Source organism: Euleptes europaea, chromosome 10 (genome assembly GCF_029931775.1).
Source record: "Euleptes europaea isolate rEulEur1 chromosome 10, rEulEur1.hap1, whole genome shotgun sequence".
In the NCBI taxonomy this organism is placed as follows: Eukaryota; Metazoa; Chordata; class Lepidosauria; order Squamata; family Sphaerodactylidae; genus Euleptes; species Euleptes europaea.
In genome coordinates, this window is record NC_079321.1 from 11,593,797 (window position 1) to 11,737,975 (window position 144,179).

The 144,179-nt window shown below is 47.3% G+C and overlaps 1 protein-coding gene, 1 non-coding gene and 1 pseudogene across 3 annotated transcripts; 1 reads left to right on the top strand and 2 right to left on the bottom strand.

Moving 5' to 3' along the window:
• Positions 1 to 26,571: 26,571 nt before the first annotated feature.
• Positions 26,572 to 97,924, bottom strand: PTCHD4 (patched domain containing 4). Of its 2 annotated transcripts, none has more exons than XM_056856545.1 (3): positions 97,535 to 97,924; positions 52,994 to 53,474; positions 26,572 to 28,328 (listed from the first exon to the last, which is right to left on the bottom strand). In XM_056856545.1, the coding sequence occupies exons 1-3, from the start codon at positions 97,910 to 97,912 to the stop codon at positions 26,695 to 26,697; spliced, it is 2,493 nt and encodes an 830-aa protein (XP_056712523.1). In that variant the 5' UTR covers positions 97,913 to 97,924; the 3' UTR covers positions 26,572 to 26,694. The 2 variants fall into 2 exon arrangements, with proteins under 2 accessions (XP_056712523.1, XP_056712522.1); XM_056856544.1 differs by having other exon boundaries at positions 97,361 to 97,912.
• TRNAT-GGU (transfer RNA threonine (anticodon GGU)) lies at positions 56,342 to 56,413 on the bottom strand. The gene has a single exon. It is a non-coding gene; the product is annotated as a tRNA-Thr (tRNA).
• A 35,425-nt stretch (positions 97,925 to 133,349) lies between the features above and the next one.
• Positions 133,350 to 137,377, top strand: LOC130483936 (60S ribosomal protein L9-like; annotated as a pseudogene).
• Positions 137,378 to 144,179: the final 6,802 nt, after the last annotated feature.

A 144,179-nucleotide genomic window follows, 5' to 3' on the forward strand; every position in this document is an offset into this window, starting at 1 on the left:
CATAACAATGTTTGGGGTGGACCCTGAGGAGGGCGTGGTTTGGAGAGGGGAGGGTCTTCAGCGGGGTAGAATGCCATAGGGTCCACCTTCCAAAGCGGCCATTTTCTTTAGGGGAACTGATATTGGCTGTCAGTTGCAATAGTGGGAGATCTCCAGGTGCCACCTGGAGGTTGGCAACCCTACCCAGGGCCTAAAGAGGTAATAAGTGGTTCTGCCAGGGTCCCCAGAAGCTGAAGGGAAATAGTAAGCTTTCTTTTCTTTGCCTTTATTGTGGAAGTGACAATGAATAGCTCTAGGAATAGCCAGAAACTCTATGGTAAAACCTGAGCTTCGTGTAGTAGGGGTATCCAACACAAAGGCCTCATCTAGATATTCTTGTCCTGGTGCCAGGCAGCAACTTCTCCCAAGAAGAAACCCTCCCTTCTAGGGCTGCCAACCTCCAATTAGTAGCAGGAGATCTCCTGCTATTACAACTGATCTCCAGCCGATAGAGGTCAGTTCACCCGGAGAAAATGGTCACTTCGGCAATTGGACTCTATGGCATTGAAGTCCCTCCCCTCCCCAAACCCCACCCTCCTCAGGCTCAGCTCCCAAAATCTCCTAACAGTGGCGAAGAGGGACCTGGCAAACCTACTCCCCTCCCCCTTTTCTATGTCCAATCCCTTTTCCTATCAAGTCAGTCCATTTTACACTGTAAGCCTCCGGAAAGGGAACCAGCTTTTTAAACAAACTTATTATAACCTTGTGAATTTTAGTCACTTTATAAATAAAATATGTGAATAATAAAGTAAACGGTTGGGGCTTTTACCTCGTGGCCTATAATGGATGTCTTGTCCACTTCCGTGCTTTGGGGAAAGGCCATAGAGCATTTAGATTCCTTGCTCATGGCTTCAATAATCTAATCCACCGTACTTTTCCACCCTTTGGAGTCTTCTGCTCTCCGGACATTATTCATCTCTCTCTCCGCTTTTAGCTTGACTGCAGGATTTAGCTTTGCGTTCCTTCCTCATTCGAACACATCCATTACTGTCATGTCCCAGTTTAATGCATTTCTGCCGCATCCCATACCTCTGCTGCTGAAAGGCACGACTTGATTTCAGTTTATGAATACGAGCATCCTTTTTTTCAGGCTAGGTTGACTTTTATGCAAAGAAAATACAATAAAGAAATACAACAACTCTGAATAATGGAGCCTAAAACAATCATGTTTAGGAAGAGATGATGATAGTTAGCTCAATGTTGTGTGTGAAGGTGTCATTTATAACCAAACTACAATATGTTATAGAAAAGAGGAGTCTGGCATGATGTATTCATAGGAATTACACATTTCTAATGTCACAGTAGTGTTCTGCCGCAATTTATGCAAAAAGGGGCACATGGAATGTGACCTATGGGATATGATTCAGGCCAAAGAACAAATGAAGTAAGTAGGGCTACTTCAGCTATTGAGAAATGTCTTACAATTTATAGAATCATAGAATGGGCATTAAAATGGAAGAATGGGCATTAAAATGGGAAATGAGATTCAATGTGAGCAAGTGTAAAGTGATGCATATTGGGGCAAAAAATCCCAGCTTCACATATACACTGATGGGATCTGTGCTGGCAGCGACAGACCAAGAAAGGGATCTTGGGGTGGTAGTGGATCGCTCGATGAAGGTGTTAACCCAGTGTGCGGCTGCAGTGAAAAAGGCAGATTCCATGCTGGCCATAATTAGATGAGGAATAGAGAATAAAACTGCTGATATCATACTGTGAGTGATTTAGTGGGGTCAGGGAGTCTAGTTTGGGGTGAGGCAGGGAATATCTCTGGGAAGAGGTGGAACAAAACTGGCAAGATGGGCTAAGCTTCTTTTAAGCGGAAAGTTTCATTATTGTTTGTTCATCTCCTGAGTCAGTGTGTTGACAGTTTCAGAGGGTAGCGGTATTGGCTTGCAGTAGAAGAGATAAATGGAAGTCCAGCAGCATCTTAGATAGCAATGAGATTTTCAGGGTATACGCTTTTGAGAGTCAAAGCTGATGACGGGAGCTTTGACCCTTGCAACCTTCTATCTCCAAAATTTTGTTGGTCTTTAAGATGCTACTTGACTGGAATCCATCTCTATCTGGACTATGATCTGTGCTGGTGTGGACTCCTCTTCTTTCGCAGCTCTCCTGGAATCAGGCGCTGAAATCACTCCCCATGCAAGAGGAAAGTTGTTTTCTGTAGCCCCAGAAGGTCAGAGCAGAACCAACGAGTTGAAACTAAAGAGTTTCCGTCTAGACATCAGGAAGAATTTTCTAACAGAGCGGTTCCTCAGCGGAAAGGGCTTCCTCAGGAGGTGGTAAGCTCTCCTTCCCTGGAGGTTTTTAAGCAGAGGCTAGATGACCATCTGTCAGCAATGCTAATTCTATGACCTTAGGCAGATGATGAAAGGGAGGACATCTTGGACATCTTCTGGGCATGGAGCAGGGGGTCACTGGGGGTGTTGGGGGAAGTAGTTGTTAATTTCCTGCATTGTGCAGGGGGTTGGACTAGATGACCCTGGTGGTCCCTTCCAACTCTATGATTCTCTAGTTTTCCCAGCATGACAATGGATCTCCAGGTTACAGATATCAGTTCCCTTGGCAGAAATGGCAGCTTTGGAGGGTGGACTCTATGGCATTATACTCTGCTGAGGTCCGTCCTCTCCCCAAACCCTGCTCTCACCAGGCTCCACCCCCAAATCTCCAGCAATTTCCCAGCCTGGCTCTGGCAACCCTAGGTGTAGTTCAGATATTCTGTGAGCTTTCTCTCGTCCACCTTCTTTTCTTCTGTTGCCAGGCAACCCCTTCCCTTTAAAGGTTCTCCAGAAATCCTCTCACCCCCAGTTGGCTGTGTTCCCAAACCTAGGCCCACTTTGTGAGGAAAAGCAGCCTTTAAAAATATTTTAATAATAAAAAATATTTCATAAAAGTTTTCATTGAAGTTTTGGTGCTCAAGACACACACAACAGGAGAACACGGTACCTGTTTCCCCAAAACACGTTCATTTGCCATCACGTGTGGGCAGGGCAGCATGTATTTTCCAGCTTCAGGACATATGATCGGATACCCGGATTTTGCAAGGCTATATGTGCAGATCAGAGCTGGAAAAATATATGCACTGCCCTAAACAGACAAAATGGCCCACACATGTATCAGGTGGATTATGGGTAGCATGATCTCTCCTTATGCACTGCTTGAGTGCTAAAATTGTTCCCCCCCCTCAAAATTCAGGTTTATTTTAAAAGGCAGTTAATGCACTTGTTGGAAAGCAAATTCAAACAGCAAAACTTGGCTCCTAATAACATTTTGCTTCGTTAATGGTCATACATGACAGAAAAGGAATCCTCGAGCAAAAAGTAGATTACGGGCGAAAATGCACGGTCGCTTTAGCCTCCTTTATTCTCTGTTTCAGCCAGGATTCAGCCAGGATCGAATGCACGTTTGGTGAAACGCATGTGTTCAATCCTGGCTGAATCCTGGTAGAAACAGGGAGTAAAGGAGGCTAAAGCAACTGTGCGTTTTCGCCTTATAACAACTTTGAAAGGCTGTCCGGTTGTTGTTATCCCGGGGGTCTTCACATTTCTAGTGGCAGTTCATGTTGACAGATATTTACTACCAACCCGCCTGTAATATCAGACATCAACTTGATCTTTATTGCAGAAATTCGCTTCGGCCACCCATTATTAGGGCTGCTTAATACAGTTTTAAAACACTGTTTGGTTTATTTCAATCCTAGAGCCATTGCTTATTTTGTCAATCAGCCTTATAAAGTTCGCTTTGAAATCTCTGAGGCCGGGGTTGTCATCCTTGGCCCTGATCTTGTGGATTTTCACTGGTGGTCCGCTCAGCGTGGAAAGCACCAGCCTTTTGCCGCAAAAAGTTGCACCCAACATAAATGAGGGAGTGAGACTGGCTCGCCATGTTGCTGTAGTTGTCGCTGCTGCTGCTGCGGAAGTAGCGACGAGCACCGCCAACCACAAGCTGGACAGCTAGCCAAGCGCTCACAGGCAGGCGAATCACCTGGTTGTTATGATCGCAGCACCACCATTGTCGGGTGCTAAAATTGTTAAAGACTGAAAAGGGCTACAAAGAGGCCAGGGAGTATTTTCCCTTTAAACACTTTTCTGGCCAGCAGATAGTTTCTGGGAAATGAGTTGAAAAAGAACCCTAATGTGCAGAAATTGCTGCTGCGTATTAGCACAGTGATGTCTGTGTTTGCCTTGATTGCCGAAACTCAGGGTGTCCTCGGTACCACCCTTTTGAAGCATGAATGATTCTGAATACCATTGAAACAGTCGCTTGATGAAGCTTTCTGTGTTCCACAAGCGCATACGCGCAGCTAACAGACGCTTTCTCTTCCCTCAATGGCAGAGGCTGCTGTAGCGAACACGCTGTTATTCACAATCAAAGGTTAATGCCTGGATTCCAGTGTAACGTTGTCGTCTATGATGCTGTTGTGTTTTAATGAGGGGCTTCAGAGTCTGGAAAGTATGGTCATTTATGCATGGGAGTTTTACCTGAGGTTTGTTGCTTGCTGGACCCACACTTTCCTGTTGGGAATCTCTGCCCCAGCAGTCTCCAAGCTCTAATCAAGTCCCCGCCCCTTTAGATGCTGCTTTGTAACTGGCTTACTTGTAGTGCTTACTGTGAGAGAAAATTCCCTCCCCGCAAACCCAATTGTTGCATAAAAAAGCATTTTAAGAACAACAACAAAACAGCAACAACAACGGAGCACTCTGAAAGGGGGGGAATCCAAGCTTCATTTTAAAAAGCTTTTCTTCTGCTCAGAACAAGCCCCAAGGAAGCAGGAAGTATTTGAATCCCCACCTCTGGACATGCTGCTTTGTAATTGGCTGTGCGTGAAACCAAGCTTGCATGTCCCGCCGTTTGCCTTCTGCGTGGGGATTTCACCTGGACTTTGCTCAGGGAAGATGGATGAGTCGGGTTAACAGAGGAATGGGAAGACCCAGACATTGCAAGGGCTGGACATGAGGTCATCTCTAATGGAGGGAAAACTCATGCGTAACTCCAAGTAACAACCGAGACAAACCAGGGCCAAATGTAAGTGAAAGTACCCATGCATAAACTACCTATTTTTGGGGGGCTTGGTACTGTCAACCATCTCAAGTGTCTACAGTTAACCCGAACTCTCATTAAATGTATCAGCACAAGCGTCCATGGTTGGCTACCAGCTTCTGACATCAGGGCTTGTGTCGTGCATAGTAGCAACCCAAATAATCCAGTTTAGCTCAGGCTCATCAGAACTTGGGAGCTGAGCAGGGTCAGCCACAGTTAGTACCTGGATGGGAGACCACCATGGAAGGCCGGGGTTTCTATGCAGTTAGGCAATGGTGAACAACCTCTGATCATCTCTTGCCTAGTGCCCCACCACCATGAGTCAGTTGCAACTTGGCGGCATGTTCTTCTTCCAGGCGGATATTCATTTATTTAAGATTAATGCTGAACTCAGGGTCAATTTGTATATAATATCGGTGAATTTGTTTTACACCTTCTCCTTAAATGCCTTATGTTAGAAGAACACAGGAACGCATGAACACATGAAGCTGCCTTATACTGAATCAGACCCTTGGCTAATCAAAGTCAGTATTGTCTACTCAGACCGGCAGTGGCTCTCCAGGGTCTCAGGCGGAGACCTCACCTACTTGCCTGGTCCCTTTGACTAGAGATGCCGGGGATTGAACCTGGGACCTTCTGCATGCCCAACAGATGCTCTACCACTGAGCCACAGCCTCTCCCTGCTCAGCGGCCTCCTGCTCCATTCCAAATACGGCACTGAAATGGTTGGATCCAAACATCTGTTTCTGTTCACGGAAGGCGCTTCCGTCAATGGAATGGAACTTGTCAGCCTTCCTCTGCAACCTGCCTGCTTCCCGAAATTGTCCTGACATCTAGAAGGCAGGAACGTTCCATTCTGCTGCCCAGAGTGCCTCCTAAGCACAGAAAACTAGGTCTATATCCATCCCATAGACTAGGGTGGTCTCCAACTTTTGGAATTCTGACCCAAAGTGCTGGGCACAAACCACAAAAAGGCCGCCACAGGAGGTGGAGCCAACTACAAAATGGCTGTCACAAGAGGCAGAGCCAGACACAAAATATCAGGGAGTGAGGTTATGTAAAACTGATAGTAACTCTTCAACATTTCAGGCAGAATCTGTGCTTAATAGGGTGCCTTTTAAAATAATCACACACAGTAATACAGAGCGCTGTGACGGCTACTGTTGCTGGAGCATCTTTAAAAAAATCTTCACAGCCAATCACATTTCCAACGGCCAATCAGAAGCCCGGTTGGGCAAAAGCCCTACTTGACCCCACCCACTTTCTAAAAACACTTGGTGGGTACCAGGAAAGGTGTTGGTGGGTGCTGTGGCACTAGGCTTGCCAACCTCCTGGTACTAGCTGGAGATCTCCTGCTATTACAACTGATCTCCAGCTGATAGGGATCAGTTCCCCTGGAGAAAACGGCCACTTTGGCAATTGAACTCTATGGCATTGAAATCCCTCCCCAAACCCCGCCCTCCTCAGGCCCCGCCCCAAAAACCTCCCACTGGTGGTGAAGAGGGACCTGGCAACTCTATGTGGCACCCACGAGCACCATGTTGGGGACCCCTCCATAGACTCAAATGTGTTATGATATGATGATACATACTTTATACCTCGGGGCTCCCAGAGGAGAAATAATATACACATGTTTTTTGTTATTTTGATAAAACTTTAATTAGGAAAAAAACAGTTTTTCATTTGATACAAAATTAATCAAGCTGATAAATCCAGGCAAGATAGAGAGAATAGTTCTTTTTTTCTTCTTCTTTATTATGAACATCATTAAACATAATTAAAAAATTTAAAATAATGAACAGCATTCATCAAGTTATCATCCCCCAATATATCATTTCTAATATAAAAAAGCCTATTAGTCACCCCCCTACCAATAATAGCATATATAGGTGCGTGTGTTTATGAAAACATTTCAAGGGACAATTCTCATAATTTGGATTCGTCGACGATTTCCCGCAAGCCACACAGCAAGTGATTGCAGTGAAGTCACAAAGGGGTAAAAGGGATTCTGGTGTAAGAAGCCCAGTAAAACAAAACAAAACAGAAGTTGTGTCGATCTGATTGCAATAGCGTCAGTCTATAGCACTCATGATTGTCCAGGTAGCAGCTTGAATCTCACCGTTCCGCTCAGGCAAATTTGAGGGGTTCCTTCATCTCAAGGAGTCGTCATCTAGGAGAACAGCCTCTTTCGTCGGAGGAAGTCTCCTTGGGATGAACACCTCCAACTTGGCTGAGCAGAATGGTGGGGTGCGCGCCACTGCCTTTGGGCTGGAGTGGTTGCAGTGCAGCATGCTGGCGCATTGTGCTGGTTTATGCTACGAATGGCCTGCCAATCAATGAAAGGCAAACGTCTCTGACCAACGCCAGAGGGGACTTCTTTTTTCATTCATGAAATAATCAGGGTGAGGGAGAAGGTAGTGGCTACAATCCACCTTGAACCGCCGTTGAACATTTCCCATGCTTTTATGGAATGTGCAAAGTTCTCCCACCGATCCCATTGGGATGGAGGGAAGCCACACCCTAGAATGGCTTGATGAACACACATGAACACATGAAACTGCCTTATACTGCATCAGACCCTTGGTCCATCAAAGTCAGTATTGTCTACTCAGACCGGCAGCGGCTCTCCAGGGTCTCAGGCAGGGGTCTTTCACATCACCTACCTGCCTAGTCCCTTTAACTGGAGATGTCGGGGATTGAACCTGGGATCTTGTGCATGCCAAGCAGATGCTCTACCACTGAGCCACAGCCCCTCGCCAGTCTCCCGAAGGTGCAAATGCCAGTTCGGAATACACTCAAACACTACATCAAACCCATACGGTAATATTGCCTTAATTTGCAGCCTCAAGCTGGGGCTCTTAAACAACCCCAGCGTTTAAGACGCTCGAGTGACAGCCACACACTGTGGGATGTTGCGTGAGACCGGTAGTTCACAACTGGGTTGTTAAGTCCGCCCAGGAAAATCCCATTGTGAATGAATGGTAGAGCACAAGGATAATTGAAAATCCAAATGATAGCTGGATGCAGCTTTGGATTGTGACCCATAGGCCCCTAAGAAGAATGATATGAGGGTGCTCAGAATTCTGCCCCTTTCCAGGATTCCAACTACACCCCCCCACACAAGCCACCACCTTTCAAGTTTAAATAGAAGTTGACAGTTATGACGGTTATGGCAGGTTACTGATGGGTAGAGAATGCAGACTGTATATAGATGAACACATGACGCTACCTTATACCAATCCCACTGGGATGGAGGGAAGCCACACCCCAGAATGGCTTGATGAACCCACATGAACACATGAAGCTGCATCAGACCCTTGGTCCATCAAAGTCAGTATTATCTACTCAGACCGGCAGCGGCTCTCCAGGGCCTCAGGTGTAGAGGTCTTTCACATCACCTACTTGCCTAGTTTCTTTAACTGGAGATGCCGGGGATTGAACCTGGGACCTTCTGCATGCCAAGCAGAGGCTCTACCACTGAGCCACAGCCCCTGTGTGTATGTGTGTATATCTATTTAAAAGATATATATTTCAAATTTCCTGGAATAAATTCAGGATTTCAAGATGAAAAGCTGATTTCTAAACTCTACTTTGTTTCATTCAGAAACAGCAATCATTGAGGTTGCCATGTTTCTTTTTCCAGTAGCCGATCACCTGCTTTCACCCGCTTCCAGCCCCAGTATCCATCATCGCGTCTAATTCATGCCAAATTCATGACAGAATGCCAAGTTGGCATTTCTGTTTTGTATAGCACATTGGGTGCCTTTTGTTAAGAACGACAGAGTTTAAACCCGCTGGCTTGTATCCTACCACTCCCGTCAGCCACGGCTGACGTTTTCCTGACAAAAGGAGTTCCCCTCTGACAGAAAAGCAAGAAAGGCTCTTCCATTGGAGGAAGTGCCTTGGGCCAGAGGAAGGGTTTGAACGTGGCTGATCGGCAGGATACAAGAAATATCTCTAAGCCAACAAGCCTGTGTGATTTGTATTATGTCACAGTTAATTTCAGGCGTTTGGAAACTGGAAGGTGGAATGCCGCTTTTACGAGGAACTTTGATTGCACTATATTCCCCCCCTTTTAACATACAAATCCAATGCCTCTGTGACTGACATAATGCCTTTTTTACTAAGCGATCAGGATCCCAAGGCTACATTGTCAGTGGCAAGATTTGTTTCAGTCCTTATGTCCCTCCAACACTAGATATATGCTGCTCAAGACCAATTGATCAAGGAGCTTCTAAGGGATAAAAGGAAAGGAAAGGATAATATATTTTGTTCTGACTATAGAAAGATTTCGCCAAACATGAGCCACTCATAAAATTATGATTCGGCGGAAACCATTATAGAAAGCCATGAGAGCTTTATAATTAACAGCAATAAATGAACTATATGATCCTGCAAGTGTATCTGAACGAGCCCTGGAGTTGCCAAGTTTGGGTTGGGAAATTCCTGGAGATTTGGGGATGGCATCTGGGGAGGGCAGGGTTTGGGGAGGGGAAGGACCTCAGTGGGATATAATGTGATAGAGGCCATTTTCCAAACTAGCCATTTTCTCCAGCAGAACTGTAGCCTGGAGATCAGCTGTTAATTCCAGGAACTCTCCAAGCCCTTCCTGGAGGTTGGCAACCTAACAGTCTTCGAGGCTTTTAAGTATCACTCTCATAAACACTTTATCAAGGTCCCCTTTACCTCCTGTCTCAATGTATAGAAGGTTATCACTTTAAAACAGGGGTGGGGAACCTTTTTTCCTCCAAGGGCTATTTGCATATTTATAACATCATTTGCGGGCCATACAAAATTATCAACTTAAAAATTAGCTCACCAACCCCCAAGCAGGCAGCTGCCCCAGATGACCCCCCCCCCCAGGCATGGGCAAGCAGGCAGGCATCCAACCAGTGGCGGACTTGCCCACCTGGTGGCCCAGGATGGTCTGTTGCAATAGCTGGGCATAGCCATCCAGCCACACACAGGAGTTACTTCTGCTCAGCATGGTCGGGGCCGGATTCTACAGCTGGCTCCTGCTACCTCCGCCTGCAGGGATGAAATGAGGACACACTGGCTAAGAACTCCCCCCACATGCGCGCATTCTGGCCCTGCCCCCTTTAACCCTCCATTGTCATCACTTCTGCCCCCAGTCCTCTTGTAGTACAGAGGGAATACGTTTCTCCATGGGCCAGGTGGGAAAGGGTTAACAGTTTCTTGGGCGGTCCTAGCAACTCCATAGCTAATGACTCTTCTGCAAGGGTGGGGGGAGAAAGGTTCCTTTTCTTGGCAAAACAATCTCACATCTGCCTCGAATAGAGGCTATTCCTGTCAACGGGAGGGGGCGGATCACCAGTCTTAGATCCTTCTGAGCTAGAGATCTGCCAGGACCCACAAAGGGCCAGACCAAATGATTTTGCAAGCCTTAAATGGCCCCCGGGCCTGACATTCCCCACCCCTGCATTAAAACGGGGTTTTTACTGTCACGAAGGTAGTTTCAGAGGGTAACTATCTTGGTCTTCAGTAGAACAGCTTGATTCAATCCTGTAGAACTTTGGAGACCAACAAGATTTGCAGGGTAGAAGAAGAGTTGGTTTTATATGCTGACTTTCTCTACCACTTAAGGAAGAATCAAGACAGCTTACAATCACCTTCTCTTCCCCTCCCCACAACAGACATCCTGTGAGGTAGGTGGGGCTGAGAGAGCTCGAAGAGAGCTGTGACTAGCCCAAGGTCACTCAGCTGGCTTCATGTGGAGGAGTGGGGAAATCCGCTTCACCAGATTAGAGTCCACCGCTCATGTGGAGGAGTGGGGAATCAAATCCAGTTCTCCAGATTAGAGTCCACTAAGTTATATTTTAATTGATTGCAGTGGGGAAAGGTTCAAGTGCCTGCTTTCATTGACGTCAACGGGACTTGTGCTCGATAATCTTTTAAAATATAATAAGCTTTTGTTGGTGGTTTGTTAAGAAGATAAGAGCACAGATTTGCATTTCAACAAGTTCAAGGGGAAAGGATGTTATTAGCAAGCTTGGACCTGTCAACTTTCTCAAGAACAGTTTGACTCAGCGGTTTCCTAATAAATTGCTGATTCATCGTGTCCCTTTCCAGTCCCTAGGTCATGTGCCAATGCAACTTATTCGGTGATTACAGACAACTGTTTGTGAGCACAACTAATGAATCATTCATTTGTACTCAGCAATAAAACATGAGCTCTCCCATCAATTATTCATACTTTTGGGGGAAGAAGCGAGTCCTACCAGGATACAAAATGTCAACGGGGGTTCTTCTTACGGCACCCAAAGACAGCATGTGCCGGGGGAGTAATCACTCTAAAAATGGCCTATTTTTTGCTTTTCATCCTGAAATATATACAGCCAGTGGTACTCTGACAATAGCTCTAGTCTTGCTGCTTTGCAGATATAGAGCCTCCACATGAGAGTACATACTTATCAAGAAATGAAATCACACACACTCACACATAAAAGACTCATTTGGTATCATGGGAGAAATGCCCCCTCACTAGGGTTGCCAACCTCCAGGTATTAGCGAGAGATCTCCCGCTATTACAACTGATCTCCAGCCGATAAAGATCAGTTCCCCTGGAGAAAATGGCTGCTTTGGCCATTGGACTCTATAGCATTGAAGTCCCTCCCCTCCCCAAAACCCACCCTCCTCAGGCTCCGCCCCACAAACCTCCCGCCAGTAGCAAAGAGGGACCTGGCAACCCTACACTTCACAGCAGTTTACCGGCTGGGGGTGACCACTGGCAGGTGGTGGGGGGTTAGGGTTGCCAGCTCCAGGTTGGGAAACTCTTGCATATTTGGGGATGGAGCCTGAGGAGGACAGGGACCTCAGTGTGATACAAAACGATAAGAGTCCACTCTCAAAAGTATCCATTTTCTCCAGGGGAACTGATCTCAGTCGTCTGGAGATGGGTTGTAATTTCGGGGGATCCCCAGGTCCCACCTGGAGGCTGGCAATCCTATTTACCACAGGGACCCAAGGTGAGTTAAATCAAGCCACAGTCTCCTGGTGGTCAATTCCTTTAAGTTTCAGCTTTGCAACCACCTTCCCCACCCCGATCCCAAAGACTTTCCTGGAAGCTGCCCCACTGGTCGTGCCAGTCTCTCACCCATGGTGAGTTACCATATAATCCGTCAGTCATGCAACCCTGTGCCAAGTTACTCCAATCTAATTTAGTGTTGCCAACGTCCGGGTGGGCCTGGGGATCTCCCAAAATTACAACTGAACCCCAGACCATCGAGAAAACGGCTGCTCTGGAGGGTGGACTCAATGGCATTATACCCTGCTGAGGTCCCTCCTCTCCCCAAACTTTGCCGTCTCCAGGCTCCATCCCCAAATCTCCAAGAATTTCCAACCCTAGTTGGCAACCCTAGTCTAATCCCCCATAGTCTGGAGTAATTTGGCAGAGGGTTGTGCTGTAAAGACCTTAATGTCCAAAGAAGCCAAGCAAGCAGTTGTTGTGTGGAAGTTAAGAAGCTGAAGAAGAAGAGTTGGTTTTTATATGCTGACTTTCACTACCACTTAAGGCAGAATCAAACTGGCTTACAATCACCTTCCCTTCCCCTCCCCACAACAGACACCCTGTGAGGTAGGTGAGGTTGAGAGAGCTCTAAGAGAACTGTGACTAACCTGAACACATGAAGCTGCCTTATAGTGAATCAGACCCTTGGCCCATCAAAGTCAGTATTGTCTACTCAGACGGGCAGCGGCTCTCCAGGGTCTCAGGCAAAGGTCTTTCACATCACTTACTTGCCTATTCCCTTTAACTGGAGATGCCGTGGATTGAACCTGGGACCTTGTGCATGCCAAGCAGATGCTCTACCACTTAGCCACAGCCCCTCCCCAAGGTCACCCAACTGGCTTCATGTGAAAGAGTGGGGAAACAAATCCAATTCACCAGATTAGCGTCCGCCACTCATGTTGAGGAGTGGGGAATCAAACCCAGTTCTCCAGATTAGAGTCCACCACTCCAAACCACTGCTCTTAACCACTACACCACACTGACCAGTTAGCGGAAACGGTGGGATGCTGAACACATTCCAAAAACAGGCCACTTATTTCTATACTTAAATCATCCAGCCTACATTGTTTAAATGTATGAGCCTAAAAATAGGCCTCAGCTTTTCAAAACCTTTGGCTACAACATAGCACCACATACTTTTCTTCTTTTTGTGTACATCTGTCAAAACTGCATGCAATGGGAAGGGCAGCATGCGGCAGTCGCCGGACTGGGTTTGGGACGTCTCAGTAGCACCACGTCTATAAACCTGATGGAATTGACAAGGAGGCTGGTGGCACACGGCTCCTGTCTGCTCATAATTGCTTTCTCCCCCTGCAATTGAGACGTCAAAGGGACTCCAATCAGCCTTCCTTCCTAACGTCTCCTGTGGCCCAAGAGTCAGATCTGTTTCTTCCTGCCAGAACAAGTCTGAAAATATACCTCCCAATTCTCAGTGTGGGCTTTCCAAGCTCCCCATCCTTGACCTTATAGAATGTCCTAAGCTTTATTGGAATGCAAAGCTACTTTCTGCTTTTTGCAATATCATCCTGCAGGGACCGCCTTCAATAAACTTATTGCGGTTTCCCTTGTGTGTTATTTAGGGTTGCCAGCTCCGGGTTGGGAAACACCTGGAGATTTTGGGGGTGGAGCATCAGGAGGGTGGTGTTTGGAGAGGGGAGGGACTTCAAGGCTACAGAGTCCCATTTTCAAAGAGGCCATTTTCTCCAGGGGAACTGATCTCTGTCACCTGGAGATCAGTTGCAATAGCAGGAGATCTCCAGCCACCACCTCGAGGTTGGCAACCCTAGCGTTATTTGACTTCCTTACTTGCCGCCAATTTGTATTTCAAGAAGGGGTAACCCAAATGGATGCCCATTTGATTTTCAGAGTGAAAATAGGCCACGAAGAATATGAAATCCCTTTCCCAGGAAGATTTGTCCGTCCCCTTTGATCATTGTCTTCGAACAGTGGGTGAAGAATTTCCTGTTTTGTCTGCTGTACCCTTACTGACCCTCCTTCTAGCTTGTTTTTAAATGTTGGTTTTATAAATACGTAAAGGTAGTCCCCTGTGCAAGCACTGGGTCATTGCTGACCCATGGGGTGATGTCACATCCTGACGTTTACTAGGCAGACTATGTTTACAGGGTGGTTTGCCATTGCCTCCTCAGTCATCTTCCCTTTACCCCCAGCAAGCTGGTTACTCCTTGTACTGACCTCAGAAGGATGGAAGGCTGAGTCAACCTTGAGCCGACTACCTGAAACCAACTTCCATTGGGATTGAACTCGGGTCGTGAGCAGAGCTTGGACTGCAGAACCTTACCATTCTGCACCACGGGCTCCTTATAAATATGGGCTGTTTTTAAAAGTTTATTTTTAATTTCTTTTTAATTGTTTGCCACCTTGAAGGCTTGGATTGGGTGGGAAAGTGGCATACAAATGTTTTAAATAAATAAACAGATAAACATATTTCTCCAAAACCCTTAAAGAGGCACATGTTACCTTTTATTTTCAGAGTGTCTTGCTGCCTTTGCTCCTCCTATCTGCTGCTTCCTGGGTGCTCTTTGAGTCCCAAATAGTGTTTTCTTTCCCCCTTTTAGAGCAAACTCATCCTAACAGGGATCACACAGTGAACAAGATGACATAATAATAATACACAGCCTGTTAGATTTTGCTATGGGCTGGCTCCAAGGCAAATGAAGCTGATTTCGAATGAAAGGAAATGATCTGTGCCTTGCGCACATGAGTGATCCCAGCCACTCAGGGGTTCGGTTGCGACTACACCACCATCAGTCACGGCAAACAAAACCTATTAAGGAAGGATGATGATTCCAGAACAGATGAACATTTACCATTTCACTCAGTCAATAAAAAGGGAGGGCATCTTTTGAAACCGTAAACCCTGCCCAGTAATTGGCCACGCTGGTTGAACCCTAACTCAGGGATATTTTCTAGATAATATTTTTCCTTTTAAAACGGGACAGTAACATTTGGAGCTATGTTCAGTTAGAAGAGGCAGAGGCTGGACAAACACTTGTCAGGGATGCTCTAGGCCAGGGCTTCCTAAACCTTTTCCACTCATGACCCCTTTATGCCCGAGAAATTTTTACTCGGCCCCAGGTATATAGGTATATAAAATAGGTATACAAATCATTTACTGATGATAAATCATAAAGAAATTTATTTTAGAACAATTATTTGGCATACATATAATTTTACCTTTTACTGTTGCCAAATTGTTTGCAACCCCCATATTCAGTTACACGACCCCATACGGGGTCCTGACCCACAGTTTAAGAAGCTTTGCTCTAGGCTGATCCTGCATTAAGCAGGGGGGTTGGACTAGATGGGCCTGTATGGCTCCTTCCAACTCCATGATTATATGATTCTAAGCTATGCTCGCTGACAATACAATTGTCATTTTGCAATTTAGCATTGCCTGGAGGCAGAGTGAGTCTTCTGCTTTCTTGAGACCAGGAGATCCTGAATGAGCATCAAGTTATGTTCGCTTGAGCTACCCCTATGAAAGAGCCAGGTCTGACTTGTGTGTTGCCAGTGCTTTATCTGTAGGTGCAGTATTTGTTATTTCCTACATTATGGCCTGCCCTGATCTGGATGGCCCAGGCTAGCCTGATTTCGTTAGATCTCAGAAGTTAAGCAGGGTCAGCCCGGGTTATTAATTGGATGGGAGACCACTAAGGAATACCAGGGTTGAAGTGCAGAGGAAGGCAATGGCAAACCACCTCTATTAGTCTCTTGCCTTGAAAACCCTATGGGGTCTCCATAAGTCAGTTGTCACTTGACGGCACTTTACATACACAAACACATATTATGGCCTGTTCACCACATATAATCATTCCATCCTTTCCCAAAAGTCAGTAAAATTGATTTATGGTGCAATTCAGCCAAAGTTAAGGAGTAACAAATACCATTAATTTCAAAGTTCCTTAAAACATGTGCCTAAATCATTCCCATGGAAATCCAGTGAGACTTCGAAGTGCTTTACTTTCACTGCATCATGCCCACTAGTGCTTGATATATTAGAGCATCTAAGACTACGCTATATTATAATACAGCCAAAATTATTTTAGGAATGTCCTAGAGATGTTAGGCATCTCTATGACTGGGGAAATTCCTAAAAAGTCACTTGATGTGGTGATGTAACTTCCGGGTCTTCACCCAGAAGTGACGTCGCTGCGTTACACACCATTTCCTTCCCCATTTCTGCACCTGCTGCCCCACTGATTGGTGTCAGGGGATGGGAGCATGGGGGCAGGAGGTTCCCCACCATATCAGGCAATTCAATCTTAGGATGAATTACTAAATCCTAGGCCAATTAAAATGAAAAGGGTTTTTAGAATCATAGAACCATAGAGTTGGAAGGGGCCATCCAGGCCATCTAGTCCAACCCCCTGCTCAATGCAGTATCAGCCTAGAGCATCCCTGGCAAGTGCTTGTCCAGCCTCTGCTTAAAGACAGCCAGTGAGGGGGAGCTCACCACCTCCCTAGGTAGCTGTAGCCACTATCGAACAACTCTTATTGTAAAAAACTTTCCCCCTAATATCCAGCCAGTACCTCTCCACCTGCAATTTAAACCCATTATTATGAGTCCTACCCTCTGCTGCTAACAAGAACAGCTCCCTGCTCTCTGATTGGTCTGAAAAAACTCAGCATAGGATTGCTCTGCATGGCCTGGGTAGTTTCAACAGGATTTTTACTGTAATGCATAATACTATTAAAGGTAAAGGTAGCCCCCTGTGCAAGCACCGGGTCATTCTTGACCCATGAGGTGACATCACATCCCAACGTTTACTAGGAAGACTTTGTTTACGGGGTGGTTTGCCAGTGCCTTCCCTAGTCATCTTCCCTTTACCCCCAGCAAGCTGGGTACTCATTTTACCGACCTCGGAAGGATGGAAGGCTGAGTCAACCTTGAGCCGGCTACCTGAAACCGACTTCCATTGGGATCGAACTCAGGTTGTGAGAAGAGCTTGGACTGCAGTACTGCAGTTTACCACTCTGTGCCACGGGACTCTTATAATACTATTAATAAAGATAATGATGAAAACCATGAAGGACAAACTGGAATATAATTTAAGGAGAAACTCATTAGATTCAAACCCGCCCCCCCACGCACAACACTTTTGAAAGATGAAATACAAAAATATGTAGATGTACAGGGGAATTACTGAGTGAATGAGAAAGATTTATTCAGAATACTTAGAAAAACCATAGGTTGCAGCCAGCCATGGAGTTGGGGAAAGGAGTGTCCGCAGCAGGGGCATGCCGCGCTCATGCTGGTGCCCATTGGCCTTCATGCTGTGCCAGCCAAGCTCAGCAGGGGTGCAGCAGGCTTGGTGGCGCCTGGCCGAGCTGGTGTGTGACGTGCGCAGGCAGCTCATTCCCAACGCCAGTCTGGTGGGCATGCTGATGTGGGAGGCGGCCGGGCAGGCCCCGCCGGAGGAAAGTGAGAAGCAGCGCGGCTGGAGGCACCGCTGTGGGGAGCCTGTGCCTGGTGGCAGCCAGTCCTACACGAGGCGCTCCAGGAGGCCTCTTCCCTGCAGCAGTCAGGCAGCTGCCACAGCCTCTGACCAATGACTGCCACCTTGGCCCTCTCTGCCACCCCCTCTTTTCCCACACTGGGGGCAATTGCTCCCCCCAGCCCCCTAGATGGTAGAATATATGATTCTACAATTCATTCCTCCCTAAACAGCTAGAAGACATAAGAATATATGAACATAAGAAGAGCCCTGCTGGATGAGGGCAGTGATATGTGTAGTCCAGCATCTTGTTTCATATAGTGGCCAACCAGTTGCCCTGGAGGGCCTTAAAAATAAGAATAAGCATCTATTCTGTGTTTGATTTTCTATCCCACGATTGTTCCTAATGGGAACCCAAAGGGGTTAATCACTTGGAGAGCCAGCATGGTATAGTGGTTAAGAGCAACGGGCTCTAATCTGGAGAACCGGGTTTGATTTGCAGTTCCTCCACATGAAGCCTGCTGGGTGACCTTGGGCCAGTCATGGTTCTCTCCGAACTCTCTCAGCCCCACATATCTCACCAGGTGTCTGTTGTGGGGAGGGGAAGGAAAGGAGATTGTAAACCACTTTGAGACTCCTTATAGGTAGAGAAAAGCAGGGTAAAAAAACCAACTCATTGTTGTGGTGTAGTGGTTAAGAGTGGTGGTTTGGAGCAGTGGACTCTAATCTGGAGAACCAGGTTCGATTCCCCACTCCTCCATGAGCGGTGGACACTAATCTGGTGAACTGGGTTGGTCTCCCCACTTCTACACATGAAGCCTGCTAGCTGACCTTGCGCTAGTCACAGCTCTCTTAGAGCTCTCTCAGCCCCACCTACTCCACAGGGTGTCTGTTGTGGAGAGGGGAAGATTTGTAAGCCGGTTTGATTCTTCCTTAAGTGGTAGAGAAAGTCAGCATATAAAAACCAGCTCTTCTTCTCTTTTCCCATCTTCCACTTGATCTTCACAAAAGCAACCTTGTGAGATAGGTTAAGCCAAGGGATTGTGTGGGGCCCAAGGTCACCTAGCAAGCTTCTGTGGCACAGCAGGGATATGAACCCTGTTGCCCCAAGTCCAAGACCAACACTCAAACCTCTATGCCACACCCTTCCCCTGATGTTGCCTCCCAGCACTGGCATTCGGATGTTTAACGCTTCTGAATGTGGAGATTTCCTTGTGTCATCTTGGACAGGGTACACTAAGGCTTAAGCCATTCATGAACACATGAAGCTGCCTTATACTGAATCAGACCCTTTATCCAACAAGGCCAGTATTATCTACTCAGACTGGCAGCGGTTTTCCAGGGTCTCAGGCAGAGGTCTTTCACATCACCTACTTGCCTAGACCCTTTAACTGGAGATGCTGGGGATTGAACCTGGGACCTTCTGCATACCAAGGAGATGCTCTACCACTGAGCAACAGCCCTTCCCCGTACTTGAGGATAATTATATCCACACCGCTTTTTCCAAAATGTGATATATAATTGTTGTTTCCGTTGACTGATTGCATTACTGAATTGATTAAAGCCTAATCCTTAGCCACGGTAGGATTTTCCAGTGGTATCAATCATATCCCTCACACTGAAGAGTAGAGGCAATTGTCCGTACAGTAACATCGATGCGACTGAAGGATTTATGATGATGGTATCCGAAGCCACCCTTCATCCAGAAGGGTCTAGATCCGTGTTGGCGAACCTATGGCACGGGTGCCACTTCCGGCACGCGTAGCCCTTTCTGCCGGCACGCACGGTTCCTCCAAGCCGCTGGCCTTTCCGGCTCTGCCCCACCCCGGATGGGGGAGGCTGTAGCCCAGGGGTGGGGAACCTCCGACATGATTGGCGGTGGCCCCCAGACTCTCCCACAGAAGCTGCCGCCATTGCCGCCGCTGGAGCGTGCGCGGCCAGCCAGGCGGGTGGGAGAGCGGGGAACAGAAGCCGAGCGCTCACACTCGGCATGGCCGGCGGCTTCTCCGGCACCCTCTGGGCCTGTGCGGGCGGAGGGGCATGGCTGGTCGGTGGGTGCGAAGGAGGCGCCCTCTGCCCCACCCTGCTCGCCTCTCACAAGCCTGCCGCCGCGCCCCACCGAGTGGCAAATCCAAGGCAAAACCTCCCATTCATAAATGGCCTCTTTCTTTTTCTGTCTCCCTCTGTCCTTTTCTTTCTCTCCCTTGCTCCATTTCTTTCTCCCTTTCTCTCTTTTTTTCTTTCTTTCTCTCCCTCCCTTCCTTCCCTTTCCCCCTCCCTTCCCTTCTTTCCTTCCTTCCTTCCTTCTTTCCCTCCAGCGGCTTCTCCGGCACCTTCTGGGTCTGTGCGGGCGGAGGGGCGTGCAGTCCTATTCCACCTTTGAAGTGCCCACAAGCCATCCTCCAAACACCTTTCCATTTGTCTTGATATGTAGAGAGAAAACACTAAGGAACTAGTTGCCAATCTCCAGGTACTAGCTGAAGATCTGCTATTACAGGTGATCTCCAACCAATAGAGATCAGTTCCCCTGGAAAAAATTGCCACTTTGGCAATTGGACTCTATGGCACTGAAGTCCTTCCCCAAACCCCGCCCTCCTCAGGCGCCACCCCAAAAACCTCCCACTCATGGCGAAGAGGAACTTGGCAACCCTAGCCTCTCCCTCTGGGCCCCCTCTGGGGGTGGTATTCAGGTTAAATTGCCGCATTGGCACTCGGCGATAAATAAGTGGGTTTTTGGTTGCAGTTTGGGCACTCGGTCTCTAAAAGGTTCGCCATCACTGGTCTAGATGATTATCTAATACATATGAGGTTTCTTTTAATCCTCTTACCGTCTTATTGCATTTGGAAGCAAGATCCCAGGTGACGGTATGAAAAAAAATACAACTTTTGTGGTATCTGAGTTCTCTGACTTGACACACTCAATATATGACATACTGGATGTTAACATTTATAAATTCTCCTGAGAGCTTTTTTTGGGTTTTTTTTTGGGGGGGGCCACTTGCTCAGTGCTGTTTTTTATTTGTGTTTTGCTGTTCATTCTGCTACTCCATTGCTGAAGAAGCATGTGGGGAACATCAGCAGATTAAACTACAGTCACAACCACAATTCATATATTGCTGTCTGACTTCTTCCTATCTGAGAATGTGTGAGAAACCTGTGTGCACAAATGGTCTCCGGTGATGACTAAACATTATCCGGTGAATTTTGCACACATGCAACAAAATGGCGGCACATGTAAAGTGAGATGCGTTCCGTGTGTTTTGGCCATAAAAGTATGAGAATCTGTTTTGGAACATCACATCGGGCTGAGCTGGGGGCAGCGAAGGCTCATGCACACAATGGGGGCATCTGCCTAGGAGGAGGAAGGGTAACGGGAGGGAATGATGTGACGCCATGAAGTCTGCCCTCTGTTTGGCCATTCTCTTCCCTGATTAGGGTCTCCCTCCCCCAGGGTTGCCAGGTCTTCGCCATTGGCGGGAGGTTTTTTGGGCCGAGCCTGAGGAGGGCAGGGTTTGGGGAGGGGAGGGACTTCAATGCCCTAGAGCCCACTTGCCAAAGCTGTCATCTTCTTCAGGGGAATTGATCTTTATCGGCTGAAGATCAGTTGTAATAGCAGGAGATTTCCAGCTAGTACCTGGAGGTTGGCAACCCTACTCCCCACCCCCAGTAGCTTCCAATCCAGATATTAAGCTTGATTCCAATCCAGATATTAAGCTAAGGCAGCCCAAGCCATTGACTGGGAGCAAGCAATCCCATCTTTTCCTGCCGTGGGAGGGAAAACACTCAGCCATATCCACAATGGGGCGAGGGGCCTGCTATCTGATGCCTCGCTTCCAAACGTGCAATGCAACAAGGCGTGTCTGATGTTGCGTCTGCATCCAGGCTGCGTACATGTCTGTGGATCGTGGAAGGAAATTAGTGTGCAGAGGCTACTTCCCCGGCACAGCTGGGGCAACAGCTGCTCACCCTGCAACCTCTGTTTCCTCATGGGAGTCAAATCTGCTCTGTGCTCCTTTTCAGCCATTCACCCTGCAAGCCTCGCTAAGACCAAAAGATGCCCCAGAAGCCTATGAATGCAACGCGCCAATCCCATGCATGTTTACAGGAAACTAGGTCCTGCTCGTCCTATGGGACTTGTTCCTCACAAGTATGAATAGGATCACAGTCTTATTAAGAAGGCTGCATAACACGCTAGTGCTTGGGACATTTGTTAATGGCATATCTTTGTCTGTTGATACTATATAAATATGCATGAGTTCAGTAAAATCTAAAAAATAGTTTATTTCAGATTTTGAAGGGGGTTGTACCTTCCTCTGTTCTTTTATAGAGGGGGCCTCTAACTGCTGAGGCCCTGGGTGCAAATGGATATCCTTTTGTCACATGACAGGAGAGCCACTGCCATTAGTTCTTGTAGGTTATCCGGGCTGTGTAACCGTGGTCTTGGAATTTTCTTTCCTGACGTTTCGCCAGCAACTGTGGCAGGCATCTTCAGAGTAGTAACACTGAAAGACACTGTCCTTCAGTGTTACTACTCTGAAGATGCCTGCCACAGTTGCTGGCGAAACATCAGGAAAGAAAATTCCAAGACCACGGTTACACAGCCCGGATAACCTACAAGAACCAATGAACTCTGACCGTGAAAGCCTTCGACAATACACTGCCATTAGCATTGCCGACTGTGGTGGATCTGTAGCCTGGAGATCAGTTGTCATTCCAGAAGATCGACAGGCTCCACCTGGAGGTTGGCAACCCTAGCTGCCATGTTCCCTGCAGTATGGAAGCACAGTGCCATGAAATGGGGGTGGGGGGGATGTCCCATTGCCATTGTTTGGCTATGGATTATGTACAGTACATGGCTATGGATTTCATAGAATACATGGCTTTATGGGTACGCAGAATTGCCATCCCGCCCCTGGGCTCCTTCAGGCCTCTTCACTCCAGCTGTAGCAAGGGGTGGGGAGAAACATCAGGTGATGATGCATGACATTGTGAGGTCATTTCCAGTTTGTACCCGGAAGTGACACGACGGCGGTCTAAGAATTGCAAATCTCTATGATATCAACAACCACATAGAGAGGAACCCATTCCTATAGTGCCATGACATCACTTCTGGGCACATACCGGAAGTGATGCTGCAGTGTCTTGCATCATCACAGAACATTGCTCACCACCCACCCAAGGCTTCCACTGGTTGCCAACATTCAGCTGGCAAACCCACCGTATGGCTAAGTAATATGTGTTGATTACCACAGATCTGAGCCAATCACTGTTGGCCTTTTCCCAGCGCAATGCGCCTTTGACACCATGCGCCCTTCCTTTACCAGAAGACCCTCTTGTGCCTTGGAGGGTGTCTTGTGCTTGACAAAGACACCTCTGTTCTCTTGGCTACAGCACATCTCTATGATAGCAACAACTACATGGAGAGGAACCCATTGAGTCAAGCCTCAAAATATGGGCTCAACATACAGGCCATCTTCTCCCTTCCCTGCTGCCCCCCATTTCACATTTTTTAGCACAGCAACTCTTCATGGCACATTCTCTTCCAAAATCAAATTTCAAAAGATTCAGTGTAGGAAAAGTTCACATTTAAAACGGTCTTTTAAAAAAAACATTGACAGGTAAGGGAAAATACAGAGTCTAGGTCTCAACACAGTGGAAGCACAGACCTGTTGCGGGCGTCCAATCACAAACGCAGGAGTCTCCAAATCAAAAAAGCTGCCAAATGTCATGCCAAATGGTATTGCAAAACCCAGTCAAATATCCTGTGGATTATTTAAATCTCGAATATCATTCCAGGTAATACCTCAATAACACTAAAGAAAGCTGGAGAAAGGGAAGATAGTCTCCTGTGATTGCAGAAGAAATTATTGGCAATGAGTGGGGGGAGGGTTTCCAGGTCCCTCTTTGCCACTGGCGGGAGGGTTTTGGGGTGGAGCCTGAGGAGGGCGGGGTTTGAGGAGGGGAGGGACTTCAATGCCATAAAGTCCATTTGACAAAGCGACCATTTTCTCCAGGGGAACTGATGTCTGCCACATGGAGATCAGTTGTTATAGCAAGAGATCTCCAGCTAATACCTGGAGGTTGGCAACCATAGTTGGTGGAAACCTGTTGGCTTGAATTGATCAGCTTCTAGTTGACAGCATAGGTGCCCTGGGGAAGAGGTTACCGACGACAAGCAAAGAGAGAACACAGTCCACTTCTCCATCCTCCCCTTCCCATGGGTGCAACTGCATGTAGGGTGGGGATCGGCACACGGTTCAAAGGACCCCCCTCTCCGTTCTATCCGTTGCTTTGGCTGGCCTTGAGGCTTATTGAGGTGGACCTCAGGGCTGTCAACCTGGGGCCTGGAAATCTCCCAGAATTACAACCCATCTCCACTACAAAGATCAGTTCCCTGGGAGACAATGGCTGCTTTAGATGGTGGGCTTTATGGGATCATTTCTCTGCCGAGCTCCCTCTTCTCCCCACACTCCACTTTCCCCAGGCTCTGCCCCCTAAACTCTAGGAATTTCCCAACCCAGAGCCGGCAGCCTGAGTGGACCAGCTGTTATTTTCAATGAGATGACCATGGAGGGTTCCCAGGTGCCCACTAATGGCGGAAAATCTCCCGGGGCTTCCTGCTGCCAGCCTGCGGGTGGAAGCAGGCCAGCCGAGGGGGGAGGAGTGATCTGCGTCCCTGCATGATGATGTCACTTCCAGTGCAATTAGGGTTGCCAACCTCCAGATACTAGCTGGAGATCTCCTGCTATTACAACTGATCTCCAGCTGATAGAGATCAGTTCCCCTGGAGAAAATGGCCGCTTTGTCAATTGGACTCTATGGCATTGAAGTCCCTTCCCAAACCTCACCCTCCTCAGCCTCTGCCACAAAAACCTCCCACCGGTGGCCAAGAAGGACCTGGCAACCCTAGGTGTGATGCAGAAATGCCAGCATCACACCAGGGGGATGCTCTATCACTCTCCCTAAAACTCTATGGAAACCATAGAGTTTGGGGGGCAAGTGCTAGAGCGTCCCACCAGTGCAATGCCAGTAGTTCCGCATCACGCTGTAAGTGATGTCATCATGCAGGGATGCAGATTGCCGCCCCCTGTACCCACCTCCCAACCGCTCCCGCCGGTTGCAAAGATGGACTTGGCAACCCTATGACTGTGTGCACCACCCATACTCTCACCCGGCCACCTGTCCCCCTCCCCTCACATACCAGTTACTGATGTCAAATTATTCCAGGTCTAGGCGGTGAGGAGACCAGAGGGCTGTGTTAAGCCTTCTCTCAACCCCCTCTCATACATACAAGCTTTCCGTACCGGTGTGTGTGTGGGGGGTGGGATCTATACCATATGTGTGCAAATACGCTACAGTCCTGCAAACGTACAGACCTATTTCGAACGGAATCTATAAATCAGCATTATCCCTCCCTCCCAGCCCCTTGATAATGCATTTAAACAGTGATCGCATACAGAATATATGTTGCTTTCTCTTTAAAGGAAGACATTGCTAGTTTATGCAAGGTTAGGTTGCATTCAAGAATGCACGAAGCAAGCCCTTTCTAAAAACCCTTTTGGAAGAGAGAGAGAGAGATCCGTGGCTTAACAGGACAAAAAAATTATCCCGTCAGAGTGTTATTGGCTCATTCTCTTTTTGTTCCTTCTCTTGCGCTACTAAGCATGTATGCTTTGTAAAGCAGGGGGCTTGTGATAGTACAACCCGCGCCCCATGCAGTAAGAGAAGAATTTACTGCATTCATTTATAATTCTCAACAGCCATAAAGCTTTGCTTTGTCGCAGACATTCTATCAGGCATTGAGTCGTAAATGCTTTATAAAAAAAGAGAAAAACCCTTTCCAAAAGAGCTTGGTGCTTTTATGTTCAATCCAACTCTCGCGAAAACAGTATCACCCCCCCCCCCCACACACACACACACCCTTCCTCGAGGCAAAAGGCATAGTTTACTGAACGGTTTTCGCCCAAGGAGACACGACAGTTCGGAGCACGTTGCGAGGATAAGGAACGGGATTGTTTCACCTTGAAACTGCGATGCGTTCAAGATTTCAGGCACAGAGCGACCATCCAGCTGTGTCTATGGCTGGTGATCTATTGTTACGGCTGACACATCTGCCTGATTAGTATTCTGTGCCTAATGTCGGTACAGAGAATGCCGGAGTCAAAAGGACAGCGCTGCAGTAATTATAGGTAAGACTGCAGTGGTCAAAACCTGGGGTGTTTCTCGCAATTTCAGTACACCTGCAACAGCTGTTGATGCCGAGGGTCGCTCTAAGCACACTGGGAAACCTTCCCAAAGCCAGCTTTTTTAGAAACGAAAAGACATATCTAATAAACCCCTGCACCGTTTATATTGGCTTACATCTTACCACTCAGTTTGGCCAAGTTTGAAGCCTTCCTCCAGCCTCCGGTGGAAGAGGCTCCAAGAAGTCGCTTTGGGCCGGAAGGAAGCTTCAGATTTGTACGGGCGATACCTCTGTACTTACATTTCAGGGTTCGGCAACGATTTACTCTCTGAACAAAGGTCGCCCTTTTCAGCGGTGGCATATCAACAGAAATGGTGTTTCATAGGAGGGAAGAACTTTGGTTTAGATTGATTGAATAGCTACTTCCCCAACTGCATAGGTTTGACTTTGACCACCTTGTTTTTAAAAACCAAAACTGAAAATACAGCATGATCAGCATTACGGACCATAGCTTTAGTCCCTGCCCCCGCCCCCCATCTTTTGTCTGGCCTTCCTTGGTAGTGACTGGTTTGCCACTTGACTCTGAGACACTTTTTTTTTGTCTCCCTCTCAATCCCGTACATAGTAAAATGGCTGATTAATCGGCTATTCGGAATACTGAACTGCCAATTAACGTTTGCTGGCGAAGTTACAGGATTAAAAGAAAACAATGTGGGAGGTTTTTCCTCCTCATTTTCTTTCTTTCTCTCTTTTTTCTGATGATTATTTTTTAAAAATGCTTTCATCTCCGAGTGTGGAAAAAATACCCCCTTGCTGGAGCGTCCTTTGCCTTGTTCCACACGGCCAGCGCAAGCGGCGGAGATCTTTCCTCTGCTTTCCCTGCAGCTCAGTGCAACATTTTGCGCGTGTGTGTTAAAAAAATATACGTATGTTTGTGTGACCCTTCAGACCGCGGTCACATGATCGGGATTCTCTTGGATTTCTATGCATTCAATCTCTTCCCGCTCCTTCCGTTTGGCCCGTTTCTTTTTCTTGTGGTGCTTTTTGGAGGGTGGGAAAAATGTTAGAAAAACGGGCAAAATAACAAAACAGTGCAGAAGTGTGCAACTGCCAGTGAGCAGCAAGCATTTGAACAGTGTGAAGGTCAAGTTCGAAGGCACAAAAAGGAGGGGGACCAACCCGAAAAGAAAAGAAGTAACATTTTGCAAAATGGCTGTCCCGTGTTCTTGCAGCGCGCTTTTGATGCACTGAGTTCGGGTGTGCTCCGTCGCCAGTACAAATGTGTAAAGCAGGGGTGCACAGTGATCTATGGAGAAATTCAAAGTGTAAATAAGGCACAAGATAGAAATGCAATCCATGTCGACGTTCCATAAAGTCATCAGGCCCAGGACACCCAACTCTATGGAGGTGACCGTGAGAATCAACCAGAAGTTCCCCAGAGGATGGATAACCAGGAAGAAAGTTAGCAGCAGCACCAGCAAGATGCCGAAACCTGAAATCAAGACGGGCATCGTCACCGATAGACTATATTGGTCCATGAAAATGAAGGTCGGGTTGAACACAATGAACTTGATACTCTGCTTCAGAGATAGCGGCCTCAGCTTCTCCAATAACTCGATCACGTCCCTCTGCGTTTTTTCACTAGTCCTAGCCACGAGATACATGCGGGAAGCTATGATGCTATTCTCGTCGCCAGCCTTGGAGAAAATGATGTCGTTCTTGAAGTGCTGGAATTCTGGCTTTCGTAAAAAGGAGTTTTGGAGGATGCCGAGGAAGTCACTCTTATTGGCGGCGCTGATGTTCCCGGCTCTCAGATACTGGTAATATTGTTGGAGCCAGGAGAGCGTGTTGAAGCCTTCACTCAGTTTCTTTAAGTCTTCTTGCACTGTCCCGTTCCAGTACTCCAGGGGCTCATAGATGTAGAAGCCTATCACCGGGCTGTAGTTACTGAAGTACTTCTGCTGGATGACCGCATAGGACACGCTCGGTGAATCGCTGGCGAGGAGGTTGATAATGTTGGCCCCGTCGCTGATCTGCAAGCAGCCCATGAATGAGAACGAGGCATAAATGAGATACAGAATCACCACAAATGGCTTGACGTAGATGTTAGTAATCCACTCGTTGTAGTGCTCCCTTAGGAAGTGTTGGATGAAATGGTTCTGGTAAGGGTCTGCCTCGTGGTGAGAAGTCTGCTGGTGGCCGTCGCTCATCATGGTTTGGAACCAAACAGGCTTCCTCTCCAGATATTCTGCTGAGGGGATCTTACAGCAGAAGATGCTGTGGTACCGGTTCTGCTCTAGCTGCCCAGCGAAGACCAGGCACGAGCCGAAGAAGGAGAAGATATAGAAGTAGTTCAGCAGGATGGACACACACATGTTCTGGCAGAAGATTTTGACGGCCTCGATGTTGGTGAAAGGACTGGCGCCCATGCCGAAGGCGATGAAGTACAGAGAGCTCGTCATTGTGTAGGAGACCATGACATCAGAGTAGGTGTCCGCAACCCTGTCTTTGAAGGGCAGGCTCTCTTTGGTGCGACGCCATCCTGACAGAAGTTCAAATACTCCTTTTGTTCCATGACCTAGAACAACAACAAGGAAATATATTAATTTGCTTTCATTCAGTCTCAGACTTCATTACTTCATTGAACATGCTGTGATTATGAGGCGTTGTTATATACCGGTTGTAAAATGCTTACAATGTATTGGGTTGGATTCAACCAGCTTTTCTGCTGGTAAAAAAGAAAGTCTTGGGTTCTCCTTGGGTTCACCAAAAAAAGGCTATACTTGGTATCCTGGGACCACAGTAGCCATGTGGAATGTGGCTGTTGGAAGGAAGGGCTTTGGGCAAGATGGAGTAAAAAATCGCTGGCTGGATCCAACCCATTCACTTTAGTAAGTCACCTGTGTGCTCCCTGTCAAATGTTTGTGAAGAGACTGGTTATTTTTTCTTCCTCTTTTTCATTTTTTTTAAATAATGGAAACTACAGTTTGGGTCAGGGGATCTCTTTCACTGGCCCCTGAGACTCCACAACCCATTCCTAAGAATAGCTGTGAATTGTAGGTTGGGCTTATAAACCCTCAGAATTGCTTCCTAAAATTTATGCTTGAGGACAGAACAGGATGAGGTGTCAGAGCTGTGTGGGGAAGAGCATTAGAAGAACATCAGAAGAACCTTTCTAGATCAGAGCAAAGGACCATCTAGTCCACCATTCTGTTTCACACAGTGGCCGACCAGCTGACTCTGGGAAACCTACAAGCAGGATGACTGCAACAGCATCATGAGAACATAAGAAAGGTCATGCTGGATCAAACCAAGCTCCATCAAGTCCAGGAGTCTGTTCACACAGTGGCCAACCAGGTGCTTCTAGAAAGCCCACAAACAAGATGACTGCAGCGGCATTATCCTGCCTGTGTTCCAAAGCACCTAATATAACAGGCCTGCTCCTCTGATCCTAGAGAGAACAGGCATGCATCTTGACTAGTATCCATTTTTACTACTAGCCATTGATAGGCCTCTCCTCCATGAACATGTCCACTCTCCTCTTCAAGCCTTCCAAGTTGGCAGCCATCACATCTTGGGGCAGGGAGTTCCACAATTTAACTATGCAGTTTAACAATTTAACGTCCTCTTGCCTGCGCTCCCCAGCAACTGATAAAAAGTGGCATACTGCCTCTGGTACTAGAGGAAGTAGACAGCCATATTATGTTCTTATGTTCATATGCCTGGAAGCCATTTTGACTAGTAGGATTTGAAGTAGCTGATTTCAGAGGGTCACTTCTCCCAAATGTCCTTTGGGGTGGGAAGATTTGGACTGGGATCGTGGTTCCCCTTCCCCCTAGTGCCGTCTTTTGGTAGAAAGTACAGAAAAAAGACAGGAACTAAGTAGAGAGAGACTATCTCACTTATTCCTGGTGCATCTCAGAATAGTCGTAGAATGTAGGCGTGGGCATCCCCCGTGAAGCTACACAGCTTCAATACTACCCGGTGGAACAAAATCTTCCTTCTCCCATTCCCACTATTCCTCAAGAAGAGTTTTTTTTCTTCCAAATTTGGCTTACCAGGCAGGGATAACATATTTTAAGCTGGGAGCAAGTATACAGCTTGTGACATGCAAGGGCTGCCCCTTTGAGTTCCTCTGAAACCTCTTCTTTTAAAATCAATAAGCATTTTACAGGAGTAGGATCCCATCCACGGGCATCAGAGACCTACAAAGTTCAGTTTCCCAGCTCCCTGCCTAACTGGGGCATCGGCTGTGCTGGGGGAGATGGATAAATTGACTTCTGCATTTTGCCGGGCCAGCAAGCACAGCGCAACAGCCGGAGAACGGCAGCAAGTCAAAACGAACTTTGTTTTCCAGGGCTGAGAGCAGGTCTGAGAAGAGGAGGAACAAATCCAATGATCAATTTTTGTGACTGGGGGAAAAGGGTTAATTTTCGGTCCCTGTATCGTCTCTGCACGTCCTCCTTGATTCGCTTGTCTGATTGTGTGAGATCATATAGTAACAAAGTGTAAGAAGAGGATAGGATAACGGGAATAACAGACTCCTACCGACTGCCTCCTTGGTAAGCCGATGCATTATAGTGGTTGGAGTGCTGGGCGGACCCCAGATTCAAATCTCTGCTTGGCCTTGAAGCACCCTGGATGATTTTCTCAGCCTGATCTACCTTATAGGCTTGTTGTAGGGAGTAAACTGGGACAAGGGAGAACCACAGATGTCCTCAAGCTTCTTGAAAGATGGGTGGGCGAAAACTGAATGGATAGGTAGTCCTCCCTCTTCACCACCCAAAGCCGCAAGGCAAATTTGGTGCCATCAGTTGCTCTTCCTTAATCTCACTCATCCATCCCTGTCTAAACCACTGGGCAACCAGCAGTCCCTGCTGCCAGGAGGGGTAGAAAGCAGAAAAAAAGGTTTGGAGCTTGTTCCTATGGTAGACAGGGAGGAGGACCTGCAGGTTGACAGGGAGGAGTTGCAGGTAAACAGGGAGGAGTTGCTGCAGGCAGACAGGGAGGAATTGGGGGGCTCTGGACCTCTGGCATGCTAACTAAGCACATGGAGTCGCTTTGCATGGGTAGCAGCCCACTTGAAAACATGACGCAGTGCCAGTGCAAAGCCTGACGGAGAAGCAGGTTTGCCATCTGTCTGCTGATGCTTATCACTTAGGTGGGAGAAAGCATGTGTCGGGCGATTGCATCCAAACTCAGAAATGATGGGAAACACTCTAGGAATCCCCCCACATCTCTATGTTCTAAACTATAGAGATTTGGAGGAATCCTAGAGCACTGCCCAGAAGTGATGTTCCTCCTACCACGACAATCAACCCTACAGGTTAGTGCTTTGACTTGTCAGGGCCACTTTTAAATCTGTGTGTGTGTGTGTGTGTGTGTGTAAAGTGCCGTCAAGTCATAGCCGATTCATGGCGACCCCAGGAGGGGCTTTCAAGGCAAGTAAGAAGCAGAGGTGGTTTGCCATTGCCTTCCTCTGCAGAGTCTTCCTTGGAGGTCTCCCTTACAAGAACCGACGCTGCTTAGTTTCTGAGATCTGACAAGACCAGGCTATGCCACGCCGCCTTCCCACCCTGGTGTAGGCTACAGAGCTACCAAAATATGCTTATCTTCTTGCAGATGTGAGACAGAATTATTATTATGCTGAATTCAAATTGCTGCTTGAAGGGGGGATATTCTGGGATGGGGCAAAAGAATCTCCTAAAGTCCACAGTCTTTTCCCCACATAAGAACATAAGAAAAGCCATGCTGGATCAGACCAAGGCTGGTTACCCAAGGTTGGGTGTAAGAGATAAAATAATATAGTAGAGAAATATATATATATTATTTTAAGGTGCTAAATCAGAATGAAAACCATTAAAAATAAACATGGCACAATGGCATCTCATAAGGCTGATAGACTTGAACCAAACGCCATATGCATTTTGGCCCACAGGCCTTCCTCAGTGGCCAATTAAAACAAATATAATGCACACACAAGTATTTACAACCATATCAACATATACAGACAACTATATACTAGCCCAGGCATGCATGTAAGGTGTATAATAAATTTCAAATTATAAAGCCCTCTAGTTGGAGTGCCTGCAATTTTTTCTACACTGGGATGTATTGGTCTCCCATTCAGAATGTGTGTGCAAGTATAAACCTGGTGGAACAGGCAAATACCTCTTAGTGTGTGCAAATGGCTGCCAGTAGAAATTTGGGAGCAGGTGAGAGTCATTTCAACCCACATTAGGGTTGCTAACCCCCAGGTGGTGGCTGGAGATCTCCTGGGATTACAACTGATCTCCAGGAGACAGAGATCAGTTCACCTGGAGAAAATGGCCACTTTGGAAGGTGGACTTTATGGCATTATACCCCATTGAAGTCCCTCCTCTCCCCAAACCTTGCCCTCCTCAGGCTCCACCCCCAAAATCTCCAGGTATTTCCCAACCTGGAGCTAGCAACCCTACTTATTAGGGATGCTAGCCTCCAGGTGATGTTATACAGAATTCGCAGCCACTGTGGCCAAAATATCTTGTACAATCCAGTTATTCAATGTAACTACAATAATAAACATAACATCAATAGGTTCCAAGTTGTGCGTCTATTATATTATATATGGTAGTATAGTCACATCCTATACAGAAACCTAAACATCAAATATTTGTTGTAAATATACCAATCCCACAGTCAAATTAGAGAATCCACCTCTCACCAATGATCCTTGTAGTGCTATAAAGTCCTCAATAAAGTCCTCATTGTAAGAAAATTGTAGTTGCAATGTGGCAAAGAAAATTATAGGCGAAGGTGATACAGGTCCCCGGTAATACCTCCTTGTTTCAACCATGTCTTCTTCAGCAGCCTATTCCATCAATGAGGCAAGGGTGGAGATTTCCTGGGATTACAACTGATCTCCAGGTGACAGAGACCAGATCCGCTGGTGAAAATGGCCACTCTATGGCATTATACCCCATTGAAGTCTCTCCCCTCCCCAAACCCTGCCCTCCTCAGGCCCCACCCCCTAAATCTCCAGATTTTTCCCAACCCAGATCTGGCAAGCTAACCCCCACAGACCTTCTGAACAAAGGGAGGGGTCCTCTGCTGTGGTGGGGACTCCTGCCTGACACTCTGCCTTTGCTTTATTTTCTGGCTTCTCCATCGGCACATCCTCTTACCAAGTGTATGCTGAACTGACCAATTGTTGCTAGGCAGACTTAGGCACAATCTTATGCATGCTCGGTAGGAACCAAGGTTAAATTCAGTGATACTTATTTCTGAGTAAACACGGTAGGACCGTGCTGTTAAAATTGGATAAGCAACCTTATTGCTCATAATCCCAGCCACTGTTTTCTGAGACAACCAAGTGGCCCTTGGGACATGGCACGGAGCATTTTGGATGTGCCTCATTAACAGAAGTCCTATCTTTCAAGCAGCGCCTGCTGAGTCTGTTTTTCTTTTCGAAGCGCATGAGGCAAAATGACTCTTTTCCAATCCTGAATAGTCCTCAATAAAGTGGCTAATTTAAAAAGGCAACTTCTACCCACAGAGGTGGTAGTGCAGTAAAACATCCAGGAGAATTGCGCGATTGTCATGAAAGAGACCTCTGGGGAAATCAGCGGCTCTGTTTCAGGGCCTTCGGTTTGTTGTTTCCGTTTAGCAATGCAGGCAGTCAATGACAACAAACACCAAAAAAAGCCACCTATGAGAAACGCCATTGATGAACTAACCTCATGGCAGGGTTGCCAACCTCCAGGTACTAGATGGAGATCTCCTGCTATTACAACTGATCTCCAGCCGATAGAGGTCAGTTCCCCTGGAGGAAATGGCTGCTCTGGCTGAAGAAGAAGAAGAGCTGGTTTTTACATGCTTACTTTCTCTGCCATTTAAGGGAGACTCAAACCAGTTTACAATCACCTTCTCTTCCCCTCCCCGCAAAAGACACCCTGTGAGGTAGGTGGGGCTGAAAGAGCTCTTAACAGAACTGAAACTTTCCCAAGGTCACCCAGCTAGCTTGATGTGGAGACGTGGGGAAACAAACCCGGTTCTCCAGTCCACCACTCCAAACCAACGCTCTTCACTACTACACCATGCTGGCAATTGGGCTCTATGGCACAGAAGTCCCTCCCCTCCCTAAACCCCGCCCTCCTCAGGCTCCCACCCCAAAAACTTCCCCCGGTGGCGAAGAGGGACCTGGCAACCTTACTTCATGGGATCTGAAAGGCCACCGCTTTGCCTTAGCAACGCACAAGCCGGGTTCAGACTGTGATCTGGCCTATTGCTCTGCGCTCCTCCTGCCCAGGAAGGAGAGCTGCTGTCCCTGTGCTGGCAACATATGGGAGCTTGTAGAAGGTGGAGCCTGAGGAAAAGGGAAGATCGCCTTATACTGAATCAGACCCTTGGTCCATCAAAGTCAGTATTATCTACTCAGACCAGCAGCGGCTCTCCAGGGTCTCAGGCAGAGGTCTTTCACATCACCTACTTGCCTAGTCTCTTTAACTGGAGATTCCAGGGATTGAACCTGAGACCTTCTGCATGCCAAGCAGAGGCTCTACCACTGAGCCATGGCCCCTCCCCATGCTAGATGAGGTCACTCCCAGAATAGACCTCATTACATCAGCTAAATGCGTGCTCTAGGAGAGGCATTGCAGCTCGGCTGCCAATGCAGCCCCGGGGCTTGTCGGGGAAGGTGGTGGAGAGATGGGGACTGCTCAGGATTCCCTCTCGCCGAAATCACTCTAAATGAAAATGACTGTCGTAACGAAGACGAATGGTCGTAATAATGAACGAATGAAAGTGAAGATTTTTCAAAATGGAAACAAAAAACATTTCTTTCACACGGCCAATCGCTGCTTGGACGGAGGCAATCAAACACCCAAACGCTTGTCTCCGTTCTTCTTCAGGCTGGGCTCTTTTGAGGTGATATAAGAAGGAACTGGCCATTGGTTGGAAACGGGGGGTGGGGGGTGGAATTTGAGTCCTGGGAGTGGCTGCAAAGCAGCCTAGCATCCAGTGGGCTGGCAGTAGGGTTGCCAATTGTGGGTTGGGAAATACCTGGAGATTTTGGGGTGGACCCTGGGAAGGATGGGGTTTGGGGCAGGGAGGGATCTCAGCAGGTATAAGGTGGGGCTTGGGGAGGAGAGGGACTTCAGAGGGGTTTAATGTCATTGAGTACACCTTCCAAACTTGCCATTTTCTCCAGGTGAATTGATGTCTGTTGCCAGGAGAATGGTTGCAATCCCAAAAGATCTCCAGCCACCACCTGGAGGATAGCAACCTCACTTGATGCATCTTTTTATTTCGCATTGCATCACTGTTTTTTTGTTTTGAGGAGCTTCTCAGACCAGACTTGCAGACCTATGGAGCAGGGGAGTACGGGAAACGATTTTACAATTTTACAGGAAAGTGGTTTCAGGATGGCATTCGGAGTAATATGTAAAAAAACTTTCCTGGAAGTAAGCCTCATTAAGTAAGATGCGGAGTAGACATGCTGTTTTACCGACTGCATCTCTCTGATCCCTAAAATGGATACTTAGCCAATCTTAAGTGTACATCTTTAAAAAGAGAGAGCATATAAAGGCTCTAGAGGCTCCACTTTTCGGTAGAAATCATCAGAAGACTTAATGACTGTTCATGCAACCAAATTAAAAGGCGCTGTGAAGTATTACCGTTACCCTGTTATTAGCGTCATGATCTTTGCCACTTCAGCACCAGTAATCTCCAGAAGATTTATTCTCCTGCAGAACGTGTGGAACAACTGCTGATTAATGGGGAATAAGAAACACTGAGTGGGCTGAGAAAGCCAGCTCAACGATTGCGAAGTGCCAAGAAGCAAGCCATTAACTCCAATAAGATCTACTCGGCGGGCATTTTCTTCTCTTGGCACAGGTGGGGGGGGGGAGAGGATGACAGACTCCATTAGTTGCAGCAGTGGCGGGTCAGACCGAGAGCTGGCAATCCTACCGAGAACAAACTGCGAGAAAATCCATAATAACTTTTCTGAATCAGGTCCCTTGGCAGAAAACCCACGGGCTTTGGCCTGCTAAGCCCTGGAGCAAACATTGCAGTCCTGGCAGGCAGTAAAAATAAAGATTCGCTGAGCTCCCAGGGGACCCCAAGGCAGAGTTGGTGGGCAGTGTGTCGGTCCCAAGGGGGGCGGCTCTGTTCGGCGCATGCCCCATTCAAGTCGATCAACAAATAGGCCTAGGGTTGCCAACCTCCAGGTAGTAGCTGGAGATCTCCTGCTATTACAACTGATCTCCAGCCGATAGAGATCAGTTCACCTGGAGAAAATGGCCCCTCTGGCAATTGGACTCTATGGCATTGAAGTCCCTCCCCTCCCCAAAGCCCTCCCTCCTCAGGCTCCGCCCCAAAAATCTTCAGGTATTTCCCAACCTGGAGCTGGCAACCCTACATAGACCTCAGGTGTACTCAGGTGTATTCTGCAGATGAAGGTCTTTGTGTTTAAAACCCCACTGCTTTCCAGCAGTGGGAGACATGTAAGCAAATGCTGAATTCTCTTTCTGAAACGGAAAGGATTTCAAATGAGAGCGAGTCCATAAAGCTTTGGCCGTCGTCGTTTGATTCTGTCTACATGTCTACTGATCCTTTAGAATTCTTTTTCTCTGCCACTTTTAAAAGGCCGCTTTTTAGCCTTCGTAATTCTTGGTTCCCCACCTCCCCACTCTGGCAGTGAAATGATCTTCCTTGTGCTGCGTTCATTCACAAAAAACTTCCGCCTACTTCATTTTTATCTCTTTGTTCTTCAGATCCTTAGGATCCTGCTGACAATAATGCCATTTAAAAATGTTTGCACTTGAACAGCAGGAATAACCTCTTCCTTTTGCGCAGCAAACGGAACCCCTGCCTTCATGACCAGTTTGCCCTTCGTCTTCGAGCTCATCATTATTTTCGCTCCTCCATATTAATCAATAGCAGCTGCAAAACCATCTCCATGTCTCAGGACTTATACAGAAGGTAATTAATGACACAGTTCAATTATTTTCTTCATGGGGTGCGCTCCACAATATTAACCTCCCCCCAGCCATTCTTTAAGATAGTCTTGTGATATCCCTGGTTTTTAATCCTACTTCTTTATGCAAACAGTCGTGAAAAAACTGCAGGTTGATTAATGAATGTAATAGAGAGATTAAGGGGAAACTAGCAGATAAGCTATGACCTATTAATGAAAGTCATTAAAGCGCCCGCCCTTATCAGCACACAGAATGGCACAGTGTCTATGTAAATTATATATATATATATATAACGTTATAAAACAAATACACTGAAGTTCAAATCCAATCTAGTCCACTCAGGGAAAATTACTCTGTGCCATTGCTAATATCAGATTTCTGCCTTACACTCTACAGTGCTACAAACCTTTTAGCTCTACCAGGTGTGCATGTGGCATGGCTGTGGTTGCCAACCTTCAGGTGGTCAAAATATAAAATGGTACCAACTATTGGAATATATACTCAAATACAGGAATTCTAGGATTTTCATTTAATAGAAATTTATATAAATTATCTATATATCCTAATATAACTCCCTCTTGTATGGTTATCCTTATCAGTCTTTTAATATGTTCAGTGGGGTCCTTTTCTAGTGGTAAATAAAAATATTTGTTTTGTGATTGTCTCTCTACTTCTTTTATATAATCTGTAGTTTCTAACAGTGCGTTCCTGAGCTTTCGGCGTGGAGGAATGGTGGGGAGGAGGCGCCATTGAGGCGCCTTCTAACCCATTTCCCTGGCGCCGAAAACGCAAAAAAAAAGTCTTTTAAAGGCTTTTAAAATTTTAAATGGGGTTTTTCGAACCATAGAGAAAAGCAAGGCTGAGCCCTTAAAGCCCTCCCCAAACCCCGCCCTCCTCAAGTCCCCCCCCCCGAAAATCTCCAGGTATTTCCTAATCCTAGATGGGGGGATAGAATTGACAGATCCATAGGGTTGCCAGCTCCAGGTGGGGAAATGCCTGGAGATTTTTGGGATGGAGCCTGAGACGGCAGGGTTTGGAGAGGGGAGATTTCAATGCCATAGAATCCAATTGCCAAAGCAGCCATTTTCTCCAGGTGAACTGACCTCTGTCGCTTGAAGATCGGTTGTAATAGCAGGAGAGCTCCAGCCACCACCTGGAGGTTGGCAACCCTACAGATCCAGGTTGGGAAACTCCTGGAGATTTGAGGGTGAAGCCTGTGGGAGGACATGGACCTCAGTGGAGTACAATGCCATAGAGTCCACCCTCCAAAGTAGTCATTTTCTCCAAGGCAACTGATCTTTGTCATCTGGAGACCAACCGTAATTCTGGGAGATCTCCAGCCAATGCCTGGAGGTTGGCAACCCTACATCTTGTCCTAATCCCGGCTAAAGCTGGCCTTCAAGAACTACAGTCGACTTGTGCTTCTGGAGAAAAGGCTCCTTTCTTTTTTGTTACAGCAAAATTAAACACACTGTCACTTTTGAGATGACATTACGGAGCTCTCCATGTGCTTCTTTCATGCAGATCAGCGGTACAATATTTACGAGAGCCTTTCTAGAGTGAGAAGGTGGTTTTCAAACATTCAAACTACAACCTTGCTCAAAGGTTATGGGGAGCAGAAACTCAAGCCGGTTCCCTCTTTCTTCTTTCACTTAAATATGCCTTTCCCCTCAAATATTTTGAATTTAGTATACTGGTAATATGTTTATGGTGCTCTATGTTTGTCCCTTTCAGTAGCTGGCGACATCACCTCGGAGAGAGGGATGCGCCACCTGCAGCCCACGGTTTGTAGCCTTGCTCTGACAGGGATTTACACCCTGATCTTTTCCACAGGAGGCACTGAAACAACTCCAAATTTACAGCCTCCCCTAAATGTATCTCAACATTCTCAGAAATTGCTTCCTCTTCACCTTGACTCCTCCTCATTCACTAAAATTTATACCCTAAAACAAACGCTGAGGCGGGCGAGCATGCAAGAACTGCCGCCAGTGAGAAGATCGCCCAGGAAAAGGTAATTTTCTCCCTAAGCATTCTTCTCTTTTTGCATATTAGTTACCTGCTTTTTACTTAAGGGAAAAAACTCGACTTGTTGATTATCAGGTAAAGAATTCTATATCATCGTAGATTGCCTAGTGACAAGTTGCCCAGCGCAGAATTAAATGGGTGTCATTCACTTGCTTTTCCTGAACCACTTTCCCATGCAGAAGATACTCAAAGGGCTTTCAGTTTGTTGTAACTGTGCAATAAACGTTACCTCGCATTCTAGCAGATGACTACTGATACGACTGACTCTCTTTCAAAAGCAAAGTGCTTTGGAGAAGAGGGAAGGGGAGATGTCAGAAACTAGTCTCCCATAGCCTGCAGCTTACGGGTTTACATTTCCTCCCCCAAATCATTTCTATCCCTTTTATTATACAACCGAGTGACAATACTCATTTTCCAGCCTGTAGCCAAACATTCGTTATGGTTTATGGCAGGGGTTCCAGTTGGGAATTAGTCTATGAGATTTGTCTCTGCCAGGATTACAAAAAGAGTTAAATGTTTGTGTTTTGTTTACATTGACCTAAGGGGATGGTGCTAGACACTTGGCAAGTGTTGATCAGATCAAGAGCTGTTGGTCATGTGATGTTCTGGCGCGATCCTAGAAGCTTCAGTTTGAACTGCTATTTTGGTTAAGAAGAGACTTACTTCTTTTCAGTTCTTCTTCCTCTAGCACAGTGGTTCACAAACGTTTTCGGGCCACCGCTCCCTCGGTTCCACAAACTCAACCCCAGCACCCCCTATCCTATCCTATAAAAAGCATTATTCAAAATAGGGGTTTGCATGACTAACTAAAGAAGGTAATAAAATTTCAAAACAGTAACAATTAATTGCACATCTGTTCAAAATCAAATTAAGACTTTTTAGTTGGAATTTATTCAACAAAACTGATGAACTTGATCCAGTGTTACCAGCTCTTTCAAAGTCTGGAAAAAAAACCCTGTTGGTTTCCACCAAATTTGCCAGCATGGTTGCCATAGCTTGATCTATTGTAAATTACTGAACAACACGAAGGGGCCCACCTCTAGTGCCCCCCTGTTGCCCCCTTGCCTTTTAGTGCCCCCCTAGGTAATCCCAGCGCCTCCCAGGGGGTGGTACTGCCCACTTTGGGAACCACTGGTCTAGCAGATAATGTTAACTGTATTCTTTATTACGTTTTAAGCCTTAAAGCCTGTTATCCACGTTCTGGCAAGAGTTTAGGAAACAAATTGTAGATATGAGTTATTAATGTATATTCCAAATCTATCCTCTTTTTGATATAGTAAACCTCTATATTTACTGAATGAAAGCAATGTGTCTTGAACTTTGTGTGTGTGTCTAATTTATGATCCACAAGATCACGATTTATCGCAATCTATCTCAACAGTTCCCAACCTTTTTGGGCCTGCAGACGCTTTTGGACGTCTGACAGGGCGGTAGGCACAGCCACAAAATGCCTGCCCCACTTTACTTTCAGTCACACAGTAAAGATCCTTGCACTGTGGTGGCAGCTGCTGCCAAATAATGTTTTTTTAAAAATCTGAAAATCCAATCAAATATCTAGTGGCCAACCAGAAGCCTTGCTAGGCAGAAAGCCTACCTGGGCATGCCTACTTTCTACAAAACACTTGGCAGGCAACAGAAAGGTTTTTGTTGGGCACCGTGGCACCCACGGGCACCACAAAGGGGACCCGTGGTTTATAGGTGGTAGCTGGAGGTCTCCTGCTATTACAACTGATCTCCAGGTGGTAGAGATCACCTCATTTCAGAGATCAAAGGAGAAAATGGCTGCTTTGGAAGGTAGGATCTATGGCAAAAACCTGAAGTCCCTCCCCTCCCCAAACCCCGCCCTCTTCATGCTCCACCTCCAAATCCTCCAGGTATTTCCCAACCTGGAGCAGGCAACACTATCCATTGTATCTTCACAACAGCCCTGTGAGGGTGGCGACTGGCCCAAGGTCGCTAATTGTGCCAATCCTAAACAGAACAACATCTTTCTGCTCAGGAAGGCACTTTCACTGAGCTTCATGGTAGAAGTGTAACTTGAACCCGCATCTCCTGGATCCTAGCCCAACCCTCTAACCACTACACCGCACAGCCTCTACATAAAGATCCATCCATAATTTTTAATGAAGTACCGCTACGTGTTCTTCTCTTGGGTGGAGGAGGGGAACAGATTTTACGCTGGATAAGAAATTACTGAATATGAACCAGATCAGGAAGGAAAAGGTGTAAAGGGGAATTAAAAATTCCCCACTAGGATCATAAAAAGCTCATGATCTGCTCTCTTTCCACATGCTCATTTCCGTTTCAAGAAACCCCTTCTGAGCTGCGTTTTGCTGCCTCTCTCCATGCTGCCACTCATACCCAACGAGATGAATACGCCACTTGAGTTCACGTTGACATTATTGGCAAAGCAGTTTAAGGCTTGCTTACTGATGCTTGTTCTAGTCCAAGCGTGGTTTTCGGGATATTTAAACAAAACAAAACTTGTGGCTGGCAGTCCTCCAAGATTTAATTCTCCCTCTTCTGCAGCAAAAACACATCTCAAAGAGAGCAGAAATACATTTTAAACTAATCCAGATTGAACTGGTAGGTTTTCAGATTTTACAGTGTACATGCAATATGGACTGAGGTGGTAAAAAAGTCACATTAGACCTTGTTGGGGGCATATGTTCAGTGGCGGACCGGCCAGGGTGTCAGCTTGCCAGATGGCAAGTGGGCCCTGTGTGCCCCTGATGAAGTGGGGGGTCCTTAAACATTGGACAATATGTTAAAAATGTTAATGACCTTTTAATAGCTTGAAAATATAATAGATTTATGTAAAATTATTTATTTTAAATTTTAAACATTCAGTTATAACAATCTGTATTTACATTTAGTATCTACTGTATACTGCCAGTAATATGGACAATATATGTACACTGTAATTACTAAAAAATATACATTTATTTCACAAAAAATTAATTGTAACTTTTTCCTACATATGCATTTTTTTGAAAATTTTATTTATTTCTTATAAAAATTAAATGATAGCCTTATAGTTGTGGGTGGGCCCCCTTTGTCTCCTGGCAACAATATTTTTAGACCCAGTTTGCCACTGCATATGTTCCAGGACAATCTAAAATGTAGACCCTTTTTCCTGTGCCTGGGCAAAACATGGGGAGGCCAATTGCCATTGGAGAGAACTTCATTCAAAGTAAATAAATGTGGAACATTGGTGAATCTTGAAAACTCATAATAGAAAGAGGTTGCTGTAGGGTTGCCAGGTGGTAATCTGACCATAGAATTTCTGGCAAACTCTAGAGCGACACTAGTCACTCCCAGGTAGCTCTAGGAATCTGTCAGGAACTCTATGGTTAGAACTTCCTGTAAGTAGACAAGGCCTTATTTTTCTTTTTAATTTTTCTCCCCAGGGCAACGGAGGCCCTCCCCTTGCCCCAATTTCTGCCTGCCAATCAGCTGAGCATTGGTAGGCAAGGGCTGGAACTGCCTGGATGTTTCCCGCCATAAGTGGGCAAATGGGAACCTTAGGTTATAGGTAGCCACACTGGTTTAAATAGGGTTGCCAGGTCCCTCTTCGCTACTGGTGGAAGGTTTTTGGGGCGGAGCCTGAGGAGGGCAGGGTTTGGGGAGGGACTTTAATGCCATAGAGTCCAATTGCCCAAGTGGCCATTTTCTCCAGGTGAACTGATCTCTATCACCTGGAGATCAGTTGTCACAGCAGGAGATCTCCAGCTAGTACCTGGAGGTTGGCAACCCTAGGTTTAAACTAAAATCCAAAAACAAAGGCCGTGTAACGTTTTTTATGAGAAGGGACCAACATGACACCAAACAGCAATCTATATCATATTGTGGCAAAAAAAAAAAAAAATAAGACCACTGTAGTACAGATTCGGCTCCCAGGATGGGAAAAAAGGAGGGGCCGATATGCCAGCTCTTCTGAGAGCTGCTGTGAAGCTGCAGTTGTCATTTTGAAGATTATTTGTGTCTGACTGTTTGAGGAACAGGATTAGCAGACACAAAGAGGCGCAACGGAGGCGCCGGATTACCCCCCACAGCATCACCTCCACAGGAATTATCGACCCACACAGTACTTCTGCCACAACCGGCTGCACTGAGGGATCTGTGGACCATCTTTTCCAGTCAAAAAGACGATGTTGAGAAATACAAAGAATGCTCGTCTTTGTTAACTCTCAAGGGGCGCTCTCAAAAGAAAGGACAGGGTCTGGCAAACACACCTAAGGGGGAGAACTGGGTGATTAAAATGCTTAGTCCTGCGCTTCAAACAAGCAAACAAGTAATTAAGGGGGGAGAGGAAAATTTCTCCCTCTCCCATAATACTAGCACCCTACAGCAGGGGTGGGGAACCCTTTTTCCACCTAGGGCCATTTGGATATTTATAACATCATTCGAGGGCCATACAAAATTATCAACTTAAAAATTAGCCAACCAAGCCCCAAGCAGGCAGCTGCCCTAGATGACCTCCCCACCCCGGCATGGGCAAGCAGGCAGGCATCCAGCCAGTGCCACGCTCACCCACCTGGTGGCACAGGATGGTCTGTTGCACCAGCCGGGCGTAGCCGTCCAGCCACACACCGGAGTTGCTCCTGCTCCGCATGGTCGTAGCAGGATTCAACAGCCAGCTCCTGCTACCTCCGCTTGCAGGGATGAAATGAGGACACGCTGGCTAAGAACTCCCTCCCCCCGTGCATTCTGGTCCTGCCCCCTTTAACCTCTCCACTGTCACCACTTCCGCCCCCAGCCCTCTTGTAGTACAGAGGGAATACATTTCTCCATGGCCTGGGTGGGAAAGGGTTAACACAGTTTCTTGGGCGGTCCTAGCAGCTCCATAGCTAACAACTCTTCTGCAAGGCGGATAAAAGGTTCCTTTTATTAGCAAAACAAACTCACATCCACCTTGAATAGAGGCTATTCCTGTCTGCGGGAGGGAGCAGATCGCCAGTCTTAGATCCTTCTGAGCTAGAGATCTGCCAGGACCCACGAAGGGCCAGACCAAATGAGTTCGCGGGCCTTAAACGGCCCCCGGGCCTGACGTTCCCCACCCCTGCCCTACAGAACTGCTCTGCAATAGACTGAAGACTGACAAAAGGAAATATTACTTCACACAACTGTAGACTTGTGTGAAGCTCCATTGCCTGCCGCCGTTCCAAAACACCAACTTTGCCGCCGTCGCCACGTCACTTCCTGGTAAAACCCGGCAGATCTCTAGCTCAGAAGGATCTAAGACTGGCGATCGCCCCCCCCCCCCCCGGAGACAGGAATAGCCTCTTTTCAAGGCGAATGTGAGTTTGTTTTGCTGAGAAAAGGAACCTCCCCCCCCTTGCAGAATAGTCATTAGCTACGGAGCTGCTAGGGCCACCCAAGCAACTGTGTTAACCCTTTCCCACCCGGGCTGTGGAGAAAAGTATTTCCTCTGTACTACAAGAGGGCTGGTGGCGGAAGTGGTGACAAAGGAGGGGTTAAAGGGGGCAGGGCCAGAACGCATGGGGGGGGGGGAAGTTCTTAGCCAGTATGTCCTCATTTCATCCCTGCAGGCGGAGGTAGCAGGAGCCGGCTGTAGAATCCGGCCCCGACCATGCAGAGCTGGAGCAACTCCGGCGTGCGGCTGGACAGCTATGCCCGGCTGGTGCAACAGACCATCCTGTGCCACCAGGTGGGCGAGTGCTCCATCAGTTGGATGCCTGCCTGCTTGCCCGCGCGCGGGGGGGTGTCATCTGGGGCAGCTGCCTGATTGGGGGAAGTGCTGGATTGGGGCGTTTGACCAAATATAGCAGGCTAATTTTTAGCTGATAATTTTGTATGGCCCTCGAATGATGTTATAAATATACAAATGGCCCTTGGCAGAAAAAAGGCTCCCCACTCGATTTAAGCTTTGTGCCTCTCTGAAAGAATAACCAACAAACTAAAAACCTTTCTGTAAATAATAAACATCTTTTTATTCATACTTTTAAATTCAGCTTCAGCCTCTAAGCCTTTCTATTTCTACTGGGGGGAAGGAATGGGAAACTCTCCTCACAAAAGCAAAGGTGACCGTCTGTGGGGTATTAAATCCTCCTCTCAGCTACTGGTAACAGGGAGAAATTTGTGAGGGTCCAAAAAGGTGGGGAAACAAGTACAGAAACCTATTCTCTCCAGGATCAGAGGGGCAGGCCTATTATATTGGGTGCTGTGGAACACAGGCAGGATGGTGCTACTGCATTCATCTTGTTTGGGGGCTTCCTAGAGGCACCTGGTTGGCCACTGTGGGAACAGACTGCTGGACTTGATGGGCCTGGGTCTGATCCAGCAGGGCTTTTCTTATGTTCCTTCCCTGCTCCCTCACAGCTCCCCTAGCAAAGGGATATGTCGTCCTCCTCTCTCGCCCCAGCCTGAATTGCACATGGATCGCTACGACGGCAGAAGCCTGGCTCTTTCATTCACTTGAAAGCCTCCGCAGCTCACAATTCGTAATTGTCCTCGTAATACACGGAAAGCAAGACACGACACGGTGATTAATGGTAGCCCGGTGGCTCCCCTGGCAACGGTCCACGGCAGATCAGCAAAATTAAGTTGGAATCGTCCTGAAGCTCACTGCCAGTTACAGCACAGCAGGCCGTTATTAAAGTTGAAAGAGAATCCTTATATTTAGGGGGGAGGAATAAATGAGGGAGTCGTCCCCCCCATAACACAAATCGTTTGATGTTGCTGAGCTCTGGGGCTGTGCATCTAGTCCAGAACCTTGACAGACTAATAAGGACATAAGAACATAAGAAAGGCCATGCTGGATCAGACCAAGGCCCATTAAGTCCAGCCGTTTGTTCACACAGGGGCCAACCAGGTGCCTCTAGGAAGCCCACAAGCAAGATGACTGCAGCAGTATTGTGTTTCACAGCACCTAATATAACAGGCTAATATAATATGAGAACCCGGTTTCTGCACCCACTGAAGTCTGGGTCAATGGGTGCAGGAAGCTTCCCACTTGGCTCCGAATTAGGGTTCCTAGCCTCCAAATGGGACCTGAAGATCTTCTGGAATTACAACGGATCTCCGGGCTACAAAGATCAGTTCCCCTGGAGATAGGGAAGCCAGCCTCCAGGTGGGACCTGGGGATCCCCCGGAATTACAGCTCATCTCCAGACTACAGAGATCAGTTCCCCTGGAGAAAATGGATACTTTGGAGGGTGGACTCTATGGCATTGTACCCCACTGAGGCCCCTGTCCTCCCCAGGCTCCATCCCCAAATCTCCAGGAGTTTCCTAGAGTTTTCTAGTCTCTGCTTAAAGACCTCCAGGGAAGGAGTGCTCACCACCTCCGGAGGAAGCCTGTTCCACTGAGGAACAGCTCTAAATGTTAGAAAATTCTTCCTAATGTCTAGTCGGAAACTCTTTTGATCTAATTTCAACCCATTGGTTCTGGTCCGACCTTCTCAGGCAACATAAAACAACTCGGCACCCTCCTCTATATGACAGGCCTTCAAGTACTTGAAGATGGTTATCATATCCCCTCTCAGTCTTCTCCTCTTCAGGCTAAACATACCCAGGTCCTTCAACCTTTCCTCACAGGACTTGATCTCCAGAGCCCTCACCGTCTTTGTTGCTTAGGACTGAAGTTTTTTATTATTATTGTGAGACAATCTCTGGCCATCACTGGCACAAATTATTCAAAGCGGATCTCAACGCTGTGGATATATGTTACTACACTGGAGAAGATATTAAGCAACACATTTGTAAGCAGAAGGGTGATGGAAGACACTGTCAAGGGATGCTGCAGAACTGCTAGAATTTGGAACGGTTCCTGGCCAAATGTGGCACCCTCCTATTAGGGATGATGTACGCACACCTCAAGCTCATCCCCTGCCACAAAGCATGCTCCTTTCAATCTAAATGTGCTCAGGTTTAATGTGATGTGCGTCAGTGCATTTTAAATGCAAGGGAGGGCAGGCTCCATGAATTAAACCAACCCCAACATAGGACAAATCTGGGACAGCTCCTTAAATAATACAGATCACCCAAGAAACTGCACCAGCCTGGGGGGAAAAGCAAGGACAGAACCCCATAAATAATCCGAGGCATTGGGAGAGAAATGCGTACACACAGCAAAGTTCTCTTGCCTGGCAAACACAAATGCAAGATAGTATTTTGACTACCGTAAAGACTAAACCGTAAATGATATCAGAGGTGTTTCATCTTGATACTTTGTCAGTTACATGGATGCAGCTTGTATCCATGATGATACTGTTTTCAGAGGTTTTAAAATGGCAAATTTGCACATAAAGATTTGAATTTCCAGAGATGAGACAGTGGGGTGGATCCTACCCCTATCCTACCACTCCACTGAACAAAGTGATGCCTTCTGTGATTGACAGGGCCAAATCTACCCCCTTTTTCAATCCTCTGGTAGTCTGGAGGGAAAGCTGGCAACAGCCGATCAGGGGCCTCCGGACCTTGGGAGAGGGAGGAGCAGAAGGGGAAAGAGCTGCCATAAATCAAGAATTAGCAGTTAAACATATTCACATATTCATAGACTTGGTAGGGGCCATACAGGCCATTTAGTTCAACCCCCGGCTTAATGCAGGATCAGCCTAGAGCATCCCTGACAAGTGCTTGTCCAGCCTCTGCTTAAAGACCGCCAGTGAGGGGGAGCTCACCACCTCCCTAGGTAGCTGATTCCATTGTCGAACAACTCTTACTGTGAAAAAAAATTCCCTAATATCCAGCCAGTACCTTTCCTGCTGCAATTTAAACCCATTATTTAAACCCATTATTGGAGGAGAGTGTTATGGGTACCGTGGACTGCCAAAAAAACAAATCAGTGAGTTATACATCAAATCAAGCCTGAACTGACCCTAGAAGCTAAAATGACTAAACAGAGGCTGTCACACTTTGGTCAGATTATAAGACAAGAGTCACTGGAAAAGACAATCATTCTAGGAAAAGTTGAAGGCAGCAGGAAAAGAGGAAGACCTAACAAGAGATGGATTTACTCTATAAAGGAAGCCACAGGCCTCAATTTGCAAGTTCTGAGCAAGGCTATTAAGGATAGGACATTTTGGAGGACATTGATTCATAGCGTCGCCATGAGTCAGAAGCAACTTGATGGCACTTAATATACACACGCATTATGAGTCCTAGCCTCTGGAGAGAGAGGTCAGAGGTCAGTTATGTTGACACCGCAAATGCAGGAAAGAGGCATTCTTTTTTCAAGGGTATTTTTTTGGGGTGAGTATAAATATATTATGGTCCTTTATATTGGATGGATTGATACAATCTGTTTTGTTGTACATGTGAGGTGGACAGCATATATTCATCAGAATCAATCGATGCCACCCAGGTACCAGTTTTCACTGCCAAAGCAGAGCTGCAGCTTCTTTTAATAGCTTCCATGCCTTTATATTGATAATTTATCATTTTGATTGTAAACCTCCTCAAGCAAAACTCTGGAGAGGCGGCATAAAAATTTCCTAAATAAATAGTCAATAAATCATGGAAAAATTGATCTGTATGGATCCCCATCATCTCAAAATTTGGATGTTTTTTACAGAAGAAACCCATTGCAAAGATAACAGGTTCCTGCCAACATCTATTAATGGATCTTTCCTACAAAAGTCATTCTGATACAATGTTTTCCACTAGTTTTTATATGCCGACTTTCTCTATCACTTAAGGAAGAACCTTCCCTTCCCTTCCCTACAACCTTCCCTTCCCCTCCCCACAACAGACACCCTGTGAGGTAGGTGGGGCTGGAAGAGCTCTTAATAGAACTGTGACTAGCCCAAGGTCACCCAGCTAGCTGCATGTGGAGGAGTGGGGAAACCAGATTAGCGTCCGCCACTCATGTGGAGGAGTGGGGAATCAAACACGGTTCTCCAGATCAGAGTCCACTGCTCTAAACCACCGCTCTTAACCACTACATTACGCTGGCTGTTTTGAGATCAAACTGGGGCTGGTGCTTACAAGGCAGCACCCAAACACCAAGGACAACCAGACCACGTAGTTTAATTTAAGTTTGCCTTAACTGGTAGCCATTAGGTAGGTATCCAAAATATAATTACAATATAATCACCTTGCAATTGCAAGGTAATGACAATGTAATTACATCCGTGTATTGTAAAGCTGAGAGCAAGAGGCATAACACAGGATCTAATTAAGATTAATCAAGACCTTGGTTCTGGGCTAACTCCCCACCACCACCACCTAAATGCCTTGCTGTCTCTTAGAGCTTCCTTAGGGTTGCCAACCTCCAGGTACTAGCTGGAGAACTGCTAATACAACTGATCTCTAACCAATAGAGATCAGTTCAACTGGAGAAAATGGCTGCTTTGGCCATTGGACTCTATGGCAGTGAAGTCCCTCCCCTCCCCAAACCCACCCTCCACAAGCTCTGCCCAAAAAAACTCCCACCAGTGGTGAAAAGGGACCTGGGAACCCTAAGCTTCCTACTCCTCAATGTCTTACTTTCCTCTTCTAATGCTGACTGGAGGAATGGAAAGCTGCCCTTTCGCCTCACAGTCCATTTTTCGCCAATCAAAATCCTCACAGACTTTATCCCACCTCCTGACAAGCCTGCTAAAGTCAGCCTTTGGTTTTGGTATCGCACTTGACATTGATAACTCTTCCCAATGCCAAAGAGCACCCAGCCATAGGGTTGCCAACCTCCAGGTATTAGCCGGAGTTCTCCTGCTACTACAACTGATCTCCAGCCAACAGAGATCAGTTCCCCTGGAGAAAATGGCTGCTCTGCCAATTGGACTTTATGGCATTGAGGTCCCTCCCCAAACCCCGCCATCCTCAGGCTACACCCCAAAAACCTCCCGCCGATAGCAAAAGGGACCTGACAAGCCTACATCCCCCCCCACACACAGTTCTACTTGATGGCAAACAGTCTACCCTCAAAAATAGCCACTGTCTCCAGGGGAAACAATCTTTGTCGGCTGGAGGTCAGTTGGCAACCCTGGCTGGCCACCTACTTCCCCTCTCCAAACAAAGCCAGGCAGGGTTCACGTAAGAAAGCCCACTATTGGGATGATTTAGCATATGACTTCTGTTTTAATTGGGATGATTAATTGGTTTAATTTAAAAAAAAAAAAAAAAAAACCTGTACACTAACCGAATCAATTTCACTTTATCACAAAGAGCCCGGTCCCATTTGCAATTTAGCTGAAAAATTTGCAGACGCGTTGCACCCTACAGCAAATATTCCGGCACATTTTGTAACTTCAGAAACTAACAGTGAAAGCCTACAAATGCTTTCCTGGGAGTAAGGCCCATTAAAGGGTGCTGAGTAGCATTCTGTATAGACCTGGTAAGGATGGCAGTGTAACAATAGAAAGGACCATTTCATTTGCAGCAGTGTAAACATTCCGCTTTGACTGGGCAATCCTCAGCCTACCTATTTATCAGGACTTCCTTCCTGTTCAGAAGGTTGCAATCTTGGCCAGATTTCAAATATGGTCCTACTGAGCACCCTGCTTAGAAGTAAGCATACACAAAAGCATACACAAAATCAGGCTTCAAAGAAAGTAAGTCCCTTTTAATACAGTGAGACGGACCACTGAACGCAGCATGGTATAGTGGTTAAGAGCGGTGGACTCTGATCTGGAGAACCAGGTTTGATTCCCCACTCCTCCACGTGAGCGGCGGAGGCTAATCTGGTGAACTGGATTTGTTTCCCCACTCCTACACATGAAGCCAGCTGGGTGATCTTGGGCTAGTCACACTCTCTCAGCCCCACCCACCTCACAGGGTGTCTGTTGTAGGGAGGGGAAGGTGATTGTATGCCAGTTTGAGTCTTTCTTAAGTTGTAGAGCAAGTCGCCACATAAAAACTAACTAGGGTTGCCAATCTCCAGGTACCAGCTGGAGATCTGCTAATACAACTGATCTCCAGCCGATAGAGATCAGTTCACCTGGAGGAAATGACCGCGTTGGCAATTGGACTCAATGGCATTGAAGTCCCACCCCTTCCCAAACCCCACCTTCCTCAGACTCCACCCCAAAAACCTCCCGCCAGTGGCGAAGAGGGACCTGGCAACCCTAAAACTAATTCTTCTTTTTCTTCTAATCTCCTCCCCAAATTATACTTCCTTGACCAGGGTCAAGAATGGGCTTTGCCAGGGGTCCCCAGCCTTTCTGAGCCTGCGGGCACCTAAGAATTTGGATACAGTATGGTGGGCGCAGCTAGAAAATGGCTGCCACAGGAGGTGGAGAGAGCCACAAAATTGCCTCCACCGTTTACCTCTACTCACACAGTGAAGATCCTTGTGCTGTAGGGGACAGCTGCTGCCAAAGCAACCATTTAAAAGAATCTGCCTAGCCAATTAAATCTCCAACGGCCAATCAGTAGCCTTCCTGGGCAAAGGCCCCACCTGGCCCTGCCCGCTTTCTAAAAAGATTTGGTGTGCGGCCGGAAAAGTGTCGGCGGTGAACAGGCACCATGTCGGGGACTCCTGACGTTTAAGCCGTTTCCCCTTCTGGATGAACAGTGCAAGAAAATTCATTAGAGAAGATGCTGAAGATCTTTCCTTTGCACAAAAGAAAACCCAGGCTAGCTTTCTTTGCCCTTTCCTCTAACCCTCCCTCAAAGTCAGCAAGGCAACCATTCATTTTCTCTGCTGAGCCAACTAGTTTTCAATAACAATCTCTCCTTCATTTCGTAACTGGGATCAATACCAACCCTCCTGCTCTCATATTGGCTGAGGCTCTGACACAATCGTTTTACCCTTTGCGTTTGGTTTTGGAACGTGTGTGGGTGTGTCAAAAAGATGGATCAATTTAACAAGGTTTTTAAAGGGAAAAAAAGCACTTGTTGTTGGCTTTTTTATAAGCCAATTTTCTTTACCACCTAAGGGAATCATAGAATCAAACAGTTGGAAGGGACCACCAGGGTCATTTAGTCCAACAATGCAGGACATTCACAACTGCCTTCCCCCCACATCCCCAGTGACCCCTACTCCATGCCCAGAAGATGGCCAAGGTGCCTTCCCCCTCATCATCTGCCTAAGGTCATAGAATCAGCATTGCTGACAGGTGGCCATCTAACCTCTTCTTAAAAACCTCCAGGGAAGGAGAGCCTACCATCTCCTGAGGAAGCCTGTTCCACTGAGGAACCGCTCTGTTAGAAAATGTGCACAGCATTCAATTTTTCTAACTGGAAAAAGTCCTAAAGCAGTTCGTATGAAATTTTTTTTTGTTAGAAATGAGTAAAAGGTTATTCACTCAAAATGTTAGCATGAAAGTCAGAAGACTTTCCCCCTCATTTTTCCATTGGAAAAATGGAAATTTCAGCAAACACCGAAAAAGAAACCTTCCTGGTTTTTTCCCTTTTTTGAAAGGAGTCCAATGTGCTAAGATAGCATAAAATCAGCATTGCTGACAGATGGCCATCTAATCTCTGCTTAAAAACCTCCAGGGAATGAGAGCTTGCCACCTCCCGAGGAAGCCTGTTCCACTGAGGAACCGCTCTGTTAGAAAATTCTTCCTAATGTCTAGACGGAAACTCTTTTGATTTAATTTCAACCCGTTGGTTCTGGTCTGACCTTCTGGGGCTACAGAAAACAACTCGGCACCCTTTAAATGACAGAATCAAACCGGCATACAATCACCTTCCCTTCCCCTCCCCACAACAGACACCCTGTGAGGTAGGTGGGGCTAAGAGAGCTCTAAGAGAGCTGTGACTAGCTCAAGGTCACCCAGCTGGCTTCATGTGGAGGAGTAGGGAAACCAACCTGGTTCAGCAGATTAGCCTCTGCCGCTCATGTGGAGGAGTGGGGAATCAATCCCGGCTCTCCAGATTACAGTCCACTGCTCCAAACCACCACTCTTAACCAGGTAAAAGGAAGGTAAAAGAAAATGTCAAAAGTAAAATCCAGCCAGCACCTTTGGAGTTCAGGACACCATTTGCAATCCCGTCATTAAGCCTCTACTAATCCCATCATTACGGAGCCTCGTGGCGCAGAGTGGTAAACTGCAGTACTGCAGTTCCAGCTCTGCTAACAATCTGAGTTCGATCCCAATGAAAGTCGGTTTCAGATAGCCAGCTCAAGGCTGACTCAGCCTTCTGTCCTTCCAAGGTTGGTAAAATGAGGACCCGGCTTGCTGGGGGTAAAGGAAAGATGGCTGGGGAAGGCACTGGCAAACCACCCCGAAAAACAAAGTCTGCCTAGTAAACGTCGGGATGTGACGTCACCCCATGGGTCAGGAATAACCCGGTGCCTGCACAGGGGACTACCTTTACCTTATCCCATCATTACGAAGATAAATAATTACCCATTGCGAAGAAAGGGATTCCCAAGAGCGTCGAGTTGTACTTTCCATCCGTAATGAAAAAGATCCCTGCTGCGGTGACGCTGGAGATGCAGACCGTGAGCACACCCAGGAGGCCTAGGAAGGGCTTGCTGCGGAGGCAGTCTTTCATGGAGCTGGAGAGGATGGCCGTCAGCAGGATCAGCATGAGGCTGACCAAGATCTTGCCTCTGGCCAGTAAACTGGTCTTGTGGAAGTCCCGCCACAGGCTGAAAGAGGCCAGGGCGTACAGCTGCAGGTCCTCGTGGCTGAGCTGCAGCCGGCGCATCAGCCTGCAGAACTCATTCTCCCATTTCTCGCCGATGAGGTCCTGGGCCGCCGAATGGTAGGTCTGGAGGTAGTACGTGATCTGGACGGCTCGGGCCGACTTCACCCGCTGGTCCTTGCTGTTGGGGACTTCCAGGACGCCGCCGAGCTGGTGACCGATGAAGCTGCTCCTCCCGTCCTTGGGAAAAGAAAACCCGCCCTGGATTATTTGCTTACTGGGATGTGGGGCGATACCCTCCCTCCCAGCCTTGGAATGCATGCAGAAGAAGGACTGGAGGAAGACCGCCAGAAGCTGAACGGTTGAAAATGCAGCCTCCGTGTCCATACATGAGCTCGTGGGGAGGGGGGGGAGACACCATTTTACAGAGTGAACACCTGCATGCAGGGATGGGGAGGGAGTTTGGAACTGCCCCTTCCCCTGTGGGTAGTTCTGCGTGCATCCCGTTCCTCCAACCATCCTTTTAGTGCAGTGGTCCCCAATGTGTTGCCTGTGGGCGCCGTGGTGACCATCAGCTGGTTTCCTGGTGCCCATTTGCTTCTTCCCCAAAGCATCTCTTCCCCCTAACAAAGAGCCATTTTTGGCATACCTCCCCCCACTTCACTGGCATGAGAAGTGCTTCAGAAGAGCCCGGAAAGCTTTATGTTTGTGTCCATGGAGAGCACCCATTTGGGAACACCTCCCTCCCTCACAAAAGGATGTTTGGCTTGGAAGCGCCCGACGTGTTGTGATTGGTCCCATCACCCCTGTGTCAGCCATTTTGTGATTTCTGGCAGCCATTCTGGAATTGGTTCCATTCTGGAATTTTATGATTGCCTCCCATGGCAGTCATTTTGAGATTCCTCCTACCTCCCATGGCAGCCATTTTGAGACTACTCCAACCTCCCATGGCAGCCATTTTGAGACTACTCCAATCTCCCATGGCAGCCATTTTGAGATTTCTCCTACCTCCCATGGCAGCCATTTTGCCGTGGTGCCCATCACTCCCCATCCAGAAAACCCCCAAAGTGCCCAATGGTTCAACAACATTGAGGACCCCGTTTTCAGTGGTTTGTTTCTCTGCATTCAATTCTCGGCTGGCTCAGGACATGTTGTCTCCTCGGGGAGCAATATCTATCACCCCCTGCTACTGACCAGGTGCAAACCAAGCCCTATGGCACCGTTGCCATAGGTGTTTGGGTTTGAATGGCCCAGATGCCTATCACCTCCCAGGCAACTGAGCTTCCCCCCTTCTCCTTGCTTTTAAGGCCAGCCTCTCACTTAGGGTTGACAGGGGGAATAAACATGCAAAGCATCAGAGGTTACAAGGCAGTAGCTTGTAACTTGTAGCTACTCCAAAGTTTTACAAAATAGTAGTTAACAACAAAGGTTCAGATAAATTGCAAAACATGTATTGCAATTAGGGCTGCCAGGTCCCCCCTCTCCTCCAGCAGGAGGCTATTGTGCTGATATTGGGAATGTCCGTGCGTGTTTAGAACCGGAAGTGCCGCCTCGCAAGGGGCCTTATACCTCTTTGTTTGAGTGGTAAAGCGGCCCTTTACCACTCAAACTAAGAGGTATAAGGCCCTCGCAAGGCGGAACTTCTGGTTCTAAACCAGAAGTGACGCACGCGGTATGTACGCGCGCGTGAACGTTTGCTCACTGACCCTCAGGTGGTCGGCGGGCAGAGGGGTAAATTGCCGGAGGTTTGCCCGCCACCAGCGAGCACCTGGCAATCCTAATTGCAATATACAAATAATGAGCAAACACAAAAAAGCAGTTCCCCTGGAGGAAAACACCGCTCCGGAGGGTGAACTGTATGGCATTATACCCTACTGAGCTTCCCCCCTCCCCTAACCCTCCCTTACCCAGTCTCCGCTTCCAAATTCTCAGGAATTTCACATTCTGGAGCTTGCAACTCTAGACCAATCACAGAGGGCATAAGCAGGGCTGAAGGTAAAGAAGAGTTACCAGTCAGAAGGCTGGAGTTCTGTCAGAATTACAACTGATCTCCAGACTACAGAGAAAGAAGAATGGCAGCTTTAGAGGGCAAACTCTATGGTATACCATAGAGTCTAGGATAAATGGAAGCCCTGGAGTGACATCACACCCACTGAGATCCCTCTCTTCCTCAAACTCTTCCCTTCTCAAGTATCACCCATAAATCTAGAGGAATTTCCCAAACGAGAGTTGGCAACCTTTCCTCCAGGTAGCCTACAATCTCATCCTGCATAGCTGCCTGACATTCAGCCCATAATAGACATTTACCTGCAAGGCAGAAGCTAGCTTCTACCTTACTAGGCTGAAAGAATGGAATGGCCTTCCTGACGAGGTTAGGAAGTAGATTCCTACTATGTAATTTTTGCATTCGTTTAATGTGTCCTGTTAATACTTATGCTTTGCTTCGCCTAGGGTTCCTAGATCCTAGAAGCTAAACCAGGTTGTCCCAGTTGCCAGCTCTGGGTTGAGAAATACCTGGAGATTTTGGGGGTGGAGTCTGAGGAGAGCAGGATTTGGAGAGGGGAGGGACTTTGATGCCACAGAGTCCAATTGCCAAAGTGGCCATTTTCTCCAGGGGAACTGATCTCTATCGCCTGGAGATCAGCTGTAATAGTGGGAGATCTATAGCCACCACCAGTAGATTGGCAACCCTAGCCCTGGTTAGTATTTGGATGGGAGACCACCAAGGAACTCCAGGGTCACTATGCAGAGGAAGGCAATGGCTAAACCACCTCTGAATGTCTCTTGCCATGAACACTCCAAGGAGTCACCATAAGTTGGCTGAGACTTGTTGGCACTTTCCACCACCACCACTTTTCAGTTTACAATTGCCAACTCTGGTTTGGAAAATTCCTGGAGATTTAGGGGTGGATCATAACATGGACGGTGTTTGGGGAAAGGAGGGACCTCAATGAGGTATAATGCCATACTGTCACACATGAAGCTGCCTTATACTGAATCAGACCCTTGATCCATCAAAGTCAGTATGGTCTACTCAGACCAGCAGCGGCTCTCCAGGGTCTTAGGCAGAGGTCTTTCATATCACCTACTTGCCCAGTCCCTTTAACTGGAGATGCCAGGGATTGAACCTGGGACCTTCTGCATACCAAGCAGATGCTCTACCACTGAGCCACAGCCCCTCCCAAAAGTAGCTATTTCCTCCAGGGCAACTGATCTCTGTAGTCTGCAGATCAATTGTAATTCCAGGAAAGCTCCAGGCTTCACCTGGAGGTTGGCAACACTTTTTATCTCAAGTTATGTAGTGTGGAAGTTCTTTAAAAAACAGACACATATAAACTCAGTTGTAAAGCCAGTCTCCCTGGAATAGCTGCTCTATGAACTATGTTCTCTGCTATTTCAGGGGCAAGCAGGTTGGTGTAACTGGAGTCCCAGAGAGCTTTTTAAATTGAAGGGGATAACCTAGAGTTAACATAGTTTTTAACTGTTTTTCCAGGGATTCCAAGTGCCTACAGATTTTATCCTGTGGGAGTTATTACATTCAGCAGACACAGTAATTTATTTCATAGTACCAGGGACAGGTGAGGTCCTCTTACTATTTTCAACCAGGGTCGAAAAGATAGGTTCCCTTGTAGGGGAAATAGTAAAAAAGGATTCGTAAAAAATTACTCATAATACATGGGGGTCAGTGGCTTAACATTAATAAAGTTTCATGCAGCTGCGCTGAGGAGAGGTTTCTCTAGTTAGTAACTTTTCACGCTATGAGCAATTACTGTTTATTTAATCAAACATTTATATCCCTCTTTTCCTCGAGGCTCAAGGCTGCTTACAATAATAGTTAAAACATCACCAGCTATGCTTTAATATATGTTTTAATATATATTGTAAATCTATTGTATGGAATCTATTGTTGGAAGCTGCCCTAAGACAATCTTGGGAAGGGTATAAATTTAACTAACTAACTAACTAACTAACTAAATAAATAAATAAAACCAAAGAGACAATAGCAAACCCCAAATCCCCCCCACCCAAGACTTTGCATTTGTCAGACACAGAAAGCAATTGAAAGAGGAGAAATGCTGGATTCCTGTTGAGTATATGAAAAGTTTGAGGGCAGCAGGAAAAGCGGAAGACCCCAAAAGAGATGGATTGACTCCATAAAGGAGGCCACAGCCGACAGTTTGCAAGATCTGAGCAAGGCGGTTAAAGACAGGATGTTCTAGAGGACATTAATTCATAGGGTCACCATTAGTTGGAAACAACTTGACAGCACTTAACACAAGTACCTGTGGAAGAAGAAGAGTTGGTTTTTATATGCCGACTTTCTCTTAACACTTAAGAGAGAATCAAACTGGCTTACAAACACCTTCCCTTCCTCTCCCCACAGCAGACACCTTGTTAGGTAGGTGAGGCTGAGAGAGCTCTAAGAGGTCACCCAGCTGGCTTCGTGTGTAGGAGTCGGGAAACAAATCCAGTTCACCAGATTAGCCTCTGCCGCTCCGTGTGGATGAGTGGGGAATCCAACCCGGTTCTCCAGATCAGACTCCACTGCTCCAAACCACCACTCTTAACCACTACACCACGCTGAGACAGGGAGAGTTCTAGACAGTTTTAGAAGAAAAGACTAGCACACAGCAGCCAGACAACAACGAGAAGACACTTTAGAAAGTAGGTACTCCACTCTACAGTCCTGTCTAGCTAGAGCTTGCTACCCCCCGCAGGATTTTCTTTTTCTTCCTTGTACACAAAATATTGCTGTATTCCAACATTCGTGACTCATATGCCTTGAAGATGTAAAGGGGGGGATGCCATCAGAGAGACCAGCCCCCACACCCAGCAAAGTTAGAGATCAACAAACAATTCAGGACTCAAAGGATAGGGTGGCCAATCTCCAAGTGGTGTCTGGAGATCTCCCAGAATTGCAACTGGTCTCCAGGTTACTGAGGTCGGTTCCCCTGGAGAAAATGGATGCTTTGGAGGGTGGACTTTATGGCATTATACCCTCCTGAGGTCCCTTCCCTCCCCAAAGTTTGTCGTATGAGACTGGCCCAAGGGGGTTCCCCTGTAGAGGGTTGTGGGTACATCAGATGCAAAGCACAGAACATCCAACAAGCATGTTGAATCCCATTCCAGAGACGAGCATATGTGGGGCAACCTGAGTCTTACCCGGATGCAAGCCCTACCGGGCTCAACAAGTCTTGCTAGCCACGGCCTGCTTTTGGGACCCCTCTTGTGAGCCAGGGGCCCAGATGTCTGCCCCCAAGTCCAGCCCTGATAGCCCTGCCAATCCTCTAGGGCAGTGATGGCGAACCTTTTAGAGACCGAGTGCCCAAACTGCAACCAAAAACCCACTTATTTATCGCCGAGTGCCAATGCGGCAATTTAACCTGAATACCACCCCCAGAGGGGGCCCAGAGGGAGAGGCTAGGGTTGCCAAGTTCCTCTTCGCCATGAGTGGGAGGTTTTTGGAGTGGCGCCTGAGGAGGGCGGGGTTTGGGGAAGGACTTCAGTGCCATAGAGTCCAATTGCCAAAGTGGCAATTTTTTCCAGGGGAACTGATCTCTATTGGTTGGAGATCACCTGTAATAGCAGATCTCCAGCTAGTACCTGGAGATTGGCAACTAGTTCCTTAGTGTTTTCTCTCTACATATCAAGACAAATGGAAAGGTGTTTGGAGGATAGCTTGTGGGCACTTCAAAGGTGGAATAGGACTGCACACCCCTCCACCCGCACAGACCCAGAGGGCACCAGAGAAGCTGCTGGAGGGAAAGAAGGAAGGAAAGAAGGAAAGAAGGGAAGGGAGGGGGAAAGGGAAGGGAGGGAGGGAGGGAGGGAGGGAGGGAGGGAGGGAGGGAGGGAGAGAAAGAAAGAAAGAAAGAAAGAAAGAAAGAAAGAAAGAAAGAAAGAAAGAAAGAAAGAAAGAAAGAAAGGGAGAAAGGAAGAAAGGGAGAAAGAAAGAAAGAAAGAAAGAAAGAAAGAAAGAAAGAAAGGAAAGAAAGAAAGAAAGAAAGAAAGAAAGAAAGAAAGAAAGAAAGAAAGAAAGAAAGAAAGAAAGAAAGAAAGAAAGAAAGGGAGAAAGAAATGGAGCAAGGGAGAGAAAGAAAAGGACAGAGGGAGACAGAAAAAGAAAGAGGCCATTTATGCATGGGAGGTTTTGCCTTGGATTTGCCACTCGGTGGGGCGCTGCGACAGGCTTGTGAGAGGCGAGCAGGGTGGGGCAGAGGGCGCCTCCTTCGCACCCACCGACCAGCCATGCCCCTCCGCCCGCACAGGCCCAGAGGGCCCCGGAGAAGCCGCCGGCCATGCCGAGTGTGGGCGCTCGGCTTCTGTCCCACGCTCTCCCATTCGCCTGGCTGGCCGTGCACGCTCCAGCGGCGGCAATGGCGGCAGCTTCTGGGGGAGAGTCCGGGGGCCACCGCCAATGATGTCGGAGGTTCCCCACCCCTGGGCTACAGCCTCTCCCATCCGGGACAGGGCAGAGCCGGAAAGGCCAGCGGCTTGGAGGAACAGCGCGTGCCGGCAGAAAGGGCTACGCGTGCCGGAAGTGGCACACGTGCCATAGGTTCGCCAACACGGCTCTAGGGTACAATGCAAAATATCAATAGGGGAGTGGTTCCCAAAGCGCGCGCGCACACACACACACACACACACACACACACACACACATATATATACATATATATATATATATATATATATATATATATATAAAGAGGGGGGAAAATACCACTATACACCTGAATGTAATGAATTATATGATTTTTCAAAAAGGTGAGAAGACCAGAGTCACTGGAAAATACAATCATGCTAGGAAAAGTTGAAGGCAGCAGGAAAAGAGGAAGACCCAACAGGAGATGGATTGACTCAATAAAGGAAGCCACCGCCCTCAGTTTGCAAGACCTGAGCAAGGCTGTTAAAGACAGGCCGTTTTGGGGGACATTGATTCATAGGGTCACCATGAGTCGGAAGCGACTAGAGGGCACTTAACACCCACACAAGTTTCCATGCGATTGTAGCCCTGCGAATGTCAAGATGTGATGCTCTGACTGCACACAGAAGCCCCGTGAATCATTGCATTCATAACACAAGGAGTGTTAAACAGAAGAGGGAATCCAAAAGCAATCAGATTTTGCAGTAACGAGATTATAGGTGTGCAGAATCTGAACAGAAGACGTCTTGAAAGCCGGGAGTGCCACAGTCCTAAATCTCATCTGCTTGCTGAGGATCATCCATAAGGCAATTTCTACTCTATAATAACTCGGTTTTATTATCTGACACTCTGAAGATGATGAGAAAATGTAACATAAAGGGCTGGGGAGTCGCTTGCCCTCTGTGACCAATGGATGGCCGGGATCAACTTCCCAAACCGCTTTGAGGATTTGCGGGATCTGTTATGATTAGGGCCGAAGCCAGCGTGGTGAGGCAGCTGGAGACAAATGGCAGGAAACCAGATCTTCTGGTTGTTCAAATCTCACCTCTGCCAACACTTAAGGACTTTGTGTGTTTTTAAAGAAATGGGATAATAAATTGTGTTAATAGACTGAGTGGTTAACCTAGCAAATTTCAAGTCCTCCCCTCATTGGCTGTTAAATACACTGTGTGACTTCGAGGCCCCTACGTTGTTTTGATCTAATGACACAGCTTCGCCAGCTCGATTTCTGCACTGGTGTTAAAAATAAAGAATACTGCAAAATCCTGGCTGCAGCCTCAGTGGGTGGTTTGCCCATGTCATCTTTCCATAGCCTCAGTTTCTCCTTGTCTCGTCCAGCGCCTGGAGCTCGGCCCCCAGGCCCCTTTTGAGTAGTGACAACAGAACTCTTAATGTCCAAAATATTACATCTTTATTATTTCTTCACATAAATGCATAAGGATTAATCTCTCAACTCACACATCGCTGAACAGGAAGTAGATGCAGAACATATCTAGAGTCTGTGAAAAAACAGATGAATTGGGAGCCTCCTTTCTCTTCTGTGGTCACGGTAGAACAAAGGATTTCAATTTACCCGGGCCAGAAGGAATTGTGGGAAGAAGAAGCTCTGATAGCCAATTAGCGTGCAGTTCAGACACATCTGACCTAGTGTTGGTCTGGACTACATTTCCCATGATTCTAAGTCTTAAAGGGCTAACTACTACAAACATTTTCTATGTAACATTTCGCGTTCTGCTGGGGCAGCACACTCCCCGCCTGGAATTCCACTAACTGCATGCATACTATGGTTAATATAACAAGTCTAACTGGGATTATACAATACTACACACAACTAGGTTGCATATCCAAATAACATGCACACGGTCTAACAGGATTCACCGGAATTATTCTTTGGCGCACAAAAGCACCACTTCAGTGATTGGTCTGGGAAGAGTCTTGGCGCCATCTGGCTTGATGACGCGTACTTCGACCTTGCGAACTCGCCTATCTGCGCTTGGTATGGCCTTCTCTACAAGTCCCATAGGCCATGCATTCCGAGGAGCTTCCTTGTCTTTCAACAGGACCACATCTCCCTCGTGTAGATCAGGTGTAGAGGTTTTCCACTTGTGGCGGCCTTGCAGAAGTGGGAGGTATTCTTGTCGCCATCGCTTCCAGAAGGTGTCAGCTAGCACCTGAACCTGTCGCCATTGCTGCTTGTGCAAGTCTTTAGCGACAAAGTCCCCTGGGGGTGCTGGCCAGTCTCCAGTCTTCTGCGTCAGCAAGGTGGCTGGTGTCAGTACCGTTGGGTGGTCAGGATCTGAGGAAACCGGAACCAAGGGTCTGGCGTTGATGATGGCAGCAACCTCTGCCAGAAGAGTAGTTAGGACTTCGTGGGAGAGTGACTGAGTTCCCATCAGCATGGAATCTAGGATGCGACGTGCTACTCCTATCATGCGTTCCCATACACCTCCCATGTGGGATGCATGGGGTGGGTTGAATGTCCATGTACAGTCCTGGGAGATCAAGTAGGAGCTGAGGGCTGGATCAAAGTCTGCAGTCCCTCGTATCCCCAGCTCTCTGCAGGCTCCCACGAAGTTTGTGCCACGGTCGGAACGGAGCATCTTGATAGGTCCGCGCACAGCGAAGAATTGTCTGAGGGCATTAATGAAGCTGGAACCATCCAAGGACTCGACCACTTCAATATGGACAGCTCGTATGCTCAGGCACGTGAAAAGCACTGCCCATCGCTTGTTACAACCTTGTCCTCCTCTCGTCCTGTGTGCAACTATGTTCCAGGGTCCGAAGATGTCAAGCCCTACGTTGGTGAAGGGAGGGTCCATGCTGAGTCGATCCGCTGGCAAGTCTGCCATCAGCTGGTGCTGATGCTTCCCTCTGAGTTTGCGACACTTTACGCACTGGCTAATGATGGCTGCTATGCATCGTTTCGCGCCCACAATCCATAGTCCAGCCGCTCTGACGGCGCCTTCTGTGAAATGCCGTCCCTGGTGGTGGACTGATTCATGATAATACTTCACCAAAAGGATGGTGATATGCTGCCGTGCTGGAAGGACGATGGGGTTCTTTACTGTTGAAGCTAGGTCCGCTCTGTTCAAACGCCCACCCACTTTCAACAGCTCGTCGTCGAGGTAAACATTTAACTTAACGAGGGTGCTGGTCTTCGGGATTGCTCTCCTGCTCTCAAGGCACCTGATTTCCTCTGAGTAGGCCTGATGCTGTATGCTTGACAGAATCAGCCATTCTGCGTGGTGTCGTTCGTCTGGTGACACTGTCTCAGAGTTTCTGTGGCAGACAAAGTGGATCAGGCGGGCTACTCCCCGAACGAGCGCTGCCCAGGTGGAGTAGCGGTGGAAACGTTGTGTCCCTAACTGGAGTCCTGTCCTCGCTTCAGTCCGCATGCAGGAAACTTCGGGCCTCACGTCAGTATCCTGATCTGGGGCTAAGAGGTCATACCTCGTCTCGGGCCGGTCGGGCTGCCTGGGTGTTCGAAAGGGGAGTGGTGCGACCCAACTTCCTTCCTTATTCTTTTCGAGGTCTGACTCCATCAGCTTCAGGAACTGTTTGTCTTCAATGGGCAAGGCTGGCTCATTGTCGCCCTTGGTCACCTGGAATACTGTGGAGCCTAAGGTATAGAGACTTTTCTCAGTGATTGTGAAACGATCCGGGCATGGCTTCCCATGAGGAGCACGGCCATTGTCCAGGATGTTCGTGGCAAAGATGCTGACGGTGGCTGGGGTTTGGAGGCGGTCCACACACACGTTCCCCATGATAACCCATCCCAGTTCCAACTTCTGAGCATGCGGAGAGCCGGGAGGACCTCTGACTTGTTCGTGGCATAAGAACATATCAGAACAATCCATTCCCAGCAACAGCAGGATTTGCGCTTCGGGGTCCAGGTCAGGTATGTGGTCAGCAATAGGCCGCAGATGAGGGTGGCAGAGTGCGACATCTGGTGTGGGAATCTGTCCGCGGTCATTTGGTAGCGCATCACATTCTAATAGCGTTGGGAGATGGAACTGAGCACCACTTTCCAGTGCTTCAATCTGGAATCCACTGGCTGTCCTCCCCGCCGTGAGCTGGACACCAGCACACGTTTTGAGGGTGTACTGTATCTCGTCACCATCCAGGTGGAAGAGCTGGAAGAATGCAGGACTGGCTAGCGAATGATTACTTTGCCCATCGAGCACCACATACATCTTCACAGCCTCGTCAGGGCGTTCCGTGGGGAAAACTCTAGCAAGGCACACTTGATGACAGGTTCTCTGCTTCGTTGGAGCACCACAGATACGAGTACACTGGGTGCTAACAGCATTGTCCTGAGTAGGGGCAGTAGTCACTGGCGTCGCCATTGCAGGGAGACCCGTTGCAGGCTCCAGTGATGCCTGTGTGGTGGTGCCCATCATAGGGTGTTGTGACAAGATGAGGTCAGCATGAAGAGCTGTGGGATGCTTGTTGCTGCCACAGGCCGAACACAGAATGCTGATTGGACAGTCCCTAGCCAAGTGGTCCTTAGACTCGCAGCACTTGTAACACAATCTGTATTCCTTCACCAGAGCCTTCCGCTTGTCCAGCCCTTTCTGCCCGAACTCTCTGCACTTATTGAGCGAATGTGGCTTCTTGTGCAGTGGGCAGAAAGCTCCCACAGGCCTCTCCGTCTTAGGTCGCAGCGTGGCAGCTGAGACTTCCGTCTTCTGCACAGAGATAGTGGCCTTGACTTTCGTGTCTCTGGACGCCAACTTCTCTTCATGAGCTTCGCCGTAGAGTTTATCCAAACCAGTGTGAGGGTCAGTCCTGTCTCTCGCTGTCCTCCTAATGAAGTCAACGAGAAATGAAAAGGGGGGGTAGGTATTATTGTTGTTCACCTTGAAGGTAGCCACTTCTGTGCCCCACTTCTCTCGCAGCAAGAGAGGCAGCTTGTCAATAATCCTGTCCTGTCCGCTGAATTGATCCAAACACACGAGACCGGACAGCTGTGGATTCTTCTTGGCCGCCTCCACCTCCAGCAGGACATCCAGTAGGTCCCATAGTTTGGGAGTGTCTTTCAAAGTCAGTTTAGGGAAGTCCTTCAGTTTCCGCATGAAAACGTTTTCGATGTCTGTAGGTCTGCCATAGCGTTCGTCAAGCCTTTGCCACACTGTCCTGAGTGCCATTTCAGGGTTCTCGACGTGCGCTGCATAGAGTCGCTTGGCTGCATCCGAAGAAGCTGGCCCCAGCCATGCGATCAACAGCGTTAACTCCTCATCTGCTCGCAATCCCATCTCCCCTGTGACCCTCTGGTAGATGACCTTCCACAAGAAGTAGTCCTCCACGCGATCTGTGAACTTCTGCACACCCTGCTCGGACAAATTCTTCCTGAGATTGCGTGATCCCAGGTAGCTGCCACTGTACTGGGCGAGGCGGGTAGGGTCTGGGAGTGGAACGGCATGAATGAGCTGTGTGGGATACTGAGCAGTGAGCCAAGTCGCAGGAAAGGCAGGTGACTGGAGTGGCTGAGCTGCGGGCCCAGCAGATGGTTGGGGTGCAGGAACAGTGGGAGCAAACATTGCAGTATTTGGATTCAAAGCCCATTGGCTGATATCTGCCTTGCGTTCGGACCCACCTGGTACGCCGATGAGAGCTTTCTGTTCTGCAGGTGACTGGAGCGGCTGAGCTGCAGGAACGACAGGTGACTTGAGTGGCTGAGCTGCAGGAGCAGCGGATGACTGGGGTGCGGGAGCGGTGAGTTGGCTGATGTCCACTGGTACGCTGATGAGAGCATTCTGTTCCTGTACGAAGGACAGCACGCGGTGCTGTGTATCCTCTTCTTCTAGCTCCTCAGGCCGGAAACCCAGATCCAGCCGCGCTGCCAAATCGAAGGTCCGAGCCCGGGCCTCCAATTCTGCGGCCTCACCTTCCCGAGCTAACGTCCGTAGTCTCGCTTCTCGTTCCTCTTGTACCGCTCGTTGTCTTGCTTCGCAAGCTTCTTGCTCCTCACGGAGTTGGGTCTGCCGAACCTCTTGCTCTGCTCGTTGTTTGGCTTGCTGAACCTCATACTCCGCTTGTTGCAATGCCGCTTCCCTTCTCACGCCTTCTTCCTTCCTGGCAAACTCTGCTCGTTTGGCGGCTGCTGCCGCGTCAGCTTTGGCTTCCAGCGCTATGCATGCCAGGCTAGCGTCTGATCCTGACCTATAGGAGCTCCCAGAAACGTGAGAACGGGCCTTAGAGGTGGCAGGTCTTGACCTGTGGGAGCCCTTAGCAGCATGGGAAGAAACCTTCGAGGCGACAGAGGCCCCGGACTTGCGGGTACCTCCAGAAACGTGGGAGAGGGCCTTGGAAGACTGCCGTTTTGAAGAAACAAGGGAGTGGGCTGTCGAAGGCATGTCTTTCACTGATGCCAGGTGTGATGGTGGAGAGGAGAGCTGTGTGGTCGAGTTCCCCTTTTCTGCTGCCTTAATGCGGACGTCTAGGTCTTGTGCAGCGCCTTCGAGGAATCTCTCTCGGGTCTCCCGTTGATCCTTGAACTGTGGTGCCTCCTCTGAGCCCAGTTGGGCCAGGATTATCGAAATTCGATCCTCGTTCCCCCACCACTGTGAGTACAGCTGTACACGACGGGCCTGAAGGCCGCGCAGTTCCTCTACGCTGCAGCTAGTAGTGTCTTTCTGTAGTTCTCGTTGCGCCTTCTGCCATGCGCGTTCCGCCTTATCGCGAAGCTCATCCTTTTGGCTCAACAGATAGTCTCTCATCTTGGCTGAGAGCATTGGCATCCGATGCACTGAGGTCGTTCCGTGCATTTGATTTGTTGCTGCTGCAGAGGTGGACTGGTTGCTGTCTGCTCCATCTGGACCCACGATCAGGCTTTCGTCTCCTGGTTGGAGGTTGTCAGCTCCCACGGCTGCAACGTTGGTGGACATCCTGTCCTCCAGGTGGTGCTGTCCTCTCTGGGGGCGCAGTACCGTTGCCGTCCACCAGGTGGCGCTGTTCTGGTCTGCTTGGGTGAGTCGGTTGCCGGGCCTCAGTTGTTCTGGGCTGGCACTAGGTGGTGATGATCCTAAACTTTCCTTCTATGCTGATGTTGGGATCCTGATTCCCCACTCCCTGGTTGTCTTTTGGCCTCTTATACTCCAACTTACAACAGGGAGCTTTTCCTGATTTGCAAAGGGTTAGCCGTCTGGTGCTTGGACCTCGTTAGCTGTCTGAGCTGTATGGGGCTCCAGTGACCGTGGCGTGCTTTGCTTTCAGGGAACCAGAGACTTCCTGCCTTAATGTCCTTGTGGGCTAGGTTAAAGGCCAGGAGTTACTTAGAGGAGAAGTGAGCTGAATGCTGTAGACATTGCAAAACAGGAGCATGCAGACTAAAACCTTTTAAACTGTTCAAACTGCAGGGAGATCTGTGTTTCCCACCCTTTCTTCAGCTAGTTGGAGAGGGTAAGCTGGAGACATATACAAATGCAAATAGGCAATCTCCTTGCAATTCACATGCAGACTAGACCAGCTTCAAGCACAGGAAAAATGTCCTTTTAAAATCCAAGCCGTTTGCATGGGCTGAAACAGTTTGCAGAGCAGGCATGCAAGTTTATAAAGTTTGTTGATACAGTCTGTCTGTATAAATCCAAAATATCCATAGGCTCTTAATAGTCACTGTTTTTTCACTGTCTCGTCCAGCGCCTGGAGCTCGGCCCCCAGGCCCCTTTTGAGTAGTGACAACAGAACTCTTAATGTCCAAAATATTACATCTTTATTATTTCTTCACATAAATGCATAAGGATTAATCTCTCAACTCACACATCGCTGAACAGGAAGTAGATGCAGAACATATCTAGAGTCTGTGAAAAAACAGATGAATTGGGAGCCTCCTTTCTCTTCTGTGGTCACGGTAGAACAAAGGATTTCAATTTACCCGGGCCAGAAGGAATTGTGGGAAGAAGAAGCTCTGATAGCCAATTAGCGTGCAGTTCAGACACATCTGACCTAGTGTTGGTCTGGACTACATTTCCCATGATTCTAAGTCTTAAAGGGCTAACTACTACAAACATTTTCTATGTAACATTTCGCGTTCTGCTGGGGCAGCACACTCCTCCTATAAAATGGGGTGAATGGTGATTCACAGCTGACTGGCAAAGCTGAGCCCTTTGCAGATCAAAGGTGCTGTGCAAATCCAAGCTTTCGCATTAGCTTTGTCAGGTGACACTGGGATGGCAGGAGAGCAAATGATTGGCAGGTTGCCACTATGGAGACTTAAGTGTTTGCAGTCAAATCCAATAGCCATTTATGCATGGGTTATTTCCGTTACCGTCAAGCCCCGAGTACTTCAGGGCTTTGTTTTCATTATGCATGTATTTTCTGACCTTTAAAAGCCACCTCACTCTCCCCTTGCATTCTCCCCCCCCCCCCGCATTTTGTGGATGCTGTTTTACCCTGACTTTAATGTCTGTCTCGATCCCAAATCAAAAGCAGGTCCTGGGCATATTTGTCAATTCGGGGCTTTCTCCCCACACCCATTCTTGCTTCTCCCTCCCACTTGTCTTTCCCCTCATCCAACCCCTCCCCTCCAAGCTGGAATACTATGAGGCTGCTTATTTGGTCAGTTTCACAGAGAGCGTGGTCAGTTTCACCTGTTCTCTCCCTTTGCAAACCTCAAGCCATTCCCAAAGTTTTGTTTGTTTCTCTCCACTGCTACCCTTTTTCTCCCTCCCCCAAGCTGCTGCGTCCACAGCAAGGGGGAGCAAAACACCTTCCCCTCCCCCAAGAACCCCTCAAAAACAACACTAGCTGAGCCCAGAGTCTGCAATGTCCACATATCAGTTGCGCCTCTCGAGCTGGGCTTTTTTCCTCCAAGAAGTTCCAGTGAAGGAAGCAGAAGGAAGGAAGTGGCGGAGAGTTATGCAAAAGAGAAAGGAGACCCCAGCCTGATCAAACAGCTATTTTTGATCAAACAGCCTGATCAAACAGCTATTTCGAGAGACACTGTCCTTCAGTGTTACTCCTCTGAAGATGCCTGCCACAGCTGCGGGCGAAATGTCAGGAAAGAAAATACCAAGACCACGGTTACACAGCCCGGATAACCTACAAGAACCAAAGCTATTTTTTTGTTTGCGACTAGCAGGAGAGCTGAAATAATCACAAACGACCTATACGACTGTTTACTGACCACTCCCCCATTAGTTCTGAAGCTCCACATTTCCCCTGGCGATGCATAAATTTAACTCCAAGTACTCTGAGAATTTCTTCGGGGGGGAAGCCCCTGTGCATAGGGATTTGAGAATTCAAATTCAAATACTGTGCAGTGAGAGAGCAGAATATCCAGCAGAAACTACCCATGCATGTCTAAGCAGGGGTTGAGATAGTTGTGGGTATTTTGTACCTCACTCTAATCTTTGTCCTCTTCTCTGCCTTGCAGACAGGAAATTACGCCGTCAACATGGTCTGGTGGTTTGAGCCCTGAACGAGGAGCTGGAAGTTTTGCGTTCAAATCTGCCCACTGTCATGATGCTCTCTGGGTGACCTTGGGCCATCAGTCTAACCTACCTCACAGGGCTGCTGGGAAGATAAAATGGGCATGGAGAAGAATGTAAGCTGCCCTGAGCTTCCTGGAGGATAATTTTTTTTAACTCTGGTAGAAATGCACCCAAATCACAAGAGGAAAGAGAAAGAAACAGGCAGGGTTGGCTCTGAGTATCTCATTTTGGGCTATGCCTAAAGGAAAAGTTGTTCTCTGATTAGCAATCTGGCAACTCCAAAAACGGAGATGCCAAGGCAGATGCAGTTGCATTTGTGGGACAGCAGCTCTGCTTCCATCCATGCCACTGGAAAAGGTAGAAATGAGAGCTTTGCCAGGATCCCTTCTGAGCTGCGAGCCCCTGGCTAGGGATGCTGGCCTTTTTCTTCCGGCATCTTGTATTATGGGTCAAAAGACACCAAGGCCATTTATGCAGGGTCAATGTTGATGCTCGCTCAAAGCTCTTTTTAAAAATGTGACCTTTAAAATGCCTATTTTACAGTCCCAATGCAAAAGGAGAAATTCCACACACACCCCACTCGCCTGCTCCTTCGTTTGCATAGCCATTGGCAATGGTAGTTTGCATAGCTAAGCCGCGTTTGTGATTTTCCATGGTTCCTTCAGTAAATGCTTCGGTGCAGGGGCGGAGCAAATACAAAAAGTCCCATTAAAGGGGCTCTTAAGAAATGCAAAGCAGGTATGCACTGGCTTCGCAGTCACTTCCTGAATGGCGGTTCAGCGTGAAAAACTCAAAAAAATATGTGGGACACTTCAGCCTGGAACGTGCTGCTAATTACCAAGCATAAATGGCCCAAGAGATGCTCTCCATAGGGCTGCATCTCCCTGCAGCGGCTTATTTAAGTTCCTGCCTGCCTGTTACTGCCTGTCTGTTACAGGATTAAGCGTTGGCCTGTCTGTTACTGTGTTTATTACAGAAAATTAGAAGAGTAACAACAGGCAACCCAAACAGGGAGAAGTCACTGCCATGCAAGCTACAGACCTGTCTAAAGGCAGTTTTCTCACTCACTGATACCACTGAACTCTCTCAGATGGTTGTCCATGGTTCTGGCCATGGAGAATAATGAGCAGGAGGTCTACTTGTGAGAAAACCCTCCCTGTGCCTCTGTTAGAGGCTAACGTTTGATAGGCTGATTCATTTGCTCTCCCTATGAGAGATAATTTAGTTTTGCCTGTGAACAAACATAGAAGTGAGTGATATTTCTCTTGGGAGTATTCTGTGGGGAGCCAACATATCAGAATCTTTAATTTTTTAATGCATTTATGTGTTTTGTTTTAAAGAACTACCCTCAAGTGGGCAATGAAGCTGGAGATTTACCAGCTAATACTCCCCCCCCCAAAAAATCTATAATTTTTGCAATGTGCTAAAAATTCTGCTAGAGATACTAGTTCATTTTTCACAAAATTCCAGTTCTGTGGAGTTGCCAGCCAGTGACTGACGCCCAGCAAGATATTGAGGGGAGGGGACATGGCAAGTCACCATCACATCACTGTCATGATGTCATTTCCACAGCAAACCCAGAAGTGACATCACGCAACTCTAGGATTCAGTGGAAATGGACTCCTAGAATGGTGTGCCGTCACTTGCAAGATTGTCTTGGAAGAGACATCACACCATTAACATGATGGCATTTTTTTCTTCATTGCCCCCCCCCCCAATAGTGGGGGTTGGAGGATGCTGTCTGGATGTCTTCTGCTATAGCAAGTGACCTGGCAACTCTCCAGTTCCCCCAAACAGTGGTATGTATCCAACCACCTGCACAGTGGAGCTGCAGGCCACTGAGCCCCCCCCCCAAATTTTGTATTGGGGTCTCAGCAGACCCTCTTGATAAGGTTGCCAGGTCCCTCTTTGCCACTGGCGGGAGGTTTTTGGGGCGGAGCCTGAGGAGGGTGGGGTTTGGAGAGGGGAAGGGCTTTAATGCCATAAAGTCCAATTGCCAAAGTGGCCATTTTCTCCAGGGGAACTGATCTCTATCAACTGGAGATCAGTTGTCACAGCGGGCACTTTCGTCCCCCCTTCTCATGGGAGTCTGCCAGCCCTTGTGGAAATTACTACACACAACCCCATAACCACAGAATCAACTTTCTCAGAGGTAGAAATTGCTGCTACGAGGAAAGAGAAGAAGAACAAGACACCCTGTGAGATAGGTGGGGCTGAGAGAGCTCTAAAAGAGCTGTGACAAGCCCAAGATCACCCATCTGGCTTCATGTGTAGGAGTGGGGAAACCAACCTGGTTTATCAGATTAGCCTCCACCACTCATGAGGAGGAGTGGGGAATCAAACCCGATAGCCAGGTGGGTGGTTTCAGCAGGCAATTGCCCACCAATCCACTTGGCAGCTCCGAAGCGTCAATCGTTTTGGGGGGTTGAGTGCTAAAGCAGCAGCAGTGATGTGGCGCTTCCAGGGGTAAACCTGGAGTGATGTGATCACGTTGCCTGTGGCAGCGTGCAATTGGCCATCCCCCCCCCCAAAAAAAAAGCCGATTGAGAGGGGGGACCTGGCAACCCTAACGCTGGTATTCACAACAATTTTCTGTAGTAAAGCAGGGAATCAGTTCAATGTCCCACAAATCAAGGGTTGCCAACCTCCAGTTTGTGCTTAGAGATCTCCCACTATTACAACTGATCTCCAGGTGACAGAGGTCAGTTCCCCTGGAGAAAACAGCCACTTTGGAAGGTGGAATCTGTGTCATTATAATGCATTGAAGTCCCTCCCCCCCAAAACCCTCCCCTCCTCCGGCTCCACTCCCAAAGTCTCCAGGTATTTCCTAATCCAGAGCAGGCAACCCTACCTAAATCACATAACTGGGTCTTTTCTTTTCTTTTTTTACTGGCCCTACACCTGTGCTGTTATTGGCAGCCTGGCAAGCAGAAATTCAGCAGGGAATGTTTTTACTTGGCATGGAGAGAAAGTTGAGCTTCTGACTGTGAAGGGCCCAGGAACAGAATCAGGCCAAATTGTGACAATTCTACTGGCTTGGTTTATTTGTTCTGCCGCCTCGTAGCCAGGACAGCTTCTGTTCTCCGCCCATTTCCAAGCGAGGAGGACCTCCTTGGGGGACAGCAGCGTCCTTTGTGGGCCAGCCGTTGAGGTCAGCACACATGAAGCCAGCTCTTTGCTGCTGACGGTGTCAGTTCGGCAGAAACCGCTGGCAGAGACGGAGGCACCATTTGTAGATGAGCTGGCTGAGGCTAAGCTGTAAAACTGGCACTTTATCGTTCTGTGAGAATAAACGGCCGTGGCTTCTTCTCTCTGCACAATGTCGATGGGCCTTTCATGGAAGGGTTGACTTCAGGCTGCGCCCTGCGCCAGCCAAGCATACATTTGCTACCCAGAGAGTGGTGCGTATGCTCTAATCCTCTGCACCTTTGCTTCAGAGCAAAAGCATCCCCCTTTTGTTATTCTGAGAGTCAGCAGCGGTAGCAGTAGTGGTGCCAGCCTCCAGCTGGGACCTGGGGATCCCCTGAAATTAGGGTTGCCAACCTCCAGATACTAGCTGGAGATCTCCTGCTATTATAACTGATCTCCAGTTGATAGAGATCAGTTCCCCTGGAGAAAATGGCCACTTTGGCAACTGGGCTCTATGGCACTGAAGTCCCTCCCCAAACAGCACCCTCCTCAGGCTCTGCCCCAAAAACCTCCCGCTGGTGGTGGAGGGACCTGGAATCACAGCTCATGTCCAGACTACAGAGATCAGTTCCCCTGGAGAAAATGGGTACTTTGGAGGGTGTACTGTATGGCGTTGTACCCCACTGAGGTCCCTGTTCTCACCAGGCTCCATCCTCAGATCTCCAGGAGTTTCCCAACCTGGATCTGGCAACCCTCCCCCCTCCCCCCCACCGGGGACCAGGAAGGACCTGGCAATCCTAAATAGCAGCAGCTACCCTCAGAAGACGTTCTGGGAAAAATTCCTGCTCGAACATCCTTAGCTGTACAAGGGTAAAATTGGATGGGACCTGGGAGGACAGTTGTGGGATGGCTGGATATTTTCTTGGCAACTAAATGAAACTATTCAGGGCAATTAAATCAAGCAGGGGAAGGGGTGTTTATTGTGTTGTCATTTTCATCCCGCCCTTCTTCCAAGGTTTATCACTCTGCCCTCCCTACGGTTGCTAGCTCCAGGTTGGGAAATTCCTGGAGGTTCGGGGGTGAAGCATGAGGAGGGGTGGGGTTTGAGGAGGGAACTCAGGAGGTTTGATGCCATAGATCCCACCCTCCAAAGCTGCCAAAGGAAACTGACCTTTGAAGTCTGGAGATCAATTGTAATTCTGGGAGGTCTTCAGGCTCCACCTGAGCCCTCCCTCACAACAGCCCTGTGAGTAGTAAAGCAGGTTTACAGAGAATAGCTGGCTCAAGATCACCCAGTAAGCTTCAAGATGGGAGTAAGGATCTGAACCACATTCTAGTCCTACGCTCTAACCACTGAACTGTACTGCCTCTTTTCTCCCTTTCCCTCAACTCTTTTATCCTAAACAAAATCAGCTCCCTGCAAGGGAGGGGGAGTACAGTATTTAAAGGTTAAAGAAACTCCTCCCCAGCACGTATTTGTTATTTTGCGCATCCTGTTAGATTTATGATAATCTGATCACATTTCAAAATGCAACTCACAATACGTACGTGCCTGCTTCTCTCGGAGGGACCAAGCAAAGATACATTTCATGCACTCAAAGCCAATTCACACATTAATTTTGAAGCGGCTACCCCTCCCTCCCTTCCTCCCTCCCTCCCTCTCTCTCTCTCTCTCTCTCTCTCTCTCTCTCTCTCTCTCTCTCTCTCTCTCTCTCTCTCTCACACACACACACACACACACACACACACACACACTTGATATCCCCCTTTTCTTGTGGGAGCGATTTGTATGAAATGAGCCCTAATGCAAACAAAGAAAATTGAAAAGGGTCTACATGGGTGACAACACTAATTTCTCTCTTCTTCCACAGAAGCTTTAACTTGGGGTTATACAAATGAGCTAGTTTCATGCCAATAAGAAAGGCCCAGGCTAGGCTGATCTAATCTGATCTTGGAAGCTAAACAGGGTCAGTCCTGGTTAGTATTTGGATGGGAGACCTCCAGGGAAGTCCAGGGTCATGACCCAGAGGCAGGCAATGGCAAACCACCTCCGTTCGTCTCTTGCTTTGGAAACCCTACAGGGTCACCGTAAATTGGCTGTGATTTGACAGCACTTCACACACACACTATCACGATATGCTGCACTTTGCTGGAAAAAATAACCAGACAAAGGGGCTCTTGGGGTATCCTCTCGAGGAAGGGCTGTGGATGAAGAAGAAGAAGAAGAGTTGGTTTTTATATGCCAACTTTCTCTACCACTTAAAGGAGAATTAAACCGGCTTACAATCACCTTCCCTTCCCCTCCCCACAACAGACACCCTGTGAGGTAGGTGGGGCTGAGAGAGCTCTTAATAGAACTGTGTCTTGCCTAAGGTCACCCAGTTGGCTTCATGTATAGGAGTGGGGAAAACAAATCCAATTCACCAGCTTAGCCTCCACTGCTCCTGTGGAGGAGTGGGGAATCAAACCCGGTTCTCCAGATCAGACTCCACCACTCCAAACCACTGCTCTTAACCACTACACCACACTGGCATCTCCCCTCTTACAGCCAAACTAGATGGCTAAAACAGCATCTGGAAAATGCGGGCAAAATGCATGGGGCGAACGAAGCAACCTCTGACGGGTGGGTGGAAAAGGCATGCGCAATCAAAAGGAAGCCCTGAAGCAGCTGGCGGGGGTGATTGCGGGGAAACATTCCTGCATAAAAAGCCCTAGAGCATCCATCCTCTTTAGCCACTCCAAGATGTCCATTTTTTCTACTCTATACCATAGAAGGCCAACCACAGAGTCTGTCTGCCTTCCAAAGCTTCCGTTTCCGGAGCTCCAGAGATCAGATGTAATTCCCGGAGAGCTTCAGGCCCCACCTTCAAGTAACCCAAGTTGAAATAACTATTTTATCCCAGCAAGCTTTGGGGGCTTCAAATGTTAGTTGTGCAAAGATTGGCCAGATATAGTTCTGAAGATTCTTCCTGAGGGTGTGGGGCTGGATGCATTTCAGTGGTGAGTGGGGTAATTCCGGAGGTGATTTTTCTGAGGTATTTTCTGGCATTGTGCAGCAGTTTGTTTTTTATTTACTTTATTGACACCCCACCTTTCTCCCCAATGGGAACCCACAGCAGCTTACATCGTTCTCCTCTCCTCCATTTTATCCTCATAACAACCCTGTTAGGTAGGTTAGGCTGAGAGTGTGTGACTGGCCCAAGGTCACCCAGCAAGCTTCCGTGGCAGAATGGGGATTTGAACCTGGGTTCCCTAGGTCCTAGTCTGACACTTTAACCACCACACCACACTGGCTGTCCTTTTTTATAGCTTGGGTATAATGTAGGGTTGCAGACCTCCATGTCACCACATCTGGAGATCTTCTGCCATTACCCGTCCCCCTGGAGAAAATGGCCACTTGGGCAATTGGACTCTATGATATTGAAGTCCCTCCCCTACCCAAACCACGCCCTTCTCAGGCTCCGCCCCAAAAACCTCCAGGTATTTCCCAACCTGGAGTTGGCAACCCTAGTATAGTGTAATAAATTGAATTGTATTGTGGAAGTGTGGAACCAAAAAAGGCACGTTTATGCATGTATGGTGGTTTTGTAAAAATTAATTAATTTTGGAGACTAATATTAAAGGAAACTAATAATTTGATTAATATAAAAGTAAAAAAAGATCCTGCTTTTTCTCTATTGGGAATCCCTAAAGACATTATGGATAGATGTGATAGAGTTATATGTCAATATAGCTTTGTGGAAGCAAGAATTATAATAGCAAAAAACTGGAAGCAAGTAAATAAACCTTCAATTAAGGACTGGAGAGAGAAATTGTGGATGTATATGCGGATGGCCAAACTTACAGATTCTTTACATGGTAAAGATATGGAAGAGTTTAAAAAAACATGGCTAAAGGCATTTTGGGATAAACTGGCGAAAATGAATTTTACAAGTATAGTTAATGAATTATAGATAAAATGTAGTGTTTTTTATAATAATAATAATGATATAAGGTAATTTTAAATACTGTCAAAACACTTCTCCGGAAGTCTATTGGTGGTGGGACACACTGTTAAGGTGGGTGGTGGGTATTAGAGCCCTGTGTATTTTACAATTTATATTATATGGTGTAATTTTCATGGTTGTATAAGTGCTCTTTTTGTATTTCTGTATTTTTTCTGTTTTTTTTTCTGTTTTCTTTTTTATGATTTGTATAATCTGTTTTGTTTTGTTTTTCTTATTATAAAAATAATAAAAATTTATATAAAAAAAGAATTGTATTGTATGGATTTTTGTAAGAAGAAGGAGAAGAGTTGGTTTTTATATGTCGACTTTCTCTGTCACTTAAGGGAGATTCAAACCGGTTTACAATCACCTTCCCTTCCCCTCCCCACAACAGACACCCTGTGAGGTATGTAGGGTTGAGAGAGTTTGGAGAGAACTGTGACTTGCCCAAGGTCACCCAGCTGGCTTCATGTGGAGGAGTGGGGAAACCAACCCTGTTCACCAGATTAGCGTCCGCCACTCATGTGGAGGAGTGGGGAATCAAACTCGGCTCTCCAGTTTAGAGTCCACTGCTCCAAACCACCGCTCTTAACCACAACACCATGCCAACTGCATGTGTTTGAAAAGCAGGGCAAAATGTTTCACGTAAATAACGTTAAGAGGTACACGTTTAGTCTTTTCAGAGGAACGAGCCAAGATGGGTCACTGGTTTGTATCCTGCGAATGCAAGATGATGGCGGAGGCACTTTTCTCCAGTGGAAAGAGCCATTCCCTGATGCAACAGGTTCTTGTGTCGGGGCAGGTTCTTTCCCCCAAGGGAAAGGGCCTCCACAAGCACCCTCGATAGGTAGGATCCAGCCTGCCCAACGTCATCCTAGTCAGGAATGCCAGCAGATGCCAGCTCCCAGACCAAGAGACTGAGCCAGACGCTCACCTTTGCACGTTCAACAGAAAACACACTGCAGATACATCTTAAACGGTGCGTGAAGTGCAAGGGGTGGGGTAGTATTTTCGAGTGAAGAGAGCGATGCAGGTGTTGCAAAGAGAGGGAGACGCTGCCAGAAAGACACACAGACTGGAAGCGCATAGGAAGGTGATGCCACAACAGGTACAACCGGGACTGCAATCTGTTCTGCAGTGCCTGAAGAAATGGCATTGTGGAGATCGCCTCTGCCTGGAGTTTTCACTCTCCTGGAAAGAAAAACCCGTCCCCTCCTCTCTCTGTGTCTTCCCCTCCCCTGGCTGTTGCTTGCTTCTGCTTCGTGGGATGCCATTCCAGCGCACTCCTGTGCGGGAGGGAAAGCACCGCAGTGCAGTTAGGACTTCAACACTCTCTGCCTATCACTCCCCCGGCAGCCTGTGGCTGGCTTTCTTCTCCATCCCTTTCACGCCAACACTCTCCAGTTGCAAGAGAGAGACGCCTGGCGGAAAAAGGGAAGCCCACGAGCAGAGAAGCGAGATTCCAGCCGGGGGTGAAAGCGGTTAGAAAGCCACACGTGGTTTTGGCACTCCTTGACAATCTGTGCACACTTCATCTGCCAGGATGTGCCGTCCCGTCTCCCCCAGCAGCAAGCGTAAATGTCTAGAGATGGGGTTTGGACAGGGCCCCCTGGGGAAGGGTCTATCCTTTGGGGTTTGCTGCAGTGGGTTTTCCTAAATGATTCTGGGCAGGGGGGAAACTTGAGCATAGAAGAGTCCCACTGACACATAGGGTTGCCAACCTCCAGGTGGTAGCTGGAGATCTCCCACTATTACAACTGATCTCCAGGCAACAGAGATAGTCCGCCTGGAGAAAATGGTTGCTTTGCAAGGCAGACTCTATGGCATTATACCCCACTGAAGTTCCTCCTTGCCTCAAACCCTGCCCTCCCCAGGCTCCACCCCTCAAAACTCCAGGAATTTCCTAACCTTAAGTTGGCAATCTTAGGTGTGAATCTTCCCCTGAATCTGAAATCTGCCCCCTGCCCTTGCAGGCAGACAGAGATCTAAAACACCACCCCTGCACAGAGGGCCAATTGTTATCTCCTTCTCTCCCTTCGGTCATTTATGCATGGGAGGTTTTGCCTTGGATTTGCTGCTCTCTAGGTGCACATTTTCCCCATCCAAATTCTCCAAACTCAACAACGAACCTCCATGCAGAGTTTTGAGAATTCAGATGGGGAAAATGTGAATCTAGAGAGCGGCAAATCCAAGGCAAAACCTCCCATGCATAACTGGCCTTCTACTTCTCATGGAGATAATTTTTTTAAAAAAACTAATGAAATCCCAATCATCTACCACCACCCAAATGAGCAAGACAGATTACAAAGGCACAGCTGGTACGACGAACAGTTCCTGTTGTCCCGACAATATGATTATTTAGAAAAATAAACTCATCACAATATGTCCTTATTCTCACAATAGCTCTCTGTGCCACTAAGCTCTCTCCAGCTTATAGCTGGGAAACACAGGCCATTTATGCAGGGCTGCTTCCCTCGCAGTCCCCCCGCTGCCAACTGCTTTGGGGCTGCCTTTTGATTATGCATGCCTTTCCCAACCATCAGTGGTCGCCTAGTGCTCCCCGCACGTTCCCGCGTGTTTTGCCTGTGTTTTCCGAATTCTGGCTAAAACAGCATCTGGAAAACACGGCCAAAATGAGTGGAAATGTGCAGGAGAGTACGGTTGCCAACCTCCAGGTACTAACCTAAAAGGGGTGGAACTCCAGCTGCTTAGAATATGAAATCAACAAAAACCAAAGCAACAGGCAATTGCAACAGTAACTAGACTTTCATAAAGAGAAATTAATTAAGCTCTTACAATGTTTCCACAAACATAAATATACCTGTTTATTTTTGCTGCAACAGATTAATATGGCTACCCCTTTAGAATTAAAGCCAAATAGACGCATGTATCTGCCATCTGCTGAGTCAGACCCTTGGTTTATCAAGGTCAGGATTGTCTACTCTGACTGGCAGCGGCTCTCCGGGGTCTCAGGCAGAGGTATTTCACATCACATGCTGCCAGATCCTTTAACTGGAGATGTCAGGGATTGAACCTGGGACCTTCTGCATTCTAAGCAGATGCTAGACCACTGAGCCTGCAATTTACATTTTATGGACAGCTGCAGATGAGTGATTTTCCTCTCCTCTGTTTTAGCCCTTAGGCACTTGACTGTATTTTATTTTAACGTGGTGCTGTCAAACAAAACTAGCCATGGGACAAAGTTCAGTGAATTCCTTTGAGGCAAAATCATTTTGCTCAGTATGCCACACATAATTTTCACCTGGCTGCTCTCTATGGCAGAATCATAGAGTTGGAAGGGACCACCAGGGTCATCTATTCACAACTACTCCCCACCCCCCATGTAAACACATGCTACCTAACTGGCGTTTGCTGCCGCTCCAAATAGCTGTTTTTCTTGGAGTTGCTTTCACACATATTTTCTCTACATGGTTATATACAGGAAATGCGTATCCAATGCAGCATGGTCCAGGGGTGAGACATAAACCAACTACGGTATGGGAGACCCAGGTTCAAATCCCCACTGGCCATTTTCTAACCATTTTTAGAGGGGCTGTGGCTCAGTGGTAGAGCATCTGCATGGAATACAGAAGGTCTCAGGTTCAATCCCTGGTATCTCCAGTTAAAGGGACTAGGCAAGTAGGTGATGTGAAAGACCCTCTGCCTGAGACCCTGGAGAGCCGTTGCCAGTCTGAGTAGACAATACTGACCTTGACAGCCCAACGGTCTGACTCAGTATAAGGCAACTTCATGAGTCCATGTGTAAACCCAAGTACAACTTCATGCTGCTCTGAGCTCGGCCTTTTGCTGGGGAGGGAGGGGTATAAAATAAATAAATAAATAAATAAATAAATAAATAAATAGTTACACACCTGCCAATTTGACCGCTATTACAAGTAGTAAAACTGACACAAACACCCACATATATCAGAAACAGGATTCCTCAGGGTTTTTCCACATGCCCTTGAAATGAAAAGACTGCATAAAGACACTGTTACCACATTCAAATAAATGCCTTCCTATAAGTATTCCTGGTAACATCTTTAACTAAAACCTCCATCTTTCTGAAGAAGAGTTGGTTTTTATATGCCGACTTTCACTACCTTTAGTAAGTCTCAGAGCGACTTACAATCACCTTCCCCTCCCCACAACACGCACCTTGTGAGGTAGGTGGGGCTGAGAGAGCTCAGAGAACTGTGACTAGCCCCAGATCACCCAGCTGGCTTCATGTGTGGGAGCAAGGAATTGAATCCGGTTCACCAGATTAGCGTCCACCGCTCATGTGGAGCAGTGGGGAATGAAACCCGGTTCTCCAGATTAGAGTCCACAGTTCTTAACTGCTACATCACACTGAACAAACTGAACACTATTAATTTTGTTCAGTTTTATATAGTGGAAAACGTTTTTTAAAAAACTGAAGTTTTTTTCATTAAAAAAACATGGAGAATCGGGCAAATAAATTCTTAAAAATAAATCTCTATTTAACATGCATCCTTTCCCTTCTTTCCCTAGCCAAATGTAAAACATACTTGGGTTAGATTTGATATTAAGGCACGGGCTAGGAAATGCACCACCTGTTTAATCTGAGAGCCAGCATGGTGCAGTGGTTAAGAGTGGCAGACTCTAATCTGGAGAACGGGGTTCAATTCCCTGCTCCTCCGTATGCAGCCGGCGGGGTGACTCTGGGCCAGTCACAGTTCTCTCAGAACTCTCTCAGCCCACGCAGAGGCAGGCAATGGCAAACCACTTTTGAACATCTCTTGCCTTGAAAACCCTATGGGGTCGCCATAAACCAGCTATAATTTACCACCACTATTCCCATAATCTGGTCAGAGAAATGGATCACCATAGAGAGGAATATGGGCTCTGGCTGGATCTCAAGAATGCTGGCTTATACCCTATTCACAAGATACTTACAATCCCCGTGCAATGTACACTTTTCTTTATGTGTGCTGAGGAATTCGTGTGTTAAATTCAATGCATGTACAGCTGAACACATGATTTAAACCCCATATTTACCCCAGTATTGGTCCCTGGTTTTATTTATAAAGTGGCCCTTTTGTACAAACAGATGTAATGCATGTACAGGCAGGATGATCCAGGGTTATCAATTATGGGTTGGGAAATTTCTAGCAATTTGAGAGTGGTCCCTTGGAAGGGCAGGGTTTGGGGAGGGGAAGGACCTTAGCCAGGTATAATGACATAGATTCCACCCTCCAAAGAAGCCACTTTCTCCAGGGGAACTGATCTCTGTCATCTGAAGATCATCTCTGAAACATTTCCTTCCAGGTACAAAGTGTTTAAAAAGAGCCCCCCCCCCCCCGGCAGAGTGGTAAGCTGCAGTACTGCAGTCCAAGCTCTGCTCACAACCTGAGTTCGATCCCGACAGAAGTCGGTTTCAGGTAGCCAACTCAAGATTGACTCAGCCTTCCATCCTTCCAAAGTCAGTAAAACCAGTACCCAGTGTCACGGTCTCTGACATAATTATGGTATTTTGTGTACATGTGCAGAATTAATTCCATGTAGAGCTTGAACACAACATACAAACTGAACCACAAACTGCAGAGGTTTGTGTAATGAAAAGCCTGGCAACAGCTTGCAAAATGCAAATGTCCTTAGAACAGGCTGACTGAATTCTCTCAAGGTCTGAATTCTTTCAAGAGCTAACTAACTTACCCTGGTCTTGTCTTTGAAGGGAGAAGAACAGAGTCATTCTTCACTATCTGCCAGAAAGGTGTATCTGAAATTACCCTTTCTGATTCAGCTGCCAGCTGTCAGCTGCTCATATCTCAAGAGCAGAAAAGTCCTGCTGTCCTCAAACCTTGAGAAGGTCTACTCAAAGACCTCAAGGCTAAAAGTGCAGTAAGCTTCTTGCTTTCTATAACCTTGCTGAAGGCTATGTTTCCTACTGACCAGATGGTTACATGTTACAATGTGAGCAATAATTGTGTTTTATGATTTATATAGTTATATATTGTATTGTAGATTTCTAAATAGTCTCATTTAATGCGTATTGTACTGAAGATGAGAATGGTATGAAAACTGAGAATATGGAGTGATCATGGAGCTCAGAAATGATTGTTTATACTTTAAGCAAAATAGACTGAAAGGAAAGGAAGCCCATATTTGGTCATGGGGAGAAGCTAATAACCTGAACAGCTGCAACTGTACATTATTGCACTGCTCATGTTATCTGAAAGTGGGGAGGAAGATATCCCTCCTGATGGTAAAATAAACACTCTTAATGAGTCTGAAACAGTATAAATACAGCCACAGTAAGCCCAGAGATGGAGAACCTTCCAAAGGCTCTCAAGAAAAGGCTGACTGGTATTTATGGCTTAAATACATTATTCTAGACTTTATGAATTAGATACTTTGAACTGAATCAGAATAATTTGACTGTTATATTTTAGAAGTTGGATTTTGAAACTGAATAGTATGTAAGACTTGCCTGCTTTTACTTCATACATTGTAAATACATACATTGTACTTTGACAAGAGTTTTTATAGAAGTGTTAAAGACTTGATAATCTGCATTTACACATATTTTACTAGAAGTATATCAATAAAAAGACTTGCTTTTTAAAAGTAGGTAAAGTTGTTGAGTCCTGCTTACTCGATGACTGGCTGAATAAGATAACTTCACTTCTCAGTAAATGATACATTCTAAGAGCCTGTCATCTGAACAGCACGACCCGCTTCACCAGCTTGCTGGGGGTAAAGTGTAGACGACTGGGGAAGGCAAAGGCAAACCACCCCATAAACAAAGTCTGCCTAGTAAACGTCGGGATGTGACATCACCCCATGGATCAGGAATGACCTGGTGCTTGCACAGGGGACTACCTTTACCTTTACGAAGTGTTTGCTTTTTCTTCAGTAAAAACAGAAGAAACCCCTCTACGTATTTTTTTTTTATTCAGGTCTCTGTGAACCGTAACATTTTACAGTTCCTTTGCTTATAAGCAAAGTAGGTCATGTGCAGTCAACGAAATGCAAAGCACTGCAAGGAAATCTCATTTAAGAATCTCAAGAAGCCCGAGGGGTTCCCCTAGTATCTGGAGTTTGAACAAACAGGGAACGGAATGAGGGACATGTTTAGAGTTTACGGTGTCGGCTGAATATTGTCCCGTTTCCAAGGAGTTGGGCAAGGTATTCAACCTTGATTTAAACTCCTGTGAAGAGGAAAAAGCATTAGGAAAACACTGACAAATTGCGCACACGGTGAGATAATGGCCCTCAATAAATGCCGGAAGGGTCTGCTTTAGATCCTGTGAGGTTTGCTCCATAATTCCACAGCCTCCCCAGTTCTACAAGCTGCCAAAGCCAGGCAATAACGTTTCGCAGTAACTCGGCTTTTAATTTCTCTTCCTTCTGCGGAAGATATTTCCCGCTTCCCATAAATATGTAAGTTAGATTTGATAGAGCGGTCCCAGGGCGGATGCCGAGCTGAACCATCAAGCCGCCTTTCATAAATTCACGTTGAGATACGTCGCTGCAGTGGCAGAAAGGAGTCCACGCCAGGAGTGTGGCGAGCAAGCGCGTGAAGAAGGTCATTGGAAGGACACCGAGGAACCAGAGCTCACGCAACAAGATGTAGTATTTGGGAAGAGTGGGATTGCCCGTCTGTTTGGTGGTGGAAAATGGCATCAAGCCGCAGCCAACTTATGGTGACCTCATAGGGTTTCCAAGGCAGGAGATGAACAGAGATGGTTTGCCATTGCTTGCCTCTGTGTAGCAACCCTGGACGTCTGTAGCGTCCTCCCAGCCATGCACTAACCAGGACCGATCCTAAGCAGTTAAAACGCTTAGAGTTGTTTAGCTTAAGAAAGAAGGGGTTAAGGGGAGACATGATTTGTACTGTTTAACCATGTCTGTAAGTACCCTGCCTTGGTGAACAAAACCAGGATTAATGGGATCCTCAGAAAAGGCAGAAAGGAGAAGTGGGGAATCACACTTGGTTCTCCAGATTGAAGTCCACCGCTCTAAACCGCCGCTCTTAACCACTACACCACACTGGCAACCATCAAGTGCTGCCCTCCTTCCATCGTGGCTCAAAGGTTTGGGCTGAAAAGTGGGCCAGAATTAATAAACAGATATTGTATCAACACAAGTATGCCTTAAAACCCCGAGTAGCTCTTCTAAGAAATAAACCAAAAGGCGTACAGAATTGTCTCTAAGGGAGAGGAAGTTGCTCTCCTCTTTTATATGGCAAGGCAGCAATAGACACCGAAGGCCTAAGCATATTTAATATTCCTATATTCATTCAAATGATCTGGTCTTGCAGTGAACTTGGCTATTCCACTGACCATTATTAATTCTCACAGCAGCATTTTCTATTCTCCCCAGGAAGGTTCTCCATTAATGAAGTGTGGGTTCGGTTAGTGCAAAAGAGAATCGGTCTACCCTTATTTTTCGAGCGAGTGGCTAATTGCTCCATTGGCCTTTGTGGCGTTCCTCTGCCCCGGGCAACGGTTCCCACTTCTCCCAATTCCCCAGATCAATGAAATTCATTAGTATGCCATCTACCACATCTTCCCTAATGATCAATGAAGATGGTAAGAATGACCAGATAAAAGCAGACTTCCCATGGGGATGCCAAGGAGACACCTCACTCAGACTGTTCATCTGTTGGCCTACGATTTCCCAAACATATGCCTTTCATCCTTTCTGGATAAGTACAACGTATTGTTGTTGTTTTTAAATATATATGCAAAAGCTCCTACTAAAATGCTGGTTGGTAGAAAACAAGTCCAAAAGCCTACTTTTTTATTTTTCTTATTACTCTCACCTAATACTTTTTTACAAGATAGCCGATTGGAACCATACATTGCGGTCTAAGTCTAATCTGTCTGCCTCTCTATGACGTTTTTATCCCATTCTCTCTCCCACCCCCACCCCCGCCCAAGATGTTCAGGGCTACGGACATTGTTCTCCCTTTCACTATTTTATCCTCACAACAGTCATTTATGAATGGGTACTTTCATTCATGTTCACCCCCCATCTGACTTGGTTGTTCCTTGGAGTTACGAATGAGTTTTCCCTCCATTAGAGATGACCTCGCTGCTAACCCTTGCAAATCCTGGGACTTCTCGTTCTTCTGTTAACCCGATTCTTCCCTCTCCCCTGAGCTCGGCCCAGCTAAAATCCCCGTCCATAAGGCAAAGTGTGGGACACGGAAGCTTGGTTTCTCTCACAGCCAATTACAAAATAGAATGTCCAGAGGTGGGGATACAAATGCTTCCTGGGAGCTCTTTATGAGCAGAAGAAAGGCTAAGTTAGAATTTTAAATATTAATAATTTGTCTTTTAATCAGCTTCACGTTTTAACTTATTTCTTCTTTCATTCATTACAACCATTTGCTTTGCTAATTTGTGAAGAGCCGATCGGGCAATCTCAAACTTTGATCTTTTAGATTCTTCCATTCAATGGTTTCTTGCGTTTATGTTTACCAAGAAGATTCGACCACGCCAGCAGCACTTCATTATCATTTCCAGTGTAATCACTATTTCGATTATAAATGTTTTTAAAAAATTAATCATTAACATTTGTGGGTTTTATTTGATTGCGGGAGATTCTCTGCTTAGGAGTGATATCTGGGCACGAGAAGCAAGTTTTAGGGTCTCCCCCCCAAACAGGCTCTCTGGCTGGAAGAAGAGGGAGATGTTCGGCTTTTGCCAAGCCTCTGTCGGTATCTGCAAGAGAGCGAGGCCTGCCTCGTTCCTGGAAAAGCAGCCATGGCCAAAAGCAGTTGATGGCCAAAGAGACTGGATGGATTGATGGTGAGATCATGGAGGTCAGCCAAGAAGAGCCTTATGAGGAGACTCTTTAGAATTTCTTTCCAAACATGCAGCCATGTCCAATCCTGTAAGAAGCCCTTATGCAAAGCACAGATAAAGAAAAGTGCCACTTCTTGCAAAATTAGCATCTTCTTGTTGAGGGATGGGCAGACGCTGAAATTGCTAAAACAGTACATGGAGTCACAAAAACAAACTTGGGCCAGCTGTTTTTATCCCTTTCAAACTGATAATGCAAATTTTATTCAGTGATCAGCAACCACTGGGGCTGTCAGGATCATATGGGGTTGCCAGCCCACCACTGGGGGCAGGGTATTTTCCACCTCAGGCCCCAACCCTTTGCCGATCAGCTGGGTGGCGGGGGGACTTACCAACAATGGAGGGAAGCCTAGACTACTGTTGCTGGCAACGCAGTGATGTCATTTCCTGTGCACTGGAAGTGACATTGTGTCGCCGGCCATGTGATGACGCTCTAGTATTTGGGCAAAGACTCTACAGTAAAAAAGGCTTCTCCTATAGTTTTTGCAAAATACCAGAGAGTCCCATGTCACCAGCAACATGGTGATGTCACTCCTGGTACATGCTGGAGTGACGTTGCTGCTTTGCTGGCAACAGCAGCCTTAGGGCTCTTAACTCTCATGAATAACAGCCATTGATAAATCTATGAATTTATCAAATCCCTTTTAGAATCATTTCCTGGGAGAAGGCTCTATCACCACATCTAGAGGAAATCGACACCTCTTTCTTAGGAGACCTCACATAATTTTACAAAGGAACCCATCACACGATCCATCAAAGTCCGCCTTCTGAAAGGTTTCCTACACTAGGGTTGGTTGGGGCAGCATGAAGAGGGGGGGGGTCTTCTTTTTTAGACAAATATTAAAATAGGTTTGTCCCCTCACTTGTGTGCACGGACACACACTCACACATGCAAGCATGTAGAATATGCAACTACCAAAAACATCAGATTCCACGTACTTTGTATAAGCTTACGTAAACTGAGCCTCAACCTGGGTAGCCCAGGTTAGTCCAATCCCATAAGATCTGAGTAACTAAACAGGGTCAGCCCTGGTTAGTACCTGGATGGGAGACCACCGAGAAACTCCAGGGTCGCTACGCAGAGGCATTCAACGGCAAACCACCTTTGAATGCTTCTTGCCTTGAAAACCCTACAGGGTTGCTATAAATCAGCTGCGATTTGATGGCACTTTACACACACACAAACAAGGATTGTATTGCCCTGACTTGGATGGTTCAGGCTAGCCCAATCTTGTCAGATCTCTGAAACTAAGCAGGGTCAGCCCCGGTTAGTACTTCGACGGGAGACCACCAAGGAAGGCCAGGGTTGCTATGCAGAGGCAAGCAATGGCATAATACCTCTGGGCACTTTCACACACTTTCAATCTTTCAATGCACTTTAACAATCTTTCAATGCACTTTAACAATCGTTTGCAAGTAGACTGATGTTTCACACAGGAAAATCCAGCTGCAAAGTGCATTGAAAGTGGATTGAAAGTGCATTATTTGGCATGTGTGAAAGTGCCCCCAAGTATCTTGTCTTGAAAACCCCTTGAAGAATAACCATAACTGTGACTTGATGGCAAAAAAAAAAAAAAGTAAAATGAACAGGCACTGCAAACAAGATGCAGATGGTGGGATCGCACAATCCCAAAGTATGTGAGTAAACAACTAAAAAAGCAAGACTCGAGTGTGTTTCCCGCATGAAACAAGAGGAGATGGAAAATGGACATCTTATGAAACTGCTGGACCTGTTCTGCTCTTACATGGCCTGTAAATAAATGAGGATTATGCATCAGCTACTGTACCGAGCCACATCTTTCAGCTTCAGAGAAGAAGAAAGAGAGCCTTAACAGCTGAGTAGACTGAAAGATCCACTCCTTTCAGAGAGGCACGGGGCATATCCTGGTTACCAGACCAGGGCTCCTGCTTCCGCAAAGGCAATTTGCGAGGAAAGTACAAGTCAAGCACATATGGCTCTCTCTAACCTCTTGGCTTTGTTTCCTTGCTTCCGCTGATGCACCAAATGCTGGCCGGGAGCACCGCGGCAGCAAAGAAAAGAAGGCTTCACCGTTCAGGAGGCTGCCAGGACCAAGAATACTCACTAAGTGATCAGACATCTTTTTCGTGGACCTCCTCAGCTTGTGAATTGCTAAGGCAAAGGGCGGTGAGCCTGACAGTCGCGGCAGCTTCTAGCCAAAAAGCAGGGGCTTTGTAAACTTTGCCAGGTTGCAAGTTGTGCATGGGGAGAGGGCTGCAGAGGTAGTCTGAGAGTAGGGTTGTCAACCTCCAGGTGGAGCCTGCAGAGCCAAGGCCCAAGGTTATACACTCTTTATATATTTATATCTTTATGTATACCTTTATGTCTGGAACGTTGATTGCTTAGACCACGGCAGAAGGCTGTATGGCCGAAACACATATGGTCAGAGTATAATTGTGTTATTTTATGTCTTACTGTGTTATATGAGCATGTCAATTTGGTAGGCTATTGCAATGCCTCTGTATGTGTTATATGTGGTATTCGATTTTATCCTGAAATAAATGTGTACATATTTTGTACTTACATAATTTTTAGAGTGTATAACCTTGAGCCTTGGAATTTTACTTTTATTTATAGTTTCTTGACCTCTGGGGTACTTAATTCTGGTGTTTAGGGTTAAGATTCCCCCCCCCCTTGTTGTTGGCGGAGCCTGGAGATCAACTAGAATAACAGCTATTCTCCAGACTTCAGTTCCCCTGGAGAAAATGGCAGCTTTGGAGGGTGGACTCTATGGCATCACATCCTCATGGAGGCCCCTCCCCTCCCCAAACCCTACCTTTCACAGGCTCTACCCCCAAATATCCAGGAATTTCCCAACCCAGGAGCTGGCAAACCCTATCTGAGAGGGAGGGGAACCCTATCTGCCAGGTGGAGGAATTCTAACTGCATCCCACTGGCCTGGCTCTCGACACCGCCGTCACCCACGCACCACACCATTACGCAGCAAGAAAGCCGTGCTCAGGAGCTATCGGAGCCTCAGCTCTGATCATAAAAAAATGCAGTTTGGAATTATATACCTCAGGGGGGAAAACTGCAACAAACTGATTTGATTTGTCAACTTAACAAAGCAACAGATTTTATTTCAAGGGGGTTGGTAAATATTAGTGAACAGCACACTCTAAAGCAGCTGGAGCATTTGAACTCAGATCTCTCCACTTGGGACTGCACACAGGAAGCCGAGCCTACCCACTCCCTTCCTTCACAGCAGCCCTAAGAGAAGAGGGGTCGGATAGAGGGGAGTCTTGGAGTGACTCCAAACTCTGAGTTCTCCTCTCTCCTCTTCCTTTTTCCTCTTACAGGTCTCTATTATCCCAACTGGGCACAGTGAGGTCCCCTACAAATAACAGTATCTACTCAGACTGGCACTGTGTCTCCAAGGTCTCAGGTGGAAGTCTTTGCAGTCACCTACTACCTGGTCCTCTCATCTGGAGATGCCGGGGATTGAACCTGGAACCTTCTGCTTGCCAAGCAGGTGCTCTACCACTGAGCCACATCCCCTCTCTGGATTTAATGTTTGCATATTAAAAAAATGCAAATAATAAAGACCCTGAAGATAGCCCTAAAGATATTGTATCCAGGTAGTTATGCATACCTATTGTGTAAGAAAACATGAGTTTTAAGCACAAGATTCACTCATACAGATGCATTAAAAAAACCAATGTTTAATTGGCAGTTCCATATGGGTAGCCATGTTATGTAGCAGCAGAATGAAACAGGAGTCCAGGAGTATCCTAGACTAAAGAAAAATGTGTGGCAATAAATTTTGCTAGGCTTTCAGATGCCACCGGACTCCTGTTTCACTTGAATTGACAGGATATCTCATTCGTTCTTTTGTTTTATTTGGTTTGCAGAGGTAGATTTTAATATTACACTGGCTGTTGACATGTTTTTTTGGTTGTATCTACTTTGTTTTAAAGGATAGCTGAAGCATCAATATCCCCCCACCCCCAATCCTGTTTTGTTTTGTTTTCTTTGCATGCATTCACACTGAATGCCCGGGGTGGAAATTTTAAAGGGTGAGGGCGATTCTCCAGCCAGAATTCTGGAACTGCAAAGGCACCACAAATGAACACTGCCGGTCTTGAAAATAGTGAAACCACCTTCGTAATTGTGCCCCTTTCATGAAACACTGGGGTGTGGGGGAGTCAAAGGCAAACTACGTGAGTTGTTCTATGCCTTCCTTGCTAACTATCTAGCAACACACAGTATTGTTTACCAGATGGTGGTGGAAACTGCCGTCAAGTCAAAGCCGACTTATGGCAGCCCCTCAACGGTTTTCAAGGCAAGAGACATTTAGAGGTAGTTTGCCACTGCCATCCTCTGCATAGTGACCCCTGGACTGCCTCGGTGGTCCCCCATCCAAGCACTAACCAAGACTGACCCTGCTTAGCTTCTGTTATCTGACGAGATCAGGCTAACCTGGGCTATCCAGGTCAGGGCAAGAGATGAACAGAGATGGTTTGCCATTGCCTGCCTCTACATAGCAACCCTGGACTTCCTTGGTGGTCTCCCACCCAAGTACTAACCAGGACCGACCCTGCTTAGCTTCCGAGATCTGATGAGATTGGGCCAACCTGGGCCATCCAAGTCAGGACAGAAGGAGGAGGAGGAGGAGGAGGAGCTGTTTTTTATATGTCAACTTTCTCTACCACTTAAGCAAGAATCAAACTGACTTACAATCACCTTCCCTTCCCCTCTCCACAACAGACCTTGTGAGGAAGGTGAGGCTGAGAGAGTGTGACTAGCCCAAGGTCACCCAGCAGGCTTCATGTGGAGAAGTGGGGAAACCAATCCAGTTCACCAGATTAGCCTCTGCCGCTCATGTGGAGGAGTGGGGGATCAAACTCGGTTCTCCAGATCAGAGTCCACCGCTCCAAACCACTCCTCTTAACCACTACATCATGCTGGACAGAGAGGCAGAGATCCCTCCTGAAAGGCCTGCAATAAGAAACAGACGTGCAAACCCAGCATATATCAAGAAGGAACTGAAAGACCGTAGCAAGGACCATGAAGAAGAGTGAAAATACGACCAGCAAATTTGTTTTTGTTCCAGATTAAAGTTGCATCAGACCAGTTAGGCATTTTAATTTCCAGACAGAAAGCCTGGAAGAATACACACATACACACTTTCATCATCCCATGAAGAAAAGACAACAGGTGAGCGTGGCGTTCTGCTCACACCGAGGATTGTGCAGAGGCAGCTCAGGCTCCCCCACCCCTCTGGATAATAGGGAAGCATAGCAGCTGCAAGGTTTGACTGCACCATCCCCTGGAGACTGGGAACTCCTATCTTTCCAAAGAACAGAGCACAATTCCTCCTACAGATCCACTGATCAATGTTGGCCATGGTGAAGAAGAGCGCCTGGAAAGGGACACTACTAGTCTCTGAACGTTCAAGATCATGCCCACGGGAGCACCAATGAACTTGGCTCCTCGGTGCCCAGTGCATGTGCACACTCCCGTTTCACCCTTTATAGCATTTGTTACCATAAACAGGTTTGACCCTGGTGCTGTTGGGCCAATAACCACACCATGGAGGTGAAAAGGGGGGGAGTTTATTTCTGTACACACAAAGGGCTACTGAAGAGAGAAGCACACCGTCACTCCCAGTCACAGACAATATATAGCATCTCATTTTCTTCTTCTGTAATACGTATTTGGAAAGCACGTTATTAACTGGCACATCTACTCATTATCATTCACGCATGTGTACAACTTACTATCTTATGTAATTAAACTCCCTCTGCGATTGCGCAGTCATTCTTGAAGGAGGACCACTTTCTAACAAGAGGTGTGTTCTGACCACATTGACGTCACTAAGTAACTCCCGGTCACTTTACAAGGTTATGTTCACTCTCCACAGCAAAGAGTGTCAACTGCCTGGTCCTTTTAACTAGAAATGCCGAGGACTGAACCTGGGACCTTCTGCATGCCAAGCAGAGTATCACGTTCGCTCACCACGGCAAAGACTGATGCATCCAAAGCTGGCCAATCGCCAATGCAAGCCCATCACAACTGCCCATCACTAAGCTGGCCCAGGAAGGAAGTGTGGATTCGTGCCGAGGTCTCTTCGTTAATTATATTTACACAACCGACTTTTCGCTTTAAGTGAAAATCACTCCCCTATCTCCTATACCCATTGATTAACCTATCATGCCCCCTGACACTTCCAATAGTAACAAAATGTACTATATAACAGGAGGTAAGGTGACATATTATAGCCCAATTTTTTCAAGGATGGGAGACCACCAAGGGAGGCTCAGCAGAAGAAGGCAATGGCAAACCACATCTGCTTCTCACTTGCCTTGAGAAAAAGAAGCAGAAGAAGATTTGGTTTTTATATACCGACTTTCCCTACCACTTAAGGGAGAATCAAACTGGCTTACAATCACCTTCCCTTTCCCTCCCCACAACAGACACCCTGTGAGGTAGGTGGGGCTGAGAGAGCTGTGACTAGGCCAAGGTCACCCAGCTGGCTTCATGTGTAGGAGTGGGGAAACAAATCCAGTTCACCAGATTAGCCTCCCCTGCTCATGTGGAGGAGTGGGGAATCAAACGCGGTTCTCCAGATCAGAGTCCACCACTCCAAAAGCCCCTTGCTGGGGTTCACCGTTAAGTCGGTTGTGACTTGACAGTGCTTACTCAGGTACCAAATAACACCTATTACTTCATTCCAGAGGTATCAACTGAATAGTCAAGGCTGTGGCAGACCTGAAAGTGCTTTGCGTGCACAGCCTTGAGAAACCAGAAGCAGTGGTCGAAGGAATGATGCTGTCGTTCAGTTAAGACTATTGAGGTCCCTGCTGGAGGCCCCCGATTTAAAGCTTTGAAGTCAAGAGTCTTCTTGGCAAAGGAGGGCAAGCTGACTGGATTTCAGAATTATCTAGTCAAGAATGCCCTCGTGGCTCTGGGAGAGACTCAGTCCTCCGATTTTTCTCTGACTCAGCAAATGCGTCAGGTGGTGCACTTCATTGGAGCAGGTGTGCCTCTGCTCTGAATGCGTTGGGTCCTGGCTTTTTGGCTGCCACAAGAGGAAGGAGGGGTGATCTTGCCAGATTCACTTGGGGGAAGGGACCGTGGCTCAGTGGTGGAGCATCTGCTTGGCATGCAGAAGGTCCCAGGTTCAATCCCTGGCATCTCCAGTTAAAGGGACCAGCAGTAGGTCGTGTGGAAGACCTTTGCCTGAGACCCTGGAGGGCCGCTGCCAGTCTGAGCAGACAATACTGGCCTGGATGAACCAATGGTCTAATTCAGTACTAGGCAGTTTTACACATTTAAGGAGGGGCAGTGGCTCAGGGGCAGAGCATCTGCTTTGTACGCAGAAGGTCCCAGGTTCGATCCCCAGCATCTCCAGTTATCAGGATCTCATAGGAGATGATGTGACAGACCTCTGTCCGAGACGCTAGAGAGCACCTGCCCATCTGAGTAGACAATACTGACTTTGATGGGCCAAGTATAAGGCAGATTCATGTGTGTGAGAGCATGCGTGTATGACTTCTTCATGCTGCAGGCCCAAGAGCATGGCCTGTTGTCCCACAGTTCCCAGCATAACTTTTGGAGGGGGGTTCCAAAGGGAAATCCAAAGGGGGGGGGGTCCAAAGCATGCATCCCTATGTGTCTGGAGAGCGCTGCATTGTTAGTGCGATTTGCAATCTGTGAAAATGAGAGCAGCCCCGGGATTGTTTAAGTCCCAAAGGCTTTCAACTGGTTTTGTGCACACTGTTTCAATTTATGCATGCCCCCCAGGCCACATGTGAATACCATCACTGGAATTAATTGAGTGGGAAGCACTTTTTGAGTCATGAAGCAAACTCTATGCCATACACTAAAGCAGAGACGGCACAGCCTACCATGAAGGGTTGGTTTAAAGGTTATTGAGATCACAAATGTGAAATACTTTTTGCACAACAAGGTTTACTATAAACCCTCTTGCCCTGGGGAGGGGCCGTGGCTCAGTGGTAGAGCATCTGCTTGGCATGCAGAAGGTCCCAGGTTCAATCCCCGGCATCTCCAGTTAAAGGGACTAAGCAAGTAGGTGATGTGGAAGACCTCAGCCTGAGACCCTGGAGAGGTGCTGCAGGTCTGAGTAGACAATACTGACTTTGATGAACCAAGGGTCTGGTTCAGTATAAGGCAGCTTCATGTGTCCATGTGTTCATGTGACCTGGATAGCCCAGGCTAGCCTGATTTTGTCAGATCTCTGAAGCCCTGGTTAGTACTTGGATGAGAGACCACCAAGGAAGTCCAGGGTTGCTATGCAGAGGCAGGCAACGGCAAACTACCTCCGAACATCTCTTGCCCTGTCCTGGTTGGCCCAGGCTAGCCCAATCTCGTCAGGTCTCGGAAGCTAAGCAGGGTTCGCCCTGCTTAGCGTTTGGATGGGAGACCACCAAGGAAGTCCAGGGTCGCTACACCAAGTCAGGCGAGGCAATGGCAAACCACATCTGAGCGTCCCTTGCCTTGAAAACCCTGCAGGGTTGCCATGAGTCGACTGTGACTTGATGGCACTTCCCGCCACAACCACCAGAAATAGTTTTAGAGATTATCTAAAAGGCTAGGGCTCCTGGGAATCTGGTCATTTATCCGAGGGTAGGACCAGTTTAAGAGAATTGATAGAGCACTAACAATGCCACCATCCATAGCAGATTCATGCGCCTTGTCTAATATGTTGCACCCCCTAATTTCCCCGGCACGGAAGCATTATGTATGTTCGCAGCTCCACGTTGTATTTTCACAGCATCCTCCCCATCACATCCTGGGCTCTTTCTAGCCCAATTTTGTTCCTCCTTAGGTTATGGGAATGCCGAAGCTCAGGACACATTCGGCTGTATCCTTCATGCCACCATTCTGGTGAGACAAACTGATCTCCCCCCAATCCTTCCCTATTCTCCAGCACATTCCTGTGACCCCCCCCCCCAAGGTTTTGCTGGGGGAATGTTAATCCCCACAGACAAACTGCCAGCAGGTCAGGGAGCTGCTGCGAGAAGAGGAATCACGTGAGCTCCCCCCTCTGATGTGAGAAAAATGTGTGCACATGAAGACAAGAGCAAGCAGCAAGGCTGTGAAACAAGCTCATCGCTCCCATGGGGAAGAATCTATCTGGTACATTTTTATCCATTCCTTCCTCCGAGAAGCTGAGGGCCGCATTCATGCTTCTCCCTTCCCTGTGATATTTTCACAACAACCCTGCAAAATAGGCAACGCTGAACGAAAGCGATTCATCCAGGGTTGTGTGTGTGTGTTAAGTGCCGTCAAGTCGCTTCCGACTCATGGCAACCTTATGAATCAATGTCCTCCAAAACGTCCTAGCTTGGACAGCCTTGCTCAAGTCTTGCAAACTGAGGGCCGTGGCTTCCTTTATTGAGTTAATCCATCTCTTATTGGGTCTTCCCCTTTTCCTGCTGCCTTTAACTTTTCCTAGCATTATTGTCTTTTCTAGTCATCCAGGGTTATCCAAGGAATATCACAGCAGGTTAGGCTTTGCACCTGTGTCCCCCAGATCATAGCTTGACACCTTTATTTATTTATTTATTTATTTATTGTTTCAATTTAATTCCCCGCTCTCCCTGGCCGAGACCGGTTAAGAATAACACCACACTGCCAGAAGTCAAGGGGGGGGGGGTCACATGTGCTTAAAATGTTCATGCTTTTTGGTGCATGATTGATTTTCTAAGAATTTATCTTTCCTTTTACTCCAAAGATTCTTGATCCAATGGTAGTGTCTACCATGACCTGGATGGCCCAGGCTAGCTCAACCTCATCCATTCTCAGAAGCTAAGCAGGGTCAGCCATGGCCAGCATTTGGATGGGAGACCCCAAGGAAGTCCAGGGTTACTGCGCAATGGCAAACCACCTCTGAACATCGCTTGCCTTGAAAGCCCTACGGGGTCACCATAAATCGGCTGCGACTCGACAGCACAACCACAATCATTTACAATTTGCTAATAAGGAGTGATTTCCACAAGGGTCCCAGAGAATAGGCAGTGGCAAAACAGGCCTGCCTCAGATGAAAGGGTGTCCGCGTTTGTGATGCTAAACAGACAACAGAAGGAACGAGCATCCTGACCCGCAGAGCTGGTAAACTTCCCCTGCCCCATACCAAAGCATGCCACCATGCCCACTTCCCTCTGCATAGGCAAGGTACCCCAGGCGCACAAACCTGCAGAGAGGGCAGCCCAGACAGCGCACTGATTGCCACCAGGAAAACTCACAAACACAGTTTCTTTCGGCCGCTAACCTTTAGAGAACACCCAGAACACAAAAACAAAAAAAACCAGCTAGTCACCACTTATATCCAAAAGGGGGAAGTTTGGCTAAAGGCAGAGAAGGAAATGTTGACTGGCTTATGCAAAGCCTGAGCATGAGGTGTTCTAAAATCCTCAATTTTACACTCTGGAGAAAGGGCTACGTTGTACGCTGGGGTTTGTTTGTTCTTTGCCACTTCGAAAGAAGGAAATCAAGGGAGGTTGCAGGTCCAAGCCGCTGAAATCAACAGCAAGACCCATTTGGATAGCCCAGGTCGTGAATCCCGCCTTAGGTCCCACCTGCTCTGCGACAGCTCCAAATTGCTGTTCAAGAAGCAGCCCTAAAGAAATTCCCAGAAAGGGCAAATGCCGGAGGGGCAATCAAATACAGGGGATCCCGAGACGGAAGGGACAGGGAGCCCTCGTTGGCAGCGGGACACGGCCTGTTTGAAGCGGCCAGCCCAGAGGAAACTTTTCCCTGCCTCCTCTTTCCCTGTAGCTTTGACAAGGGCTCTCCCGGAGGGTTGGATCCGACCTGCGGCAGCCCCGGCCAGCTAGCCCAACACTGGACCCGTCCACCTAATCTGCAGAGCGATTCCTAGAATCCCCGCAACGCCTTCGCACACGAAGGGCTCCCTCCAGCGCATCCGAGGGAAGCCCTGACGGACCCAGGCAGCAGGAACATCCCTCCGATCCAAGCCAGCGAGCTTCTTTGAAAGAAATAATCATTAAAAATTAAAATATGTCCCCCTTAATTCTCCAGGAACAGAGCTGGCCAATTGCACAAAGAAACGTGTTGCAGCGCCTACACCGCTTTCCCTCCACCCACCCCCAACCCTGCAGCCCCCTCCCCCAATGCAATCCCTCTTTTGCAGAAGGGGGGTGTCTCCGTTGCACACCACGACCCCCCTCCCCACAAGCCTTTTCTGATTTTTGTGCATTTTTTGTGCATATTTGCGAGGGGGGGCGTCCAATGTCGGGGGGGGGCTGGCGTGTGCGGAGAGGCGCAAGGCAAGGGGGGAAAGAGCGGGCACCGCATGCAGCGCAAGGAGCATACCTTCAATTTAGTGTTGGGATAGCTGACGGGCCCCCTGGCTGATGTCTTATTGGCGAGGGTGGCCTGCCTCAGATCCTCTAGCACTGAAATTATATCATCCAGCGCGCATTTCTTATCCTGACTCCTCAACACACACAGATGGGAAAAAGTATAATTATAGCCCCGGTGGTTCACCTTCATTTCCAGCACGGCGCGGTGGATCTGCAGCAGCGCGGCCGCCCGGTGCAAAATGTTGGCGCCGGGCGGGGCGAGGAGGAGGACGCGGCCATAGCGCCCCGGGGTGTGCAAGTCCGAATAGAGCTGGCCGGCGGGGCCGCGGCCCAGCGGGAAGAGGCTGTCGGCCAGGCGGCGCTCGACCCTGGCCAGGCTGTGGCTCGGCGCCACCAGGCGCTCCAGGTCGCGCTCGGGCGCGAAGCGGCGGTGCGCGCTGAAGCCGCACGCCAGGGTCAGCACGGCCGGCACCGTGAGGAAGAAGACCGGGTGGCGGCTCACGAACAAGCCCAGCCGGCGGCACGACGCGCGCAGCCCGCCGTGGAGCGCCTGCCGCAGCATCCTCCTCCTCCTCCTCTTCCTCCGCCGCCCCAGCCCCGGCCAGCCAGCCAGCCCGCCCGCCGCTGCGCCCGCCCAGCGCGCATGTGACACCGCCCGCCCGGCCCGCGTCCCCACGACCCGCCACAGCCTCGCCTCAGCCGGGGGAGGGGGCGCGCGCGCTGAGGGGCGGCAGGAGGGGGGGGAGGGGGGAAAGCGCGCGCGCGCTTTCCCCCCTCCCCCCCCCCTCCTGCCGCCCCTCAGCGCGCGCGCCTCCAGGCGCGCCGGCCTCCCTCAGCCTCCCCACCCAGGTGAGCATTTTTTTTTGCATGGAACATTACTTCGCATTCATGTTGGCATGAGTTTCTAATCCCTACCTGGGCGCGATGCTGCAATCCCGCCCCCCAAATCCCAAAAACCTCCCTCAGCCTCCCCGGCTTCCCCACCCGCCCGCCCGCCTACTGTGGTGAGAATTTTTTGGCATGGAACATGGCTTCACATTCATGTTGGCATGAGTTTCTATTCCCTACCTGAGCGCGATGCTGCAATCCCGGCCGCCCCGCCCCCAAATCCCAAAAAACCTCCCTCGGCCTCCCCGGCTTCCCCACCCGCCCGCCCGCCTACTGTGGTGAGCATTTTTTTGCATGGAACATGGTTTCACATTAATGTTGGCATGAGTTTCTGTGACCTACCTGAGCGCGGTGCTGCAACCCCGGCCTCCCGCCTGCCCGCCCCGCCTGCCCGGCGGCTGCTGTGGCGCGGCAGGGCCGCCCCCCGCCGGCGCGCCCCCCTTGCTCCCTCCCCTGCGGGGGAGGGGGCGGGGAGGACCGCCCCCGCAGACGCCCCTCCCAAACGAGAGGGTGGGGGGGGTGCGCCGCGTGGTGGAGCGACCTGGCCCTGCCCCTGTGTGTGTGTGTGTGTGTGTGTGTGTGTGTGTGTGTGTGTGTGTGTGTGTGTGTGTGTGCTGGGGGGTTTGGGGTTGCGGCCTTTGGCCTCGCGGCCTGTGGCGGGTTTGCCGACCTCCGGGCCCTGTTCAAAAACAAAAAGGTAAAAGGTCAAGGTCCCCTGTGCAAGCACCGGGTCATTCCTGACCCATGGGGTGACGTCACATCCCGACGTTTCCAAGGCAGACTTTGCTTGCGGGGTGGTTTGCCAGGGCCTTCCCCAGCACACAGATCTCAATGCAATACCATTATATTAAAAGGGCAAGGGGACAAGTGAACGCTTAGGTCTAAGATCAGGACGAACCACGTATGTGCCATATATGCGCACATCTACAAAATGGACTGATGGATTCTTCTTTCCCAGGTAAGTACGCTTTAGGTCATATTGCATTACAGGGTTGTCAGTGTAGAATGTAGATCGTGGAAGTCCGCAAGGAAGACCGCCGAAGAAGGGGTGAAAGGTAAGGACGTGTCGTCTGGATCAGCATTCACGTTTCGCCAAAGGCTTCATCAGCTGATCATAATCTATATATAATAAATGATGTTATTAAAAATTATTTAATAAAAATATATGTCTGTTATATTGTTTTTTCTATAATAAAAGTTATTCTAATTGATTGTCCATAAGCAAGTAGGAACTTTGGTAGTACAGATCTCAGAAAGCATGTCATCAACTCACCATCACAGGAATATAAAAACTAGGAGGGTGGGGGTGCGCCACGTGGTGGAGCGACGCGGCCCTGGGGGGGGGGGGTGCTGGGGATTTGGGGTTGCGGCCTTTGTCCTCCCGGTCTGTGGCGGGGTGGGGTGGGGTGGGGTTTGCCAACCTGCAGGCCTGGCTGGAGATCTCCCGCTCTTACAACTGATCTCCAGGCAATAGGAAAGGGTTCTCCCTGGAGAAAATGGCCGCTCCGGCCATTGGGCTCTATGGCATTGAAGTCCCTCCCCTCCCCAAACCCCGCCCTCCTCAGGCTCCACCCCCAAACCTGCCTGTGGTGAAGAGGGACCTGGCAGCTCTATCTCCTGCGGATAGAGAACGGTTCGCCTGGTGAAAATGTCAGACTGGACTATCCCAGGAGTGGAAATTCAGAGCTGGCCAGCTAGGCCGACTTAGTTGTTTAGATGGGACCAACATGCCTAGTTATTATTATACTGGGCTCATATATAGGGTTGTCAACCTCCAGGTACTCGCTGGAGCTCTCCCGCTATTACAACTCATCTCCAGCCAATAGAGATCAGTCCACCTGGAGAAAATGGCCGCTTTGGCAATTGGACTCCATGGCATTGAAGTCCCTTCCCGAACCCTGCCCTCCTCAGGCTCCGCCCCCAAAACCCTCCCATGATTGGCAAAGAGTGACTTGGCAACCCTAAGAGCTGCCAACCTCCAGGTACTAGCTGGAGATCTCCTGCTATTACAACTGATCTCCAGCCAATAGAGATCAGTTCTCCTGGAGAAAATAGCCGCTTTGGATTCTATGGCATTGAAGTCCCTCCCCTCCCCAAACCCTGCCCTCCTTAGTCTCTGCCCCAAAAACCTCCAGGTATTTCCCAACCTGGGGCTGGCAACCCGGACCAGAGGACGCTTTCCTGTAGGCAGGATTGTGGATCCATGTGGGGCCAGGTCTCACCTCTACTTGCAGTGCCCTGGCTCACGGGGCGCTGGAACGCCAAATGCATTCATAGGTCCTAGAACACAGACATAGGTGAGTATGTAATTTAGATTAGGGCCACAGAGCTGGGGTGGGGGAATACTCCTCCCTATCATTTTCCTGATTGAAAATCACACACACACCCAGCTCTAAGGGCCAGTTAAGAAAAAACTGAAATGTAGCCAGTTTGGGCCCTGCCCTGGATGTCCCAGGCTAGTTCGATCTCGTCAGATCTCGGAAGCTAAGCAGGGTCGGCCCTGGTAAGTACTCGCATGGGAGACCACTGAGGAAGTCTAGGGTTGCTACACAAAGCACCTGAGAGGGGAGGATGTATTTCGATATTTATACCCCCCCTTCCTCCCCAGTGGAGACCCAAAACAGCTTACATTGTTTTGCTCTCCTGGGTTTTATCCTCACATCAACCCTGTGGAACAGAGCATGTGGCCTGAGGTCACCCAGCAAGCTTCTATGGCAGAGTGAAGATTCGAATCTGTGTCTCCCAGATCCTCGTCTGACACCCTGACCTCTACACCACACTGAATAGGGGTGCTCAGACATCCACTGGTTCAGGTAGTGTTCTGCACGTTGGCGGTGAGCAGGGAGCAGAGTCTCTGTTGAGCAGTTCAGCTGTTCGGTTCGTAAGCAGTTTGAGGCAAGTCAGTGGGCTGCTTTCCACATATTCAACTCAAGTCAGGTCAGAGGGCTACTTCCCATGAACACACATGAAGCTGCCTTATACCATCAAAGTCAGTATTGTCTATTCAGACTGGCAGCGGCTTCAGGATCTCAGGCAGAGGTCTTTCACATCACCTACTTGCCTAGTCCCTTTAACTGGAGATGCCAGGGATTGAACCTGGGACCTTCTGCATGCCAAGCAGATGCTCTACCACTGAGCCACAGCTCAAACAGATTTTGAAAAAAAAAAGTCTTCCTGTTCATTTGTCTAGGTGTATTTATATTGCATATGGGTCTCCCAAAGCCTCAAGGGAGTAATGGTTCCCACTGCCGCCACATCATTGAGTTGCCTGACTCAACCATCCACAACTCCGGGGGAAACTCAAATTTCACCTTTGGTGCAGATGCGAAAGGGTTCAAGTGGCCGAAGGAAAGGCACCTCCTCCATCCACAGCTGCTGTGCAGCTGCAAAACTGTTCGGCAGCTACTTGAGTTGGATGGCAGCCAGGCGAGGAGATCCAAGGCTTGGCGCCTGAGCGATGGTGGCTGTCAGAAACAATGAGTCCACTTGCTGGACGTGCTTCTGATGAAGTTCTGGGCAACCCTGGCAAGAATGGAAATCAGGAAACCAGCCCCTAACCTTGAGGCTACTGCCAGGTTCCCCCAACTTGGATTGGCAGAAAGGGTTGACCAAGCCGATGAGCTAACAGTGTGATAGGGGGGAATGTTGTGTACAGAAATGCCAATCCAAGAGACGCCGCTGTGAGTTGGGAACACAGGCTAAGCATTGTGCTCTGATGGTGTCCCTCTCAGGTAGGGTTGCCAGGTCCACCCTGGCCACCGGTGCGTGATGGTGGGCAGGGTTGCCAGATCCAGGTTGAGAAACTCCTGGGGACCTGGGACGGACAGGGACCTCAGTGGGCTACAATGCCATAGAGTCCATCCTCCAAAGCCACCATTTTCTCCACAGGAACTTATTTCTGTAGTCTTGAGTTGAACTGTAATTCCAGGGGATCCTCAGGTCCCACCTAGAGGCTGGCATCCCTACTCTTGGGATATCTGCTGAGTCATCCCTCCCCTCTTGTTGCCTCTCCCATACCCTTTGCCAGCCCCAGGAAATAGAAGAAGATGAAAGAACACATGGGAGAATGGAAACTGAACACATCTGTCTTCTACTGAATCAGACCATTGGTCTGTCAAGGACAGTGTTGAATACTCAGACTGGAAACGGCTCTCCAGTGTCTCCGGCAAAGGTCTTTCACATCACCTATGAACTGTTTGTTAATGGGAGATGCCGGGGATTGAACTTGGGGCTTTCTGCATGCAAAGCAGAAGTTCTTACACTGAGCCACAGGCTGTCTCAAATATGAATACATGAAGCTGCTTTACACTGAATCAGACTATTGGTCCATTACAGTCAGACTGGCAGAGGCTCTCCAAGGTCTCGGAGAGGTCTTTCACATCACCTACTACCATATCCTTTAAACTGGAGATACCAGGAACTGAACCAGGGATCTTCTGCATGCGAAGCAGCTGATCTACCACTGAGCCACAGCCTCACCTCCAAAGCCAACGGAAGCCACAGACCTCAAAGTGCTGCCATAAGTACAGGCCAATCTTGCCTAGTTGGTTTGTACCCAAACGTCTGAGGAAATTTCGTTCAGATTGCTTCTGAAATCAACAAAAAGGGTGTGGTCAGATGGGATTTGGAGACCTGCAAATTCAACCACCCCAAAATCAGACCATGGTCGTTTATGCATGGGAGTTTTACTTGAGGTTCGTTGCTCGCTGGACCCACACTTTCCTGTTGAGCATCTATGCACCAGCAGTCTTCAAGCTCAAATCAATAAGCATTGGAGTCCCCGCCCCTTGAAATGCTGCTCTCTCTGTGTGTGCCGAAGCATATCATGAGTCAAACCAGAGCAGTCCCATCTAGCTCAGCACAGCAGTATGACTCGAACCAGGTGCCAGAGAAGAATATGACTGGCAGCAGTGGAGTAATCCACTCACCTCTTGTCATTCACATTCTGCTTCTGTCAGTCTCTGGTGTGGTGATATTCAGAGCAGGAGAAGACATGACAGGATAATCTTATCTCAGGCGGATTTGCCTATCTGATGAAAGAGCTTGAAATAGCTTTGTCTACGGTGGTCTCCAGGCAGTTTCGAACTCAGGATTGCAGTACAAGCCATGGACCTGCGGCAATAATGAATTCATGTCCAATATTTGGAACAACCCAGGCCAGTGTGGTTGATTTCAGCTAAAGCGACACAGACCTAATTCTCTCCTTGAAACCAGTGGGAGAGCCATCCCATTCTTATGCATGCTTACTCAGAATTAAGCCCTGCTGAAGTCAATGGGGTTTACTTACACTGATCACTTTAGAAGGGATAATTGGGGGCTAGATGTGGCATATAATCCATATCAACAGCAATGGAATGATTTTAACCTATCTTAATTTTTTTAAAACCGTTCAAATAATTATTTTTTTAAAAAGAGGATGCAGCCTAAAACATCAATGGTTTGCATTGTCTGCTGTGTTTGAGAAACCCATATGCATTTGCCTAGAAAATCCAAAAGTCAACACATTTTTGCAAAGCATCTAGGAAATAGTTTGCATTTTATTTCAGTGTCTCCATGGTCCCTGCAATTTTTCAGAGTTCTTCTGGTGATAATTTAGTTCCCAGGACCAGAACACACAATGCCATCTAGAAACATGGAAGGACTAGAAAAGTCATTCTTCTGGCACTGGTGTAGCAAGAACTGTGCTTGTGCTGTGCTCAGGAAAGAAAGGAATACAGAGCTATGACTTCCTCCTTAAATGACAGAGCATTTCCCCAAACAGACTCTTGTGTTGATTCCGCCAATATTTCTAACCTGACCAAAGACTTTGGCATATGATAATCCCTGTTTATAAACTCAACTGATTTTGTGTGATTGGCAAAAATTACATGCTGATTGTTCCTTCTCCTTAAGTAGAGGATTCTGCTAATAACATTAGGGAGAGGTTGTGGCTCAGTGGAAAAGAATCTGCTTGGCATACATGAAATTGCAGGTTCAGTCCTTGGCATTGCCAATTAAAAAGGCCCAGGCAGTAGGTGATGTGAAAGACCTCTGCCTGAGACCCTGGAGAGCCACTGCCCCTCTGAGCAGACAATCCAAGGACTGATTCAGTATAAGGCAGCTTCGTGTGGTAAAATTAAATGGTATTAGTCATGGGACTCAACAAAATAGCTGCTGTCCTAGCAAAAGGAAACTTTTCCAAGTGAACACATGAAGTTGCCTTATACTGAATCTGATCCGTGGTCCATCAAAGTCAGTATTGTCTACTCAGATAGGCAGCAGCTCTCCAGAGTCTCAGGCAGAGGTCTTTCACATCACCTACTTGCCTAGACCCTTTAACTGGAGATGCCGGGGATCGAACCTGGGACCTTCTGCATTCCAAGCAGAGGCTCTACCATCAAGCCACAGCCCCTCCCCATTTAAAGCGTGTGTTTGTTTGGGGGAATCAAACCCTAAAATGCTACAATTACATCTGGAATTAAGTACCTATCCTCACCTTCTTCCAAGGAGTTCAGTTCAGCAGATGTCTGGGGCAATCTTTACTTTTTTATGTGGCAATTGGGTGGGGGGAGATTTTCTCTCACAAAAGTACTACAAGTAAGCAAATTACAAAGCCGCATTTAAAGGGGCGGGAACTTGATTTGAGCTTGGAGGCTGCTGGTGCAGAGATTCCCAACTGGAAAGTGTGGGTCCAGCGAGCAACGAACCTCAAGTAAAATTTCCATGCATAAATGACCTTACTCTCAGAACAGTCCTGCAAGGTAGCTTAGACTGAAAGCAATTTGCACCGTTGTGCTCTTGATCCACTCCACACTAGAAATGTAGGTAGGTATGCGTCTACACAAATATATTTCTATTTAGGCTCCAATCCTCAGGGACGTCTTGACTTGTGAATCCTTTCATTGTAGTGTGAAGATCAGTGCCACTATATTCTAAGCCATTCTAAGCCACTATATTCTAAGCCATAGGGAGCCGGCGTGGTGTAGTGGTTAAGAGTGGTGGCTTGGAGCAGTGGAGTCTGATCTGGAGAACCGCGTTTGATTCCCCACTCCTCCACATAAGCAGCGGAGGCTAATCTGGTGAACTGGATTTGTTTCCCCACATGAAGCCAGCTGGGTGACCTTGAGCAAGTCACATTCTCTCAGCCCCACCTACCTCACAGGGTGTCTATTGTGGGGAGGGGAAGGGAAGGTGATTGTAAGCCGGTTTGAGTCTCCCTTAAGTGGTAGAGAAAGTCGGCATATAAAAACCAGCTCTTCTTCTTCTTCATAGTTAAAATGCAACTCTCTTCCTCTCTTGTTGTTTGGCACAACACCTTCACTGTTGTTGTTTTTCTGGAAGGATGAAAATAAATGATGAGCGACTCATGTATATATCGATTGTTATGAATCCACAGCTGCATTATCTTGTGGCCGTATCGACGCTAATGCCATTACAGAGCAGGCCGGCTTTCCTAAGTGAGTGCCGTGTTCCAACTCTTCTCATCAGAACAAAGGGAAGACTGAGATCCAGTCTTCAGCAAGCTAGCCTGAAAATTGCAGATTCATGTCCCAGTTTGATCGTATGAATCTTTGTAATGCTGCGTGCCAACCGGTTTAGTGCTAAATTTTCCGAAAACAAAACCAAACCCCTTGTTTCCCCAAACTGCCATTTGCAATAGCTATCTGGTTTATGCTCTCTGCACTATTGGCATTTGGAGACCAATCCTAAAGTGGGTCTGCTCACAGTTTGACTCTGGGATATTTCATGGGGCTTGCTCCTGGGAAAGTGTCCTTAAGATTGTATTGTAAGATGCCTGAAGAGACAGAATTTATGCTGAACATGGATCCATGACACAACCAAGCCACTTTTGCCGTGTCTTTGGAATGTATGAACTGTTTAATCAAATAGACAGAATTTTATTGGCCTTAAATAATTCTGGTCTGCAGATAGGAGACGGATATCATTGGCAAATGCTGCATATTTGGGGGCGAGGGGACTTCCAGAAAAAAACCTTTTGCCAGTGGATCAACTGTGATCTCCAGCTCTTCATCTTAAAAAATTATAGTCATGGGGGGGAAGGGGTTGTGAAAGCTAACGAAGGCCGTGGAGAGCTTGGGAGGAGACCATAGAAGTTTCCTTGTCTGGATTTTCCTCCTGACTTCTAGTTTCCTACGAATATGCACTGTTATATATTAAAGCAAGACCTTTGTATCCCATGAAATATCTGTGCTGGGTTGGGGTTCCTCGGCATGGCCGTTGCAAGCAAACCACCACAACCAGAGTGCAGACATTAAAGGCTGCTTGAGCAACGTGGCAGAGTGGATTGATGGGGCACTGGGGCCCCAATTCATGCCACCAACACACTGCAGTCTTCGGGGACAAGCACCTGCTCAAATCTGCAGGTGCCGACTCCAGAAGACTGCTGAGGTTAAGTGGCATCACCTGGACCCAAGTGCGCTGGTCAATTAATACGATTCAAGCTGAAGGACTCTAGGAAATCCCATTTCCACTTTAGTCAATAAACCAATCCCCACCCAATTTCTCTTTGCCTTTTTATCCTCTGGTTAGGAAAGCATTTCACTTATCCTAAGCTTTTGACTATGGGGTGGTGACCCTATCAAAGAGACTATGAATTTGTCATGACAAACTCCACTGCAGTCCGATTAACCTTCTGCAGTCTGTTGAGGCCCATCTCTTATAGAATCATAGAGTGGGAAGGGGCCATACAGGCCATCTAGTCCAACCCCCTGCTCAATGCAGGATCAGCCTAGAGCATCCCTGACAAGTGCTTGTCCAGCCTCTGCTTAAAGACGGCCAGTGAGTGGGAGCTCACCACCTCCCCGGGTAGCCGATTCCACTTCCGAACAACTCTTACTGTAAAAATATTTTTTCACTAACATCCAGCTGGTACCTTTCCTCTCGCAATTTAAACCCATTATTGCGAGTTCTATCCTCAGCTGCTGACAGGAATGGCTCCCTGCCCTCCTCTAAGTGACAGCCCTTCAAATACTTCAAATACTTATTTGCTACCAGCTTGGATTTACAGTTTAGGAAACCCACTAGAAGGAAATCCTCATTTTTGCTATTCTACAGAGAGCTGAGGATGAACTTGTTCTCTCGAGAACAATTGCCTTGATGCTTTCTTGGGAGGGCAACTGACTTAAAATTCTCACTTAACTATTGCTGAAGAGCAAGTTTCCTCTTCAGCTGCTGCAAAATGGGGGCAGTAAAACCGAATGAAATATTTTTTCTTCCCACTGCATCATTGTGCTTTGGGGGGGGGGGGTTGCTCAAATACAACAGCCAGGTTGTTGGGGGCAGGATGCAAGGATCATATCACACTGGTGCAGAAAGATCTGCACCGGCTGCCCATTTGTTTCCACACAGAAGAAGAAGAATCATAGAGTTGGAAGGGACCACCAGGGTCATCTAGTCCAACCCCCCCGCACAATGCAGGAAATTCACAACTACCTCCACCCCACACCCCCAGTGACCCCTATTCCATGCCCAGAAGGTGCCCAAGATGCCCTCCTTCTCATGATCTGCCTAAGGTCATAGAATCAGCATCGCTGACAGATGGCCATCTAGCCTCTGCTTAAAAACCTCGTGGGAAGGAGAGCTGACCACCTCCTGAGGAAGCCTGTTCCACTGAGGAACCGCTCTAATTGTTAGAAAATTCTTCCTAATGTCTAGAAGGAAACTCTTTTGAAATAATTTCAACCCGTTGGTTCTGGTCTGACCTTCTGGGGCAACAGAAAACAACTTGGCACCTTCCTCTATATGACAGCCCTTCAAGTACTTGTAGATGGTTATCATATCCCCTCTCAGTCTGCTCCTCTTCAGGCTAAACATACCCAGCTCATTCAACCTTTCCTCATAGGACTTGGTCTCCAGATGCCCTCACCTATCCTTGTCACCCTCCTCTGGACACGTTCCAGTTTATCTACTGGTTTTTGTATGCTGACTTTCTCTACCACTTAAGGAAGAATCAAACCTGCTTACAATCACCTTCCCTTCTCCTCCCCACAAGAGACACTCTGTGAGGAAGGTGAGGTCTAAGAGCTGTGACTAGCCCAAGGTCACCCAGCTGGCTTCACGTACAGGAGTGGGGAAACCAACCACTACACCACACTGGCTCTGGACATTTTCGATTGTTTAAAGGGATCTCTGGTGGTGTGTGTGTATTGATCTGTATCAGCCTTGTAGGAGAGCTTCTTAAAAACACCTCCATGTACCATTTTCTCAACAGAAATTCTCCTCCACCACCCCTCCCTGACCTTCTCCTGGTCTCAGATGGGATGGGGGTGTGGATCCAGCACCGGAGCCCCTCTGGAATACTGATCCCCCCCACACACATACACTCTTAATATTCCCATTCCAAGGTCATTTTGGTTCCAGGCGCTGAAGATAAATCAATGCAAAATGTAGGTTGCCCAGAGCAATCAATATCTGAGATATATAAAAATATATGGTTACCTATACAGCGAGCTCTTCATACAAGTGGAAACCCCACCCTTCCACAAGGGGATCTCGTCTTTCTCTAGGTCAGGCATGCCCATGCATGACAATGAACTTCTTCTTCTCAATGTTTGAAACCCCTGAACTGGAACGAACTGTGCTCAGAACACGAGGCTGCCAAATCAGTTTCCAAGTAGCCATCTACAATGTACATTTCCTCCTGTTAGCAAATAGTCATGTTCAGCCTACCGCTTTGGCGGTGGTGGAAAGTGCCGTCAAGTCACAGCTGACTTATGGTGACCTCATAGGCTTTTCAAGGCAAGAGACATTCAGAGGTGGTTTGCCATTGCCTGCCTCTGCCTAGGATCCCCGTGGCACAGAGTGGTAAGCTGCAGTACTGCAGTCCAAGCTCTGCTTGTGACCTGAGTTCAATCCCAACAGAAGTCGGTTTCAGGTAGCCAGTTCAAGGTTGACTCAGCCTTCCATCCTTCCGAGGTCGGTAAAACGAGCACCCAGCTTGCTCAGGGTAAAGTGTAGATGACTGGAGAAGGCAAAGGCAAACCACCCCATAAATGCAGTCTGCCTATTAAAAGTCAGGATGTGACGTAACCCCGTGGGTCAGTAATGACACAGTGCTTGCACAGGGGACTACCTTTACCTTTTTTTACCTCTGCCTAGTGGTGGTTTGCCATTGCCTGCCTCTGTGTAGCAACTCTGGATTTGCTTGTTGGTCTCTCATCCAAATACTAACCAGGGACGACCCTGCTTAGCGTCTGAGATTCAGTGAGATCAGGCTAGCCTGGGCCATCCTGGTCAGAGCCTACCACCTTAGGGTGTTCATAATGCTTTCTCTGTGGGAGAGCAAGATGTAGCAAATAAAACACACATAGGAAATAAAATGTAAGAATTGATGTTCACCTCGGCAATTTTTTTTTCAGGAGCCAGTAAAATTGCAGCCGAATGGCCCAACCTGCTTGCAATCATTCCCGGGGGGGGAGAAAACAGAAAAAAATTGGGAAGCTTCTGGAAGGGCTGTAGACCAGTGGTAGAACATCTGCTTGGCATGCAGAATGTCCTAGGTTCAATCCCCGGCCTCTCCAATTAAAGGGACTAGGCAGGTAGGTGATGTGAAAGACCTCTGCCTGAGACCCTGGAGAGCTGCTGCCGGTCTGAGTAGACAATACTGACTTTGATGGACCAAGGGTCTGATTCAGTATAAGGCAGCTTCATGTGTTCATGTGGATCTATGATATGCTTTAAAGTTCCTCAGGAAGAAACTGCAAGTTAAACAAACATAGGTTGTCTCTCAGGAGGGTGAACCCCCCCCCCCCATCCCATTCATTTATTCATCTGAAGGGTTTGTACCCTGCGTTTTTTCTTTGGTAAACGGTAAGGCACTTTGCATCTCTGGAAAATAGGCCACAAGCGAATACCTAAATGACATGGATAACAAGTGTGGAAAAAGAAATCAGAACAGACACATGAATTTGCCAACAAATGTCATCTGTGCGAGGAACTTTGCTGGAGGCCTACGTAGCTCAGATGTGTGGATCTGCATATCTGCAATTTTGCTGCACACCCAAAATTGCTGCTTCAGCTAATATTTTCCCTCTGACATATTCAATGAATATAATTAATGGGCTTGTCTTCGAGTTTTCCATTATCAGCACACTCATGAATATGATCCCCAGACAAAGCTTACTGCGGCACCAGCCACGTCATTTTTTTAACATCAATGGCTTCTACTAAAATAGCAATGAAAAGCAAATTTAAATATGGCGGGATCCATAATTTGTCAGCTGATATTTCTATTGAGCCCTGTTGCCCATCTCAGCAGGTCTTATGCTCCTCTGCTGCCTTTACTTCCTTTCTTAGACTGGCAAAATTGACAGAAAGCATTTCTTGCTGATTCCCAGCAAGTTGGAATTCACATTTGAGCGCCACCAAACATGGAAGCATAACTTTTGCACATCACAAAGAGGACTCAGTTCTAGTGGTGGAAAGTGCCATCAAGTCACAGCCGACTTATGGAGACCCTGTAGGGTTTTCAGGGCAAGAGACGAACAGAGGTGGTTTGCTACTGTGTAGCAACCCTGAATTTCCTTGGTGGTCTCCCATCCAAGTACTAACCAGAGCTGATCCTGTTTAGCTTCTGAGATCTGATGAGATCGGGTTAGCCTGGGCCATCCAAGACAGAGCAAGAGATGAACAGAGGTGGTTTGCCATTACTTGCCTGTGCATAATGGCCCTGGACTTCCTTGGTGGTCTCCCAGCCAAGTACTAACCAGGGCCAACTCTGCTTAGCTTTTGAGAGCTGATGAGATCGGGCTAGCCTGGGCCATCTCGGGCAGGGCTTAATCATACCCAACACCTTACTCATCAGGACTGGGTTAACCGGGAACATAGCCAGGAAGCAGGAGTCAAATAAAACGAGAATTGTTATTCTACATTAGTTTGATAACAGAAGAGCAATGCCTCAGCAGCTGTAAAGAGCATTCAGGTGGAAAGGACCAGGATTTATTTTTAAAGGGGGAGAAGGAGTAGTAGTAGGTTTCAGGGTACACTGAAAAGGCCCAGTTGTCTGCAGTTAGTTCTTTGTTATGAAGTTTTAAGAATGAGTACAGTAGTAGAGAAGCTTACTACGCCTATGAGAGTACAGTAGAGAAGCTTACTACTCCTATGAGAGTGGGTTTCACTTCCCAAGTCCACAGGAAAAGATAGGAGCAAGACACAATTCCACAGATTTTTGTTTGAGGTTCACAGTTTTTCTCCCCTTCCCAGCATCTGTGCAGACCACAATTAGATTAATTAATGTGATAAAGAGGATTCTGTAATATGTTGTTATTTAGTTTCACATTAGAGAGTCCATGTGTGAAGGGCTGTGGTCCACATATATGAAATGTCTAATGGGATGTTTAAAAGAAATCCACCTTACCACACAATCAACATCTGTGGATTCTCTAATCTGATATTAAATATATAGTCTATTAGAAAATCTACTGATTTCACCTTAGAGAACATTATTGAAGACCTGGGTGCATTTTCCTGATGAGCCCTGAATTGTGAAAATAATGTCCACAGACTTTTTTTAAAAAAATCCCCAATATCTTCCTTTGGCATTCCACCAGCAAACTTTAGTAAACATGCATGTACACTTTTTCTGACCTGACCTGGAGAGCCCCAGGCTTGCCTGATCTCAGAAGCTAAGCAGGGTCAACCCTGGTTAGTATTTGAATGGGCAATCTCCAAGGAATACCAGGGTTGTGACACAGAGGCAAGCAATAGCAAACCACCTCCAATCGTCTCTTGCCTTGGGGAGGGGCCGTGGTTCAGTGGTAGAGTGTCTGCTTGGCATGCAGTAGTTCCTAGGTTCAATCCCTGGCATCTCCAGTTAAAGGGACTAAGCAAGTAGGTGATGTGAAAGACCTCTGCCGGAGAGCCACTGCTAGTCTGAGTAGACATTACTGACTTCGATGGACCAAGGGTCTGATTCAGTATAAGGCAGCTTCATGTGAAAACCCTATAGGGTCACCATAAGTCAGCTGTGACTTCATGGCACATACACCCAGATACACACTTTTTCAGAGATCCCTGAAACATAGGCTTGTATCAAGAATGCCATCATGGAATTGGGGGCAGGGAGAGCCCATAGTGCCGCGGTCCGTGCCGTTAAGGTAACCAAGCTCTTAGAATCGATCCTTTCCTGAAAAGGGATATTTTATCTTATTCAGCCTGCTACCAGGGATCAACACTTTCCACCTCTTGTGAGATAGACTTTCTCTTGAAATGTTCCAGTAAAAATATGAAAAGAATATATGAATAAAAATACTATTTATTTCACATAAAGTATATGTATGTAAATGGTTACAGAAATAAAAACTATATTAGTTAGTTCAACAGGAACAAAATACTATCTTATGTATGCAAGCAATATTAGCAATATCAACAATCTCTATGACTCTATATAAGAGTTTCCCAAGTATATATTTCTTTCAGGAAATAATACAGTTTACAGAAATCCTGTAAAATAATGATTAGTGCATTGAATAAGTATTCTAATTCAAATTATTTAAATATAAGACATACTTTACCCAGTCATGTCATTGCAGAGTTTCTGTAAGGATTCTATAAGTTCACTTAGAATAGTTAGATTTCCTTCAGGTATTCTCTAAGTATTACTCTGTTATTTCAATGCCTTTAGTAGTTGTAAAGGTAGGAGAGATCTCTTTGGTTCCATAGTTTCATGTTAGAGCTGATACTATAGCTCTTCCAACAGTCTGTTTGTGACTGAAGGCATGAGACCATAGAGTCTCTATATGTTTGAGGTTTATGGGTCTGAAGCCCATGTTCAAATTAGGAAAGGCTATGTGAAAGCCATCTTTGAGTATGCTTTGCTGTAAGCATTGCTGTATAGCTAAGAGCCACCTTGATGGTTTGGCTATACTGTAATTAATCAGTATTTGAAGCTATGTGTAAAGCTTAACATTATGTGTAGAGTATAAACTCTATTTTACAACCTCTCTGGCAGTGCCAATCTTAGAGAGTACTGAGTATAGTTCAGTTTAAGAGCTTAAGGCTCCATGGATCTCCATCCATGTATTCCAATTATATGTATTCCAATTGGAGTAATTCTATGTGTTAGCCATTGTTGGCTGTAATGCATGTTTATGTATTCATGTGTATGTCAGACAGTTCTGTGTGAGACCTTAGTCTTAGAACTGACTATACTCAGTGCTTCCTCCTTGTGTAGAGAAACCCCTGGAATATGCTCTGGTAGTGGGCTTCTTAGAGAAGCTGCATTTACATCTTGTCTGTCAGAACTAGGAAGTCTATACATAAGATAGATTTTATGAGGACTTATATTTTGCCAATGGCTTCTATAAGTTCTCAGTGACACCATACTCAAGTATGATAAGATCCATACCCTTATAATCCTTAGATTAAGGGTCTTCATCACATATTCAGGATGAAGCATTGCACAGACAGTTATCCCAGACAATCAGTCTCAGAGAGACAAACTGTGTGGTATAATATCTCTCTCTGTGAGAGTTCTCCAGACTTAGAGACAAGTATAAATGATTGTTCCTAATTCACGCAAGAATCAGGTTCCTAATTCACGCAAGAATTAGGCTGCCAAGGTTTTACATCTTTGGTAGATGGAGGAAGTCCATAGGTCAGTAGGTTTAGACCATCAGGAACCTCTCTAACCTGTAGTCAGAGAAAGGTCTCTATTTATACCTTTTCAGAGCCTTTATCTTATAGATGTGCTGGAATAGGTCCAGTCAACTTTGGTTCTAGAATCCCTTAGCTAAAGCATTCTATAAATAAACAGTAACTTAGCCAGTAGTTCATCAATAGGCCTTATAAGCAGTACTATGCACTTGACTGCCATCTGCAGTAGTTAGTAGATATGACAGTGTCTATCATTCCTTGTCAAGCAGTAAGTTTTGCTTAATCAGATAAGCACAACTGCAGCTGTGACCTTTATCTGTGACAGCTGTAGTAAATGACTATAACAGCAGAATCTGAGTTTCCTTCTACAGCATAGTAAGTAAGCCTTGAGTTTATACAGTCAAAGGTGTTCCAGTCTAAGAAGTGACATAACATCTTTTTAACACGCTTTAACACATTTCTATCCTTATGAAGCCTAATGGGACATGTTTTCATATCAAAATCCTATTCACATATGGTTGCCTGAGACAATAGTCTCTGTTGATGACAGGGAGATAAAGGTGGGCTTTTGTTTCATTACCCCTAATCTTCTGCTGCATGAAGATCCATGAAATGTGTCAGATGATTGGCATAAAACCCAAGTAGGGCTGTTGATTCGGTTCGGCCCGAACTGAAAATCAGCCGAATTTCCCTTGATTCGGCGGTTTTTAGTTCGGGATGAACCGAACTCAAAAATGGTGGGCAACCGGGGGGGCGAATTCAGCGAGTTCGGGAGTTCACGAATAAATCCGGCCAATTCGGGGCCGTCAGTAAGCAGCATAACCTTCAGTAAGCAGCATTCTCCTCCCCCGGCCAATCGGTGGCCAAGCTGGATCTTCTTCTGGCCAATCAGTCAGGATTGAGTACTGGAGGAATCAGCTGATGTGCGGCCCGGCCGGGGAGAGAGAGAGAGAGGGAAATCCTCGTGTGTGTGTGTGCGGGGGTGCTTGTGCACATTCGCTCCTTTCCGTGGCTGCAAGGGGCGCATTTTTTGGGTACAGACACAAAACTTTCAGGGGATATTCAGACAAGCCTTCTTAAGAGACCACCCAAGTTTTGTAAACATTGGGTCAGGGGGTCCCGAGATATGGGCTCCCCCCCTTTTTCTTTCCATGGCTGCAGGGGGCGCATTTTTGGGTGTGCCGACCCCAAACTTTCAGCGGAGCATCAGACAAGGCTTCTTAAGAGACCCCCCAAGTTTTGTAAACATTGAGTCAGGGGTCCCAAGATATGGGCTCCACCCTTTTTTCCTCGCCCCCCTTTTCCATTTCCGTGGCTGTAGGGGGTGCTTTTTTTGGGGTGCAGCCCCCAAACTTTGATCATAGCTTCAGACAATCCTTCTTAAGAGACCACCCAAGTTTTGTAAAGATGGGTTCAGTGGGGGCAGAAATATCGGCTCCCCCCTTTTCTCTTTCCGTGGTTGCAGGGGGCGCATTTTTGGGTGTGCCGACCCCAAACTTTCAGCGGAGCTTCAGACAAGGCTTCTTAAGAGACCACCCAAGTTTTGTAAACATTGGGTCAGGGCCCCCCCGAGATATGGGCTTTCCCCTTTTCCCTATTGGGATGAATGGATCACCCTCGAGAGATTCATACATATGGATCTCATAATGGATACAAATGGAATCATATTGGATTACCCAGCCTCCCAGCCCCTCCTGATGGAACAGAAGACAGCCACAGTAAGACCCCTTTGGGGGCTTTAATCTATAATTTTTCTTTTCTGTGTGTGTGTGTGGGGGGAAAGCAGAGTCTGTGCGTGTGTGGGGAGGGAGCAGTTTCTGTGGGTGGGGGAAGCCAAAGGGGGCTTTTGCCGGTTCTGCCTGGGGTGTGTGTTCCCCCTCCAGTCTCTCTCTCCATGGTTTGAGGGGGGGCTTCATTTTTATGTCTTCAGGTTTTCCCTCATTCATAAGATCAGTTTGGTTATTTTGATGCTTGCTCAAAACTGGTTTTCAAATGGTGACTTAAAGAATGCATCTTCCTGGTCCCAAGTCCAATGCAAAAGGAGAAATTCCACCCCCTCCTGCTCATTATGCATAGCTAGCTGCCTCTGTCCCTTTCCATGGTTTGCAAACTCCCAGGTGTCAGGTGTTGCTTTGCACTGTTGCAAAGATGTTGCATTGCGTGCTTGTGTTGCTTTGCAGTTGTATTGTTTTGCAAAATTCTTCACACCTGCCCCGCCCTTTGCATGTTTGCAAAGGTGTTGCTTTTCAGTTGTGTTGCTTTGCAAAGTTCTTAGCACCTGCCCCGCCCTTGCTCTCATCAGCTGTTTGTCGGGGCTGGGAGCTTTGTGCATGGGCGGAAAGCTCTGCTCAGAGATGCACATTAAGGGTGGGGAGACCCCTTTCGGGGCCCATATCTCACCCCCCCCGACCCAATCTTTACAAAACTTGGGGGGTCTGGCAAGAAGGGTCCTTTGAAGCTCCTCTGAAAGTTTGGGACCTCTACCCCAAAAAATGCCCCCCCAGAGCCGCGGAAAGGCGCGGTTGTGTTTTTAATGGCTTTATTCGGCCGAATTTTTTTCCCGAACTTTGAATTCCCGCCGAATTACACAGATCCGAAGTGGGGGAGTTTGGACTTCGGCATATCCCGAATCTAAATGGGCCGAATTCAGCCGAATCCGAACTATACCAAAAAAATTTTAATTCAACAGCCCTAAACCCAAGGAGTGATCAGAGAATGGAATACAGTCAGGCTGGAAAGGGGGAAATATAACCAACCCTAAAGTACCGAACATGTTATGCAAACTTAATTTTAGTTACATGGGTGCCAAACATATTTTGTATATCACCAAAGATGGCTGGGGCAGAGAAAGAGTAATGGCTACAGTCCCTCTTGAAAATATAAAAACCTGCCATAATCCAGATCTTCTCTAATGCTAACCAGAGTGGCTGGTTCTCATGGAAAGCAGAATGCATGAAGTCACTGCCACATTTTCTGCTCTTCATCTTACAAGGGACACCTCTCTCTCCTCCTAAAATTGATGGGATGTGGAGGCCCTCAATCATACAGAGAAAGTTGTTTCTCCTTGGCCAATGCTGAATACTAATCCATTAAGTCAAGATGTAGGAATGACGAAGTTTTGCTGGGAAGATGTATTCCAAAGTCAGTCAATTCTGTCCCCATGTCCATCAGACTACCTGTTGGCTAACTGGATTTTTCATTGTTTTGCTTCTTTTTCATCATTTGGTATAATGGAAATAAAGAAACTGGAAACTGAGATGCTTGACAGGATAACACACTCGTGCCAACCTGAAAACAGATGTCTGCTTTTCCGTTCACTGCTCCGCTTCCCATTGTCATTTTTATTGCACGTAGAGACTGTTATCTTGTCATAGCGCTACTGCATTGGCTTTCTCTCTCTAGCAAATTCTCTGACTGAACTTATTACTCTTGCAACCACGGAGAAGGTATAGTCAGCACACATGCATGCTCACATGCACACACAGGCATGTGTGTGTTAAGTGCTGTCAAGTCACTTCCAACTCACGGCAACCCTATGAATCAATGTCCTCCAAAATGTCCTATCCTTAACAGCCTTGCTCCGGTCTTGCAAACTGAGGGCCATGGCTTCCCTTATAGGGTCCTATAGGACCCTATGTTGGGTCCTCCTCTTTTCCTTCTGCCTTCAACTTTTCCTAGCATGATTGTCTTTTCCAATGACTCTTGTCTTCTCATAATGTGACCAAAGTATGATAGCCTCAGTTTAATCATTTTAACTTCTAGGGAGTGTTCAGGCTTTATTTGATCTAGAATCCACTGATTTGTTTTTTTCAAAGTCCACAGTATCCATAAAACTCTCCTCCAACACCACATTTCAAAGAACTCTATTTTTTTCCTGTCAGCTTTCTTCATTGTCCAGCTTTCACACCCATACATAATAATAGGGAACACTATGGTGTGAATTAACTTGATCTTGGTTGCCAGTGATATATCCTTAAACTTAAGCATCTTTTTTAGTTCCTTCATGGAAACCCTTCATCTCCCATTTAAAAACCAAGGCCCAAATTTGAGGCAACTTGGGAAGAGGGTAATATATCAGGGCTCCAGAGTCTCCTGGTCTTGCTGCTGGGAAATGCATGCAGTTTCTCTGCGGATAAGCAACTTTTCTGCAACTCTGAATGTAAGGAAAAGAAGATAATAAACCATAAAGTCTGAGACGGGGGGGGACACTCAAGCTGGATGAAGAACCATCTATCACTGGCAATATGTTGCTGGGAGGCTGATAATTTTCTGAGGAGTTGCATTTCCATTGACTTTAAGATAACATAAATATCACCGCAGACAGGAATGCAAGAGAAAAAAACAATGAAATGTTCTTTGCAAGAGCAATATTGTTTGAAGACCAGGCTGAAAAATGGCCCTTCTAGTAGCTACTACAAAACAAAATTGAGTCCAAATGACATGGTCCATTGGGGGTCTTCTAGACCACTTGCTATGTAGACCGGATTAGCAACAGACAGCCTCTGGGTGGAATCTGGATCCATACGGGAGACACATCTATCTTCCAAGAGGGCAACTCAGAGGTGGTGGCTCCGATGAAACTTAGCATCCCACTTAAAGGAATAATCAGAGGCCTGGATCACAACTTCCCATTCCATTCTCCAAGTGTTGCGGTCCCCCAGCACACAAACCCCGAACAGTTTCAAACCTCACCGGGGCAAGTCCAAGAGGTTCAAGCTGAGGTCCAGACAGAGCAGACAGTTCACAGCAGGCTCAGGCCATTTATGCTTGGTAATTAGCAGTGCATTCCAGACTGAAGTGCCCCCCGTATTTTTTTGAATTTTTCACGCTGAACCATCATTCAGGAAGTGACTGCGAAGCCAGTGCATACTTGCTTTGCATTTCTTAAGAGCCCCTTTAACGCGACCTTTTGTATTTGCTCTGCCCCCACACAAAAGCATTTACTGAAAGAACCATGAAAAATCACAAACACTGCTTAGCTATGCAAACGACCATTGCAAATGAAGGAGCGGGCGAGTGGGGTGGTGGTGGAATTTCTCCTTTTGCACCGGGACCGTGAAGAGGCATTTTAAAGGTCACATTAAAAAAAAAAAAAAAAAAGCTTTGAGCAAGCATCAAAATTGACCCTGCATAAATGGCCTCACCAGGATCAGGAGTAGATAGACGTGTTGCCTCCACACAGCTACACCCTTTCCAGCTGCTTATAAACAGGACATCACTCTGCCAGCCACCTCAGACCTGCTCCTGAAAACACTCATCCCTGCTGTCGCTGCTGGGTGTGTATCGAGCTGCCAGTCGGGCACTTCGCCGCCTTTCCTGTAAGGCTAGATGTGTTTGCTTCCTGCGCTGTTCCTGAGGCTCTGGTGACAAGGGGTGTGTGTGTGAGCAGACAGGCAGCTGGCTTTCCACAGCCGACTCAGAGCTGGAGGGCTGTGGGGTTGTTGCGCTGGTTCCTGGCTGCAGGTTTGGGTCTGGCCCCGCAGGGGCTGCTTTTTCCTGTACCACCTCAGCCGCTGGCTGAAGATAGAAGCCAGGGCTGCTGGCTGACTCTTCATCAGATGAAGAAGAAGTGTTGTTTTTTATTTGCCAACTTTCTCTACCAGTTAAGGGAGACTCAAACCGGCTTACAATCCCCTTCCCTTCCCCTCCCCACAGCAGACACCCTGTGAGGTAGGTGAGGCTGAGAGAGCTCTAAGAGAACTGCGACTAGCCCAGGGCCACCCAGCTGGCTTCATGTGTAGGAGTGGGGAATCAAACCTGGTCCTCCGGATCAGAGTCCACAGCTCCAAACCACCACTCTTAACCACTACACCACGCTGGCTCTCCCAGAGGAGTCATTGGTGTCATTGGTGTCATCAAAGGAGTCATTGGTGTCCCCTGGCCTGGACCCGCCTGGGCCATGGAACCAAGTGGCATTCCAATAAATCTGGTTGCTGAACAAGGGCTTTGATTAAGGTAGTGAATAGTCTTCAGGTAAGAGAACTGGGGCAAATACATGGTTGCCAACCTCCAGGCATGGCCTGGGGATCTCACATGAACACATGAAGCTGCCTTATACTGAATCAGACCCTTGGTTCATCAAAGTCAGTATTGTATACTCAGACCAGCAGCGGCTCTCCAGGGTCTCAGGCAGAGCTTGGTCTCTTTCACAGCCAATTACAAAGCAGCATGTCCAGAGGTGGGGATTCAAATACTTCCTGCTTCCTCGGAGCTCTTTCTGAGCAAAAGATAGGCTTATTAAAACAAAGGCTTGGATTTCTCCTCCCCTTTTCAGATTGCTCTGTTTTTTGTTCTTAAAATGCTTTTTTATGCTGCAATTGGGTTGGGGGGATTTTCTCTCACAGTAAGCTCTACAAAGTAAGCCAATTACAAAGCAGCATTTAAAGGGGTGGAAACTTAATTTGAGCTTGGAGACTGCTGGTGCAGAGATTCCCAACAGGAAAGTGTGGGTCCAGCGAGCAACGACCCTCAGGTAAAACTCCCATGCATAAATGACCAAAGAGTGGTTGGCCATGCTTCCAACAATTAAGCATGGGTTGACACAGAGGAATGAAAGTAGGGTAAATCAATTTTCTTCAGGAAATTAGTTACAGGGGGGGAAATTGCAGAGATTTGTGTAAAGGAAATCTATGGAGGAATCGGAGGAGGCACGCCAGGATGGCGGAGGTGGTTATTGATGCAGAGGTCAATTATGAAGAAGATCAGAATGATAGGACCTTCTTGTAATGTGAGGAACACGAAGTGGTGCTTTGCCCTCGCAGAGATGATCCTGGAAATTGTAACAAAGATGTTTGATAACTCTAATCCTCATCCATAAACTAAGGAGGCTGCAGCGATTCCAAATTTAGGTAGGAAGAATTTGGACTCCTGGAACACAAGTGAACGTCCAAAACCCTCTCAACATGTATGAGTTCATGCAGCTCCACTGCCTACACTTTCTGCTGCTCTGTTTGGATTCTGGTTTGTTGCGTTGCAGAGTTTAAATATGGTGATTTGTAATTTTAACCTGGGAGGGGCCATGGCTCAGTGGTAGAGCATCTGCTTGGCATGCAGAAGGTCCCAGGCTCAGTCCTCTGCATCTCCAGTTCAAGGGACTAGGCAAGTAGGTGATGTGAAAGACCTCTGCCTGAGACCATGGAGAGCCGCTGCCAGTATGAGTAGACAATACTGACTTTGACGGACCGAGAGTCTGATTCAGCATAAGGCAGCTTCATGTGTTCATGTGAGGGAAGGCAGCATGGTATAGCCCGATCTCGTCAGATCTCGGAAGCTAACCATGGTCGGAAAAGAGACCACTAAGGAAGACTGCAGGGGAAGGCAATGGCACACCTCCTCTGCTTCTCCCTTGCCTTGAAAGTCCCTTGCTGGGGTTGCCATAAGTTTGCCGGAACTTGATGGCACTTTACACACACACACACACACACACACACACACACACACACACAATTTTCCTTGAATGCATCTTCTATTTATAAGCAAGGCTTCGTGCCGTTTAGGCATCTGAATGGGTATGCATGTGGAAAATTAACACTTCCCAAAATGGAAAGGAAATTAGCTAGAGCAGAAAATGTATACACAAGGAGCAGATGGGGTTGTACTTTTATTACAAAAAATAAATAAATGCTCCCTTAAATTTGTATCTTGAAAAGATCCTCCATTATTTTATTCATTTAGTTATGACATCGTGCCGTGCCCTTCCTGACAACAGAATATGTTTTCTTCTCCCAGAAACCCTGTGAAGTAAGTTAGGCTAATGGGAAAACTACACAAGTTACCAGCGAATACCAGTAGCACCTCATACTCAGAGACCAACAAAATGTTCAGGATATAAATTTTCAAGAGTCAAAGTTCCCTTTGTCTGATACCTTTGACTCTTGAAAGCTCATACCCTGGAAATCTTAGTGCTCAAATCTCTTATTTCTTATCAAAAGCTCTTATCTCTTATCAAAAGCTCTTATCAAATCTCAAATCTTAGTGCTCAAATCTCTGGACTCAAATCTAGCTCTTCTACTGTAGACCAACACGGCTGCCCTCTGAAAATATTTTGGGGGTATAAGATTTGCATATTGAAGGATGTACTTTCTCCTTTTTGATGCACTTGGTCTACAAGTTGACATTGTCATAGTGTCCTCCGACGATGTGGTTGTGTTAGTTCCAACTTGACAAATAGGTATTATCTCCTGAGGCAATAAACTGCAATGCCACAGAGCTTAAGTGGTTCCACATTGAAGGGAGCCTTAAAACAACCTTTTAAAAAGTTTGCTGGGAAAGGGGGGGGGACAGATCTGCGCTTGCTCTTGCTACTGATAAGTAGCTGTCAAGAGAGAAGAAGAAGAAGAGTTGGTTTTTATATGCCAATTTTTTCTACCACTTAAGGAAGAACTAAACCAGCTTACAATCACCTTCCCTTCCCCTCCCCACAACAGACACCCTGTGAGATAGGTGGGGCTGAGAGAGCTCTCTGTGACTAGTCCAAGGTCACCCAGCTGGCTTCATGTGTAGGAGTGGCAAAACCAACCCAGTTCACCAGATTAGTGTTCGCCACTCATGTGGAGGAGTGGGGAATCAAACCCGGTTCTCCAGATTAGAGTCCACTGCTTCAAACCACCTCTCTTAACCACTACACCACACCATCTTAAAGGAATTTTCCAGTTGGTTCCAGCTTAGTTCCCTGTTCCCTGTCTCTCTGCAGGTGTTAGCCATCCCACACTGGTGGTTACTGGTCAAGGCCATCTCCTCAAGCCTGTTAATTAGTTCACATGGTTCAGCTGTGAATCTGGAATGGGAGGGAGATCACACTCTCACTCCTGGGGGGGGGGGGACTACAATTTCCATGAGGCAAGCATTTATCCATATCCAAGAAGTTCACCAGCCAGGCAGACATAAGAGCTATTGAGATACCTAACATCTAGTCAAGTCATTATGGATACTTTTTCTTTTAAGTTTAAGAATGCAGAAAACTACAGGTGGGGATGGTAACCTGCAGTAAACAGTATAAGATTGTACATGTGCAATTGGGGTTCAGCACAATGGAACACGTCACAACTGTACAAATATCAGCAAACCTTTTGTTGAATGTTTGGCTGTGCTGATCTCGCAACTGGTGAACAACCAGGAGCTGAACAAGTGGATGATGGAGCATCCATGACCCAAACCAGAAGAATGGGGCTTGGTTATGAACTAATGTAAGTTCCATCGAATTCCAGCTGCCATTAATTTTTGTTTTGTTGTTGTTTTTTACTAACTACCTATGTGACAACAGGCTAACTTAGTGTTGATTCCATTAATTTTTGTTTGGCTGGATTATACTTTAAAGAATGTACATGTTAGCTGCAGCTCACTAGCATTTTATGTTCCCATGGTGACCCTTGGTGCTGAAGAGGGTCTAATAAGCTTCTTTGTCCCATAGTTTTAGAATGCTGACAGATGGCCATCTAGCCTCTGCTTAAAAACCTCCAGGGAAGGAGAGCCTATCACCTCCCGAGGAAGCCTGTTCCACTGAGGAACCGCTCAGGGACTTCTCTCCCCTTGAACATCCATACCTCAGAATGACAGCAGAGGTCCATGAGTGGTTCCTCAGTGGAACAGGCTTCCTCGGGAGGTGGTGAGCTCTGCTTCCCTGGAGGTTTTTAAGCAGAGGCTAGATGGCCATCTGTCAGCAATGCTGATTCTATGACCTTAGGCAGATTATGAGAGGGAGGGCATCTTGGCCATCTTCTGGGCATGGAGTAGGGGTCACTGGGGGTGTGAGGAGGGAGCTAGTTGTGAATTTCCTGCATTGTGCAGGGGATTGGATTAGATGACCCTGCTGGTACCTTCCAACTCTATGATTCTACGATGTCTCACAGGCAAGGAAGGAACCTCACAGCACAAAGAATATGGCTTTTTGTCCACTCTCCCAACTCTTGCATCTTTCTGCCTGGTTGATTGCCTCATATCTGGACTACTGAAGTCTCTTTTCTCCAGGCGGCTTTGCTGTGCTGGCAGTTTTCTTTCTCCTTCTCCTATGTATATGGGTCCCATAAAAGGTCTATTTAACTCTGGATTCAATTTTTACGGAATGGCAACACAAAGACATAAAAGCGCCTCTAGACATAAAGCGCCTCTAGACATAAAGCTCCATTCACTCTAAAATATTAGAAGCATTCTTTGCAAGCTGTGAACTGTCTTTCTTTGTTGCTTATTATTCTCTCTAATGCTTACAGGGCTTCAGACAGGGGGAATAATTTCGCAAAGCAGTTTGTAGATCAAAATGGCTCTCATCTGCAATGACTTGGCCCTTTTGTGATAGCAGATCCATCTCAGGAAGTCATCAGAGTACAGTCTCATCAGTAGGGTTGCCAACCTCCAGGTATTAGCTGGAGATCTCCTGCTATTACAACTGTTCTCCAGCCGATCAAGATCAGTTTCCCTGGAGAAAATGGTTGCTTTGGCAACTGGACTCTATGAGGTTGAAGTCCCTGCCCTCCCCAAACCCCACCCTCCTCAGGCTCCACCCCCAAAACCTCCCGCCAGAGGTGAAGAGGGACCTGGCAACCCTACTCATCAGATTCGCTTGGATGTGGCCTGGGGGTGTGGACAAACGACAGGGAGCAATGTAGCCTGCCACTTCCATATTCAACCATGGCTAGGTTTGCCAGCTCCTGGAGATTTTGGGGGCGGAGCCTGAGAAGGGCAGGGTTTGGGGAGGGGAGGGACTTCAATGTCATAGAGTCCAATTGCCAAAATGGCCATTTTCTCCAGGGGAACTGATCTCCATCGGCTGGAGATCAGTTGTAATAGCAGGAGCTCTCCAGCTAGTACCTGGAGGTTAGGTCTAGTACAACTAACACCTTATGCTGAATAAGGAAATGACAGGAGAACAACAAGCAAAAAGCTCAAAATCAAATGACTATTTGAACTACAAATTTAAATGACAGTCTTATGTATCTAAATGACAGTCTTATGTTACACTTGGTGTTTTTTGTGGATAGATACATAAGACTGTCATTTACATTTGTAGTTCAAATAGTCATTTGATTTTGAGCTTTTTGCTGGTTGTTCTCCTGTCAGTACCTGGAGGTTGAGATGACAATTGCCAAACATTTTATAATTGTTATATTGGTTAATGCCTGGTGTGTGTGTGTGAAGTGCTGTCAAGTTGCAACCAACTTATGGTGACCCCTTTTGGGGGTTTTCATGGCAAGAGACTAACAGAGGTGGTTTGCCAGAGCCTTTCTCTGCACAGCAACCCTGGTATTCCTTGGTGGTCTCCCATCCAAATCCTAACCAGAACTGACCCTGCTTAGCTTCTGAGATCTGACGAGATCAGGCTACCCTGGGCCATCACACAATGCCTGGTACTTCCTTGTTATATGCCATTAGTGCCTTTTTTCTGTCATATCCATTTGTTGGCACAAGTCTTTTGTTTTGAGTACCTGGAGGTTGGCAACCCTAACCATGGCCTGTCCTGGCTTCTCTAGCTCCAGGGGATGGCACACGCTTCACTGAGAAAGGCAGTGGTCCCAGCCACTGTGAGAGAGGCAGTGGCGAAAGCCCTCCTTAAGAAGTCCTCATTAGAGATTCAGGACCAAGATCATCAGAAAGATGCAAACGTCTGCTTTCTGAGCATGGTGCTCAAGTGACTGGTGACCGCACCCCAGCAGGTTGTTTCGGATGGATGAGACTGACGATCTGGATTCATTTCCGGCTGGCTTGAAGCCAGGTTTCAGAACTGAACCCAGCTTGGTCACAAAAGTTGTTGTGAGAGTAGGGCCTTTTATGCAGGGACATTTCCCTGAGGTCACTCCACCGACTGATTCAGGGCTTCCCTCTGATTATGTGACTATCAGAGGTTGCCCCCTCCCCCCTCTTTTTGCTTACATTTTCAAGTTTTTGGCTAAAGCAGCATCTGGAAAATGCGGGCAAAATGCGAGGAGAGAGTGAGGCAACCTCTGACGGTCACAAAATGCATGCATAATCAAAAAGAAGACCCGAAGCAGTCGGTGGGGTGACCGTGGGAGAATGTCCCTGCATAAAAAGCCAAAGTTTTTTTTAAATTTTTTTAAAAATAAAGTAACAAACACATTTGAGTGTTGTCATGGTACCCTTTTCCTCTTCTTCTTTTTGTAAAAAAAAAAGTATCTTTCCAGCTCCCAACTTTTTGGGATTGAGACAGAGTCCATATAGGGAATGTGGAACAAAAGCCCCAAACTGGCTGTCTGCCACAGGTACTAATTTTAGCCAACTGTCAACCATGTCCCAGAAAGAACCAGCAAAGGGGGTGGAGGATGGTAATTTTTTTATTTTTGTCTTTCTGGTGAATAGAAGTTAATTAGGCAAGGCAAGAGGTATTGTAGTTGCACGAGGGGAATAGCCTTATTTTGGCTGCAGTCAAAACAATGGATGAGTGAAAACCATTTATCAAGAGAAGGGTCAAGGAGTCCGACTTGGGAATAAATAAGGAACAGATATTCTGGCCAGGGTTGACTCAAGTGTTTCGGAATAGTTTCCTGAGCAGGCACGAGGGACTTATCTCTCCATGGTCTCCAGGAAATCTGGAGCTGGCAAACCTAATACTTGAAATAATTAACTCATTTTTTCATTTAAAAATATGTCTATTTTGTAAGCCAGTATGCTTCTCATTAAAAGGCAGAGAAGTTCAGCATATAAAAATGAAGTCTTCTTCTTCTTCGTCGTCTTCTATCTATTATGTAATTTTTGCGAATGGTCCATGGAAGGCGGTTTGTCTTTTGTAAGCACCCTTGAATGTGAAAGTTGGGGAGCCAAAAGGCAAGTGCAGCTGGCACGTCCACCTGCATGAGCAGGCATATGCCCTGGGGACTGAATCACTGCAAGCTGGATAGACCTATCCGCACCGCAGTGGGGGCCAAACGCCTATACTCGCCTCACCGCAGGGAGTCCCCAGGGAGCTCATCAGGCCCGGGGCATATGTAGCCCACCACACAGATGTAGCAGCTACGCCTCACCAATACAAGGGGGCGGCCCATTTGGTATTTATAGGACCCGAAGGACCGCTATGAGGAGGTCATGGTGAATCTTTCAATTCAACCGACTATCAATTGCAATTGCAATCATTGTTTGCGGTCCAAAGACCAGTTCTGCACACCCTTTAAGACCCCGCTTGGAAGGAGTCATCGAAGGTCGGGAAATCATATCACCGGCACCCCACAATCACCAGTCTTGGCCATGCAGACCCAAACCCCTCCTCCTTCCCAGCAGCCTTTGCATCTGCATGCAGATTCCAATGCACTGATTGGTTAGTTTCCCCTGGCTTCCCTCACGGGTCACAAAAGGGCAGTGGGCAAGGAGGCTTGGCCAGTCTCAGGCTGCCCGTCTCTCCTGTTCCCTTTTCCCCACATCCCAAAGCTCCTCAGTAGATGTCCTGCTCAGCTTGAGGCGCCACCACCACTTCCCGAAGACCAGGCATTTGCCTAAGACAGCCCTGCCGGGTTCCGTTGCTAGGGAGGAGGGTCCTGGGGGGCCATCTTAGAAGTACCTCCTGGCCAAGTTCTGCAAGGCTCATTCTCCAGCAAAATTAGGCCTTCAAGGGTTCTCAGCCTTACCACAAGTGCGGCCCAGAGACAGAGCACTACAGGCGCTCTCCACACATGCTCGAGGGAGCGCCTCCCCCTTGTTGACGCCTAGTCCGCCCTCCAAAGATCCATTTTTTCTGAGGAACTGATCTCTGTAGTCTGGAGATGAGCTGTAATTCCAAAAGATCTCCAGCCTCCCTTTTGAAAGTTGGCCACCCTAGACCCATGCTGCTTTGTGCATGCCCTGCGTAATCTCCTTTAAAGTGGGCCACTGCTGCCCATGCAAAATGGCTCCCTGTGCTTCATTCACTTGCTGACGCAACACCTAGAGATGCTACAGTTTTCTCTGTGGTGCTCACTAACCATGCTTAGCTTCTGAGATCTGACAAGATCTGGCTAACCTGGGACATCCAGGTCAGGGCAGGACTTTGGGAGACCTGGTTAGTACTTGGACGGGAGGCCACCAAGGAATACCAGGGTGGCTCTGCAGAGGAAGGCAATGGCAAACCCCCTCTGTTCGCCTCTTGTCCTGTCCTGATGTCCCAGGCCAGCCTGATCTCGTCAGGATGGGAGACTGCCCAGGAAGTCCGGGGTCACTTGCCTTGAAAACCTTACTGGGTCACCATAAGTCGGCTGTGACTTGATGGCCCTTCAACCAAGACCTGGACTTCCATCCCAGATATCAGCATGGGTGGCACCATTGTTGAAATGAGATGCTAGGCACACTCCAAGTCACAAGTAGGACGTTCTTGTGCCTCACCAGCATCACGCTTAAGCCAGGCCCGGGTGACTCCTCCTGATTCTCTTCCTTTTGCCAGCTTTGACAGGATTCGTGGAGGCTGAGGGATCAAGGCCCAGGGTCTCTGGCCGTGATGCTGCATGTCAAAAGATTTCCAGTGTTGGGTAGTGGTTAAGAGTGGTGGTTTGGAGCTGTAGATTCTGATCTTGAGAACCGAGTTTGATTCCTCACTCCTCCACATGAGTGGCGGAGGCTAATCTGGTGAACTGGGTTGGTTTCCCTACTCATGAAGCCAGCTGGGAGACCTTGGGCTAGTCACACTCTCTCAGCCCTATCAACCCCACAGGGTGCCTATTGTGAGAATGGGAAGTGAAGGTGATTGTAAGCCGGTTTGATTCTTCCTTAAGTGGTAGAGAAAGACAGCATATCAAAACCAACCCTCCTCCTCCTCCTTCTTCTTCTGTCTGTTAATTACACTAAGAAATGATTAACTCATCTTTTCATTTAAAAATATGTCTACCTTTGTTCTGTTCATTTTCTGTGTATTTAAATTTTGCTAATGGTCCACTGAAGAAGGTCATGGTAAGTCTTAGGGAAACCTGGTTAGCACTTGGACGGGAGACCACCAAGGAATACCAGGGTGGCTATGCAAAGGAAGGCAATGCAAACCAACTGTTATTCTCTTGTCCTGTCCTGATTGCCCAGGCTAACCTGATCTCATCAGATCTTAGAAGCTTAGCAGGGCCAGCCCTGGTTAATACTTGGATGGGAGACCACCCAGGAAGTCTAGGGACACATGAACATGAACACATGAAGCTGCCTTATACTGAATCAGACCCTGGGTCCATCAAAGTCAGTATCGTCTGCTCAGACCAGCAGCAGCTCTCCAGGGTCTCAGGCAGAGGTCTTTCACATCACTTACTTACCTGGTCCCTTTAACTGGAGATGCCAGGGATTGAACTTGGGGCCTTCTGCATGCTAAGCAGATGTGCTACCACTGAGCCACAGCCCCTTGCCTTGAAAACCCTACTGAGTCGCCATGAGTCGGCTGTGACTTGATGGCCCTTCAACCAAGACCTGGACTTTCATCCCAGATATCAGCATGGGTGGCGCCATTGTTGAAATGAGATGCTAGGCACACTCCAAGTCACAAGCAGGAAGTTCGTGTGCCTCACCAGCATCACGCTTAAACCAGGCCTGGGTGACTCCTCCTGATTCTCTTCCTTTTGCCAGCTTTGACAGGATTCATGGAGGCTAAAGGATCAAGGCCATGTAACAAGACCCAGGGGCTCTGGCAGTGAGGCTGCATGACAAAAGAGTTCCAGCATTGGGTAGTGGTTAAGAGCAGTGGTTTGGAGCTGTGGATTCTGATCTTGAGTACCGAGTTTGATTCCCCACTCCTCCACATGAGTGGCAGAGGCTAATCTGGTGAACTGGGTTGGTTTCCCCACTCCTACTCATAATGCCATCTGGGTGACCTTGGGCTAGTCACACTCTCTCAGCCCGACCTACCTCACAGAGTGTCTGTTGTGGGGAGGGGAAGAGAAGGAGATTGTAAGCCACTATGATTCTCATTAAAAGGCAGAGAAATTCAGCATATAAAAACAAAGTCCTTCTTCTATCTATTATCTCTGAATAATTACACTAAGAAGTGATATTAACTCCTTTTTTGATTCAACAAATATGTTTCCCTTTGTTCTGTTTATTTTCTGTATATGTAATTTTTGCAAATGGTCCACGGAAGGAGGTTTCTCTTTTGTAACCACCCTTGAATGTGAAAGTTGGGGAGCCAAAAGGCAAGTGCAGCTGGCACGTCCACCTGCATGAGCAGGCATATGCCCTGGGGACTGAATCACTGCAAGCTGGATAGACCTATCCGCACCGCAGTGGGGGCCAAACGCCTATACTCGCCTCACCGCAGGGAGTCCCCAGGGAGCTCATCAGGCCCGGGGCATATGTAGCCCACCACACAGATGTAGCAGCTACGCCTCACCAATACAAGGGGGCGGCCCATTTGGTATTTATAGGACCCGAAGGACTGCTATGAGAAGGTCATGGTGAATCTCTCCAATCAGCCGACTTTTAATAGCAATTGCAATCATTGACTGCTGTCCAAAGACCAGTTCTGCACACCCTTTAAGACCCCGCTTGGAAGGAGTCATCGAAGGTCAGGTAATCATATCACCAGCACCCCACAATCACCAGTCTTGGCCATGCAGACCCAAACCCCCTCCTCCTTCCCAGCAGCCTTTGCAACTGCATGCAGATTCCTCGGCACTGACTGGTTAGTTTCCCCTGGCTTCCCTCACGGGTCACAAAAGGGCAGTGGGCAAGGAGGCTTGGCCAGTCTCAGGCTGCCCGTCTCTCCTGTTCCCTTTTCCCCACATCCCAAAGCTCCTCAGTAGATGTCCTGCTCAGCTTGATGCGCCACCACCACTTCCCGAAGATCAGGCACTTCCCTAAGATTATTTTCCCTTGGCTTCCCTCACGGGTTACAAAAGGGCAGTGGGCAAGGAGGCTTGGCCAGTTGGAGGCTGCTGAGGTTGGTTTCCCCACTCCTACTCATGAAGCCAGTTGGGTGTCAGGCCTGTGCTGGTAGTAGGGGTGACGGCTCTTGACATGAGCAGGCCAGGTTCTGGCTACACACCAAGTCCTTGGTTCCCATGCCTGTAAACTCTGTGTACAGTTTCGCTCTTCCTTTCAGCTAGTCGGTGCGAGGTTGAGTGCGGAGGGCCCTCGTCTTCTGGGAGCGGCATTCTTCCAATGCTCCTTTCCTCCAGGTCGTGCCGCCTCATCCTTGGTCGAGAGCTGAGCGGTCGGAGGCCCCTTGGGGCGGGAAGGGCAAGCAGCAGCGAAATGTCCCATTCCACCACAAACCAGGCATGCCCTGCTCTGAAAACATCTTGCTCTCTCCGCTGTGGGGTGGCCGTCCTCCCTTATGGCTGGCACCCCCCTCTTGGGGCTGCCCGCACTGGTCGCGGCCCCGAGTCTCGCTCTTTGCATTGTTTAGACAAGTTCAATAATTGCTGGCGGTTTTCCACTTCAACCGCCAGTAAAATCCATCCCTCCAGATCAGGAGGGTCTCCTTGCATGAAAGCCCAGTGGAGAATCTCTGAATTCAGTCCTTCTCGGAAATACTGCACACACGTGGCTTCACTCCAGTCCACAACTTTGCTTGCCAGGAACTGAAATTCGCCCGCATACTCAGTGGCGGACCTACATTTTTGGGGCCCTGAAGCTTGAACTGTTATGGGGGCCCCTTCGCAACCAGCAACAGTAGGGCAACATCCAGCAAGGTCCAAAGGGCCTTGCTGCCCTTGCAAGGACCTCAAGGCTCAAATGGTGGTGAACAGGGCGGTGGGGTGGAGTCCTTGAAAATGGGCCATACAGTGATGAAATAAAACTACAGAACTATTAAGCCATGCACCAACAAAGGATCTGACAATCCAGCTGCCAAAATGTAGGCTGTCAATAGATTCTGGTGAGCTCAGTGAGCCCTTACAGCTGGGGGTTCAAGCACAGCAAGCCCCTGAAAAAATTGTGAAATCTGACCAATGACAGGGACATTTTGAGGCCATATGAAATGGGTATTAGAGCATATTCTAAAGTCAATATTAAGTACTTCAACTCATCAGCTTATGATTCTATCAATTAAAAAAATCCATCGATTTTGTTGAGAAATTAACTCATTAAAAAAAAGTTGCTTCAGGGGGCTCCTCCGGGATTAGGGGCCCTGAACCTTAAGCTTCATTAGTTTCACAGTAGATCCGCCTCCGCATATAATCAATATTGTGGAACTCCCTGCCCCAGGGTGTGGTGATGGCTGCCAGCTTGGAAGACTTTAAGATGGGAGTGGACATGTTCATGGAGGAAAGGGCTATTCATGGCTACTAGTCACAATGAATACTAGTCATGATGCATACCTGTTCTCTCCAGGATCAGAGGAGCATGCCTATTACATTAGGTGCTGTGAAGCGCAGGCAGGATAATGCTGCCGCAGTCATCTTGTTTGTGGGCTTCCTAGAGGCACCTGGTTGGCCACTGTGTGAACAGACTGCTGGACTTGATGGACCTTGATCTGATCCAGCAGGGCTTTTCTTATGTTCTTGTGTTCTTAATATCTACCATCTTCTGGAACAGCTGCGAGATCAGTATTTATAGATCTTCATGAGCAGGCCATTTATGGATATTTATTTACTTCATTTATACACTGCCTTTCTCCCCCATTGGGGACACCGGCTTACCTCTCCTCCAATTTATCTTCACAACCACCCTGAGAGGTAGGTCAGGCTGAGAGTGTGTGACTGGCCCAAGGTCACCCAGCAAGCTTCTGTGGCAGAGTGGGGATTCGAACCTGGGTCTCCCAGATCCCAGTCTGATGCTGTAACCACCACCTTCACTGGCAGTCTAACTTTTTAAAAAAGGTAGCTTTTATTTACTGCAGGGTAGTTCAAAAGATCTATATAGTCACTATTGATTCCTTTTTTGACTGGATTACATCTAAATATGCAATCTGAAAATTTCTCTCTGTGTTCGCAAAGCACTGCTTCCTACTAACAAGCGGCTTGCTGGAGCCCTGGTGAGCAGAGAATTCCTGGCACAGGAGTCAAAGCCAGATTCCAAAAATTTGTTTGCATTTTTGCTGCTTAGTAAAGAGGAAGACCCAACAAGAGATGGATTGACTCAATAAAGGAAGCCACAGCCTTCAATTTGCAGGATCTGAGCAAGGCTGTCAAAGATAGGACATTTTGGAGGACTTTCATTCATAGGGTCGCCATGAGTCGGAAACGACTTGACGGCACTTAACACACACACACACACACACACAAAGACTTACTGCTTGCCTGCATAAAATTTGGAAATTCTAACGAATAAAATATGCAAATACTGTTTCTATATGAAATAAATTTCATCTGAGTTTCCATGCAACTGTTTCCTTTGGGAATGTAGTCTGAATTTAATCTCTCTCTCTCTCTCTCTCTCTCTCTCTCTCTCCTCTCAGAATCAGTCTCTTAACAAAAGAAATTTCATTTATACCAGATATGCCTTTTACTATATTCATTAGATAGGGGAGAGCCAGTGTGGTGTAGTGGTTAAGGTGTCGGACAACGATCTGGGAAACCCAGGTTCAAATCCCCTCTCTCTGCCATAGAAACTTGCTGGGTGACCTTGGGCCCAGTCACACACACTCAGCCTTGACCCTGACAGGTATTTGGATGGGAGACCTGCTGGAAATGAAACTAGGGATGTCCGTCATGAAACACCTCCTGCCAGCTCGGTGACGGTCAGATGAGTCTCTGAACGAGAAGAAGAAAAGTTGGTTTTTATATGCCGACTTTCTCTACCACTTAAGGAAGACTCAAACCCGCTTACAACCACCTTTCCCTTCCCCTCCCCACAACAGACACCCTGTGAAGTAGGTGGGGCTGAGAGAGTGTGACTTGCCCAAGGTCACCAGCTGGCTTCATGTGGAGGAGTGGGGAATCAAACCCAGTTCTCCAGATCAGAGTCCACCGCTCAAAACCACTGCTCTTAACCACTACATCACACTGGCTCTCTGCATCTACATTTTCCTCCCTCTTTGATTTAGGAAACCCATCCACCTCGGCTGGATCTGCTGGACGGATGGAGCCACCCTTGCTTGATATGGTGGGTAGGATTGGCTGTGATTGGGGACACACAATGGATATCCCACAGTGGAACAGCACTGCCATACTATGCCTGTGATACTGACAGACTCGAGGTGACTAGGGTTGCCATCCTCCAGGTACTAACTGGAGATCTCCCGCTATTACAACTTATCTCCAGCTAATAGAGATCAGTTCCCCTGGAGACAATGGCTGCTTTGGAAGGTGGATTCTTTACACCCCATTGAAGTTCCTCCCCTCCCCAAACCCTGCCCTCCTGAGGCTCCGACATAACACATTCAGACAACATTAAGTGCTACCTCGTTCTTCTGTGCCTGCACCTCCCAATATATTTTGCCTGCTGAGTTTTGGTCATGTCATCTGGGCATGCACTTGCTCACCCACACCTTTTTCTCATTTACCCCAACTTTACTTCCAACGGGGACCTAAAGCAGCTTGAATAATTCTCCTCTCCTCCACTTAATCCTCACTACAACCCTGTGAGGTCGGTTAGGCTGACAGTGTGTGACTGGCCCAAGGTCACCCAATGAGCTTCCACGGCAGAGCGGGGATTCCAACCTCGGTCTCCCAGATCCCAGTCCGACGCTTGAGTCACCACAGTGGCTCTTGCATATTTTCAACACTATATATTGGAAGGAGACAAGGATTACATTATCAGGAGGCAGGTGATTCGAAGGTGAATCCTCCCGATACTGTTCCGGTGAAGACGTCTTCCTTTGAAAGACCCCGCTGTTTTCATGTGCCCCTGGAAGACCTGAAAAGAACCAATACAGGAGAGGTGTCACCTTTCTGGATCAATCACTGAGAAAAGGGAGGGGAAAGTCAGGTTAATCATTTTCCAAAGCAGGAAAAAAAGGGGGGGATACCTAGTGATACCTGCCATGGATTTGAGCTTCAGCCGGGCAGGCTTTTTTGTTGTTGTTGTTGTAACAGAGCCTTTGACTTCATCAGCGAATTATTTGCAAGTATACAAATGTTTTGTAGACACGGTTTACGCAATTTAACCGAGATCTTCCTTTCTGCAATCCAAACTGGCTATTAGCATTCTCTCCCTTTCTAGTGCTCATTTGCTCAGAGATTAATCCCACTGGCAATAAAGCAATTACACCCCAGATGGTAGAATTCCCGCAAATGAGATTCTGCTGTCTTTTAGCAAATAGCTTCCATGAGGAAGCATTTTCGGTGCATGGATTTGATGAGCATGTAGCCTATCCCCCACACAAATGCTCACTTTCTGTCCCGTGGTAATGCTTGCTGCTACCCCAAGGGTCCTTTAAGCATCTCAGAAATCTGCTTGTATTCTTTTTCCCTCTCTCACATATACTGAGGGACAGAAAGAAACACTGGTTATGTTTGATTTATATCTGAATACGTTATCAAGACCGTGGGCACTGAATTGGTGGATCAGCTGCCAAAAGCTGCCATTTCCTCCAGGGAAACTGATTTCTGTTGTCTGGTGATGAGTTGTAATTCTGGGAGATCTCCAGCCCCTCCTGGAGACTTTGGGGGCTGAGCCTTAGGATGGTGAGGTTTAGAGAGGGGAGGGACTTCAATGCCATACAGTCCAATTAGGGTTGCCAACCTCCAGGTACTACCTGGAAATCTCCTGCTATTACAACTGATCTCCAGCTGGTAAGGACCTGGCAACCCTAAGTCCAATTGACAATGCGGCCATTTTCTCCAGGTGAACTGATCTCTATCCGCTGGAGATAGGGCTGCCAGGTTCCTCTTCACCACCGGTGGGAAGTTTTTTGGGTGGAGCCCGAAGAGGGCAGGGTTTGGGGAGGGAAGGGACTTCAATTTCCAAAGCGGCCATTTTCTCCAGGTGATCTGATCCCTGTCGCCTGGAGAACTGTTGTAATAGCAGAAGATCTCCAGCTAGTACCTGGAGGTTGGGGAGAAAAACGGCACCTCTGTACTCGTACCAAAAGGTTTAGAAAAACAGTACAGGAAACTGTATATACACAAAGTGCAAATATTTATAAGCTACTCTAGTACCTGGAGGTTGGCAACCCTAGCTAGAGATCAGTTGTAATAGCAGATCTCCAGCCACCACCTGGAGGTTGGCAACCCTATGTATTATACCCCACTGAAGTCCATCCCCTCCCCCAACTCTGCCCTCCCCAGGCTCCACCCCTAAATTCTCCAGGTATTTCACAACCCGGAGCTGGCAACCCTAGCTTAGAAAGGCTGGACTCTGTTTAGGAGGGAACTGTCAATCTGCCAACCAGGGATGTGTGGCATCTGCTAGCTCTTCTCCCTGCCAGTTTTATTTTAAAACGCAAAAACTGGAGGATTAATGAGGCTTAATGACCCCAGCATTTGCAACCTAAATGGAAAGAACATCTGGCTCTTAGGACAATGGAGATTCTATAAATGAAACAAAATTAGCCAGTGCTTATTATGGCTAAGAACACATCTTTGTAAAGGGAAGCAAGCACCAATGTGCAATACAATGAATTCACTTGTATCTTTTAGATGGATGACATCAGCAGGGGATGAAGAGCTGACAGCTGGGAGCTGAATATAGCCCCCCCCCCTCATGCCTAAATACATCTCTTTTTATTTTGTCATTTGTAGATTGCTGCGTAACCGTACAGCACAATTTCATATGCAGTTTGCTTTTAAGTAAACATCCACGTCTGGATTTTAAAGGTACAAGGGAGAAAGTTTGTGTTTTCAGTTTCAACATGGGTGGGAGGGGGGAGTGTTATGTAGTGCAAGCAGGGAGGGGAGTTATCGAGGTAGGTTGGTTTTGGCCCAAAAGGAACACTCGACGGCTGGTTGACAATCACATCAGGTTATTTTATTTTAAATATTTGACCTGCCTTTCCTGTTACGCTCAAGGTGGCTATGGCTGTACAGGTAAAAACCTCCTCCCATGGTCCTGATCAAAACTCGGTCCCCCCACACCCAACAACTGAAAAATCACTGGGAGCGCTTTTCCTCCTTTTTTTTTTTTTGTTAACAAGAAGTTTTTTTCTAGTTAGATTTAAAACGAAGACCATCCTCAGCAACCAGACTGTTGACATCCCTGACAAAGTCAACTTTCATCTGAAGGGCTGGACAGTTATTGTGAAGGGCCCCAACGGGACTTCAACCACATCAATGCAGAACTTTCTCTCTTGGGCAAGAAACGCAAGAGTTGATCAATGGGCAAGAAACACTGTGAGTTGATCAATGGTGGGGTAACAGAAAGGAGTTGGCCTCCGTTCGTACTATTTGCAGTCATGTGCAAAATATGATAAAGGGTGTCACACTGAATGAGGTTACAAGATGAGGTCTGTGTATGCTCACTTCCCCATCAACGTGGTTATATAGGAAAATGGCTCACTTGTAGAAATCTGTAACTTTCTTAGGAAGAAGTATATCTGTTGGGTGCGCGTGAGGCCAGGTGTCAACTGTGCAGTATCTCAACCCCAGAAGGATGAGCTGATTCTTGAAGGAAATGACATTGAACTGGTATCTAATTCTGCTGCCCTGATCCAGCAGGCTACTACAGTCAAAAACAAAGATAATCAGAAAATTCTCAGATGGTATCTATGTGTCTGAAAAGGGAACAGTCCAACAGGCAGATGAATAAACTCTTCAATTCTGAAATGACCACCCAGGACTGGACACCTACAAATCAGGATCGAAGTCTGGTGTACAAGATGAACAATAAAACAAATATCTTTTTAAAAAAGAAAACAAAAATCACTGGGAGCTTCAAAAAGACAACTCCCAGCCCACGTCTGGTGGGACTGTCTGAGTTGTGGCAAACTGAAGTTCACAAACCCAGCATTAAGATGTTATGCAAAGATGACAAGCCCAAAGGTGTATGAATCCAGCTGGTTGCATGATGTCTGAGAAAACCTAGGGCTGTGCAAAAAAACAAAAAACAAAAAAACAACCAGTAAAATTCAGGTTTGGGTTTATTGGGCCCGATTTTTGGGGGGGAAACACGAATTAAGCCAAAATCCCAAACATGGGAATTGGGCTTTTTTCTGGGTTTCCTGAAAAAAAAAAGGCCCATTAAAGCCTATGGGAACTTTTTGCGGCTTTTCGCAGCTCTGGGGAGCATTTTTGCAGGTAGATGTCCCAAATTTTTAGGGTAGCTTGAAGGGACTCTCCTTGCAAGAACCCTCAAGTTTGGTGAAGATTGGGTCAGGGGTTCCGATTTTATGGGGTCCAGAAGAGGTTGCCCCCCCCCTCCATAGAGCAATGCAAAGTCGATTCTCTAATCGGCTTTACCGGGAATCACCTATTTGGCTCAGTTTATTCCCCCTGCCTTTGGCTACTGGTAAACCCGAGCTGAAAATAAGCCGGAATGGCAATTTTCTGGCTTATTTTCGGCTTGGGTTTATTGATATGCACAGCCCTAGTTGCCGGGTCCCCAGACAACAGGTGAAGGGGTTTACTGGGTGGTGGGGGCCCTCACCGGTGACATAACAACATTTCTGGCAATGTGCTGATGTCACTTCCTGTGCACACCAAAAGCGATGGCAGCATGTCACCAGGACGCTCTGGCATTTGGGTAAAACTCTATTGCTTAACTATAGATTTTTGCCCAAATTCCAGAGGATCTTCAGTGTCCCCTGGTAATGCTCTGGTGTTACTTCTGGATGCACGGGGAGTGACATCAGTGTGCCATGACACTGCTGATGCCCCCTCCCCCCATTTTGGCACTGTTTTCTCACTGGCAGGGAATGCCCTCAGGGGGCCTGGAAACCATGGGGAAACCTTGAAGTGACAATACACCTCAATAGAAATTGTTGGAAGAGCTATGGTAAAGCCATGAAGCTTCTAGTAATTTCTAGAAAGGACTGAAGTCACTTGTTGTTTTCTGGAAGTATGGTTGCCAGCTCTGAGTTAGGGAATACCTGGAGATTTTAGGGTTGGAGCCTGGGGAGCCTGGGGTTTGGGGAGGGAGGGACCTCAGAAGGGTACAATGCCGGAGTCTGCCCTCCAAAGCAGCCATTTTCTCCAGGGGAACTGATCTTGGTCATCTGGAGATCAACTGTAATAGCAGGAGGTTGCCACCTGGAGGTTGGTAACCCTATCTGGAAGTGACATCACACTGTTGCCTGCTGGCAATTTTAGGCAATTTTTTCTCCTGCCAGCTGCAGCAACAGCAGCAGGACACAGGAACAGGGGGGTGGAGGATCCCCCACCCCAGTGATGGCTTAGGAACCCTGGTTTGGTGGTAGGGCTTCCTTCTTATGGGTCCAAATAATGGAAAGGACACAAATTGATCTGAAGTGGAGGAGACGTGTGTGGCGACAGGATTTGCAGGACGGATGCTTTTAAGTCAGTTGTGAATCTGTTGGCATAAAATGGAGCCAGCCAGAGGAGGAAGGTTTGGGCAGTTCCTTTGGGACAGATAGCCTGCTAAACACTTAATTCAAAGTACTCTACCAGTAAAAACTCATCAGCAGGGTGCCCAAGAAAGAGTTTCTCAAAAATGCTAATTTATGCCAATTCAGGGAGCAGGTCATTTTACGAGAAGAGAAACGAGGATGGGAAGGAGCAGAAAGGGGAACATGACTAATGTATCGGTGCAGAGACTTTTCCTACCCTTTCACCTGTAACATTAATGCGCTCACTGATGCAGTTTCTATAGAAGCTCGCCTTTGATAAATGCAGAGGAAGCTGTTCCATCTTAAACTCTCCACTCTGGAATTTTAATGACATTAAGATGAAATTTGCCACAAAAAGGAACCAGAAGAATAGTGCAGTTCGTCATACACTGCAACCGTGACTCACTAGTTAATAGACCGAAGGTGACATGCAGGGGTTATGGAAATGTAGATCAAACACTATTCAGTATACTACCTGAGTGATTAGCTCCAGTCAGAAGTACCAGGAGAACAATCTCTAATAGAGTTGGCAACTCTGGCTCAGGAAATTACTGGAGATTTGGGGGGTGGAGCCTGGGGAGGCAGAGTTTGCGAGAGGAGGGATCTCGGTGGGCTATAGTGATATAGAGTCCACCATCCAAAGCTGCCATTTTCCCCAGGGGAAATGATCTCTGTAGTCTGGAGATCAGTTATAGCTCCAGGAGAACTCCAGGCACCATATGGAGAATGAAAAGCCTGGTTTCTAATGAGTGATGAATGTGGTGTTGGAACTAGAAGGTTCCATAGTCCAAACTCCTCCCATTATAAGCTGGACTCTGATCCCTCCCAATCAGAATTTGGCTTTTTCCCAGCCCTAAGGTTGCCCACCTCCAGGTAGTCAAGAAAAAAATAACATACAACTGCTATAGTGGTATTCAACAAATTGCAGTTGTGTGGCACTTGCTATATAGACTATAAAACAACTTTTGCATGAGCAAGGCTTATATCTTATAATGTATTTATTTACAATCACTTAAATTTAACTTATACAAGCCTTTTTTGGGCATATTCAATTTGGCGTGCAAACTCAATTTAACAACACAAAAATATATTATTTTGCAATTCATACATTGATAGATGAAATCTCATTTGAGGGTCTCCCGTTAGGCAGAACAAAGTTCCGGTAAGAATGCCTTTGTTTCACTTTTTCCCCCCACTTTTTTTTTCTTCAGCTGCATGTTATATAATTCTAGTGAAACCAACAGCGTAAGTTGCAAATGCAAGCATCATAAAGAATTGTGGCTCTCAATTAATATCAAAATTGCCACGTGACTTCGGGCAGCTGAAGAAAAAAAGTGAAACAAAGACATTGTAAATAAATACATTATAAGATATGAGCCTTGCTCATGCAAAAGTTGCTTTATAGTCTATATAGCAAGTGCCACACGACTAATTTGTTGAAGAAAAACCTCCAGGTAGTGGCTGGAGATCTCCAACTATTTCAACTGATCTCCAGGCAACAGAGATCAGTTCAAAATGGCCCCTTTGGATGGTAGACTCTATGTCTAGGGTTGCCAGGTCCCTCTTCGCTACCAGCGGGAGGTTTTGGGGATGGATCCTGAGGAGGGCATTGTTTGGGGAGGGGAGGGACTTCAATGTCACAGAGTCCAATTGCCAAAGTGGCCATTTTCTCCAGGTGGACTCTATGGCATTGAAGTCCCTCCCTTCCCCAAACCCCACTCTCCTCAAGTTCTGCCCCCCAAACCTCCCACCGGTGGCGAAGAGGGATCTGGCAACCCTATTTACCAGGCTCTCCTGGTCAAAAACCAACTTCCTTCTGTCTGCTGACTTCCTCCAGGTCACCAATGCTTCAGCTGGAGCACTTTTAATCAGTCATTCCATATACGCAAATATGCATGATACGAATTGGTGAAGCTATTTCTTCACCAGCGGTGACTAATACATTTTCTTTGGCCTCCCAAATTAATGTCCTTTTAAATAATTATGTATAAAGCAAACACTGCTGATGGTGATATCAGCAATCGTGTTTGGGGTTCAAGGTCTGGCGAGAATGAAATATTTGCAATTGCGCATACTTGATTATGTTTTTCATATAGAGGAGGATGCCAAGTTGTTTTCTGTTGCCCCAGAAGGTCGGACCAGAAACAACGGGTTGAAATTAAATCAAAAGAGTTTCCGTCTAGACATTAGGAAGAATTTTCTAACAGTTAGAGCGATTCCTCAGTGGAACAGGCTTCCTCGGGAGGTGGTGAGCTCTCCTTCCCTGGAGGTTTTTAAGCAGAGGCTAGATGGCCATCTGTCAGCAGTGCTGATTCTATGACCTTAGGCACATTATGAGAGGAAGGGCATCTTGGCCATCTTCTGGGCATGGAGTAGGAGTCACTGGGGGTGTGGGGGGCAGGTAGTTGTGAATTTCCTGCATTGTGCAGGGGGTTAGACTAGATGACCCTGGTGGTCCCTTCCAACTCTATGATTCTATGATTCTAATGCCGACTTCAGGCTTTTCCCTCAATCATCTGGTTGAACCCGGTGGTTCATCAGCAGCAGGTGATGATGGCAATAGATTTTTCTCATGTTCCTTTTTCCCCCAACAGTCCAATCTGCCCCCAGGAAATTTGATTTCCAGGATTGAGACCCCCCACATGGGCTAAAAACCATACAGGTTGTGAAGGCCTCACTAAATTATTGTATTATAGCCAATCAATCTGCTTAATCAAAAAACATCTGTGTTATATTTGCTAATTTCGAGTCCTCTGGTAGGCTGATTTTAGTGGCAGCTTGCATTCCCTTGCTAGGAGAAGATCAATTTCACAACTGAGTTCTTCAAGAACCCTCAGGTATATACCATATGGACCTGGTGACTTATTAGTTATTAATTTGTCAATTTTCTGGATGAGGTGGTGGCAGTTCCAGAGGGATCAAGTTACAGGAGCAGGAAGATCACAATCTAGGACGAGATTTGAAGGGGAGATGGGATAAGCCAGTGCCACAAAGCCTGAAACAAGGTGAATGTAAGAATTTTGTGTGTGTGTGTTTGTTTGGGGGGGATATCAGCTGGAAGCTCCAGAAAATAAGAATGGCAGATAACAAAAGAGGGAAGAGGAGCAGGACAGAAGGGAAACCCCACGTGGTGCATGTCACCGGGTACAACAGAAAGGCCCCAAAGGGTCCCAGGCAGGTGATGTCCTTCAAGCCGCAGCCCCCTGGGGAGAAAAGGGTTAAAGCAGAGCCAAAGCAGAGGAACGTTCCTTACTCCAGAGCAAGCAGGTGTGATGCAGGTAGATGCAGAAAGGGACTGTGATGCGAAGCTGAGTCAAGAAGCAATTTTCCTCCAGGCCAGATTGGCCAGGGATCCTGGAGGGTTTTTTTGTTTGTTTGTTTGTTTGTTTGTTTTTTGCTATCTTATGGGCATGGAGTAAGGGTCACTGGGTGTGTGTGGGGGAAGCAGTTGTGAATTTCCTGCATTGTGCAGGGGGTTGGACTAGATGACCCTGGTGGTCCCTTCCAACTCTATGATTCTGTGCTTATGTGGAAAGTCCTTTGGTTTCCTGGTTTAAATAATTTATGCAACTTTATGATGGAGGGGTTCCTCTGGAGCTGGGGTCCCCAATGTTGTACCAATGGGAGCCGTGGCACCCATGGGCACCTTTCCTGGTGCCCACCAAGCATTTTTAGAAAGTGGGAGGTGCCAAGTGCATCTTTTGCCCAGCTCATGTAAAGGAGATAGCCAGGTCAGGTACCTAAAAATTTAAGACAGATAATGCCAGATGAGGGTTTCTAACTTGCTCAACATGTATACTTTGCATAGAAGAAAGACTTTATGTGCAGAGTTAAGTTGTTTATGCACGAGTACTTTCACTCACATTGGCCCCCGGTCTGTCTTGGTTGTTCCTAGGAGTTAAGCATGAGTTTTCCGTCCACTAGAGATGACCTTGCTGCCAGCCCTCACAAACTCTGGGACTTCCTGTTCCTCTGTTAACCTGATTTTTCCCTCTCCCCTGAGCTCAGCCTAGGTGAAATCCCCATGCATAAGACAAAGCACGGGACACGCAAGCTTGGTTTCTCTCACTTCCAATTACAAAGCAGCGTGTAAAGGGGCAGGGTTTCAAATATTTCCTGCTTTCTGGGAGTTCTTTCTAAGCAGAAGAAAGGCTTTTTAAAACAATGGCTTGGATTTCTCTTCCCTTTCCTTGCAGATTGCTCCATTTTTTGTTTTTTTGTTCTTAAAATGCTTTTTTATGTGGCAATTAGGTTGGGGAGGAATTTTCTCTCACAAAGCTCTACAAAGTAAACCAATTACAAAACAGCATTTAAAGGGGCGGGGACTTGATTTGAGTTTGGAGACTGCTGGTGCATAGATTCCTAACAGGAGAGTGTGGGTCCAGCGAGCAACAAACCTCAGGTAAAATTCCCATGCATAAATGACCTTAGACACAGCTTCACTCCCTGTTTGTGCTTGGCTCCACCTCCTGCATCAACCCTTTTGTGGTTGCATCCACTGTCACAAACCCACCCTGGGCTTGTGTGTGTGCATGCGTATAAGCATGTTCTTCTTCGGTGCCACCACTCCAAACTAAATCCAGCCACCTATGTTTACCAGAGGTATGGGGAATTCTCTTAAAGCCTGCCTCTGTGCATGCACAAGGGGCAGAGTCTCCCAATAACTTCCGCCCTTCCGCCGAGCATGCCGAGGACCAGGACTAGGGGAAGGTATTTGAAACACAGTCTGCTCTGTTGAAGAGGAAAGACTTTATCACTACAGTTTAACAAACTAGAGCACAAGACAACGAGAAATGACTATGTACCTACTAGCTGCAGCAGATCTAGGAACAGAACAGGAAAATAATATCTCTAAGCTAACCTTAATGATACAGAAGTTACCTCAACAACTCTCTCCATGGATGTTTGTGGAGTAAACTATGGCCATTTATGCATGGGACTGTTACAGGCTTTGACATATTAGAGCACATAAACATGGTATTAATGTTGTACATATGCAGAATTATTCAGAACATAACACAACTACATATACAAACTGCAGAAACTACATAAAGAAGTTCAATGTCCTTTTAAAAGGAAGAAGAATGTT

Bases quoted from the DNA above. Each gene is read 5' to 3' on its own strand.
- PTCHD4 (XM_056856544.1), bottom strand. From the start codon at position 97,912: ATGCTGCGGCAGGCGCTCCACGGCGGGCTGCGCGCGTCGTGCCGCCGG. The intron at 53,475-97,360 runs GTATGCTCCTTG...TCTTTTCCCAAG, and splicing joins ATCCCAACACTAAATTGAAG to GACGGGAGGAGCAGCTTCAT. The intron at 28,329-52,993 runs GTAATTATTTAT...TTGTTGTTCTAG, and splicing joins AATCCCTTTCTTCGCAATGG to GTCATGGAACAAAAGGAGTA.